Genomic DNA, 144179 nt, shown 5'->3' with positions numbered 1-144179 from the left:
CGGATCCCCTCCAATCAGCTAGTGATGGCCTGACCTGAGGAAAGACCATTGTTTCGTAAAAGCTGAACGTTTTAAGGAATTAAGAATCTGTAATAAAAATGACCCTTTTTAATGTGTTCAGATGAAAGACAAGTGTTTGGGGATTCACATTCGTCCATTAACATGACAATCTCTTATGGAGAACCACGTGTGAAAGACATAACCTGGATACGTGAAGCCGACGGAGACGAAACTCGAGTTGCAAAGACAAAAGATGACGACAAATCGGTTGACATTCTATCCAACAGATATGGGACATCTAATAATGGAAGAGTTCTGATTATCCATGATCTGACTACAAATGATTCTGGACGCTACGTCGCTTATATAACTCTTTTGGATAATACGATTATAAAGGAAGAATTTAACCTCACAGTTCAAGGTACGTAGTCATGTTAACTATACAGGTCAAATGAGACTAAATTTAAAGGAATACTCCCATTATAGACATTTATGGCATTTCCACAGGATGTGTCTGATAGATTTAGTTCCACATCTATGGTATGTGTAGAGGTAAGTGCCAAAGTATGTATATATGAATATAGATATATGTATTTGGCCATCACCGTATCTCCTATATAGGCCCCTGTAATGCTGGTGAGGTGGGTTCCTAATACCCCCAGTTACCCTCATAATGTCACGGGTGCTCCATCCCATATATATATACCCACAGTAATGTCCCCCAATCACGGGTTCCCCCCAGCTGCTGAGTATCCTCCTGCAGGCGTATGCCAGCGCGCCTACAGGAGGGCGATCCCGCTCGGATAACTGGACAAATGTGTCCAGCAGCAGGCACATCAAAAGGCATCTCTTAGATCCTCCTGCTTTTGAAGGGGCCGTGCACCACCGATAATGTAATTACAGCGCCGGAGGTGCCCGGCATTCCACAGGCACACAAGGGTAGAGGATCTCTTTGAGCCGCCGTACATCTCCGGCGCTGCCCGATGCAGTGCCGGAGATGTACGGTGGCTCAAAGAGATCCTCTACTCTTGTGTGCCTGTGGAATGCCGGGCACCTCCGGCGCTGTAATTACATTATCGGTGGTGCACGGCCCCTTCAAAAGCAGGAGGATCTAAGTGATCCTCCACCTGGAAGTGCCAGGTGTGTGGGCTGGTACGTTAAGCCCAGCAGCCCCAAGCAAGAATCATCCCCAGGAAAACGAGCATTAACCCCTGAACCTCTGGCTGAACATATTGATTCCCCCTGGACCTGCGATGGCTAACCTTCAGCAGTGTGTAAAACTACAACTCCCAAGATGCGCACTTGCCTAGCTGTTCTTAGAACTCCACAGAAGTGAATGGGGCATGCTGGGAGTCGTAGTTTCACCACAGCTGGATTGCCGGAAGTTAGCCATCACTGCGTCCTAGACCTACCCCAGCAATTATTATTAACCCTTTCCTTGCCATATCCCATGCCACCAATGCATTAACCCCTGCATTCCCCTTGCCATACCATTAACCCCTGCATTGTATTCCTCCTGTACCCCTGTATTGTCAGTATTCTCCTTTTCCCTTGCACTCTCCCTGCAATAGCCATAGGTTAGCCCCCGGTCACCTCACTGGAATTAACCCCATCATACCCTGAAATACGCCTCTGTTAACCCTTTGTAACCCCTCAGGGACAGTTTAGTGTAAGGTGGGGACGGTGCCGCTATTAGGGTCCATTCACACGTCAGTATATTTTTTACCTTTCCAGATAAACGTTCCTTTTTTTTGTGGATCCGTTTTTCCGTACAACCCTCAGTTTTTTTTACTAAAGTGCTTCCGAATCCGTTCCGTGTTTCCGTTATTCAGTTTTTTTTCCATCCATTTTCCTGTCAATGTATCCGCAAAATCGGATGACATTCGGATGGTTTTTGTGCATGTCATCCGCATTTATGCGGATCCATTGACTTGAATGGACGACGGACCCGAAAAACGGACAGAAAGTAGGACAAGCTTAATTTTTTTTAAGGATCTGCATACTCGAAAATAGGAAAACGGAACGGATTCCGTGATTCGGACAGCACTAGGATTGGTGTCCGCATTTTTGCAGAGGCAATTAAAATTAATGGATCCGAAAAAACATTCCGATTTAAATCGGAAAGGAAACGGAGTGTTATAACGGACGTGTGAATGGACCCTTATTGTGTGTGTGTGCGTGTGCTTAGATAGATATCTTGGGTGGAATTTATTACAATAAGGATTTCAGAGTTTTCAGTCGCCACGGATACACAACAGGAAGGTAAACAGGAAGTGGGTGGAGTCAGCAGTTGCCACCGCCTATTTATTAATACTATATATTAATATTCAATCCCAATATTAATAATTAATATTTCCTACAACAGTATGTCTACAATGGGCATCATCTGATCACCAACCAGTGGAGAGATGGTCATGAATGAAAAGGTGACCTTTGGCTTTTATGGAAGTAACAGTTGGGTACATTTTCTAGGCTGTTTTGGTAACTTCCATAGAAGTGAATGGCGAAAACAGCAAATGTGAGTGACCACCTTATCATTGATTCTCTGGCAGATGGGACAAAGGTTGGGGGAACCCCTTATCCAGACATATCCTCTTGATCTTCCATACATATTACGGGAATATCCTAGTCTACAATGAAAATCCTAATTTATCTAAGATGTAGTCTAGATCAGGGCTGGCCAACCTGCGGCCCCCCAGCTGTTGTAAAACTACAACTCCCACCATGCCCTGCTGTAGGCTGATAGCTGTACACAGTCTGGGCATGCTGGGAGTTGTAGTTTTGCAACAGCTGGAGAGCCTCAGGTTGGCCATCTCTGGTGTAGATGGACAATACTGATGCTACTACAGAACCGCACGGTGCGTCCGATCAATGAAACCTGATGTCCCTGAGTAAACCTTAGAGAAGGTATGCAGTAGACTTCAGATCATCTGCTTTACTGTTAGGTGCAGATGATTTTGCTCCTTGTTGGGTCATGTGAACTTTGTTGTGGCTGGGCGCCATTATCATCTCAGAACTTCTGGTCTACTAGTGGTCTTCTGGTTGGACAGTCTGACCCTAGGAGCATAGGGTATATGCATGCGTTAAGAAGAAGCCCAAAACTTCTGGGGACTTAGGATGAACGTATAATAAATTAATAATAGAATATGCTTCAGTGGTTAAGTATAAAAACTATAGAACCTCTTAACATGGGAAGGCTGAGTGGATATGATGTGTTGACCTCTGTATGATGAGGTTAGGCGGCACTGCGTGTTGGTCAATGGGTGCTCGGTTTATGCGAATGTAATCCCGAGATCATCAAAATGAGAAAGAACCGTCACTCCAGTAATCTTTGCTATTAGGAATTTATTGGTCACTCATATTAAGGTGACGCGCGTTTCGGCACTCAGTGTGTCGCTGCTGGTGAAAGTGTTGAGGAATGGGGAGTAATAATTCTCATTGCGTATAGTGGATTTATGTTTACCAAAGCGTTCCTTCATGCGCATACTGGTTTCACCTACATAGCAAAGACTGCAGGGGCATTTCAACAGGTAGACAACAAACGTGCTGTCACATGTGAAGTGTCCCCTGACCGGGATTTGTTCCCCTGTTTGGGGATGTGAAATATATGCCCCTTTAATGACACTTGAGCAGTGTACGCAATTGAGACATGGGAAGGTGCCCTTTCTGACAGTGGCAAGTGTCTTTTGTCTGATACTTGTTTTGTTGCTGCCTATGTCGGCCCTGATGACCATGTCCCTAATGTTTTTTGCCCTCTTGTAACAGATCATTGGAGGGTTCTGGAGATCGCACTATCAGAAAGGGCACCTTCCCATGTCTCAATTGCGTCCACTGCTCAAGTGTCATTAAATAGGGGAATGTATCTCACATCCACTATACACAATGAGAATTTATTACTCCCCATTCCTCAACATTTTCACCAGCAGCGACACAATGCCTCACAACTCCGGTTCCAGATGATTGAAGAAGTCATCTTACCTAGACTGGGAGGGAACCGGGTAGAAATGTTGCTCAGACGCGAAGCATTCTGGATCCATCGGCTACAGACATTGGCTCCTAAGGGGTTAAATCGGGACTATGCTATTAACAGCTTTTTATAAGTCCCTTTTATTTTATATCTTGTCTCTCTCTCTCCTGGTTGCACACTGTTGCTATATGCAGCTATTAATGAATGTTGCTATAATGCTATACTAACTTATACAATATACACTCACCTAAAGAATTATTAGGAACACCATACTAATACGGTGTTGGACCCCCTTTTGCCTTCAGAACTGCCTTAAATCTACGTGCCATTGATTCAACAAGGTGCTGATAGCATCTTTAGAAATGTTGGCCCATATTGATAGGATAGCATCTTGCAGTTGATGGAGATTTGAGGGATGCACATCCAGGGCATGAAGCTCCCATTCCACCACATCCCAAAGATGCTCTATTGGGTTGAGATCTGGTGACTGTGGGGCCATTTTAGTACAGTGACCTCATTGTCATGTTCAAGAAACCAATTTGAAATGATTCGAGCTTTGTGACATGGTGCATTATCCTGCTGGAAGTAGCCATCAGAGGATGGGTACATGGTGGTCATGAAGGGATGGACATGGTCAGAAACAATGCTCAGGTAGCCCGTGGCATTTAAACGATGGCCAATTGGCACTAAGGGGCCTAAAGTGTGCCCAGAAAACATCCCCCACACCATTACACCACCACCACCAGCCTGCACAGTGGTAACAAGGCATGATGGATACATGTTCTCATTCTGTTTACGCCAAATTCGGACTCTACCATTTGAATGTCTCAGCAGAAATCGAGACTCATCAGACCAGGCAACATTTTTCCAGTCTTCAACAGTCCAATTTTGGTGATCTCGTGCAAATTGTAGCCTCTTTTTCCTATTTGTAGTGGAGATGAGTGGTACCCGGTGGGGTCTTCTGCTGTTGTAGCCCACCTTTCTTTCCCATTCTGACATTCAGTTTGGAGTTCAGGAGATTGTTTTGACCAGGACCACAACCCTACATGCATTGAAGCAACTGCCATGTGATTGGTTGACTAGATAATCGCATTAATGAGAAATAGAACAGGTGTTCCTAATAATTCTTTAGGTGAGTGTATGTCATTCATTTGCAACTGTTGTTTACATGTCTCCCCGGCAAAGTGATGCCATTTAAACCTGTTTGTTTGTTTGTTCTTCCACTCACACCAGCTGCTCACTTTCTGTTTGAAAAAGGCACCTGTGAGTGTCGAAACGCGCGTCACCTTAATATGAGTGACCAATAAATTCCTAATAGCAAAGATTTCTGGAGTGCCGGTTCTTTCTCATGATGTGTTGACCTGTCACCTAAGACAACCCCCGTCAAGCCCTTCAACATCCTGACCTCGCACCGCAGCTTTAGGCTCCATGTCGCTGATTTCCCGTCGTTTCTCGCCTTAAATGAACCTTAAATACACTGCATCCATTTGGGACAAAATATAAACCTTTATATGGTATGACAATAATGCTTCTTTTTTTGTTACAGAGCCCATCCCACCTGAACAGATCATAGCTGAAGAGAAAAACGGTTGGTGTACTCTACATTGCTCTGTTCAGTTGAATATATCTCATTTTTGCTATACTTGAAAATACAGACACCAGAACTCAATAGAGAATAATGGACATAGCTTGTTGGTTGCAGTCTCTATAGGCACACAACTTAACAGTTAGAGTATGATCATACGGTTAGGATACATGTTGGAAAATCCAATATGCTGCACGAATGTGCTGCAAAAGTCCAGGTCTGGCCTTCACAGTTCTGCCGCGGTTGTGGACCTTTTATTCCATAGGTCCACCCATGGATTTAGCTATATTAGCTATATTCAGTGAATAGGTTTGCCCAATCTGCATGTGAAAATATCTGTGCCATATGAAATATGGAGTGGTGCAGATTCCATCTACATTTTGGCACAGAATATGTGCCAAAATCCACCTAGAACCTCTGTGAGCATGCCCCTACAGTTTCTGTTGAGCTCACAGTATTTGGCAAATGAAAGGCAACAGAAGGCTTAGCACTCGCTCCCCATGTCTGGTTGCAGTTACAGGCAGGAGTGACATGGTTTCCACAAAAAATAAAAAATGGGGAGAAGAGGGCACCACATGTGCTTTATCAGTTGTTTAGTGTTTAGGTTAAAAGGTAAGGATGTGCTTACCAGATGTTGTTGTGAGGAGTCACAACAGCTGTAGATCGCTTGGCTGGTTATTTCGTATCCCGACCAGCAGGCGGTTGTCCTAGGCTGCAGCCATGGTCCTCTGCATTTGCTGTCATCGGCGGAAACACCTGTAAGGGATCGCTGTACTTGGGGGGTCATTCTCACAAGAATCGTTGTTCACCACAGCTGTCGGGGCCAAACATTGCATTTATTGGGACATTTTTCATACACGGAACAGTCCAGTTAATAATCATTGGGTGTGGTGAGCAGTGATGGCCGTGTTTTCCCGCGAACACTTGCGGGCTGCCATCTTAAATCACAAGTCCGACGATGCACAGGTAAGTCCTTACCTGTGCCTGCGCCGCAAGCCAGTCTGAAACAAATGCGGTCATCGGGAGCAGGCAGTTCCGAGAACAGCCCGATGAAGGCCCCCGGCGGCTGTTCTCGGAACTGCCTGGTCCCCGTGACCGCATTTGTTTCAGACCGGCTCGCGGCGCAGGCAAGGACTTACCTGTGCATCGCCGGACTTGTGATTTAAGATGGCAGCCCACATGTGTTCGCGGGCGAACACGGCGAACTGGCCATCACTGGTGGTGAGGTTCCCACATACATCAAAACAAAACAAATACCTGCCCGGCTGGGCTCTCACCTGTTAACGTGTCCCTGACTCTACAGTCCCTGTTCACACACGGAACCCATATGCGGCTTTTTCTCAGCCTGTAGTTCCCCAGCCTCTCCGGCTGTAATCAGTCCTGTACCTGTATGGGGAAGTGTGTCCCAACAGTCCTCCCGACTCCGTGACCCTCGAGTCCCGGCGTCACGGCGTTCCCCAAACTTCGGGCTGTCACAGTGCCCCGGGGTCTCTCAGCCTTGTGAGCTGAGACCACGCACAGAGCCTCTGCTCTGGGTCTCTGTATCTCACAGCGTATCTCTCCCCAGACTGACCTACTCTGAGGCGCTTTATGCCAGCCTGATTACAGCTGGCCTCACCTGCGATCACCTCAGATATAAAGAAAAACCCGTACTGGAAGGATGTGGACTGGCAACTCCCTCTATCAAGCCTAGCCACCAGTCCAAGGAAAATCCAGCCCAGAAAATGTATACAAAAATGTCTCAGCAAACTATTCTTTGCTGAGACTAGTGCCACTCTCTGGATTTTATCTGTCTCACCCATCAGAGGTACCTGAAGTGGGAGAACACACCTTCCAGCACTGTTCACATTACCACACCCCATATATACACAAGCACAGAATGAGATGCCCCATACAAGAAGCATCGCAACCCAAAAAATAATAATAGTATTGTGCTCCAACTAAGGCTACTTTCACACTTGCGTTGCTGGATTACGGCAATCTGTATGCAAATGGAAACCATTTGCGGATCCGTCTCACAAATGCATTGCAATACCGGATCCGGATCTTCGGCGTCATCCGGAAAAAACTGATCTGGTATTTATAAAAATTTTTTACATTTGTAAAGGTCTGTGCATGCGCAGACCGGAAGACAGGTTCCGTCAATGCGGCAATTTTAATACATTCCAATGGAAAAAAATTCCGGCAAGTGTTTAGGATTTTTGGCCGGAGAGAAAAATGCATCATGCTGCGTTTTTTTTCTCCATCTAAATACCGTAAAGGGACTTAACCGAAGACATCCTGATGCATCCTGAACGGTTGCTCTCCATTCAGAATGCACTAGGATAAAACTGATCAGTTTTTTTTCCGGTATTGAGCCCCTAGGACGGAACTCAATACCGGAAAACTTTAACCCAAGTGTGAAAGTACCCTAAACTATGACTAACACTGTCAACAAATGAAAAGGATTAAAACCAGAAGCAGCGCTTCTAGAATGAAACACAATAGCTAGTACCATAGGAGCTCCAGCGCTGACCATGGCTTCTTACCAAAGTCCCTACTCTATGAACAAAAACCTATAAAATGACTGCTTCTACATGAAATAAATGATATATTCAACCTATCTATTCTCTTTTTTTATTTAACTTATTTTAACACCAAGAAACAAACACATACATAATACCGGAACTTCACTGCCCCCAGCCCAAAATTCTCTCCTAGCCGCCACCCTCTCACATTCCTTGTAGATTACAGAGCAGCACATACCTCTTCTCCTTTCCGGCACCCTCCGGCCAGCAGAGTCATAGAACGATCCCAGTGCATTGGATACAGTATCTAACAATGATAGATAGCGATACATCATGCCGTAACATAGTCGGCACTTACACGTTACAGAGTTCTCCCGGCCAGCACGCTACCGACCCGCATCCTCTTCTACCAGCAGTGTCATAGAGCGATCCCCGTTCTAATAAATAAAGCACTCAGATATAGATAAATATAACAGATCCATTTATCTACTTATTCATTTACCCTCTCATTTTTTTTATTTATCAATGTCAATCTCACAACCCAACACAAGCCAGCGCCATGTAACACCACAAGAGAGAAATGTCAACTAACCCGATTCAAACGCACCCACGGTCCTCCCCTTGGCCAAAAATCTTTGTTTTAAATGTACTGTGAAACACTTTTATGTACATAGTCCTGACAAAGGGGGCAATTCAGCCCCAGTAACGCGTAGACTATTATCAAATAAAGATCATCCTTTATTGTATCCATCAATCCTGAAGCGCGAGTCCAGGCAGCGCCTTCCAAGATCCTAAACTACTTTCTTAAAGTTATCTATGGTTTCCACACAGCCATGGCAAAGGAACATGTTGAAACCAATTGGAGGATACCCATGACCTTTTCTGACCATATAGCACTCTTTACAAAAAACCTAAGCAGCTAAGTAATCCAACCAGAATCAATGTCCTGGAAGTGGTCATCTTTTTCAGTGACAAAAGTTGAAAGATCTCTACACATCTCATCTGGATCTTCACCGCAGTCCCAAGCTTGTCACATACCTAGGGCACTGACTGACATGTCTATAAAATTTTCTAATTGCATTGGACTGGGGAGGGATGTGGTCTAAAATTATGGGGATACTTCAGTACTTTACGGGATTCTGAGTTCTGTTTTTGCTCATTACAGAAGAAAAGAAAAAAAGTTACGATATACTGATAATAGTCTTATGCATTGTGGGAGCCCCGGTAGTGCTGGCTGTGCTGGTGTGGACGTTCATATGTTATAAGAAATCATCAAACACAACTGGACAAGGTACATATGTAGATGAGAATTTCACAAGTTTATGAACTAGTGTATTTCAGAAGTGGCTACTGATCTAGCCAAAGAATGAAAACTCAACGCAGTAGACAACTCATAGAACACATCATTTTCATGAAAGTGTTGGCTGAAAGTTTTTCTTACATTTTTTACATCAATGGGTTATAGCAATCTGCTGTTATTCACAGGTGACCAAAGCGAAGAAATCCAAACAAACCAAATGAAAATGTGGTTAAGTGAAATAATAAGAAAAAGAAAGTTCACGAGGATGAAGACTATTTGGCAACAAGGTGAACAAGATGAAGGGGTCGTAGGTAACGGGGAAGCGTTGAATGTCATGTGTTATGTATGGCTCCCCACTTTAGGACGGCAGAAGGACTCTTGAATATGCAGTTCAGTTCTGGGTGCCAATTCATAGGAAGGATGCTCTGGAGTTAGAAAAAGTTTAAGGAAGGGCAACTAAACTGATAAGGGGCATGGAGTGTATTAATTATGAGGAAAGCTTAAAAAAATATTTTACATTTATTTAGTCTTGAGAAGATGTCTATAAGAGGAGACAAAAATATGGTGACATCTGTTCCATATTAAATCCCTTCAAAAGACAAAGGGACACTGCCTGCATCTGCAGAAGAAAAAGTTCTCTGGTATTTGGCAGCCACCAGCTCACTCTTCCATGGCCTGTCTAACATTCATAGACTGACTGAGCACCTAGCTTGCATATCATTTCTCAGCCATGAGCATCTAATACAAGTTAAAAGACCTGCCAGGGATCAGCCAATCCAGATCTAGCTTCAGCACAGGGCTTTTGCTAATTACGGTTGATCAACTGATCAGACGGTATTGCACCATCTCATGCATTATCAAACTGAGATCGTACAAATGCTCAATAGATGGCATTTTGATAATTCTTTGATTAATTGATTTTCATGGGGTATGGGATCATTCCCATAACTTAAGAAGGCTAGCAAGAGGGAATACAACTTCACTTTTATTTGTTTCACTTAAAATACCCAATGTGAACAAAAATACAAATATTAGGCTGCTGGGGTCTTCTACTCATTCCCTAGTCTCCTTTTCAGCATACCCTCTATAAAGTCTGCCCTAACACTGGCACAGCGGACCACTCGTTGTTAGAATGGCCACCCCATCCAGTCCTTGATCCTAAACCCTAGCCTAACATCCACCCTAGTGCTATTGAAAGACCACCTAAGCTCCTTCTTCAACATGTTTCACCTAATTTGGCTCGTCGGGGAGTGTGGTGGAGAAGGTCAGAGCAGCATGGCTAGTCAGAAAGCCAGTGGCGAGTATCAATCCAATTTTGACATATGGACAAAGAAGGTTCTAACTGAACGACCCCTTAAAATGTCTCTTGTGGAAATATTGGTACAATTCTTGCTCTGTGATCAGCTCGTTAGATGGTATATGGCCATCAAGAAACATCTTACTGATGTAAGGTCGTTGTTGTGTTCTCTTTTTAGAGTATACAGTCAATGAGAGCAATCCTGGTCCCTCCTCCAAATATTTGGTAAGCAATATCTTATTTATAAGGTTTTTGCATGTAGATATGTCATTGCCAATGATCTTACATTTGTGTTCTAATCTATACTAGAAAGCAGATGAGGAGGTATACTGTGACTACTGTTACTATTTGTAGGCAAACATCTGTTCTGTTATCTAAAAAGGAAGCTTTTTCAGTAGAGGCACTGGTTACTCTTTGCGGAGGCTTAGTTAGGTGATCTACCAGAGGAGCAAGGAGTAGCACATCAGCAGCTTATATGTGCTCCACAGTCATGCTTTCTTTATTAATAACCATGTTGCTGATTTCACTTGCCCTGCAAGTTAGATTAAACTTTAGCCTTCAAAGAGTCGCAGAAACCTGTCCTACAGCAGCAGATTGCTAAATTTGCCCCTGTGTGGTTTGCATAGGAAACACAAATCTATTAGGAGGCAGTTTTTCGACTCCAGTATTGAAACCAGCAGGAGAACAGCCTGGTGACCTAATATAAAGATCTACTGATCCCCACTCTGGGGTCTACTGGTGTAAATCATGATCTACTATTTGTCCTCCACTAGTCTAAATCATGTCCTGCGGTTAGGCACCATCTAGTCTAAAGGTTGTTTTTACACGGACTGATGTGTCAAGCAGTTATCTGGAATAAACTAGACATTCCAGATAATTGTCTGATCATCAGAGATGAAGACTGCATTTACACTGTTCCTGGGAAACAGAAAGTCACAATCACCAGATGAATGCATGTATGCTCATTGACCATCATTACCTTTTACATAAGCCAGCTTGTTCCCAATAATTGGCCTGATAATCGGTCTGTCTAAATTATGATCTACTATTTGGTCATCACAGGTTTAAATACTGATCTACTATTTTGCTACAACTGGTCTAACTTATGATCTACTGTTTGACCACCACCAGCCTAAATCGTGATCTACTGTTTAGCCACCACCAGCCTAAATTGTCATCTACTATTTAGTCACCATTGGACTAAATCATGATATACTATTTGCCCACTCCGGGTCTAACTCTTGATCTACTATTTGGCCACCACCAGCCTAAATCATCCTCTACTATTTAGCCACCACCAGCCTAAATCGTGATCTATTATTTAGTCACCACTGGTCTAAATCATGATCTAATATTTGGCCATTGCTGGTCTAACTCTTGATCTACTACATATAGTGACAACAGTCTAAATCATCATCTACTCCCAACAGCTTCAAGAAAAGGAAGACCGAGACAAACTGATCCAGAAGAAGGGATGTTTTCTGTTAATGAAAGCTAAGTTGTGATATTTATTGTTTGTATAATATTTATTTGTTAAAATAAATGACAGAGCCCATGATGAGTCATGGCATATGACACCTGATGCCCCTCTAACCTAAACTCCTTACACATTACATCAGCAACAAATCTTGACTATCGCTGAGACAACATCAATATGCAATGGTGCTGGCTGAAGAACCTGGACTGTTTACTGTAAAATTATGGCGGTTGTGTAAGAATGGAGGGGGTTTGAAGGTTTGAACCCCCTCCCCCATTCTGCCAGACCTGCAAAGGGAAGATGGCTTACCTGCTTCCTCATGCCAGCTCCCTGCTTCTTCTCCTGCAGGCCTGCAATGCTCTGCTGGGCTCCATCGATGTTAACATCTGGCTTGCCATTAAAGCAGCCAATCACAGGCCGCGGCAGTATCCAGCTCCATTTATGTCATGACAAATGATCACATGACGCAAGGGGAGCAGGACACCGCCATGGCCTGTGATTGGCTGCGACAAAGTCAAACCAGATGTTGACATTGATGGAGTCCACAAGAGGGACCCAAGCCTGAAGGAGAAGGAGAGGGGAGCCAGTTCAAGGAAACAGGTATGTCATCTTCCTTTTGCATGCCCAGCACAAAGGAGGGATTTGCTATACCCCATTCTTGCACATCCCCTTTTGGGTGCCAAGGTCAATAGTGACATCAACATCTGGGAGGGGTCTAACAATGTTTACCATAGCTGCCTTCTTCATACACCAATTGTGTAAATGGAACGTTATTCATGCAGATTTTATTTTTGTACCAGTAGTTTACTTTTGCAGTATCTTACATTTAATACACTGATGACATCATCTGGTTTTACTGGAAATGGAACAGACCAAGGAAACACCATTTCAAGGAGGTGAGTGACAGACAATGCGAAAATGTTTGCGCCAAATTGTACTGTATATTGTAAGTTTTTTAAAGATGGAAATTTCTGTCTGTGGCTTTCCGGGCTGTGCTTATATCTGCATATACCAACCAAGGGTGTAGTGGAGCCAAGGTGCCACCTCAGCACTGGCTTTGGCAGTCTAAAAAGAAGCCTTCTGCTCCATGGATGTTGGGCTCCCACCTAACTTGCTTTGGTGAGAAAACAGAGAGGTGTAAACTTAAATTGGTCATTTATCAAACTGGTATAAAGTAGAACTGGCTTATTTGCCCATAGCAACCAATCAGATTCCACCTTCCAAAGGAGCTGTCCAAAATGAAAGGAGGAATCTGATTGTTTGCTATGGGCAAATAAGCCAGTTCTACTTTACACCAGTTTGATAAATGGCCCTAAAATAGTCAAAATATCTTCCAAATTTATCACATTGGATCAGTCTGGATGATAAATTTGGTGCATGGCTGGACACTTTTGTGTAACTTTATGACAGCTATTAGTTCACTTGTTTCCCTACATATTTTTGCCTAAATTTTGGCCCAATTGTGATAAAAAGATCATGTTCAAAATTAGATGTGACATTTTGTTGCAGAAATGTGCCAGTATTAGGCGTCAAACTAGAATTCAGGGGCAACGACAATAGTTAAAAAAAAAAATGGACTACCGAGTTGTCGAGTTGACTTGTGGTGAATAGCTGTCTTTCTAGGAAAAGTGTGGACAATAGAGGCATCTACCTCTAGCATCTACATCCTACTTGAGTTTTGTTTTATTTATACAGGAAAAAGCTGCTACTGGCTGAGAATGCATGCAGGACAGAAGTCAAGAAAAGGTCCATGGGACCATGGAGATAAATCGTAGGAAACCATCCGAGGGTAAGAATGCAAACATAGGACTCGTGGCAGCTCCTTGTAGTCAGTCTCTTCCTACAGCAGGGAAACTATCATTAGGTTCGAGCACCATTAAAGTTTGGGGAACATCCGGCTTCATTAGTTATGGGCACAATTGTCCATCTAAAAGAGTAAAGAACCTTAGTTAGAAAAAGTGCTGAATGCTATATGCCAAATACCTCCAAAGAGTCATGATAAATTTGGTGTATGGCTAGACATTTTTGTTTAGCTTGATATCATTTAAGGTTTCCTTAATTTGCAACAGAATTTGGTGCCTTGTAGGGTATAGATGGGACTTGTCTTTATGAGACAACTCCTCTAAGGTTTATTGACCTGAACGTTCCTTCTTATGTCCAGTCAGTATATAACTATTTTGCAATAAGCTGGTATCCTTTTTTTTTTTTCAGTAGAAAATGAAATGAATCCAAGACTTTAACATCATTCCTTTGGTGGATCATGGAGGATTTATCGTTTGCAATTGGGAGCCTAATATCTTTTTGCTGCACAACAATGATGGCTTTGACTTAAATTTAGACCATGAAGAGAATGTCTTTTGTAGACAAATCCAATCAGAGTTTTAGTTGGACCACAGAGAATGTGTTTTTAAAAGATTGAAGCCATACAAGCCTTTGGTAAGACCATGAAGCATGGTCCAAGAGCAAGATGTCTCAGAAAACCATCCTAAAGATTTAGCCCAAGCATAGGTGCTATACAAAGTACAGTCATATAATTGAAATAGTATGAAGAGGCCACAGTGATCTTCCAAGCGCCATAGTCCCTTCCAACAACTGATCAATGGGGTGATGGAAGACTGACCGCCACCAATCAGATACTATTGAACTATTCCGTAGAAAAATTCATCAAGATGGAGATCCTGGAAAATCCTTTTAATTTTATTATTTATGTTATTTATGTGTAATTAATCCAGTTCGAGGTTTAGTTGGACCATGAAAATGTGTATTTGAAACATTGAACCCATTCAAGCCATTGGTAAGACCATCAAGGGTGTCCATATTTTGTCCAAGAGCAAGATGTCTCAGGTAACCATGCTAAAGATGTAGACCAATCATAGGTGCTGTATGAAGTACAGCCCTATGCTTGGAATTGTATGAAGAGGCCACAGTGCTCTTCCAAGCACCATAGCCCCTTCCAACAACTGATCGATGGGGGTGATGGCAGAATGACCACCACCAATCAGATACTGTTGAACTATTCCTAATAATTCATCAAGATGGAGATCCTAGAAAATCCTTTTAATTTTATAATTTATGCTTAATGTATTATTATTTGTATTTATTTATTTATCTATTTATTTATTTATTTATTTCTTATTTATTAGCATTTAGATGTTGTTAGCCTAAAGTCTTTTAGCTTTCTATTTGGGGATTCTCATTTTGCTCTTTGTCTTGGATCTGATGCAACCCATTGGATCCCATCCTTACTTTTTGCATACTTCAGAGGCGGGGTCTGCTGCTACTTTAGGAAAAAAAATATGTTTTTGACCCCCAACCTGTTAGAACACATGTTCAGGGCTTCACTTGTTAGTAGGTTGGCAGGGAATTTTTGAGAGAAACAAAGGGGGTGGTCTATAGCAAGCAACCCACTGTCTTCAAATGAACAACTTGAAAACTAGGGGTCCAAATATTGTCCTTGCACGGGTACACTCCTTTCAATGCCGCAGGGTACTGATAACTAGTGTTGAGCGCGAATATCGAAATCATGAATTTTATTTGCGAATATCGCCACTTCGAGAATTCGCAAATATTTAGAATATAGTGCTATATATTCGTATTCGCAAATAGTGTTGAATATTCTAATTGTGAATTTATTGCAAATTTATTGCGAATATATTAAATTGCCGATTTTTGCAATCAAGTAAACAATGACTGAAGTTCATGAATTCTCAAATTTGCTAATTTATGGCGAATATTCGGCCCAAAATTTGCAAAATATCGCGAATTCGTATATTGCCTATGCCGCTCATCACTACTGACAACAATTAGACTATTAATAAAAAAAAATAAGCTAAGCTAAGCAAGCTGGAGATTGCTAAGCAGGGGTGGGGTTTATGAAGCAATGTAACTTCCTGTCTCAATTTATCTTCTCCGTTTTCTCACCCAAATTTTTTGACATTTGCACATATAAAATGTTCATGTAGTCTTTTTATGTGTTTTATATGTACTGTCTGTCTTAGTTTTTGTCCACATTTGGTATTATATAAAATTAGTTTGTATTCTGTTGACTTTTAAAAAGCATAAGCCCAAGGGAAGGGCAGTTCTTCAGCCATGGTTCCCTAGAGGTTTCCTCCACTGGGGGGTTTTTCCTCTCCTGAGTGCTGAAGGATTATTATTGGCAAGATTTTTTTTTAAATGTAGATATTTGGGGGCATCGAGAAAAGGGAATCATTCCCTTTGGAGCATCCAATACAAGCCCAGACCAGTCTCAAGATGGTTAAGATAATTATAAAGTTATACAGTGGTGGGCAAAGTGGTTAACCCCACACAAGTGGATTTCTATCTATCTCTATCTATTATTTTTTTCTTCTTGTAACTTCTTCTTGTTATTTTGGCTATGGAGAGCCCAGATTTGTTCATGACATTTTCTCAAAAATTATAATTTTTTCTAAAAAATACAGTGTTTTCTATTTATACATCTATATTTACTTCTGGAACTGGTTATTTTGGTTATGGAGATCCAATTTTTTTAATGACATTTTCTCAATAAAGTTTTATTTCCCCCCCCCACAAAAGCATACTGTGTGGTTTTTGTGACTTTATTTACCTTAAATGTAAACTTTTTAATTTGTATTCCTTTTTTTTTTCTTACCTAGACTAGGCATTATCAGAAGACAGCCTTGAAGGCCTATTACAGAACCAAAGCTTCCTATACTTAAAAGTGTTTCCCCACAAACAACACTTATAACCTATCCACAGGATAAGGTATAAGGGTCTGATTGGTGGGGACCCGAAAACGGCAGTCCCACATTCCCCGATTTGATGGAGAGGTGCACGCGTCCGCTACTGCTTCTCCTTTTCATTTTCTCAAAGTATTGGTGATAGCAAGCACAGTATCTCCCCATCTTTGGCAGCCTCATAGAGTAAATTGGAGCGGTAGTGGACATATACGACCACTACTCTATTCAAATTGGGGAATACTGAACCCCTGTCTTTGGACATGGTGGAGATCTGATCACAGACAAACTGGCAGGTTGGTGACAAACTGGAACTGAACCAGGGCAGCCGCAGCCTTAGCCGAGAAGGAGCGGTGGTAGTCGTAAAACGACGAGCAACCATACTTGTGCCCCAGATCGGTGACAAGGTAGAGATAAGAGTCTAACTCCTTTCAGGCTGAGCTGAACAAATGACGTCCCTAAAAAAACTGAATGCCAGCATTAATTCAGGGATGGAGAGTTTCCTATTAAGCCTTGCGTCCTTGGCCTTCAGCATGAGAGAGACATCGCCACAGTTAAAGCCAAGTTCACATCCTTCCCAGCCGAAATATCTTTTTTGATGCAATCCGGAATGAAATGGGAAGGAGCCACCTGGTGTGTGAGGCTAGTAATACCTGGCGAAGACACCTGCGAAGCAAAGGGCACTTCCGGAGGGTCTGACGCTTGGGGGGGCGCGGGGTCCCGAGACTCCAGCGCCGTTACCCTGGACTGAATGTCCGCAACCGAGCAGACCAGGGAGTCAATAGTGGATTGCAACTGGGACAGGGACTGCTGAATAGACGTAATCCCCGACTGGACACCCGACGGGCTCGGGCTGGTCATCAGCAGCTTATACAATTCTTCCTTACGGGCAGAAGCCGGGTGAAGGATCCTCCTTCTGTTAAGTTCTGCGACCAGCTTGGGAATCGTCTAACTTCTCAGGGACATGGTGCCGGACTGTCCTGAAACGGAAGTATCAGGAACTGACATGGTGTCATCCACATCCGAGGCTCGCGACATGCTCAACCTGCAGAGAAAGAGACACTTCTGGATGACTATGCATGCCTGGAAGGTAGAACAACCAGCGCCAGGAGGAGAGAGGCTTGTGGAAGACCGAGTAACGTACCTGAAGTTGCTGGAGAAGACCTGTGAAGATGTTTTATTTAACCCGACCTAAGCAACGTGTCGGATAAATGGAACCGGCTAGAACCTGGAAGAAAAAGTAGGACATGCAGACTAACCAGACCCCTAACCAATACCCGGCCGGTAGGAAGAAAACGGAGCGAAGCCCGAGCGTGCCGGGAAGTGAGTGAGAGCAGAGAGCACGAACGAGCGTGAGGCGGAGGAAGAGGAACCGGCCCATAGATGGGCAAAACCTTGAAAACAGGCAACAAGAGTGACCGGACCTAAACAGAACCACCGGAGGTTGTGACACAAATAGATCGATGACCAATGACCCATGGAGCCGAGGTGACCCAAGGTGGAGACCGAAGGGTGAACCGAACGAAAGTAACAAGTGAACGGGGCCTGTGAAAATCAACCTGAGCGTGCCTAGCCCGGAGGGCATATGCGAACCCAACGGAATCCGAGAGGGCATAGTGCGGAAAGCGAGAACCGAGCAGCAGGAGTGAAGACGGACTGAGCCTGAGAGAATCAGGAGAGGAGCCACGATGAGGAACCCAGAAATACTGCACCACGTAGCCCGGCGATAGACAGACCTGGCAGTGTCAGGAAGAGGTAAACCAGAAGGGAACGGGCTTGGGCGAACCAAGCGTGGAAGCGTGGACAGGGCCTGTGCGGATCAGGAGGAAGATTGCCATGGATTGAGCCAAAGCCTGGGCGAAGCCGGCCGACAGCGACCGACCGAGGGAAACTGGGACAGTAGACATGCAGGGAGACCAGACCTGAATGTATCAGGCAGACAAGGAAGAACAGAGCCTGGGCGTACCAGGATGAGACTGACAGCTGATAGACAGATCCTAGGTGGACCAGGAGAAGGATACACAATAAAAGGAAACTGAACATACCCGTTCACAGGAGGACAGAACTGATCGAGTCGAAAGACGAACAACTGAAGAGAGGACGGCTTGGGCGTTCCAGGTACACAGAAGTAGATACGAGCATGGGTGATCCAGGAGACAGAGGTAGAACGAGCCTGGGCGATCCAGGAGACAGAGGTAGATACGAGCCTTGGCGATCTAGGAGACAGAGGTAGATACGAGCCTGGGCGATCCAGGAACAGAGGTAGCTACGAACCTGAGCGATAGAGGAGACAGAGGTAGATACGAGCCTGGGCGATCCAGGGAGACAGAGGTAGATAAGAGCCTGGGTAGAATTGGCCAGACAGAACGGGGAAAACACCCGATTATTATTAATGGAGGCTAAGAGGGAACACCAGACTTTTCTCTATGAAAAGGCGCAACATAAGGCCTTCTTTGCAGGACAGCGGGCCTTTTTTGAGAAAGGTAAAACAGGTAGATTGCTGGCATCTGTAGTCACTAATCAAAATACCCAAGCCCCGATAAAGCAAATTAAGCTATCTTCTGGTGCCTTAACTAATGACTATTCAAATATTAAATCTGCCTTCATGGAACATTTCACTAAACTATACCAGTCGGATCCCGGAGTGGAAGATGGAGCCTCGGTTAATTTTTTGGACAAGGTGGTACTCCCTCGCCTCTCCGACTCAGATTGCTCTAAATTAAATTCGCCAATCACTCTTGAAGAGCTGGAGGCCGCGGTTAATAGTATAAAAAACAATACGGCCCCGGGCCGAGACGGCTTGCCTTTTGAATTATATAGAGTACATCGTAAAACGGTATTGCCTCTCCTTCGTCAAACACTTAATGAATCTTGGAGGAGTGGCTCACTTCCTCCTTCTTTGAAGGAGGCTTCCATCTCTTCAATCCTGAAGCAGGACAAAGATAAGACTGAAGTTGGATCGTATCGTCCAATTTCATTACTCAATACCGACTACAAGATACTTGCTAAACTGCTTGCTAATAGGCTGAGGGGGGTTATACACTGTCTGATCCACCCGGATCAGACGGGGTTCATCCCAAAACGAAATATACAATCAAATATCCGTAGAGCCTTTCTTAACATATATGTTGGGGATGTGGAGGACCGCTCCATCCTGTCTCTGGATGCTGAGAAGGCCTTTGACAGGGTGGAGTGGCCCTTCCTATGGGGAACCCTGAACAGAATGAACCTTGGCGAACATTTCCCCAAATGGATACAGCTGCTCTACTCTTGGTCTACCGCCAGCATTAAGATAAATGGGATTGATTCAGAACAGTTCCCCCTACAGCGAGGCACCAGGCAGGGATGTCCCCTTTCACCTCTGATATTTGCTCTGGCTTTAGAGCCCCTTGCATGCAGTATCAGACAGTCTAAAGAGATCGTTGGCTTTAGAGGGAGAGGAGAGGAAGATAAAATTAGCCTGTACACGGACGATATTCTTGTTTTCCTGAGGCAGGGGTGGAAAGGCGTCCCACCCGTAATGAATATCTTGGAAGAATACGGTTCCCTATCAGGCTATAAAGTGAACGGATAAGTCTGAACTCCTCCCCCTTGTTCGAACACCTCCCGAAGGAGTATCAGGTATTAGACCACTCGTCCTTACCGATTCTATTCGATATCTGGGCATTAGGATTAGTGCAGATTTGACTAGATATAACTTCCTAAATATAACCCCTATGATTAATAAGGTGAAGGAGAAGATTCAAACTTGGCAGAAGTTGCCCCTGTCACAGGCAGAAAGGATTGCATTGGTAAGGATGGTGGTCCTCCCTATTGCCCTATACCCTTTGACGGCATGTCTGATATGGATTGATGATTTTTTTTTCGGGTTGCTAGATAGATTGTAAGTAGTCCCACTCATTTCACTCCACTTTGGCACAATCGCAATTTAAAAGAGTTTATGTTAATTGAAGATTATAATTATTGGAATTTACGCGGCATCAACCGCTTAACTCAAATAATATCACATGGTAGTATTATCCCTTTTGATGAATTAATAAAGGGTACAAATGTCACCTTCTTAGATAGATATAGATATGCACAAATTAGTCATGCATCCATGAGCACTCAGGATAAAAGCCTTTTGATCACTAGGGCAAATTATTTTTTGGATTATTGTTTTAAATTCAGGGATACACAACTCACTCTCTCTCAAATATATCATAGATTTCGGGACTGTTTAGGAGAAATAACAACTTTTAAAAGCGAGGGAGGCTGGGAAGTTCAATTAGGCAAAGGTAGTGTTGTTGATTAGGATACAGTATATCGAAGTATAAAAAAAGTATCGATATCCCAAAAATATAGATTGATCCAGTTCAGGATTGTACACCGCCTGTACTACTCCCCGCCTTCCTCGCCAAAATATACAGGGAAAGAACAGATATGTGTTGGAAGTGTTCGAAAGTGCTGAAAGAGGATCACATTTGGCCAATCACAATGGTTTTGTGATCGAGCTACTCGATTTAATCTTGAATCATAACGTATTTACCTTTGACCGCAAGTTCTACCACCAGCTCAGGGGAGTGGCCATGGGAAGTCCATGTGCCCCGACTTATGCCAACCTCTACCTGGGCTGGTGGGAGAAGGAATGCGTTTTTAGTGAGGCAATGGAACAATGGACGTCGTCTATTATCCTTTGGATAAGATTCATAGACGACGTGTTCATTCTGTGGAACGGCACCAGCGCGGCCTTCAATAATTTTGTGAAGGAATTTAACCAAAATGATCTGGGCTTATTCTTCACGAGCGAGATCAATAATATGCAACGGACGTTCCTGGACTTATGCATCAGCATTGATAAATCCAGAAAAATCGTCACGAAAATGTTCCAAAAACCAACGTCCACAAACACCTTACTCAGATGGGAGAGTGCACATCCTACTAAACTAAAATCTGGAATACCTAAGGGGCAACATTTGAGAGCCCGACGAAATTGCTCCGAATGGATTGACTTCAAGAGAGCATCCTCTGACCTACAAAAACGGTTTAGTCAGAGAGGATACCCGAGCCCCTGTCTTGCTGAAGCATATCAGCATGCCTCAGCCAGTAACAGAGATGACCTCCTGGTTCCCCAAAAAAGAACTACAGATAATAAAATAAGAATTATAGGCACTTACGACCAGGCCAACAAGGAGGTGAGAAACATCATCAGGGAGAACTGGAGCATCCTCAAATCTGATCCGATAGTCGGACATCTCATAAGTGATTCTCCATTAATCACTTATAGAAGAGGAAGCAATTTGCGAGATCAATTGGTGCACAGCCTGTACAGTCCCTCAATACAATCTACGTGGCTTCCAAATAGACCACCCGGCATGTTCAAATGTGGCAAGTGAAGCCATCAAAAAGGGCAACGTGGTAAAATGCACAACCACAGGACGAGAGTTCACAATCAGATCTTTTATAAACTGTAAAACGGTAGGGGTGATCTATGTGGCCACATGCATCTGCCTTAAACAGTATGTAGGCAAAACAAAGAGGGAGTTTAGGAGACGTATTGGTGAGCATTTGCTAAACATCACGAATGAGGATGATACGCCTATTGCCCAACATGTGGCGGAATGCCATCCAGGAGTGAAACAATGCATCTCTTTCCAGGGCATAGAACACGTCAGAGCATCTCCAAGAGGTGGAGACATAGATAATTTACTACTGAAAAAAGAGGCTCAATGGACCTTTACATTGCGCACAGTGAAACCATTCGGTCTAAATGACCATATATCGTATACTTGTTTCATCTGATGTAATTCTCCCCCCCCCTCCCTCTCAATTCTATTCACATAATTTGTGTTATGGGTATTATAATATGAGAGTGACAGATTAGTCACCATATCATATGGGTACCAGGACATATGAGATACCTTATATACCATCTCAGGAACATGCTGTACTACCGCATGTAGTTCTGAATTTATAGATATGGTATTTCATATATGATCTGGTGGCTATAAATCTATCCCAGTTTTGATATATGGAACTCATAAGTGTAAAAATATATATACAAGTTCACCCATGTGCTGTCTTTCTACTGTCTAACAATCACCTATGAAATGGTACCAATCTCCAGTGTCCTCCTACGATGGTAGGCAATTTGTGCCCATGATAACAGATACCCACAACAGCGGCTAGCATAGGAGATCAGACGGAACGTTTCACCTCTTCAGGGTGACGTCACCGCCTGCCGATGAAGCTCCGCCCAGTGGGAGTGGCGACTTTGATATGAGATCGGCGGCTGTATCTCTTTGAGCTGCACGCGCGCAAACAGAAGCGTGCATCGTTCTCTCTATCCAGGGCTCGAGTCCTACAGGAACGCGTGGGAACGGCGTTCCTGCACTTTTTTCTTAGCAGGAACGCCGTTCCCTTTCAGCAGGGCAGCGCATTGTGCCCCTCAACACTGTCTGCGCCCCGCTCTGGCGCAGCATGAAGAGAGGGACTGACAGGAGGGAAGCGCCTCAAGTGTATCGTGGCCGAGCTCTGTCCAGTCCGTGGTACAGGAGCTTTTGTTTCCTGTACCCGGACGGACTGACAGGAAGTGCTCACTTAGTGTGCACTTCCTGTCAGTCCGGCCGGGTACAGCAAATGCTCCTGTATCACGGACCGGACAGAGCTCGGCCACGCTACACCCGAGGTGGGTGGGGAGAAAGAGAGAGTGACAAGGGAGGGAGGGGGGAGAAAGAGAGTGACAAGGGAGGGAGGGGGGAGAAAGAGAGTGACAAGGGAGGGAGGGAGGGGGGGAGAAAGAGAGTGACAAGGGAGGGAGGGAGGGGGAGAAAGAGAGTGACAAGGGAGGGAGGGGGGAGAAAGAGAGTGACAAGGGAGGGAGGGAGGGAGGGGAGAAAGAGAGTGACAAGGGAGGGAGGGAGGGGGGAGAAAGAGAGTGACAAGGGAGGGAGGGAGGGGGGAGAAAGAGAGTGACAAGGGAGGGAGGGAGGGAGGGGGAGAAAGAGAGTGACAAGGGAGGGAGGGAGGGGGGGAGAAAGAGAGTGACAAGGGAGGGAGGGAGGGAGGGGGAGAAAGAGAGTGACAAGGGAGGGAGGGAGGGGGGAGAAAGAGAGTGACAAGGGAGGGAGGGAGGGAGGGGGGAGAAAGAGAGTGACCTTCCCTGCCCTTTGCGTACGCCGCGTGCCGTGACTTCACGCGGAGGCACTGGATCTTGGGTGAGTTCCCACACTTTTTTTCCCAGGACTTGACCCCTGTCTCTATCAGTGTGCATAGTGCAAGTTGTCAGAGATTAAATTAACTGCACCGATGCCACTGTTACTCTGCTCCTGAGGACATGTTACTAGTTATACAGTGACATAGAAACGCGTCGAGCAGACGCATGAATAGGCAGAGACGGTCCTTTTGCAAGTTAGTGATGGGATAATAGAGACAAAGACTAGCAGGGTTGTAAGTAGAGCTCAAACATAAAGCTCTCACCCGCACTTTATCTATCCCATTTACTATCTTTCTATACTCACTACTTGTTATACATTGTTGCGGCTTATGGAGTAAGCCGCTACTAATGTTATAGCTGGCATCATAAGCCTATCCAGCATATTTAGTGAGTAATTGTCAGTGCATCTGGGAATCTATCAGTAGAACTATATAAAGTGGACAAGCGTGGATTGAGTGGCTATACCCATACAATTGTGGAGTGAGCCACCTGTGCAGGCTTAGCCTGACGAATTCATTATGTGGCAGGTTCGCCACGATTTTTAATATATTACTAATAAAATTTCTTTTAAGTGTGTATTCAGGCAGTCAAACATATTTTTCGAATATATACGCAAAATCTAGTTCATAGTTACACCCTTGGAAGTGTTCGGCTAAAAATGCCGGTCTAAGTCACTTGCTATGGAATTGTCCAGAAATAAGTGGATTTTGGACCAGCATCTATGAAGATCTATATAGCAGACACAAGATTACATTGAACCGCTGTTTTATGCAGGCAATATTAGGTCTTTTCCTCCCTACTGATTTAACGCCCTATCAGATTAGAATCTCTTTGGAGAGCTTCATGGCCGCAAAGGCCTTGATTCTTAAATATTGGGGCCCAAAAAACAAACAGTCCTACCTATTTTGAGTGGAGGGCTCGGATAGACACCATCGACGTTTATAGAAGATTAGCAAGAAAATCAGAGTAATCCTGGAAAGGGCGGGTTTTTAATATTCTCTTCCCGCTCTAAAAGGCTTGTGGTATTAGGGAAAGATCACGAGTGGCAACAAGGGTACCGTGGGACCCCGCAGCAGTGACTCAAGGGGGGGGGTATAAGGGGTCAATTATATGCAGTGATGTATGACTATCTGTTATTTTTAAATTATATGTAATGGAATTTAGTATTTTTGGCTTATATAACAATAAAGAATTTTATTAAAAAAAACATGGGCGATATAGGGGGAAGCAGGAAAAAACATAAGAACACAAATCAATTAACATGCACCTACAGTCAAACCGACAAAGACGGCTCTGCTCCATCTGCATATCAGTATTGGTGACGGCAGGGATTGTGCAAGTGGCCAGTGTGCTGTGACTGTGCCTAGTCCTGTCTAAGGCTTAATCCTGTGTATTTCCTCCCAGGTGATCCATTGTGTGGATCTTGCACAATATGACTGACTCTCATCAAATACAGCATGGAATGTAGAGGTACTGGTTTATGCTGCATGGCCATATCTCGAGCAGTGTCAGTGTGTGTGCGATATCTGATTTGCATTAAGCAGCCGTATGAGGCATAGAGAAAACAGGGAGGAGTGAGCACAGGTGAGACTGTAATAACCAGGACACCACCTTTAAAATTTAAAAGCACACATGTCCGACAGTGATTCTCAACATGCGTTCCACGCTGGAACGCACGCCGACCCCGCGACCGGAAGCAGCGTTAAAACAATGGGCAAAACGCGGGCGCCGATCGGAGGTGCCCTGTGGAGGGGACGGAACTGAGGAAAGAAATCTTACCCGTCCCGGAGACGCGTACAGGCGGTGTATGCGAGCCCTTAGATGATTCGATTGCAGGAGAGATGGCGAGGCGGCTCCTTATCCAGCGGATGTGAACAGGAAGCGCCCCGAGGAGGAGTCGGGCGTCTAAGAGGGGTCAGACGCCCCTCCCACAAATTCAGCCTTCCGACTTGTATTCCTTTTTTTTTTTTTTAACCTACTGTAGGTTAGACATTATCAGAAGACAGCCGTGAAGGTTAGACATTAAAAAAGAGGGACACTTGGGATGTATGCACTAACAGGGGGCACAAGGTGGCTTTCACTATTCGGGATACAGTGTGGCTGGAATGAGTAGGGGGCACAGTGTGATTGGGCCTAATATGGCTTGCAATAATAGGAGGGTCAATATAGCTTGCAATAATAGGGGGAAGAGAGTGGCTGGCATTAAAAGGGGGCATGTTTTAGCTGGCACTACATAGTAAGTAATGCCTACATAGTAGTGCCATACAATACCAAAATAGTACCACAATGATCACATAGATATCAATTTCAGGTGACTTTCCTGGGAATGGGAAGGGAGAGGGGGGAAGAGATGGTGAGGACTTCGGTGGATTGGCCCCTTTTGCCCACGTTAGGATTGCTCCAAACAACATTTCATTGTATTGTACATTGTATTACATTGTATTGTACAGTGACAATAAAGGCATCTTAAAATCCAACAGCTGAGGTCTCTCTCTTTTCTACAAGTGCTTACCCATCAGCAAGTGATCATAACATACAGGTTAAGGGGGTCATTTATGATGCTAAAATACGCCTATATCAGACATATTTCAGGTGCAGATTGCGGTGCAACTGTTCGGTGCGTCGCAATCTACAGTATGACTTTTACCTGCTCACGTCAGGTCTACAAAGGTAGGGGTGGGCAGGGAAGAGGACTGGCCGGTAGGCCTGTCTTATTGACCATTTTCTACACCTGTCTGTGTAAAGAAAGTCTCATGTATGAATATGCATTAAACTTTAGCTGCTATTGTTGAGCGGTCTTGATCTCTAGACGCAGCGATCTGAGACCGTGGTAGAGGAGGAATCGTGCAGCAGACTGGCAGCGTGGCAGGTCAAAAACATGCCATATTGGTATGTCCCTTCTCACACATACCCCTATAACCTTTAAATACCTGTCACATATACCTCAATAATAGTGTGTGTCTGTCACCTATACATCCCTAACAGCGTGGGAATGTCACCTATACACCCATAATAGTGTGTGTCTGTCCCCTATACATCCATAATAGCGGGTGCCTGTCACATATACATCCATAATAGTGTGTGTCTGTCACCTATACATCCATAATAGTGTGTGCCTGTCACCCGTACATCCATAACAGTGTGTGCCTGTCACCTATACATCTATAATAGTGTGTGCCTGTCCCCTATACATCCATAATAGTGTGTGCCTGTCACCTATACATCCATAATAGTGTGTGACTGTCACCTATACACCCATAATAGTGTGTGCCTGTCACCTATACATCCATAATAGTGTGTGCCTGTCACCTATACATCCATAATAGTGTGTGCTTTTCACCTATACATCCATAATAGTCTGTCATCTATACATCCATAATAGTCTGTGCCTGTCACCCATACATCCATAACAGTGTGTGCCTGTCACCCGTACATCCATAACAGTGTGTGCCTGTCACCTATACATCCATAATAGTGTGTGCCTGTCACCCGTACATCCATAACAGTGTGTGCCTGTCACCTATACATCCATAATAGTGTGTGCCTGTCACCCGTACATCCATAACAGTGTGTGCCTGTCACCTGTACATCCATAATTGTGTGTGCCTGTCACCTATACATCCATAATAGTGTGTGCTTGTCACCCATACATCCATAATAGTGTGTGTCTGTCACCTATACATCCATAATAGTGTGCGCCTGTCACCTATACATCCATAATAGTGTGTGCCTGTCACCCGTACATCCATAACAGTGTGTGCCTGTCACCCGTACATCCATAATAGTGTGTGCCTGTCACCTATACCTCCATAATAGTGTGTGCCTGTCACCTATACATCTATAATAGTGTGTGACTGTCACCTATACATCCATAATAGTGTGTGCCTGTCACCTATACATCAATAATAGTGTGTGACTGTCACCCATACACCCATAATAGTGTGTGCCTGTCACCTATACATCAATAATAGTGTGTGCCTGTCTCCTATACACCCATAATAGTGTGTGCCTGTCACCTATACATCAATAATAGTGTGTGCCTGTCACCTATACATCCATAATAGTGTGTGCCTGTCACCTATACACCCATAATAGTGTGTGCCTGTCACCTATACACCCATAATAGTGTGTGCCTGTCACCTATACATCCATAATAGTGTGTGCCTGTCACCTATACACCCATAATAGTGTGTGCCTGTCACCTATACACCCATAATAGTGTGTGCCTGTCACCTATACATCCATAATAGTGTGTGCCTGTCTCCTATACATCCATAATAGTGTGTGCCTGTCTCCTATACATCAATAATAGTGTGTGCCTGTCACCTATACATCCATAACAGTGTGTGCCTATCACCTATACCTCCATAATAGTGTGTGCCTGTCACCTATACATCCATAATAGTGTGTGACTGTAACATAAACATCTATAATAGTGTGTGCCTGTCACCTATACATCCATAATAGTGTCTGCCTGTCACCCATACATCCATAATAGTGTGTGCCTGTCACCTATACATCCATAATAGTGTGTGCCTGTCACCTATACATCCATAATAGTGTGTGCCTGTCACCTATACATCCATAATAGTGTGCGCCTGTCACCTATACATCCATAATAGTGTGTGCCTGTCACCTATACACCCATAATAGTGTGTGCCTGTCACCTATACATCCATAATAGTGTGTGCCTGTCACCTATACACCCATAATAGTGTGCGCCTGTCACCTATACACCCATAATAGTGTGTGCCTGTCACCTATACATCCATAATAGTGTGTGCCTGTCACCTATACACCCATAATAGTGTGCGCCTGTCACCTATACATCCATAATAGTGTGTGCCTGTCACCTATACATCAATAATAGTGTGTGCCTGTCACCTATACATCCATAATAGTGTGTGCCTGTCACCTATACATCCATAATAGTGTGTGACTGTCACCTATACACCCATAATAGTGTGTGCCTGTCACCTATACATCCATAATAGTGTGTGCCTGTCACCTATACACCCATAACAGTGTGCGCCTGTCACCTATACACCCATAATAGTGTGTGCCTGTCACCTATACATCCATAATAGTGTGTGCCTGTCTCCTATACATCCATAATAGTGTGTGCCTGTCTCCTATACATCAATAATAGTGTGTGCCTGTCACCTATACATCCATAACAGTGTGTGCCTATCACCTATACCTCCATAATAGTGTGTGCCTGTCACCTATACATCCATAATAGTGTGTGACTGTAACATAAACATCTATAATAGTGTGTGCCTGTCACCTATACATCCATAATAGTGTCTGCCTGTCACCCATACATCCATAATAGTGTGTGCCTGTCACCTATACATCCATAATAGTGTGTGCCTGTCACCTATACATCCATAATAGTGTGTGACTGTCACCTATACATCCATAATAGTGTGTGCCTGTCACCCGTACATCCATAACAGTGTGTGCCTGTCACCCGTACATCCATAATAGTGTGTGCCTGTCACCTATACCTCCATAATAGTGTGTGCCTGTCACCTATACATCTATAATAGTGTGTGACTGTCACCTATACATCCATAATAGTGTGTGCCTGTCATCTGTACATCCATAACAGTGTGTGCCTGTCACCTATACATCCATAATAGTGTGTGCCTGTCTCCTATACATCCATAATAGTGTGTGCCTGTCTCCTATACATCAATAATAGTGTGTGCCTGTCACCTATACATCCATAATCGTGTGTGCCTGTCTCCTATACATCCATAATAGTGTGTGCCTGTCTCCTATACATCAATAATAGTGTGTGCCTGTCACCTATACATCCATAATAGTGTGTGCCTGTCACCTATACCTCCATAATAGTGTGTGCCTGTCACCTATACATCCATAATAGTGTGTGCCTATCACCTATACACCCATAATAGTGGGTGCCTGTCTCCTATACATCAATAATAGTGTGTGCCTGTCACCTATACATCCATAATAGTGTGTGCCTATCACCTATACACCCATAATAGTGTGTGCCTGTCACCTATACACCCATAATAGTGTGTGCCTGTCACCTATACATCCATAATAGTGTGTGCCTGTCTCCTATACATCCATAATAGTGTGTGCCTGTCACCTATACACCCATAATAGTGTGTGCCTGTCTCCTATACATCCATAATAGTGTGTGCCTGTCTCCTATACATCCATAATAGTGTGTGCCTGTCTCCTATACATCAATAATAGTGTGTGCCTGTCACCTATACATCCATAACAGTGTGTGCCTATCACCTATACCTCCATAATAGTGTGTGCCTGTCACCTATACATCCATAATAGTGTGTGACTGTAACATAAACATCTATAATAGTCTGTGTATGTCACCTATACATCCATAATTGTGTCTGCCTGTCACCCATACATCCATAATAGTGTGTGCCTGTCACCTATACATCCATAATAGTGTGTGACTGTCACCTATACATCCATAATAGTGTGTGCCTGTCACCTATACATCTATAATAGTGTGTGCCTGTCACCTATACATCCATAATAGTGTGTGCCTGTCACCTATACATCTATAACAGTGTGTGCCTGTCACCTATACACCCATAATAGTGTGTGCCTGTCACCTATACATCCATAACAGTGTGTGACTGACTGTGATGCCCGGATTCAATGAGCAGGCTGTTGGCGCTCAGTCTGTACCGGCTCAGGATCTGTCAGCCTCTTGGATCGGGGAGTTTCTCCAGATATGGGGCCAGTTTGTACTCCCTCTGCAGGCTCTGGTATACTGTCAGCTTCTGGGATGTTCTTATGTCGTTCCTCCAGACGCTAATATATTCCTCTTTCTACTTGTGTATCGTCCTCTGGGTTTCAACCTTTGTCAGGCTATATTGGTTGGTGGATTGGGCAGGCTGGGTTTGGGTGACTTGTTGCGGGGTGCTTTGCTTTTCTGGGGCTTCTTGGTGTAGCAAGGCTTTGTGCTGGTAGGAGCTGGGACTGCTGCTATGAAGATGGGCTCTGAATGATAGCGCCCTCTTCTTGACAGCAAAGTAGAGTGGGAATCTGCCCAGTTCTGCTTGACAGGCGCTGTTTGAGGTGCCCCTGTGGACCTGGAGAAGGTGTTTGCAGAGTTCTAGGTGGAATAGTTCTGTTGGCCCAGAGTCCCACTTTGCCCGGTCTGGGTATATGTCTGGGGCTCAGACTTCGTGCCATACAGGAGGATCGGGGCGATGATGGTGTCAAGGATTTTAAGCCATACGGTCACTGGTGCTTTAAGGTGATACAGACGCCTTCTGATGGCATAGAAGGTTTTGCTCGCCTTGTCTTTCAGTGTTTCCATGGCTTTCTGAAATCTCCCTGATTGGCTGATTTCTAGGCCCAGGTAGGTGTAGGTGTCAGTTTTTGAAAGTGGACAGTTGTTTAGCAGGAAGGGAGTACGCCCGGCTGCTTTTTGGTTTCTTTTCTGGAATACCATGATGTTGGTTTTCTTTGGATTGATGGGCAGTGCCCACGTGTTACTGAACTTCTCCAGGATTTTGAGGTTATCTTGGAGACCTTTCTCATTTGGCGACAGTGGCAGAAGATCATCTGCATAAAGGAGAAATTTCACTTCGGTGTCATGGAGGGTGAGACCAGGTGCTGTGGAGGACTCCAGAGCCGCCGCCAGCTCATTGATGTAGATGTTAAGCAGGGTTGGACTGAGGCTGCAGCCCTGTCTGACTCCTCGGCTCTGCCGGAAATAAGCCATTCTCCTCCCATTTACCTTCACGCTGCATCTGTTTTCAGTATAGGAACTTCTGATGACATCATATGTTTTTCCTCCTATTTCGCTTTCAAGAAGTTTCAGGAATAGGCCCGGATGCCACACTGAGTCAAAGGCCTTCTTAAAGTCCACAAAGCAGACATAGATCTTTCCATGCTTTGTATTGTGGACATGGCTCTTGATGAGGCTCTGCAGGGTGTAGATGTGGTCCGTGGTGCAGTGGTTTGCTAAGAAGCCTGCTTGGCTTCTGCTAAGGATGTTGTGCTGGGTGAGGAAGCTGAGGATCCTCTTATTCAGGATACTGCTAAAGGAAATTTCCCAGGTTGCTGCTGACGCATATCCCTCTATAGTTGGCTGGGTCGTACCTGTCTCCGCCCTTGTGTATGGGGGTGATGATGCCCTGGTTCCAGCTCTGGGGGAAGTAGCCGGCACTTAGCACAACATTGTAGAGTTTTACTAATGCGGCCTGGATGCCTGGTGGGCTGTATTTGATCATTTCTGGAAGTATCCCATCTGGGCTGCTGGCTTTTTTTTACTCTTTATCATTGAGATCCTCTCTGTTATCTCCTCCAGCGTTATCGGTGTGTCTAGAGGGTTTTGGAAATCTTAGATTTTTTTCCTCCATATCCTTCAGCTTTTTTGTGATTTATTTTTGTTCTGGGCTTTGGTACTCCCTTGAGATGGCTTTGTAAAGATCCTTGAAGTACTGGAGCCAGATGTTGCAGTTTTAGATGTGGAGGTTGGTGTTCTTGCTGGTTTTGTCCATCTGCTGCTATAGTTCCCAGAAGCAGTTGTCCTGGAAAGCATCTTGGAGTTGGAGGAGCTTGGTTGAGATGTTGCCTTGCTTTTTCTGAGGGTATTTTTGTATTGCCTTTGTATGTTGTTGTAGGCTTTTCTCAGACTGGGGTTGTTCGGATCTTGGCGTTTCCTATTTGAGGCCATTCTTAGCGCCTTCCTTATATCTTTACACTCCCGGTTGAACCAACTGTTGGGTTGTTGCTTTTTTGGCCTTTTGTTGCATCTTTTGAGGTCAGACATTTCTGCCATGGTGCAAAGTATATTATTAAAGTCCCTAACTGCGAGATTTACTCCTTCTGGGTTCAGCTCATACACTTTCCTATGGAAGTTATGGAGCATCTCCTGGATCTCTGCGCTGTTTATGGTCTCCATATACTTTGGGGCTGACATCTTGGACCATTTAAAAGATGAAGGTAGGCTAAAGAGGCCGGTCTGCTGTGATGTTTGTGCCGGTGGTTTACTTGTGGATTTAATGTATAGGAGCAGTTGGTTGTGGTCTGACAGGTGTGCCTGTGGGGTGACTACGAAGCCACCAACATTTTTGGGGTCCATATCTGTGATGGCATAGTCTACCACACTGTTGCCTACATGGGAGATTAGGGTATATCTACCAAGAGAGTCTCCCTTGGTGCGGCAATTGAGAATATGAAGTCCGAGGATTCAACATAAGTTCAGCAATGTTCTGCCACTTTTGTTTACTGTGCTGTCATAGCTGTCACAGTCAGTGTCTGCTCTGAATATATAGACATTTCCATCAGTTGTCAGGTAGTCTTTCCCCCTCCCTGTTCTTGCATTGAGGTCTCTAAAGATGAGAACATTGCCCAGGGCCTGAAAATGGGCGGCTTCCCTCTGTAGGATCTCAAAGCTGTCGGGATTGAAGTATGGAGACTGTGGTGGAGCTATGTATGCTGCATAGAGGTAGACGTCTGCCAGAGAGGTGAGGATGGAGCGGGCTATCCTTACCCAGATGTGGCTGTCTCCTCTCTTTACAGGTCTAATCTACTCAAGGAGCTCCTCTTTATACCAGACTAATATTCCTCCGGAGCTCCAGCCCAGCTTGATGCTTTTGTTTTTCAGAGCAGGGACAGAGATCTCCCTGTATCCGGTGGGCACCAAGGATTTATTCTCTGTTTTAGTCCATGTTTCTAGCAGGATCTGTATGTCAATGTTTTTTAGTCTTTGGGTAAAGTCTGGATTGTGCGTCTCCTTAGTTATTGAGGTGTTTATTGTGATATAGGTGATGATGGTTTATGGAGGGGTGTTGTGCCAGGGTGATTTCTGGCATGGCGCTGATTTTTGCTGCCAGCTCTGTGTTGATCCTCTGGATGATGTGTTCAGGGATGTCCTTTCTTGGGAGCAGAGATGACAGGATGATTTTACAGCTGGGGAACCTCTGCTGTGCCGTCCCTGCTAGCTGGCTCAGTTGTCCTGCTATCTGCTGGTGCTGGGGGTTGTTGGTGCCTGTATGTATGATAATGTGGTTGGGTTTGATGAAATATGGATTATTGATGATGGCTGCTGCTTGTTCGATAGTAGAGCAGCAAATTTTACTGGGAAAAGTCGCTTTGTGTTCAAGTATTTACCATTGGAGTCTATAATCAGAACAGTATCAGGGCACGGTGGCTTACTGCTCATGTCCGTGTCCTGCCTGCTGCTCGGGCTTCTTGTAGGAAGCTGCTGTGTTAGGATTCTGGTAATAGTCGGCTCTGTTGTTGGGGTCTGTTGTGGTTGTGTTTTGGGGGTTGTCAGATCTGGCCCCTCTTTTATTACTCTGATGTTCTTTGCTTTGCTCTCATCTTCTGTTATTTCCATTTGGCCGTTCATTGATGTATTGGTGTCATGGCTGCCGGCTTTCATTTGGTTCTCACACTGTTCTTTCCCTGGGTTCCTCTCCTTGATTAGGGGATAAGTCTGGGATTTCAGTTTTTCTATCTCTCGTCTCAGCTCTGTGTTTTCTTGCTGCAGGTCTTGTAATTTACCTCTTATTTCCTGCAGGGCTGAGGCCTGTTCACACTTCAGTCTGGTTATCTCTTCAGCGACTTGGTCCTTTGCATTTTTGTCACCAGAATTTCTTTGAAGCTTCTCTTTAAAGTGTATAAAGTCTCTTTCTAGCTGAGATAAGCAGTCTCTGAGGATCTCTAGGGAGGGGTGTGAGGAATTAGGACATGGGGCTGAAGGGGGGTCCTGGTGGTTTTCTCTGTAGGGGTTAGGGGGTCTCTGGTGGTTGTCTCTGAAGATTTAGGATCATCACTGCTCTTAGTCAGTTCTTTGTAGGTTTGGGCCTGGACTTTATTATGAGGGAAGATATCTTCAAACTGGCCGAGGTTGTCCTCAGTGCCCTGGATGACTATCATGCCATTATTGTACACGTTGATGGTGAGTGTGACGTCATTGTCATTTTGTGGGTCTTTTACCCTGATCTGTCGGCTCTTGTTGATGCCACACCTGGTTATATTCTTATAATGCCTGCACAGGGCTGTGTGCCAGGCGGTGGGCTGCTGGCTATAGAAAAGCACATTTGTTTTCTCTTTTCTTCTTCTTTTAAGGTAAAATCACTGAAAAGGGTTTCTGGTCTTTCTCAAATTTTGGCATGTTTTATGGATTTTCTCACTTGAGTGCTTCTCTGGCCTTCACAGTATGTGATCTCCTGGGTGTCTGACCCCCTGCTGTCTGAGGCTGCAGTCTCCAGCTCTATCCTATGGTCAGTTATATTCTTGGAGCTTTCTTTTTCTAAATTATCATTTTCTAAATTGTAGTTTTCCATTTTCTGGAGGCTCTCCATATTCTTTACTTCTATGGGGTGTGCTCTCTAGAAGGACCATTAGACAGGTGATGGAGCCGGATGCTCTTACCTTTAGATGCCTTCAGATGCTCAGCTCTGTCTGATGCTCCCAGTTGCTTGTAGTCTGTATTATAGGTAGAGTTCTTGTCCGATCAATAAAAATCGGTGTTTTTATCCTTCTTTGTCCTTATTTTCGGAGATATTTAGTCCTCCTTGTTTCTGTCATCCATGGAGTCAGTATTTTCCAGGTTTTGTCTTACAGGTTGCTCATTACAAGGTATAAATTGGTGAAAACTCAGGAGCTCATGTTTAGTGCTGCTTACTCCTGGGACTCTCTATCTATCTATCTATCTATCTATCCATTAATGAATAAAGCTTTATTGTCAGGTCTAAAATTATACATTAGTATTGCCAAAGCATGTGGGAAACAGGGGGTTGAGAAATGGGGACACACCCAGGGTCGGTGTATAGTGTCTATCTCATATCTATCTATCTATCTATTTTTCTTGTACTGGTTATTTTGGTTATGGGGATCCAAATTTATTTATGACATTTTCACAATAAATTTTTTTTATTCCCCCACAAAATCTTACTGTATGGTTTTTGTGACTAAATTTACCTTAATTATAAACTTTTTAATTTGTATTCCTTTTTTTTTAACCTGCTGTAGGTTAGACATTATCAGAAGACAACCTTAAAGGCCCATCATCTCCTTATATCTACATCTCTATCCCTTTCATATATCCACCTATCACCATTTACAATATCTAAGGTCTACAAATAACTTTGTAAAAAAAAAAAAAAAGCAGGAAGAGGAGGGACGGCTGTTCCTGTGTGGATTGTGGGTTGTGCTCCTGTGCGGTCTACATGACCTTTCCCCTCATGCCTGCACACACCGGGGTGATATTCCTTGTACTCCTGCGCTGCATATCCCTGGCTGTAGGTAAGTGACATGTATGTAGCAGTTGTTTGTCTGCTATGTCGGTGTGTCCCGGGCCCGTGTGAAGCTCTGACACATGCTCCACAGGCTTCTGCTTTACTTCCTGAACTTCTGTATTCTGTACCTCAGGCTACATCTGCACTATTTATTGTGGGTTTGGTGCTTTCTTCTGTGATTTGTTTATGCTTTTTTGTTGCGGTTGTTGTGGATTTTCTGTGCACTGAGGGGGCAGTGAGGCTAGTCCTAACACGTACCTCCTAACTTTTTGACCGGTGAAAGAAGGACACTAATGGTTTATTGTTTGAAAGGTCCTCTGTTCCTGCATATTTGTATACTTCAATCATTTTTGCGCTATTGTGTAAAAAAAAGAAAGGTTTATGAATATGAAAATGTCTAAAATCCAAATTGCATCAAATAAGGAAATAATATGGAAGCTGAGCTATACTATATAGATAGGAACCAGGGGAACATATTCTGGATCAATATTATAAAATGTAATAAGTCTGTACCTCACACCAAAAAGAGGGAGATTTATGGAGCAAGAGGGACAGAGGGACACTTGGGATGTATGCACTAACAGGGGGCACAAGGTGGCTTTCACTATTTGGGGCACAGTGTGGCTGGCACTGATTGGGGCACAGTATGATTGGGCCTAATATGGCTTGCAATAATAGGAGGGTCAGTATAGCTTGCATCAATAGGGGGAATAGAGTGGCTGGCATTAAAAGGGGGCATGTTTTAGCTGGCAGTATATAGTAAGTAATGCCTACATAGTAGTGCCACACAATACCAAAATAGTACCACAATGATCACATAGATATCAATTTCAGGTGACTTTCCTGGGATCTTAGAATAAACTGAATGGGAAGGGAGAGGGGGGGAAGAGATGGTGAGGACCTCGGTGGATTGGCCCCTTTTGCCCACGCTAAAACCCAACAGCTGACGTCCCTCTCTTTTCTACGAATGCTTACTCATCAGCAAGTGATCATAACATACAGGTTAAGGGGGTCATTTATGATGCTGAAATACGCCTATATCAGACATATTTCAGGCGCAGATTGCGGTGCAACTGTTCGGTGCATCACAATCTACAGTATGACTTTTACCTGCTCACGTCAGGTCTACAAAAGGTAGGGGTGGGCAGGGAAGAGGACTGGCCGGTAGGCCTGTCTTATTGACCATTTTCTACACCTGTCTGTGTAAAGAAAGTCTCATGTATGAATACTCATCAAACTTTAGCTGCTATTGTTGAGCGGTCTGGATCTCTAGACGCAGCGATCTGAGACCGTGGCAGAGGAGGAATCGTGCAGCAGACTGGCAGCGTGGCATGTAAAAAACATGCCATATTGGTATGTCCCTTCTCTGTGCCTGTCACCTATACATCCATAATAGTGTGTGCCTGTCACCCGTACATCCATAATAGTGTGTGCCTGTCACCTATACTTCCATAATAGTGTGTGCCTGTCACCTATACATCCATAATAGTGTGTGACTGTCACCTATACATCCATAATAGTGTGTGCCTGTCACATATACATCCATAATAGTGTGTGACTGTCACCTATACACCCATAATAGTGTGTGTCTGTCACCTATACATCCATAATAATGTGTGCCTGTCACCTATACATCCATAATAGTGTGTGCCTGTCACCTATACATCCATAATAGTGTGTGTCTGTCACCCGTACATCCATAATAGTGTGTGCCTGTCACCTATACATCCATAATAGTGTGTGTCTGTCACCCGTACATCCATAATAGTGTGTGCCTGTCACCTATACATCCATAATAGTGTGTGCCTGTCACCTATACATCCATAATAGTGTGTGCCTGTCACCCGTACATCCATAATAGTGTGTGTCTGTCACCTATACATCCATAATAATGTGTGCCTGTCACCTATACATCCATAATAGTGTGTGCCTGTCACCTATACATCCATAATAGTGTGTGCCTGTCACCTATACATCCATAATAGTGTGTGCCTGTCACCCGTACATCCATAATAGTGTGTGTCTGTCACCTATACATCCATAATGTGTGCCTGTCACCTATACACCCATAATAGTGTGTGCCTGTCACCTATACATCCATAATGTGTGCCTGTCACCTATACACCCATAATAGTGTGTGCCTGTCACCTATACACCCATAATAGTGTGTGCCTGTCACCTATACATCCATAATAGTGTGTGACGGTCACCTATACATCCATAATAGTGTGCGCCTGTCACCTATACATCAATAATAGTGTGCGACTGTCACCTATACATCCATAATAGTGTGTGACTGTCACCTATACACCCATAATAGTGTGTGCCTGTCACCTATACATCCATAATAGTGTGTGCCTGTCACCTATACATCCATAATAGTGTGTGCTTGTCACCTATACATCCATAATAGTCTGTCATCAATACATCCATAACAGTGTGTGCCTGTCACCCATACATCCATAACAGTGTGTGCCTGTCACCCATACATCCATAACAGTGTGTGCCTGTCACCCGTACATCCATAACAGTGTGTGCCTGTCACCTGTACATCCATAATAGTGTGTGCCTGTCACCTATACATCCATAATAGTGTGTGCCTGTCACCTATAAATCCATAATAGTCTGTCATCTATACATCCATAATAGTGTGTGCCTGTCACCCGTACATCCATAACAGTGTGTGCCTGTCACCTATACATCCATAACAGTGTGTGCCTGTCACCTGTACATCCATAATAGTGTGTGCCTGTCCCGTATACATCCATAATAGTGTGTGCCTGTCACCTATACATCCATAATAGTGTGTGCCTGTCACCTATACATCCATAACAGTGTGTGCCTGTCACCTATACATCCATAATAGTGTGTGCCTGTCACCTGTACATCCATAATAGTGTGTGCCTGTCACCTATACGTCCATAACAGTGTGTGCCTGTCACCTGTACATCCATAATAGTGTGTGCCTGTCACCTATACATCCATAATAGTGTGTGCCTGTCACCCGTACATCCATAACAGTGTGTGCCTGTCACCTGTACATCCATAATAGTCTGCGCCTGTCACCTATACATCTATAATAGTGTGTGCCTGTCACCTGTACATCCATAATAGCGTGTGCCTGTCCCCTATACATCCATAATTGTGTCTGCCTGTCACCCATACATCCATAATAGTGTGTGCCTGTCACATATACATCCATAATAGTGTGTGCCTGTCACCTATACATACATAACACTGTGTGTCTGTCATCTGTACATCCATAATAGTGTGTGCCTGTCTCCTATACATCCATAATAGTGTGTGCCTGTCCCCTATACATCCATAATAGTGTGTGCCTGTCCCCTATACATCCATAATAGTGTGCCTGTCCCCTATACATCCATAATAGTGTGTGACTGTCACCTATACATCCATAATAGTGTGTGACTGTCACCTATACACCCATAATAGTGTGTGCCTGTCACCTATACATCCATAATAGTGTGTGCCTGTCACCTATACATCCATAATAGTGTGTGCTTGTCACCTATACATCCATAATAGTGTGTGACTGTCACCTATACATCCATAATAGTGTGCGCCTGTCACCCGTACATCCATAACAGTGTGTGCCTGTCACCTGTACATCCATAATAGTGTGTGCCTGTCACCTATACATCCATAATTGTGTGTGCTTGTCACCTATACATCCATAATAGTGTGCCTGTCACCTATACATCCATAATAGTGTGTGCCTGTCACCTATACATCCATAATAGTGTGTGCCTGTCACCTATACATAAATAATAGTGTGTGACTGTCACCTATACACCCATAATAGTGTGTGCCTGTCACCTATACACCCATAATAGTGTGTGCCTGTCACCTATACATCCATAATAGTGTGTGACTGTCACCTATACATCCATAATAGTGTGCGCCTGTCACCTATACATCAATAATAGTGTGCGACTGTCACCTATACATCCATAATAGTGTGTGCCTGACACCTGTACATCCATAACAGTGTGTGCCTGTCACCTATACACCTATAACAGTGTGTGCCTGTCACCTATACATCCATAATAGTGTGTGCTTGTCACCTATACATCCATAATAGCGTGCCTGTCACCTATACATCCATGATAGTGTGTGCCTGTCACCTATACATCCATGATAGTGTGTGCCTGTCACCTATACATCCATAATAGTGTGTGCCTGTCACCTATACATCCATAATAGTGTGTGTCTGTCACCTATACATCCATAATAGTGTGTGCTTGTCACCCGTACATCCATAATAGTGTGTGTCTGTCACCTATACATCCATAATAATGTGTGCCTGTCTCCTATACATCCATAATAGTGTGTGCCTGTCTCCTTTACATCAATAACAGTGTGTGCCTGTCACCTATACATCCATAACAGTGTGTGCCTATCACCTATACCTCCATAATAGTGTGTGCCTGTCACCTATACATCCATAATAGTGTGTGCCTGTCACCCATCCATCCATAATAGTGTGTGACTGTCAACTATACACCCATAATAGTCTGTGCCTGTCACCTATACATCCATAATACTGTGTGCCTGTCACCTATACATCCATAATAGAGTGTGCCTGTCACCTATACATCCATAATAGTGTCTGCCTGTCACCTATACATCCATAATAGTGTGTGCCTGTCACCCATACATCCATAATAGTGTGTGTCTGTCACCTATACACCCATAATAGTGTGTGCCTGTCACCTATACATCTATAATAGTGTGTGCCTGTCACCTGTACATCCATAACAGTGTGTGACTGACTGTGATGCCCGGTTTCAATGAGCAGGCTGTGGGCGCTCAGTTTGAAGCGGCTCAGGATCTGTCGGCCTCTTGGATCGGGGAGTTTCTCCAGATATGGGGCAAGTTTGTACTCCCTCTGCAGGCTCTAGTATACTGTCAGCTTCTGGGATGTTCTTATGTCGTTCCTCCAGATGCTAATATATTCCTCTTTCTACTTGTGTATCGTCCTCTGGGTTTCAACCTTTGTCAGGCTATATTGGTTGGTGGATTGGGCAGGCTGGGTTTGAGTGACTTGTTGCAGGGTGCTTTGTTTTTCTGGGGCTTCTTGGTATAGCAAGGCTTTGTGCTGGTAGGAGCTGGGACTCCTGCTATGAAGATGGGCTCTGAATGATAGCGCCCTCTTCTGGACAGCAAAGTAGAGTGGGAATCTGCCCAGTTCTGCTTGACAGGCGCTGTTTGAGGTGCTCCTGTGGACCTGGAGAAAGTGTTTGCAGAGTTCTAGGTGGAATAGTTCTGTTGGCCCAGAATCCCACTTTGCCCGGTCTAGGTATATGTCTGGGGCTCAGACTTCGCTGCCATACAGGAGGATCGGGGCGATGATGGTGTCAAGGATTTTAAGCCATACGGTCACTGGTGCTTTAAGGTGATACAGATGCCTTCTGATAGCATAGAAGGTTGTGCTCGCCTTGTCTTTCAGTGTTTCCAAGGCTTTCTGAAATCTCCCTGATTGGCTGATTTCTAGGCCCAGGTAGGTGTAGGTGTCAGTTTCTGAAAGTGGACAGTTGTTTAGCAGGAAGGGAGGACGCCCGGCTGCTTTTTGGTTTCTTTTCTGGAATACCATGATGTTGGTTTTCTTTGGATTGATGGGCAGTGCCCACGTGTTACTGAACTTCTCCAGGATTTTGAGGTTATCTTGGAGACCTTTCTCAGTTGGCGACAGTGGCAGAAGATCATCTGCATAAAGGAGAAATTTCACTTCGGTGTCATGGAGGGTGAGACCAGGTGCTGTGGAGGACTCCAGAGCCGCCGCCAGCTCATTGATGTAGATGTTAAGCAGGGTTGGACTGAGGCTGCAGCCCTGTCTGACTCCTCGGCTCTGCCGGAAATAAGCCATTCTCCTCCCATTTACTTTCACACTGCATCTGTTTTCAGTATAGGAACTTCTGATGACATCATATGTTTTTCCTCCTATTTCGCTTTCAAGAAGTTTCAGGAATAGGCCTGGATGCCACACTGAGTCAAAGGCCTTCTTAAAGTCCACAAAGCAGACATAGATCTTTCCATGCTTTGTATTGTGGACATGGCTCTTGATGAGGCTCTGCAGGGTGTAGATGTGGTCCGTGGTGCGGTGGTTTGGTATGAAGCCTGCTTGGCTTCTGCTGAGGATGTTGTGCTGGGTGAGGAAGCTGAGGATCCTCTTATTCAGGATACTGCTAAAGGAAATTTCCCAGGTTGCTGCTGACGCATATCCCTCTATAGTTGGCTGGGTCATACCTGTCTCCGCCCTTGTGTATGGGGGTGATGATGCCCTGGTTCCAGCTCTGGGGGAAGTAGCCGGCACTTAGCACAACATTGTAGAGTTTTACTAATGCGGCCTGGATGCCTGGCGGGCTGTATTTGATCATTTCTGGAAGTATCCCATCTGGGCTGCTGGCTTTTTTTTACTCTTTATCATTGAGATCCTCTCTGTTATCTCCTCCAGCGTTATCGGTGTGTCTAGAGGGTTTTGGAAATCTTAGATTTTTTTCCTCCATATCCTTCAGCTTTTTTGTGATTTATTTTTGTTCTGGGCTTTGGTCCTCCCTCGAGATGGCTTTGTAAAGATCCTTGAAGTACTGGAGCCAGATGTTGCCGTTTTAGATGTGGAGGTTGGTGTTCTTGCTGGTTTTGTCCATCTGCTTCTATAGTTCCCAGAAGCAGTTGTCCTGGAAAGCATCTTGGAGTTGGAGGAGCTTGGTTGAGATGTTGCCTTGCTTTTTCTGAGGGTATTTTTGTATTGCCTTTGTATGTTGTTGTAGGCTTTCCTCAGACTGGGGTTGTTCGGATCTTGGCGTCTCCTATTTGAGGCCATTCTTAGCGCCTTCCTTATATCTTTACACTTCCGGTTGAACCAACTGTTGGGTTGTTGCTTTTTTGGCCTTTTGTTGCATCTTTTGAGGTCAGACATTTCCGCCATGGTGCAAAGTATATTATTAAAGTCCCTAACCGCGAGATTTACTTCTTCTGGGTTCAGCTCATACACTTTCATATGGAAGTTATGGAGCATCTCCTGGATCTCTGCGCTGTTTATGGTCTCCATATACTTTGGGGCTGACATCTTGGACCATTTAAAAGATGGAGGTAGGCTAAAGAGGCCGGTCTGCTGTGATGTTTGTGCCGGTGGTTTACTTGTGGATTTAATGTATAGGAGCAGTTGGTTGTGGTCTGACAGGTGTGTCTGTGGGGTGACTATGAAGCCACCAACATTTTTGGGGTCCATATCTGTGATGGCATAGTCTACCACACTGTTGCCTACATAGGAGATTAGGGTATATCTACCAAGAGAGTCTCCCTTGGTGCGGCAATTGAGAATATGAAGTCTGAGGATTCAACATAAGTTCAGCAATGTTCTGCCACTTTTGTTTACTGTGCTGTCATAGCTGTCACAGTCAGTGTCTGCTCTGAATATATAGACATTTCCATCAGTTGTCAGGTAGTCTTTCCCCCTCCCTGTTCTTGCATTGAGGTCTCTAAAGATGAGAACATTGCCCAGGGCCTGAAAATGGGCGGCTTCCCTCTGTAGGATCTCAAAGCTGTCGGGATTGAAGTATGGAGACTGTGGTGGAGCTATGTATGCTGCATAGAGGTAGACGTCTGCCAGAGAGGTGAGGATGGAGCGGGCTATCCTTACCCAGATGTGGCTGTCTCCTCTCTTTACAGGTCTAATCTACTCAAGGAGCTCCTCTTTATACCAGACTAATATTCCTCCGGAGCTCCAGCCCAGCTTGATGCTTTTGTTTTTCAGAGCAGGGACAGAGATCTCCCTGTATCCGGTGGGCACCAAGGATTTATTCTCTGTTTTAGTCCATGTTTCTAGCAGGATCTGTATGTCAATGTTTTTTAGTCTTTGGGTAAAGTCTGGATTGTGCGTCTCCTTGGTTATTGAGGTGTTTATTGTGATATAGGTGATGATGGTTTATGGAGGGGTGTTGTGCCAGGGTGATTTCTGGCATGGCGCTGATTTTTGCTGCCAGCTCTGTGTTGATGCTCTGGATGATGTGTTCAGGGATGTCCTTTCTTGGGAGCAGAGATGACAGGATGATTTTACAGCTGGGGAACCTCTGCTGTGCCGTCCCTGCTAGCTGGCTCAGTTGTCCTGCTATCTGCTGGTGCTGGGGGTTGTTGGTGCCTGTATGTATGATAATGTGGTTGGGTTTGATGAAATATGGTTTATTGATGATGGCTGCTGCTTGTTCGATAGTAGAGCAGCAAATTTTACTGGGAAAAGTCGCTTTGTGTTCAAGTATTTACCATTGGAGTCTATAATCAGAACAGTATCAGGGCACGGTGGCTTACTGCTCATGTCCGTGTCCTGCCTGCTGCTCGGCCTTCTTGTAGGAAGCTGCTGTGTTAGGATTCTGGTAATAGTCGGCTCTGTTGTTGGGGTCTGTTGTGGTTGTGTTTTGGGGGTTGTCAGATCTGGCCCCTCTTTTATTACTCTGATGTTCTTTGCTTTGCTCTCATCTTCTGTTATTTCCATTTGGCCGTTCATTGATGTATTGGTGTCATGGCTGCCGGCTTTCATTTGGTTCTCACACTGTTCTTTCCCTGGGTTCCTCTCCTTGATTAGGGGATTTCAGTTTTTCTATCTCTCGTCTCAGTTCTGTGTTTTCTTGCTGCAGTTCTTGTAATTTACCTCTTATTTCCTGCAGGGCTGAGGCCTGTTCACACTTCAGTCTGGTTATCTCTTCAGCTACTTGGTCATTTGCATTTTTGTCACCAGAATTTCTTTGAAGCTTCTCTTTAAAGTGTATAAAGTCTCTTTCTAGCTGAGATAAGCAGTCTCTGAGGATCTCTAGGGAGGGGTGTGAGGAATTAGGACATGGGGCTGAAGGGGGGTCCTGGTGGTTTTCTCTGTAGGGGTTAGGGGGTCTCTGGTGGTTGTCTCTGTAGATTTTGGATCATCACTGCTCTTAGTCTGTTCTTTGTAGGTTTGGGCCTGGACTTTATTATGAGGGAAGATATCTTCAAACTGGCCGAGGTTGTCCTCAGTGCCCTGGATGACTATCATGCCATTATTGTACACGTTGATGGTGAGTGTGACGTCATTGTCATTTTGTGGGTCTTTTACCCTGATCTGTCGGCCCTTGTTGATGCCACACCTGGTGATATTCTTATAATGCCTGCACAGGGCTGTGTGCCAGGCGGTGGGCTGCTGGCTATAGAAAAGCACATTCGTTTTTCTCTTTTCTTCTTCTTTTAAGGTAAAATCACTGAAAAGGGTTTCTGGTCTTTCTCTAATTTTGGCATGTTTTATGGCCTTTCTCGCTTGAGTGCTTCTCTGGCCTTCACAGTATGTGATCTCCTCGGTGTCTGACCCCCTGCTGTCTGAGGCTGCAGTCTCCAGCTCTATCCTATGGTCAGTTATATTCTTGGAGCTTTCTTTTTCTAAATTATTATTTTCTAAATTGTAGTTTTCCATTTTCTGGAGGCTCTCCATATTCTTTACTTCTATGGAGTGTGCTCTCTAGAAGGACCATTAGACAGGTGATGGAGCCGGATGCTCTTACCTTTAGATGCCTTCAGATGCTCAGCTCTGTCTGATGCTCCCAGTTGCTTGTAGTCTGTGTTATAGGTAGAATTATTGTCTGATCAATAAAAATCTGTTTTTATCCTTCTTTGTCCTTATTTTCAGAGATATTTAGTCCTCCTTGTTTCTGTCATCCATGGAGTCAGTATTTTCCAGGTTTTGTCTTGCAGGTTGCAATAGGTGAAAACTCAGGAGCTCATGTTTAGTGCTGCTTACTCCTGGGACTCTCTATCTATCTATCTATCTATCTATCCATTAATGAATAAAGCTTTATTGTCAGGTCTAAAATTATACATTAGTTATGCCAAAGCTTGTGGGAAACAGGGGGCTGAGAAATGGGGACACACCCGGGGTCGGTGTATAGTGTCTATCTCATATCTATCTATCTATCTATCTATCTATCTATTTTTCTTGTACTGGTTATTTTGGTTATGGGGATCCAAATTTATTTATGACATTTTCACAATAAAGTTTTCTTTATTCCCCCACAAAATCTTACTGTATGGTTTTTGTGACTAAATTTACCTTAATTATATACTTTTTAATTTGTATTCCTTTTTTTTAACCTGCTGTAGGTTAGACATTATCAGAAGACAACCTTGAAGGCCCATCATCTCCTTATATCTACATCTCTATCCCTTTCATATATCCACCTATCACCATTTACAATATCTAAGGTCTACAAATAACTTTGTAAAAAAAAAAAAAAAAGCAGGAAGAGGAGGGACGGCTGTTCCTGTGTGGATTGTGGGTTGTGCTCCTGTGCGGTGTACATGACTTTTCCCCTCATGCCTGCACACACCGGGGTGATATTCCTTGTACTCCTGCGCTGCATATCCCTGGCTGTAGGTAAGTGACATGTATGTAGCAGTTGTTTGTCTGCTATGTCGGTGTGTCCCGGGCCCGTGTGAAGCTCTGACACATGCTCCACAGGCTTCTGCTTTACTTCCTGAACTTCTGTATTCTGTACCTCAGGCTACATCTGCACTATTTATTGTGGGTTTGGTGCTTTCTTCTGTGATTTGTTTATGCTTTTTTGTTGCGGTTGTTGTGGATTTTCTGTGCACTGAGGGGGCAGTGAGGCTAGTCCTAACACGTACCTCCTAACTTTTTGACCGGTGAAAGAAGGACACTAATGGTTTATTGTTTGAAAGGTCCTCTGTTCCTGCATATTTGTATACTTCAATCATTTTTGCGCTATTGTGTAAAAAAAAAAGGTTTATGAATATGAAAATGTCTAAAATCCAAATTGCATCAAATAAGGAAATAATATGGAAGCTGGGCTTTACTATATAGATAGGAACCAGGGGAACACATTCTGGATCAATATTATAAAATGTAATAAGTCTGTACCTCACACCAAAAAGAGGGAGATTTATGGAGCAAGAGGGACAGAGGGACACTTGGGATGTATGCACTAACAGGGGGCACAAGGTGGCTTTCACTATTTGGGGCACAGTGTGGCTGGCACTGATTGGGGCACAGTATGATTGGGCCTAATATGGCTTGCAATAATAGGAGGGTCAGTATAGCTTGCATCAATAGGGGGAATAGAGTGGCTGGCATTAAAAGGGGGCATGTTTTAGCTGGCAGTATATAGTAAGTAATGCCTAAATAGTAGTGCCACACAATACCAAAATAGTACCACAATGATCACATAGATATCAATTTCAGGTGACTTTCCTGGGATCTTAGAATAAACTGAATGGGAAGGGAGAGGGGGGGAAGAGATGGTGAGGACCTCGGTGGATTGGCCCCTTTTGCCCACGCTAAAATCCAACAGCTGACGTCCCTCTCTTTTCTACGAGTGCTTACCCATCAGCAAGTGGTCATAACATACAGGTTAAGGGGTTCATTTATGATGCTAAAATACGCCTATATCAGACATATTTCAGGCGCAGATTGCGCGCAACTGTTTGGTGCATCACAATCTACAGTATGACTTTTACCTGCTCACATCAGGTCTACAAAAGGTAGGGGTGGGCAGGGAAGAGGACTGGCCGGTAGGCCTGTCTTATTGACCATTGTGTAAAGAAAGTCTCATGTATTAATACGCATTAAACTTTAGCTGCTATTGTTGAGCGGTCTGGATCTCTAGACGCAGCGATCTGAGACCGTGGCAGAGGAGGAATCGTGCAGCAGACTGGCAGCGTGGCAGGTCAAAAATACTGGGGACCTGACATATTGGTATGTCCCTTCTCACACATACCCCTATAACCCATATATACCTATCACCTATACATCCATAACAGTGTGTGCCTGTCAACTATACATCCATAATAGTGTGTGCCTGTCACCCATACATCCATAATAGTGTCTGCCTGTCACCTATACATCCATAATACTGTGTGCCTGTCACCTATACATCCATAATAGTGTGTGCCTGTCACCTATACCTCCATAATAGTGTCTGCCTGTCACCTATACATCCATAACAGTGTGTGCCTGTCACCTATACATCCATAATAGTCTGTGCATGTCTTCTATACATCCATAATAGTGTCTGTCACCTATACATCTATAATAGTGTCTGCCTGTCACCTATACATCCATAATAGTCTGTGCCTGTCACCTATACATCCATAATACTGTGTGCATGTCACCTATACATCCATAATAGTGTCTGCCTGTCACCTATACATCCATAATACTGTGTGCCTGTCACCTATACATCCATAATAGTGTGTGCCTGTCACCTATACCTCCATAATAGTGTCTGCCTGTCACCTATACATCCATAATAGTGTCTGCCTGTCACCTATACATCCATAATAGTCTGTGCATGTCTTCTATACATCCATAATAGTGTCTGTCACCTATACATCTATAATAGTGTCTGCCTGTCACCTATACATCCATAATAGTCTGTGCCTGTCACCTATACATCCATAATACTGTGTGCCTGTCACCTATACATCCATAATAGTGTGTGCCTGTCACCTATACACCCATAATAGTGTGTGCCTGTCACCTATACATCCATAATAGTGTGTGCCTGTCACCTATACACCCATAATAGTGTGTGCCTGTCACCTATACACCCATAATAGTATGTGCCTGTCACCTATACATCCATAATACTGTGTGCCTGTAACCTATACATCCATAACAGTGTGTGCCTGTCACCCATACATCCATAATAGTGTGTGCCTGTCACCCATACATCCATAATAGTGTGGGCCTATCACCTATACATCCATAATAGTGTGTGTCTGTCACCTATACACCCATAATAGTGTGCCTGTCACCCATACACCCATAATAGTGTGTGCCTGTCACCTATACATCCATAATAGTGTGTGTCTGTCACCTATACACCCATAATAGTGTCTGCCTGTCACCCATACATCCATAATAGTGTGTGCATGTCACCTATACATCCATAATAGTGTGTGCCGGTCACCTATACATCCATAATAGCGTGTGCATGTCACCTATACATCCATAATAGTGTCTGCCTGTCACCTATACATCTATAATAGCGTGTGCCTGTCACCTATACACCCATAATAGTGTGTGCCTGTCACCTATACATCCATAATAGTGTTTGCCGGTCACCTATACATCTATAATAGTGTGTGCCTGTCACCCATACATCCATAATAGTGTGTGCCTGTCACCCATACATCCATAATAGTGTGTGTCTGTCACCTATACACCCATAATAGTGTGTGCCTGTCACCTATACATCCATAATAGTGTCTGCCTGTCACCTATACATCTATAATAGTGTGCCTGTCACCTATACATCCATAATAGTCTGTGCCTGTCACATATACATCCATAATAGTGTCTGCATGTCACCTATACATTCATAATAGTGTCTGCCTGTCACCTATACATCCATAATAGTGTCTGCCTGTCACCTATACATCTATAATAGTGTGTGCCTGTCACCTATACATCAATAATAGTGTGTGCCTGTCACCCATACATCCATAATAGTGTGTGTCTGTCACCTATACATCCATAATAGTGTGTGCCTGTCACCTATACATCCATAATAGTGTGTGCCTGTCACCTATACATCCATAATAGTGTGTGCCTGTCACCTATACATCCATAATAGTGTGTGCATGTCACCTATACATCCATAATAGTGTGTGCCTATCACCTATACATCCATAACAGTGTGTGCCTGTCAACTATACATCCATAATAGTGTGTGCCTGTCACCCATACATCCATAATAGTGTCTGCCTGTCACCTATACATCCATAACAGTGTGTGCCTGTCAACTATACATCCATAATAGTGTGTGCCTGTCACCTATACCTCCATAATAGTGTCTGCCTGTCACCTATACATCCATAACAGTGTGTGCCTGTCACCTATACATCCATAATAGTCTGTGCATGTCTTCTATACATCCATAATAGTGTCTGTCACCTATACATCTATAATAGTGTCTGCCTGTCACCTATACATCCATAATAGTCTGTGCCTGTCACCTATACATCCATAATACTGTGTGCCTGTCACCTATACATCCATAATAGTGTCTGCCTGTCACCTATACATCCATAATACTGTGTGCCTGTCACCTATACATCCATAATAGTGTGTGCCTGTCACCTATACACCCATAATAGTGTGTGCCTGTCACCTATACATCCATAATAGTGTGTGCCTGTCACCTATACACCCATAATAGTGTGTGCCTGTCACCTATACACCCATAATAGTATGTGCCTGTCACCTATACATCCATAATACTGTGTGCCTGTAACCTATACATCCATAACAGTGTGTGCCTGTCACCCATACATCCATAATAGTGTGTGCCTGTCACCCATACATCCATAATAGTGTGTGCCTATCACCTATACATCCATAATAGTGTGTGTCTGTCACCTATACACCCATAATAGTGTGCCTGTCACCCATACACCCATAATAGTGTGTGCCTGTCACCTATACATCCATAATAGTGTGTGTCTGTCACCTATACACCCATAATAGTGTCTGCCTGTCACCCATACATCCATAATAGTGTGTGCATGTCACCTATACATCCATAATAGTGTGTGCCGGTCACCCATACATCCATAATAGTGTGTGCATGTCACCTATACATCCATAATAGTGTCTGCTGTCACCTATACATCTATAATAGTGTGTGCCTGTCACCTATACACCCATAATAGTGTGTGCCTGTCACCTATACATCCATAATAGTGTGTGCCTGTCACCTATACATCCATAATATTGTTTGCCGGTCACCTATACATCTATAATAGTGTGTGCCTGTCACCCATACATCCATAATAGTGTGTGCCTGTCACCCATACATCCATAATAGTGTGTGTCTGTCACCTATACACCCATAATAGTGTGTGCCTGTAACCTATACATCCATAATAGTGTCTGCCTGTCACCTATACATCTATAATAGTGTGCCTGTCACCTATACATCCATAATAGTCTGTGCCTGTCACCTATACATCCATAATAGTGTCTGCATGTCACCTATACATCCATAATAGTGTCTGCCTGTCACCTATACATCCATAATAGTGTCTGCCTGTCACCTATACATCTATAATAGTGTGTGCCTGTCACCTATACATCAATAATAGTGTGTGCCTGTCACCTATACATCCATAATAGTGTGTGCCTGTCACCTATACATCTATAATAGTGTCCGCCTGTCACCTATACATCCATAATAGTCTGTGTATGTCACCTATACATCCATAATAGTCTGTGTATGTCACCTATACATCTATAATAGTGTCTGCCTGTCACCTATACATCCATAATAGTCTGTGCCTGTCACCTATACATCCATAATAGTGTGTGCCTGTCACCTATACATCCATAATAGTGTCTGCCTGTCACCTATACATCTATAATAGTGTGTGCCTGTCACCTATACATCCATAATAGTGTCTGCCTGTCACCTATACATCCATAATAGTGTCTGCCTGTCACCTATACATCTATAATAGTGTCTGCCTGTCACCTATACATCCATAATAGTGCGTGCCTGTCACCTATACATCCATAATAGTCTGTGCCTGTCACCTATACATCCATAATAGTGTGTGCATGTCACCTATACATCCACAATAGTGTCTGCCTGTCACCTAAACATCTATAATAGTGTCTGCCTGTCACCTATACATCCATAATAGTCTGTGCCTGTCACCTATACATCCATAATAGTGTGTGCCTGTCACCTATACATCCATAATAGTGTGTGCCTGTCACCTATACATCCATAATAGTGTGTGCATGTCACCTATACATCCATAATAGTGTGGACCTGTCACCTATACATCAATAATAGTGTGTGTCTGTCACCTATACACCCATAATACTGTGTACCGGTCACCTATACATCCATAATACTGTGTGCCTGTCACCTATACACCCATAATAGTGTGTGCCTGTCACCTATACATCCATAATAGTGTGTGCATGTCACCTATACATCTATAATACTGTGTGCCTGTCACCTATACATCCATAATAGTGTGTGCCTGTCACCTATACATCCATAATAGTGTGTGCCTGTCACCCATCCATCCATAATAGTGTGTGACTGTCAACTATACACCCATAATAGTCTGTGCCTGTCACCTATACATCCATAATACTGTGTGCCTGTCACCTATACTTCCATAATAGAGTGTGCCTGTCACCTATACATCCATAATAGTGTCTGCCTGTCACCTATACATCCATAATAGTGTGTGCCTGTCACCCATACATCCATAATAGTGTGTGTCTGTCACCTATACACCCATAATAGTGTGTGCCTGTCACCTATACATCTATAATAGTGTGTGACTGTCACCTATACATCCATAATAGTGTGTGCCTGTCACCCATACATCCATAATAGTGTGTGCCTGTCACCCATACATCCATAATAGTGTGTGTCTGTCACCTATACACCCATAATAGTGTCTGCCTGTCACCTATACATCTATAATAGTGTGTGGCTGTCACCTATACATCCATAATAGTGTGTGCCTGTCACCCATACATGCATAATAGTGTGTGCCTGTCACCCATACATCCATAATAGTGTGTGCCTGTCACCTATACATCCATAATAGTGTGTGCCTGTCACCCATACATCCATAATAGTGTGTGCATGTCACCTATACATCCATAATAGTGTGTGCCTGTCACCTATACATCCATAATAGTGTGTGTCTGTCCCCCATACATCCATAATAGTGTGTGCCTGTCACCTATACATCCATAATAGTGTGTGTCTGTCACCCATACATCCATAATAGTGTCTGCCTGTCACCTATACACCCATAATAGTGTGTGCCTGTCACCTATACATCCATAATAGTGTGTGCCTGTCACCTATACCTCCATAATAGTGTCTGCCTGTCACCTATACATCCATAATAGTGTGTGACTGTCACCTATAAACCTGTCTGCCCATTGTGTAGTCGATCACGCTCCCATTGAATTGAATGCCGCAGTAAGCAGATTTGTCCGCTTCACAATGAATGAATCTGTGGAGTTCCAGCGCTGAATTCTGGGTTACACTAAAACCACTGAAGGCTGGTGGTGCCAGGAGTTGGACCTTCACTGATCTGATATTGATGGCCCATCCTGATGATAGACCATCAATATTGAAGTCCTGGAATTTTCCTCCTCATCATGGACTCTTGGGAATGTAAAGGGGGACTGTTGCTCATTAAAGAGACACAGCAGACTATGGAAATGTAATTTTCGGGCAATTATCCCTGGGATACAAATACGCAAATTGCTTATGCCAGCCAATCGGTAGACAGCTGCTTCAGGGTTTTTTGACTCGTATCAGTACAGGGCAGGGTACTGATTGTCTAGATAAGTTGGTATTGTGGGGATTATTATGGGGCGGGGCTTAGAACAGATGGGTGTCTCTGATTTTGCTAATTTGCATACATTTCCTGCTCCTTAATCCATTAGGTGCATCTCACTCCATTGCATTCCCATGCTATCTTACATCATTTACCTATCCAATATCTGAAGTCGAGACCAAAAGTTTTGACACGGACACATGTTTTGGTCTTCAAAAAGTATGCTACTTCAGTGTTTTTGATTCTTTTTGTCAGATGATTCTATGGTAACTGAAGTACAAGTTTTAAAACTTTTTTTGATAAATATATCAAGTTTATGAAAAGACTCAATGTTTCCTGCTATGTTGAATATCTGCTTCTGGGCCAAATCCTGACCGATGGCAGCCCATCCTTGCCTAATCTAATCAGTGTTTGCAGTTTATAAAATTTTTTGCATTTTTGTTTGTCCACCCACTTTTTGAGGATTCACCACAGGTTCTTAAAGGGAATGAAATCTGGATTTTCCTGATGGAAACTGCCAATGTTTTGTACAACAAGCTACTTATGACTTGTGACATGGTATCCATCATGCCGGAAAAAACATTGTTCATCACAAAATTGTGTTTGCGATGGTTGTGAAAAGTTCCTTCTAGATGGTTGGGAGAAGTTGTTCCTGGATGGTTGGGAAAATTTGCTCCTGGATGATTGTGAGAAGTGACGTTTGGATGGTTTGCAGACGTATCTCCTGGATGGTTGAAAGAAGTTGTTCCTGGGTGGTTGTGAGAAATTGCTTTTGGATGGTTGGAAAACGTTGCTCCTGAATGGTTGTCAGAAGTTGCTCCTGGATGGTTGGAAGAAGTTGTTCCTGGATATTTAGGAGTGGTTGGGAGAAGTTGTTCTTGGAGGATTTTTTTTTTTTTTACACCATTCTTGATTCGTGGCAGTGTTCTTAGGGAAAACTGTTGGTGAACACACTTCCTTGGCTGAGAAGCAACCCGACACATGAATAACTTTACCCAATTGAGTGTATCTGCAGGCACAGTGTAGTGAAGGCTTTTGGAGGATGACCTGGTGTCAAGAAGGGCATTGGACTGCAGAGGACTGGGGTGAAATCATTCTCTCTGATGAGTACCTTGAAACATCTATTATCTATCTGCAGTGTACCACTTGTGTGTATAAGTGGTTCCCTTAAATTTCTGTATATGTATTTAATGTATTGTAATTCCTAAGTTCAGGCTGGCATTGTCATTACATCTATTCGCCCCTAGGTTGTGCTGGTGCCACATATTATATATAGCTTGGGGTTTGCTGACTCAGTGTAGTGTGTGGTGGAAGTGAAGCAGAAGTGAGTAATATAGGAAGCAGAGAGGAGAAGGAAGTGTATGGAGGAGCAGAGCAGGCTCAGTCCAAGATGTAGCTGCCTTTCTTTCCTCTGGGCCCTGATCAAGCCTGGAGAGGGCAGACCAAGTAGTCACAGCAGCCCAGCACAAACAAGTGAGTCTATGTACGAATATAGAGAAAGTCTAGTGAAGATTAGAGCTGAGTCTAGCCAAGGGACTTCACAAGCACCAGTGATCAGGAGGAACTTTAAGGTACCTGGACACAACTGGATGATTAGTGTGCAGAATTATCCCTTTTCACTAAATTTCTTCTGGGACACAGTGAACCTGAATATTTCAGGAGAGCATCCTACATAAATAATGTAGCAGAGAGTTTGCCTGCCACGAGGGAGAACGCCCTTATTGGATTGCTCAATATAAAGTAAATAAACCATTATATTCAGTACCTGAGTGCTAGAGATTGGACTTAAAGTAGAACTCTTTAAGATAACTTTTGTCTTGCCTGTAAAGCATTAGGAAAACTCCTCAGCTGACAATTGCCAGACCTGTTGTAAGGATTCGAGCTAAACTAATTTCTGAATTCTCCTTTACTCCATACAAGTGCACTGTACTGATGAACTGTACCAGCGGTCCAGAGACATTTGATTTAAGTAAATGTTCAACTGTTTTCACTACAACTGACTCCTTATCTTTTCCACCACCAATATTTGCACCTAACGGTGCTGGCGTCATGGACACGGGCCCCAGCCTCAAAAGCACCCTCAACACCTATACCATCAAGGGCATCTCAACTACCATCTGGCTGGTGATCCCTGTACTAGAGAGTGCCCCGGAGGATTTAGTGCTGTATTCCCCATCACTGCACGCCGACCCAGGGAAGCTCTGCTAACCGTGAGTAAAAAGTACTACTACCTCCATCTGCCCACCGTAGCCTCATGTGTTGCCACTGCGGCCCGGTCGCTGCATAGCTATCTATCGATCTCCATTCTATATATCTCTCTCATATCTATCAATCAATCAAGCTTTATTGTGAGGTCTAAAATTGTACATAAGTATTGCCAAAGCATGTGGGAAATAGGGGGTTGAGAAATAGAGACACACCCAAGGTTGGTGTATAGTATCTATCTCATATCTATTGTAGAAAGGCACAAGGGGCCATCATAGATGGAAGATATTTGTCACCGAGGTTCCTAGCCTCAGTGAAGTAGGAGCCAGTAGTGCATATTTCCGCAGCAGTTGCTGATGGACACTTTGATAATTCGCATAGCTGTGAAAAGCTAATTCGGGCCGGCTCTTAATGGGAGCAGCCAAAGGTCAGGGTGGGTGGCTGTTCCCCATAGTCCAGGCCGGGTTTTGACAGGCTTACGAAAATTCAGCCAGCAGGGTCAGTAGGGCGATTACCTGGCTGATGGTGGAGCGCTGTGTGTTTTTGAAGCCGAGTGAAAACCGGAGGGTCTCTTCCGAGAGACTAAGGACAAAGCAAGGTCCCCATCCACTCTGTGGGGAGTACGGTACTGTGCCCTAAAACTTCCTATGTGATTGTTCAGATTTAAGACTGAATTTTTATTCTTTAAGTGTCGGCTGAAGTAAGTGATCACTGCCGCCTGTTGAATTGTGGTGTGCCAACAATAAAAGACATTTATTACTTTTATTTCCACCACTAACATAGAAACATAGAATGTGTCGGCAGATCAGAACCATTTGGCCCAACTAGTCTGCTGTGTATTTATCTGAAGGCTACCATTTGGGAAATCCCTACAATTGGTGTCGGATGCGGGCACGCCCAAGAATGCTTGAAGCAGCAACAAGTTAAATGTCAGAAGCTGTTTTTTTCCCCCCTCTGTTTGGACTCTTAAAGGGCCAGTAGCCTAAATTACTGAATGGACTTTTTTTGTTGAAAGGAAGTTTTTCAATTGATGTCCTGGGTTGAAGCAGCAATGAAAATTGAGGATCTTATCAAGCAGATGGTGTAGAGCAATCTACAGCAGCAACAGGCATTGGAGCAGCAACAAAGGGCTGTAGGGGATCGTCTATTTTCAGGGGGCTCACAGATATTTTCGCAGACACAATTATAATGTCCAAACCCTTGCTTTATTTCAGACACTTCTGAAAAAGTCGCAGCTTCAACTTATCACGTGTGACATCCACACAAAATAACAAACCCTTGCCCGGCTAGGCTCTAACTAAACACATAAGCGTATCCCTGACTCACCTAGAGAGCCCTGTTCACACATGGAACACAAATGCGACACTTCAATACCTTTTGGGGGATTGTGGCCAGTAGTCCTCCCGACTCTGGCCTCGTGATCCTTGTTTCACAGGCGTCACCGCGTCCCCCAAAGTTCAGGCTATCGCCTAGCCTCGTTACCCCTCAGCCCACCTGGCTGGGACCACTCACACAGAGCCTCACCAGGACTCTGCTTCACAAGACACTCCAGAGTGAGCCACACCCAAGATCCAGTAGCAGGATTAAATAGGATCCCTGGACATGAGCAAGCCTAAAGTCCCAGACTGGAACCTGGGGAAACAACACCTCAATGTTCACATTGCCACAGGGCTCTTGCAGATGCTTTGCAGGCTCAACAGCAGGCTAATGCCCATCAGCAAGAGACGAACCGCCTACTTTCGGAGCAAATTGCAACCCTAAGAGGGAGGGTGGCAGCAAAACCAGCGGCGTATGTGGCTAAACAGAATGTGGGCGGAAGAAAAAACATGCAATCTGCCTTACAAAAAATGACCGCAGAGGACGCCGTAGAAGCCTTCCTCACTGTCTTTGAGCGGGTCGCTGAGCGTGAGAGACTACCAGCTGAGCAATGGGCGGAGGTGCTGGCCCCCTTCCTCTTAGGCGAACCCCAGAAGGCGTATTATGACTTATCGTTGCAGGATGCACGAGAATACTCCCGACTAAAGGCAGAAATATTGGCATGTCTGGGGGTAACCATCACCGTCCGAGCTCAGGGGGTGCACCAGTGGGGTTTCAGAGAGGCAAGCCTCCCAGGTCCCAAATGTTTGATCTACTGCACCTCGTCCAAAAAATGGCTACAGCCAAAATGGTGGAGCGGGTCGTAATGGACCGATTCATGCATGCTCTCTCTAAGCCGGTACAGTGCTGGGTTGCACAAGGAAATTCCCAGACTGCAGATGACTTAATAGGCTTGGTAGAGAGGTACTATGCTGTAGAGACAACCCTAGCTGCCTCAGGATCCTTGAACTCCCCCTACTGGAAGGCAAGGGTTGACTCTGAAGTGCAGAAAAAGGGACTAAAAACCCCCCGGGGTGGACGTTATGAGGCCAAGAGTCTATCAGAACCAACGCCACCGCCGTCCTTAAGAGCGGTCATCTGCTGGAAGTGCCGTGGCCTTGAACATATGGCAGCCCAATGTCCCATCAGCCCAGAACAAATGGACTGTTCTGTGGGGAGACAAACCTCACTGTTTGCGTGTAGTGCGGTTCCTAATGTTGAAGGAGGACTCCCTTTTTCTACAATTAATGTGAATGGCAACCTCACAACGGGACTTCTGGACTCGGGGAGCCTGGTCACGCTCCTAACGGCCCGTATTCCTCATAAGTTGGTTCCTCGGAATACCTTGGGAGTCACCTGCATTCATGGTGATACCAAGGTCTACCCAATAGACCATGTCACCTTTAAAACAGAAGAGGGTATGGTATACCACCAGGTAGGGGTCGTGCAGGGGTTGATGCATGAGATAATCATTGGCCGGGACTGTCCTGTGTTCTCGGACCTGTGGGCCAAGGCAGTACCGCAACAATGCCCTGGGGCCGCAGACAGCCCAGTGCTCCTTGACTCTGAGATGGTCCCTGACTTTCCGTTCTCGGCCATGGTAGGCGAGAATGAGGAAGAGTCTGCCCTTGAGGAGACGGTCCCTGACTTAGAGGTGTCTCGGGGAAACTTTGGGACTGCTCAGTTCCGAGATGAGACTCTAAAAGGGGCCTTAAACAATGTGCGGGTAGTCAATGGGGCACCTCAAGAGCCAGGGGCAGACAAAGGCACCCTCACTTTGCCATTAATGAAAACTTGTTGTACCGGGTGACTAAAATCCGGGAAGAATTAGTTGAACAGCTTGTGGTTCCTAAAGCATACCGACGCATGGTAATGGACCTTGCACATAGGCATTGTAAGGGATCGCCTCTTATTCGGGGGTCATTCTCACAATGATATTCTTTGACCACAGGGTTAGGGGCCAAACATTGCTTTTATTTGGCACCTCAGCAAAACCAAAACAAACAATACAAATAAAACACCTGCCCGGCTTCGCTCTAACTAAACATGAGGACTCCCTACCTCACTGAAAGCCCCGTTCACACACGGGAAAAACATGCAGCTTTTCTCAGCCTAACAATCCAGCACTTCCAGGCTGTAACAAAGTCCAGTACCTTTTGAGGGATTGTGGCCCAGAAGTCCTCCTGACTCTGGCCTAGCGACTGTCGATTCCAAGACCTCGCGGAGTCCCCCAAAGTTCAGGCTAACACCTAGCCCCGTGGCCCCTCAGCCAGCTCGGCTGAGCCCACTTGTACAGAGCCTTCCCAGGCCTCTGCTGCACACAGACTCTTCTCCCGCCTAATAGTCTGGACTGGGCTCTTATCCTAGACTGATTGTTCCACCTGGTGCGGCCTCTGACCTGCTGATTGACAGCGAAGAAATGGAAACACCTGCCATATCTCTCCCCTAGCAGCCATGAGGCCTGTCACTGCCTCACCTCATGTATTAGGGGGACACTTAGGGGCTGATAAAACTCTTGAAAGGGTTTTGCAGAGGTTTTATTGGCCCGGGTGCTACAGAGAAATTAAGGATTACTGCCCCATGTGCCAAGTAACCTCTCCAGTCGCAAACTTCTGCAGCCCTCTAATACCATTACCAATTATTGAGATACCATTTGAGAGAATTGCGATGGATTTAGTCGGGCCTTTGGTAAAATCCGCAAGGGGGCACCAATATATATTAGTGGTTATGGATTATGCTACCCGATACCCTGAGGAAAGCTACCTCTAAAGTTATACCCAGAGAACTGTTTCAGATTTTTTCCAGAACAGGGCTGCCCAAGGAGATCCTGACTGACCAGGGGACCCCGTTCAGGTCCAGGGTCATGCAGGATCTCTGTAAAGTATTAAAAATTAACCAGTTGCGTACCTCAGTGTACCACCCACAGACAGATGGCCTGGTGGAACGCTTCAATAAAACTTTTTGAAGGCCATGTTGAAAAAAGTGGTTAAGAAAGATGGTCGAGATTAGGATTACCTGTTGCCTTATCTAATGTTCTCAATCAGAGAGGTAACCCAAGTGTCAACAGGTTTCTCGCATTTTGAGTTGTTGTATGGAAGGCATCCACGAGGCCTGTTAGATATCGCTAAGAAGACCTGGGAGAGTGAGGTCACGCCTTACAAAAGTATCACTGAACATGTGACTACATTGCAGGAGCGAATAGCTCAAATGATACCTATCGTGAAAGAGCATATGCTCCAGGCACAGGAGGCGCAAGCGAACTTATACAACAGGATGGGCCATCTTAGACAGTTCAGTCTAGGGGACCGGGTTCTAGTCTTAATCCCCACAGTGGAGAGCAAGTTCCTGGCCAAGTGGCAAGGGCGTTAACTACCGGGTACATCAGCCAAGTAGGTGTTAAGGGTGGTAGTGTCAATCGAGGCTCACCTGAGTCAGAGGACACCCGAGCTGGAAGTATGGAGTACAGTGGCAGAGGCCCACAGAGGCAGGAGGCAGGTAGCATGGTCGATCAGTCCGGGTCGGCAGCAGAGATGGCAGCGAGGTAACAGCAGGAGTAGACGGAGGCGTGGTCGGTGGTAAGCAGTGAGTCAATGCAGGCGGCAAGGTCAAACTGTCCGGGTTGGCAACAATGGTAAATCAGCAATAGTGGTGGAGGAGCAGAGAGGAAGCTTGCTACAGGCTTGGAGGCACAATAACCAGCAAAGGGCTGGGTTCAAGGGCTGGGTTTTATAGGGAAGTAGCAGGTGCAAGAGATTGGAATAATCAGCAGGTCAAGGCAAGGACAAGAGAGGTAGTTAGAAGTTAGCTAGAGAATAGTCCAAGGAGAGACGGTAGCCTAGTGGGTAGAGAAAGCCTATCAAATCTACCACATCAACTTGTTAAAACCATGGAAGGATAGAGACCCTCCTGAGAGCCCATGTCTGTTGACCCAACCAGACGCCACCATCGACAATGTAAAAATTGCTGAAACCCTGTCCCCTTCTTAAAAAAACCAATACCAGCAACTGTTACAGCAGAATAGGGACTTGTTTACAGAAACCCCGGGCTTAACCAAGGTCGTGGAATATGAGATTCTAACGGAACCTCAGGCGTGAGTAAATTTAAAACCGTACAGGATACCTGAGGCCCGAAGAGAGAATGTTAAAACTGGGGGTAATTGAGGAATCAAAAAGTGGGTGGTCTAGTCCCATAGTGCTAGTCCCGAAGCCCAATGAAGAATGGCGGTTTTGTAATGACTACCGAAAATTAAACGAGGTGTCCAAAGTAGATGCTTATCCCATGCCCCGGGTGGATGAGCGCATTGAGAGACTAGGGCCAGCTCGATAGATAACGACCCTGGATCTTACAAAGGGATACTGTCAAATTCCGTTGTCGGGAGAAGCTAGGAAAAAAACGGTGTTTTCTACACCGGAAGGGTCCTTCCAGTACGTTAGGATGCCGTTTGGGTTGCAAGGGGCCCCCACCACCTTCCAGAGAGCTATGGACCAAACCTTACGCCCACATCGGCAATATACGGCCGCTTACTTGGATGATCTAGTGATCTTGGGAGCATCCTAGATGTGCTATGAAAGGCCGAATTCACTATAAATCCAAGTAAGTGTGTCATGGGGTTGAAAGAAGCTCGATACTTGGGATATATCTTAGGAAGAGGTATAATAAAACCCCAAGTAACTAAAGTGAAAGCTATCCATAAATTGCCCCGCCCACTTACCAAGAAACAGGTCAAAGCCTTTCTTGGTATTATGGGATACTACAGGAGATTTGTTCCTAAGTTTGCAGAAATAGCAGTGATCAAGTGGTCCCCGGAGGCTGAAGAGGCCTTCCAAAAACTTAAGTCCTCCCTCTGTAGACAGCTCATCTTGGTAGCCCCTGACTTCTCCCGGGAATTTATTGTTCAGACAGATGCATCAGAAGTAGGCATAGGGGCAGTAATGTCTCAAGTCATAAATGAGGAGGAACATCCCGTGTGTTACCTCAGCAGAAAACTGTCCCCGGCAGAGCGGAATTACTCTATAATCTCCAGGGTAAGAATGCCCGTGTCACCCGTTGGTTTCTAACCCTACAGGACTTTAGGCTTTCGGTAGAGCATAGGCCGGGCAGGCTACAAGGAAATGCAAATGCCCTGCCCAGACCCCCGTCTTTGGGCGGGGGGGGGGGGGGGGGGTATGTAGAAAGGTACAACGGACCATCTTAGATGGAAGATATGTGTCACCGAGGTTCCTGGCCTCGGTGAAGTAGAAGCCAGTAGTACACATTTCCGCAGCAGTTGCTGATGGACACTTTGATAGTTAACATAGCTGTGAAAAGCTAATCCAGGCCAGCTTTTACTGGGAGCAGCCAAAGTGCAGGGTGGGTGTCTGTTCCCCATGGTCCAGGCCGGGTTTTGATGGGCTTCCAAAAAGTCAGCCAGCTGGGTCAGTGGGGTGATTACCTGGCTGATGGTGGAGCACTGTGTAGCTGTGTGTTTTTGGAGCCGAGTGAAAACCGGAGGGTCTCTGCCGAGAGACTAAGGACAAAGCAAGGTCCCCATCCACTCTGTGGGTATTTAGGTACTGTGCCCTAAAACTTCCTATGTGATTGTTCAGATTTAAGACTGAATTGTTTTTCTATAAGTGTCGGCTGAAGTAAGTGATCACTGCCGCCTGTTGAATTGTGGTGTGCCAACAATAAAAGACATTTATTACTTTGATTTCCACCATAACATAGAAACATAGAATGTATCGGCAGATCAGAACCATTTGGCCCATCTAGTCTGCTGTGTATTTATCTGAAGGCTACCATTTGGGAACTCCCTACACTATCTATCTATCTATCTATCTATCTATCTATCTATCTATCTATCTCATATCTATCTCATATCTATCAATCAATAAAGCTTTATTGTCAGGTCTAAAATTATACATTAGTTATGCCAAAGCATGTGGGAAACAGGGGGTTGAGAAATGGGGACACACCTGGGGTCGGTGTATAGTATCTATCTATTTTTCTTGTACTGGTTATTTTGGTTATGACATTTTCCTAATAAAGTTTTCTTTTTCCCCCTACAAAATCATACTGTATGGTTTTTGTGACTTAATTTACCTTAAATATAAACTTTTTAATTTGTATTCCTTTTTTTTAACCTGCTGTAGGTTAGACATTATCAGAAGACAACCTTGAAGGCCCATCATCTCTATATCTACATATCTATCCCTTTCATATATCCATCCACCTATTACCATTTACAATATCTAAGGTCTGCAAACAACTTTGTAAAAAAAAAAAAAAAAAGCAGGAAGAGGAGGGACGGCTGTTCCTGTGTGGATTGTGGGTTGTGCTCCTGTGCGGTCTACATGACTTTTCCCCTCATGCCTGCACACACCGGGGTGATATTCCTTGTACTCCTGCGCTGCATATCCCTGGCTGTAGGTAAGTGACATGTATGTAGCAGTTGTTTGTCTGCTATGTCGGTGTGTCCCGGGCCCGTGTGAAGCTCTGACACATGCTCCACAGGCTTCTGCTTTACTTCCTGAACTTCTGTATTCTGTACCTCAGGCTACATCTGCACTATTTATTGTGGGTTTGGTGCTTTCTTCTGTGATTTGTTTATGCTTTTTTGTCGCGGTTGTTGTGGGTTTTCTGTGTACTGAGGGGGCAGTGAGGCTAGTCCTAACACGTACCTCCTAACTTTTTGACCGGTGAAAAGACACTAATGGTTTATTGTTTGAAAGGTCCTCTGTTCCTGCATATTTGTATACTTCAATCATTTTTGCGCTATTGTGTAAAAAAAAAAAAGGTTTATGAATATGAAAATGTCTAAAATCCAAATTGCATCAAATAAGGAAATAATATGGAAGCTGGGCTTTACTATATAGATAGGAACCAGGGGAACATATTCTGGATGAATATTGTAAATGTAATAAGTCTGTACCTCACACCAAAAAGAGGGAGATTTATGGAGCAAGAGGGACAGAGGGACACTTGGGATGTATGCACTAACAGGGGGCACAAGGTGGCTTTCACTATTTGGGGCACAGTGTGGCTGGCACTGATTGGGGCACAGTATGATTGGACCTAATATGGCTTGCAATAATAGGAGGGTCAGTATAGCTTGCAATAATAAGGGGTAGACAGTGGCTGGCATTAAAAGAGGGCATGGTGTAGCTGGCACTAAAAGGGCACTGTGTGGGTGGCACTAATAGAGGGCACAGCGTGACTTGCACTAGTAGGAGGCAAATTTTTGAAGGCACTAGTAGGGGCACCGGTGTGCTTAGCATTAATAAGGGATGCAATGTGGCTGGTACTAATAAGGGGCACAGAATGGCTAGCACTAATAGGGGTCACAATGTGGCTGGCACTAATAGGGGGTACAATATGGCTGGCACTAATAGGGGGTACAGTGTGGCTGGCACTAATAGGGGGTACAGTGTGTCTGACACTAATAGGGGGTACAGTGTGGCTGGCACTAATAGGGGGTACAGTGTGGCTGGCACTAATAGGGGGCACAGTGTGGCTGGCACTAATAGGGGGTACAGTGTGGCTGGCACTAATAGGGGGTACAGTGTGGCTGGCACTAATAGGGGGTACAGTGTGGCTGGCACCAATAGGGGGCACAGTATGGCTAGCACTAATAGGAGTCACAATGTGGATGGCACTAATAGGGGCAACTGTGTGCTTAGCATTAATAAGGGACACAATGTGGCTGCCGCTAATAGGGGGCACAGTATGGCTGGCATTAATAAGGGCACAGCGTGACTTGCATCAATAGCAGGATCAGTACAGATTGCAATACTGAGGGACAGCGTGTAGCTGACACTGTTATGGGGGCACGGTGAGACCACAGTGTGCGCTGTAGGTGTAATCTACCGTCTATAACAGAACTGCAGCCTCTTCATTGGGTACCTATGTACAGGTAGGTCCGTCTAGGTGCAGATGTATTCAGGATATTGCAGCTTTATCCTATTCAATAAAATGGAGCGAAGGACAGACAGATGGACCGAGGTAAACACTGAACAGGCTGCATCACTTGTATGACCCTCTAGAGTAGGACCCCCACCTTAGGACATCATCAATATTCTGAACTCAGCTTGAACGGAACGTTAAAAAGGAAAACAAAAAAGTATTTATTGGTAAATCTAATAAAACTGGGTCCGTAGCCCAAAGATATCCCTGTAAATCAGGCTGCAGGGGGCATCAATCAGGGTTTTTGGTAAGTGATCCGGCATAGGGTTCAGACTCAGGCTCCAGACACTCCAGGGTGAGTATTTACATGCTAGTGATGCACAGTGACCGCCTCCTGTATAGCGGTCTCTGTACTGTGCCCCTCCTGAGTATGTGCTCAACGGGTTACTCATCAGCAGCACCACTATTAAAAGCAGTAGGAGAGAAATCCCTATGGCATGCACGCCATTTGCCTAGTACCTCGCTCAAATGGCTTGCCTGGCGGCGCTGTGAGGGCCGTAACACGGTCGCTTCAACCCTGGCTTGATAAGGCCTAAGTACCTTAAAACCGAACCCGAGTTCGGGAAGTGTTTTTTACAGTATAAATTTCAATTTCAGAAGTTTTTATGTGAAGTCTCGCGAGACTTCACGAAGTAATAACTTTGGCTCATCGGAGCCAATACATTCTATAAGGGCTCATGCACACAAACTTATTTTCTTTCCGCTTCCGTTCCGTTTTTTTTTTTTTGCGAACCGTATACAGAACCATTCACTTTAATGGGGCTGTAGAAAATACAGAAGTTACTCCTTGTGCATTCCGTTTCCGTTTGTCCTATTATTGTCTGCAAATCACGGTCTGAGGCCCCATTCAAGTCAACGGGTCCGCAAAAAATACAGAACGCACACGGAACACATCCGTATGTCATCCGTATTTTGCAGATCCATACTGTAGAATTGCTATGCCCAGCCCATATTGCTCATGTGTTTGGTGATTAATAAGTTTCTGTATACGATCCACAAAAAACGGATCAAATACGGAAACCATACGGATGTGTTTTGTGCAATAACGGAACGGAAGAGGACTTAAATCAGAGAGGAAAAAACCTCAGATATGGAACAACGGATCCGTGAAAAACGGACCGCAAAACAACAACGGTCGTGTACATGAGCCCTAATACTGTACGGAGCTCCTGCTCCGTACAGTATTCAAACGAAGTATTATGCAAATCGACTTTGGATGTTTCCTCCGAAGTCGATTCGCTCATCCCTAAATTCACCACGCTTGTCACTTGACTCAGGATTCCATGTATACATTTAATTAACCCCTTAGTGACCATTAATACGCCTTTTTACTGACGTGAACAAAGGGGGTTTTAGCTAAACAGCTTGCTTAAAATGTACATAAAATGGTGCATTCGAAACTATAACTTGTCCTGCAAAAAAATAAGACCTCATACAAGTGCATTGATGAAAAAACAAAAAAGTTATAGCTCTTGTAATGCAATTTAAAAAAAAATGTGCGTGGTCACTAGACCAATGCTAGAAGTGATGGATGGGAACCGTGGCAATTATAATGGTAGTTACAGCGGACAGAATCATCTGTGGCAGCTATAACGGACAGCTAGATAAGAACAAGATCTAAATGTGTTCTGCACAATGTGTATGATTCTGAGGTACCATCAAGCTTTTAGATCAGGCATCTCAAACTGCGGCCCTCCAGCTGTTGTAAAACTACAACTCCCACAATGCCCTCCTGTAGGCTGTCCGGGCATGCTGGGAGTTGTAGTTTTGCAACAGCTGGAGGGCCGCAGTTTGAGATGCCTGTTTTAGATGAAGCAAGTATAAGATATAGCGTCGTTGAGCCCTTTTGTATTCACTGTATTCAATTCAAATTTCCATTGTGCCCCTTTGCGCAAAAGGATCAAGTCTACATTCCCCACCTCGTTGGGAGCATTTGACATGTTCAATGCCTTGAAAGCTGATGACCCCCATGTTCCCGCCATGATGATCATTCACATGTCGTGAAATGGGTGTATCCGCAAGTTTTCTCATGACTGATAAATGTTCGCCCATTCTTTTTCTAAACTCGCACTTGGTCTTACCAACTTGTTGTTTCCCTCAGAGACGTGTGAGGAGAAATGCCACACCGATTGTTTTGCAGTTGATAGATGACGCAATAAAGTATGACTTCTCAGTGGCTGTACTCATAAAGTATTTCCCCTTAGAAATATATCTACAGAAAATACACGAGCCACACTTGAAGGTACCTGTAATGGTGCTCCACAACCATGATTTTTTGGCTGGATCTTCATAAAAGCTGTGCACCAAACAATCACGTATATTATGGTTGTGCCGGTATGTGATCAAGGGCTGATGTGTTACCAAGTCCCCAATATCCGGGTCAGATTGCAGAATGCACCAATTTTCCACAAGAATCTCCCGCACCTTCCACTATCCCACCTTAATAGGCTGTTTGTTGCCGTTTCTTTCCTGTAAATGTTAGTGACAATCTTTCCAGATTGGCCTATAGTAATTGAAAGGTCCAGGAAGGAGATTCGGGCAGCATTTATCTCAGAGGTGAAAAACAGACCAAGGTCATTCTGGTTTAATTCACCCACAAATTCCTGAAAGAGGGTATCTGCCACTTTCCAGAGGACGAGCACGTCGTCGCTATATCTAATCCACAATAAAATCGACAACGTGAATTGATCTATTGTCTCTTTGAAGACCACCTTCTTTTCCCACCAGCCAAGATAAAGGTTGGCATACATCGGGACACACGGACTGCCCATGGCCACACCTCTCAGCTGGTGGAAAATCCAGTGGTCAAACAGAAACACATTATGTGTAAGGAAGAATTCTATCAACTCTATCACAAAATTATTATGGCCTTGAAGAAAATCACCCCTCTGCCGCAGGAAGGAAGAGAAAGCCTGGCACCCAGAGTGATGTGGGATAGAGCTGTACAAGGCTTCAACATCTAAACTGGCAAGCCAGGTCCCCTCCTCACAATGTATCCCATCTAATCTCTTCAGGACATCCATAGTGTCCCTCACGTAGGATGGTAAGCTGGTGACAAAAGGTCTGAGGATAAAGTCGACATACGTGCTAATATTTGCTGTTAAGCTGCCAATCCCTGATATAATAGGTCTACCTTTGAGCAGTGCAGTGACCTTATGGAGTTTAGGTAGACTGTAAAAAATTGATAATGTGGGGTAGTTTGGTAGGAGGTATGTCATTTCCGTTTTTTCCAATATCCTGGGTCCTTTGCAGGATATTGGACAATTCCTGTTTAAATATTGGTAAGCATCTATATGTTTGCTTATCATTGAGGATCCTCAAGCACATCTCTTGATATTGGTCATGATTAAGGACAACAATGTTGCCCCCTTTATCAAAAAGTTTAATAATGATATTTGTATCCCGCTCTAGTTGTTTAAGAGCCTCCCTGTCATCTTTTTGTAGATTGTCCCATGTACCTAGTGTTTCATTCATGTGTTGTACTTTATCCGTCACTATCACCACCAAAGTATCAATGGGTGTGGTATCATTCATGGGGGGACTTTTTCTAGATAGAGTTCTCAGATTTGTAAATGGACCATCACCAATATTACGTTGTCCTTCAGAAAAGAGATCTGCTAGTATCCGTACCCCTGGAAGATCTTCCTCATCTAGTCCTAATTCCTTTTTTAGACACCACTCCACCAGTCTCAGAATACTTCCTTAGAAACAATAAATAACCCCCCGCCCCCTCCCCCGTCCCAGATCAATAAGAGTGATGAACTACAGATGGTCAATCTTAATACTTGGCCACTTAGTACAGCCCAAATGCAGATACTTAAAAAAGGACTGTCATTTATCCCCCTACAAAAATTCAACTTATTCTCCTGGGTGAAAGACCTACATCTATTTGCCCGAAAACTCAAGTGGGGTGAGTTCTTTGTAACACATGATCGCTACTTCTACCACCCTAGTAGCCATAGCGGCTGCTAAAGGGCCCCAGTGCAGGGGGCTGTAAGTATGTCTGTCATGTCTGTGCTCTCAACCCAGCAGGCATGATGATATCACTGCATCTGGCCTGCTGGGAAAAGCAGGAATGGGGTCAGGTATTGCTGTTTTTTATTTTATTCACAAAGAAGGGGCTTCACTAATGTAATGGGGGCAGTAAATAAAGTTTTAGTTTGTGGGGGTACTAAGGGGGAGTATTAATGTGTTGGGGTACTAAGGGGGAGTATTATTGAGTAGGTGCACTAGTGGGGAGCATTTCACTGTAGGGGCACTAAGGGGGAGCAGTACTATGTGGGGCACTAACTGGGGAGGACTACTGTGTAGGAGTACTAAGGGGGCAAAACTAGTGCCCCCACACTGTAGTTCTGCCCCCTTAGTACTCCTACACAGTAGTCCTCCCCAGTTAGTGCCCCTACACTGTAAAGGGGCATAACTGCTGTGTGTAGGCAGTGAAGGCCATAACTACCGAGTGTGTGGGGGATTGTATGGTGAGTGTGGGCAGTAGGAGGGGGGATAATGGGAAATCGCTCTGCTATAATGGTACCCAGAGCCTCCACCCCTTGCTTGATGGACAGCCACTGAGATTTCAGAGCTGGTAGTGATGACATAGAGGAAGCCAGGGGCCATGAATGGAATGGCCCCACCCATGCTGCACTGTAAACCTTATTTGCATAAATATAAAAAAGAAGAACTTCTCTGGATTTTCACAGACAAAGTACGGTTATGTATTTGTGGTACCTACCCTGCTTACTTTGAAAGAGTTTTGGAGGTGGATCCACTTTAGTACCATCAAAATGGTACCAAGAACCATGATGGACACCAAACCTTTAGTAAAATAATACTTTAAAGGCTAGCAGATTAAGACAGGCTGCATCGACTGGGCTATTTGAACCTTGGGTGGCACTTAGTAGTGGTCGTGATGAATGTAGAGTGGAGAAATGTTCTAATCTGTAATGTGACTCCTCACCTAGCTCTACTTTTCAAGCCAAGTTTTCCCTATTTAGAAATATCAGAAATATCTTAAACACGTTTTGATCTGTCTTCGAACCTAAGAGAGGTCACATGGACGAAGATGAAGCATGGAGCTTGGAAAAGAGCTACATGAGCTAGAGGACGCTATTATCGACATAGGGTAGGATGGACAGTTGCTTCTGCATTGAGGATTACACATGTACTGAGGAGGGGGCTGGTTGAAAATTTATAAATAAGAATCCTAGGGATTGATAGGGAAGGTGGAACACCGGAAGGTGATCAGCCAATAGCTATCCAACTTTAGGGATCAAGTGTAGATGGGCACATTCTAAAATCTAGAGCTTCAGCCTTGGACAAGACAGCTTGTCCTATATTTGATTTCTCCATGAGAAGTCGGGTGGTTTAATACAGAAGGTAGGTCCGGCAAATGCATTTTGTACTATATTTTATACACTGAAATAAAAATTTCATATTTTCCGGTGTAGGACAAGATTTACGTCTTGTGTATGGGATTTCAAATTCATCTATCAACTTGACATCTTCATTTGACCCAAATAATGTGAAAGATCTTACTTGGAAACATGATATCAATGGAACAAGATATAGAATTGCAAAAAATTACATCTTAGCTGAAAATTATTGCAACAGATATAATCTGTTCTACAACGGAACAGTCTTGGGCATCAATACGTTGAATCACAACGATAGTGGACTCTTCATTGTTGATGTCACTTTGCACGATGATGCATCGAAAGAAGAAAACATTTACATGACCGTGCTTGGTAAGTCATCATATTAATTATGATTGTTGAGTTTCAAGGTCAAATGACAACTAGATTTAAAGAAGAGATGGTGAAGTAAGTATTTTGGTATGATCCATGGGCCCTGGAGAATCATGAGCTAACCGGTTATTGGCAATCTATTTGGATACATGTTGTTTTATTACTTGGAACACAAATTGCTTAAAGAGGTTGTCTCATGAACATTAGGACATTAGGGTATGGTATGCATCTCTATGACCTGGAGGACAGAGCTACTAGATAAATGGGTCACAGCCTGATCATGTACTGCATGGCCTGGCACTGCAGGAGAAGTGTACAGCGAACGTGGTAAGTGGAGACAGTGGTTCATGAGACAACTCCCTTTACTGTCAGGTTCAGATGATTTGTCTCCCACTGAACCTCAGGACTTGTTTAAGAAGTCTCTGTTCTTTTAGTGGTCTTCTGTTGGGCTAGTCTGACCCGGACTTCTCATGGAAACAGAAGCGTGACATTACATAAACATACTAAGGAAACCCTTTAAATTCAAGATTAAAATGCTTGAACGAGATGGTCTTCTAGACCTCAAGTTTGGATGTTGCCTATGGTTAACTAATTGTATATATGACTGTTCCAACCAGAAGAGGGGAAGGTGAGGGAAAAGAGAGTCATGTTTTGGAGCCTTGTGTGATGCGATGTCTATTACAGGTAACACATATTTGCCAAAAGTCATGGTTATGCTAGGACAATCCCACGAACTGGGTTGTGAAAGGGCCATGTGGTCATGCAATCCCTGGCTCAAAGTGGGCGCTTTTGGGAATGCCAGTCGTTTGGGGTAATTCTTAGGTGGTCGAAGCAGTGGGGCTTTTGTAAGTTTTGTAAAGTAGCGATTAGCTCCAAATTCAACCTTTAAATGAGGTGTCTTCTGTTTGACCTTTGAGGTCTTCTTCTTTGAGGGGCCCATTAGGATTTCACAGCTTGGATCCTCTGGTATTCTGGAGTGGTATTTCTACCATGTTATTATTCCATGTATTCTAAATACCAGCGATCTGTATGTGTAACGCCCCAGAGGTGCATTACCACCTTTTACACCTCTCCACAATCTTCTATGGTTAACATAATGTCATCAATGCACTAATTTCCTGAACCTGCAAACTGTATATATTTATTTCTATGAAACTGTTATGTTTATGTGTAATGTGCTTGGTTTACCAGCAGATGGCGGCAACAATGGCAAAAGAGCAACAGGGACAGAGGATGGAACCTTCTTTCCATTCTCTTCTCTCCCTCTTGGGAGGAGTTTAGTTAGTGAAGGTCAGTGTCTGGCCTACCCCCTCTCCAAGGGAGGTTTAGCTGCAGGGAACTCTGTTGGACCTGGAGGCCCAAGCTACAAGCTTCAGGAGCCAGGGAGAGAGAGCTCCCCTGGATAAAGCAAGACAGAGACAGACCAGATGACAAAGTTAAGTTACAGCAAAGTAAAAGTTCCTATTTAATCCTGACAGCACAGCAGAGCTAGAGAGCAACTGATGTAGCAGTGCTGAGCGTTTGCCTGCCATTATTTATGCCAAAGCTTTCTGGTGACCAATCTAAAGTTAGAATACTGTTGCCTGATGAACGTTTATTCAAGTAAAGCTGTTATCAAGTTCATTACAAGGTCTGGACTCAATTTATTTCATCACCCCCCCCCCCCCATTCAACTACCCTTTTTCTGCAGCGGACTGCCACGCTTGGGGTTCCAGTGTATCCAGGTATGAGCACCATGACACATGCACTGCCACACTTAAAGGGTCTAGGCTACCCTTACATCACTCTGGCATTTCTTATCCTGGATACTCATCATCAACCACTATCTACTAAAAGGGGGCCCTGTGCCCTCATTGCTGAAATGCAACTGGCCCCACAACAAACACTATTATACACCTAAAAAGGACCCCTTGCGAACAGCGGTCGCCGCATATGTCTCAACGTTATGTCTAAGTGAGTGCAACCACTGCAATTCATAGTACCCTGATGTCATCGCCCTAGGATGCTTTTGTTCTCTTCTCTGTAATAAAAGATGTGAGGGTGTCCCTTACAGACTCAATTCAGTTGGAGCAAGTAGCAAGTGATTGGCTCCAAAGTAACCTTCAAATTGGGGCATCTTTTACTACATGTTTGAGTTCCTCTTGTTTGAAGGGCACACTACCATTGCCAGGACTTGGATCCTCTGGTGGGCTGTTCATACCATGGCATCATTCCAGATATTCTCAATACAGGTGAAGGACATCTCAATGCTTTCTGTCTAAGGCTGGGTTCACACCTGAGCGTTCTACAGCGCGTTCCTACGCGCTGTAAAACGCTCAACAAGGAGAAACCAATGCTTCCCTATAGGAATGGTTCTCACTTGGGCGTTTTACAGCACGTACGATCGCGCTGTAAAACGCCCGACGCCCCAAGAAGTACATGAGCTTCTTTGGGGCGTCTTGTCGCGCGTTCCCGTACATAGACTTCCGGGAACGCGCGACAATGGGCGCTCGCTTGTCTCTGTATGCGCGATTGCAAACGCCGGTACAATCACACATACAGAGCGCTCCATCGCGAACGCTCAGGTGTGAACCCAGCGTAAGGGATTGCAACCACTGAAATTCATCAGACCCTACTCTGGGAGCGCCCCGTTCTCTTCTGTGTAATAATAACAAATGTGAGGGTTCTCTTCATCCAGTTGAGGGATACATAAACCTATATAATGTCAATTAATAATGTTTCTCTCTCGTTACAGACCTCATCCCTCCTATACAGATACAAACTAAAGAGCAGAAGAGAATTGGGGATCGATGTAATGTTACTCTTCTTTGCTATGTTCTATCAAATACAACAGATGTCTCCTATATCTGGAAATACAAACAAGCGAACTCTGAGTATTTGCAGTATAGTAATGGAAGCACTATCCAGATATCTCTATCACTGGACCACCAGGACACAGAATTTATATGTATTGTATATAACCCAGCAGACCAGAAAAATGCTTCTGTCCATGTAAAACATTGCTTAGGTAAGGATGAAACATAATTTCTGGAGTTAAATAATGATTGTCTATCCTCAGGATAGGTCATCAGTACCCTATCTAAGGGGGTCTTACTCTCAGCACCCCTGCTGATCAGCTATTTGAAGGGGCTGAAGCATCTTCCTCAGCCTGTGACATGAAGGCCATTGGTTAGATGGTCTTTATGTATCAAGTGAATGGGATTGAGGTGCAATACTGTGCTTGGTATACAATGAAGAGACCTCAGTGCTCGTTCGATTACTGAGGTCCCCTCAAACAGCTGATCAGTGGTGTGTTGGGAGTAGGACCTCCAAAGATCAGATATTGATGACCTATCCTGACAATAAGTCATCCATCTTTCCATTAGACTCTGATTCCTTGAGGTACAAACAAATCTATATTCTAGTGATTTATCAGGTCTCAAGTTAGGTAACCTTCCTGATAGCCCCTTTCTCCATAAACTTGGGTGTCCGCGAATAAAAATGTGGCTATTCCATAACCCCCACCTCAAATGACAAAGCTTCCTGGAGTTTGCAAAACAGTATAGGATTCTCTGTCTGGCAGTGTTTTGGGGGTTTGTAGCTGGCAGTATACTGAGGGTTCAGTAGCTACCACTGCATTTGTGGCTCTGTGGTTGTCAGGGTTTTTTGTTTGGGAGGTTTTTGAGGGCTCTGTGTTTGAAAAAGTGTTATGGTGACTCTGTGGGTAGGTTTTTCTGGTTGGCAGCATTTTGGGGGCTCTAAGATTGGCATGATTTTGGGCACTCTGTGATTGGCAGTGTTTTGGGGGCTATGTGGTTGACTTTATTTTGGGATTGTGTGGCTGGAACTGTATTAGTACTGTACCAATGTAGTTGGCAGTTTATTGGGTGTTTTATGGTTGGTCATGCTTTGGGCTTATGTCCAATGTTTTGGGCATATGTTCGGGAGCTGTTCATTGGTGAAGTTGTGCCCACTATTATCTGAGATATTACTGCTATCAAACTTTATGTTTTATTATAATGGTGTTGCTTCATTATGTGCGGTAATAAGAATTCTGTCTTTTTTTCTCTTTACAGAAGAGAACACGAGAGATCGTCAAATATTTGTGGCATTTTTGATATGCATGTTCGTAGTGGTGCCTCTGCTTGTGGCGGCGGTGGTATGTTGGAAATGTCGGAAGAGATCACTTTTCACAACTGGAAAAGGTAGGTCTATCTCTAGATGAGAATTAGGGATGAGCGAATTTCATATTTTGAAGTTCCTGTGCGGGTTCCTGTTGTGGTATTTACTTAATTGCGTTATGGATTCCGTTACCACGGACCATAACGCAATTCCATGATGCCTTTAGAGGCATTCCTTTATTCAGTCCGTCATAATAGAAGACTATGGGCTGCATAACGGATCCGTCCGGTTTCCGTTATCCTGGATTCCTCCCCTGCAGGGCCGTGGGAAATGAGCGCTTCCATTATGGAAGTGCTCATCTCTCTACATTCATCTGTTTCCCATCCTCAGAACAGCGATCCAGTTGATGCTGTGGCGGGGCACGGGAGCACTGTCTCCGTTCCCCGAACCTCTGATAGGCTGCAGGCCTAGTGCCAGCAGCCTATCACAGGGTGGCACAGGTGGCACAATGGCGTCATCATCATCATCACGTCGCCTGAGCAAGGCAATGTACAGCGTGGGACACAGGCTGGAAGAGGACTGCATTGCATCACTTCCAGAAGCATGGAGGTAAATATTTGTGTTTATTTTTGGGCACAATGCTGTTGGGAGCACTATGGGGCCATTTGTTACTGGCACATTATGGGGGGGCACTATGAAGAAGTGGAGGACAAAAGTACTATGGAGGCATCTACTAGGGGCACTAAGAAGGGGTATTTTATACTAGCACTTTATGAGGGACACTGAGGGCATCTATTGGGGGAACTATATAGGGACCTTTTTTACTGGCACACATTATGGGGTACATGGGGAAGGGCAAAAAAGGAGCACTATGGGGGCATCTACTGAGTGAATTGTATAGAGGCATTTTATGCTGAAACACATTATGGGGGGCACTATGGGGAAGGGAGAGAGGGGCACTATGGGGGGGGGGGCATTTCCTCGGGGCACTGTATAGGGGTATTTTATGCTGGCAAACATTATAGGGGCACTGTGGGGGCATTAGTTCAACTGGTGGCACTAAGAGGGGGTATTTTTTTGCACTGACACACATTAGGGGGATTTTTTGTACTGGCACACATTAGGGGGCATTTTTCTACTGTCACATTATAAGGAGAATTATTACAACTGGGGGGCATTATGGTTAGCTTTATTACTACTACGGGACTATGGGGAACATGATTACTAGTATGGGCACTTGGGAGCATTATTGCTTCTGGGGCACAGTGGGTAAATGATTATTAATATTATTAGGGGCACTATTACTACTAAGTGCTCTGTCAGAGAATTATTACTCTTGGTGGGATTTTGGGGAACACTATTACTGTGGGGGGCACCATGACAGTATCAGCTTATTTTTGGGGGACATTATGTTTACACTGTTAGTCTCAGGGACACTATTTGCTGGGACGCAGTAATTTTTTAGGACACTGTGCCCAAAATTATTAAAGGGGGCACTATCTGTGTGGTACTAGCATTTTCAGGGGGACTCTCTGCAGGATAGCCTTTGGAAGCACAGCAGGCACAGTATTGGGATTGGCAGGATGGGGTGCTCAGAAGGTAGGAGAATGATGGAAAAGTAGGAAACTAAGATGTCCGTTTGTCAAACTTAAAAGACGAGAGATGGCTGAAAAACCATCATGGCGGTTTCGTCTGAATGGAGAAGATGAGGAAAATGAACGTCTACATCTTAGGAGACGTCACTGGATGTAAGAGGTATGGGGCGCTGTATTATCCTGTATGTCTTGTAGTGATGTATGTAATGTTAGGAGGGAAGGAGTTAGGGCTTGTTGACACGACCGTGAAGTTTTTTTGCGGTCCTCAAATTGCGGATCCGCAAAAAACAGATGCCGCTCGTGTGCCTTCCGCAATTTGCAGAACGGAACAGGAGGCCCATTATAGAAATGCCTATTCTTGTCCGCAAAACGGACAAGAATAAGACAGGACTCAGAATTCTTGCGGGGCCATGGAACGGAGCAACGGATGCGGACAGCACACAGAGTGCTGTCTGCATCTTTTGCGGACCCATTGAAATGAATGGTTCTGTATTCGGACCGCATGCGGAACGCAGAATACGGCCCGTATAGGGAGCGCAAAATACGTTCGTGTGAACGAGCCCTAAGGTTGAGAATTTGGCATAGGAATTGGTGGGGGGAGGGGGCCCCGGTTCAATTTTTTCCTCAGGCAGCAGAAAGGCTAGGTGCACCGCTGTGCTTTTAACACTGTCAGCGCAGTGTGGCGGCAGGGGCGGATTAATTGCATGAGAGGCCCGGGCTGTCTACCCAATTCGGGCCCCCCCCCCCTCCATTTTAGTTTTAGTTTTTTTTTCTATATGAAGAGGCTGCGGTGCTTCGTAAGCGCCAACGTCTCTTCCTAGGCAATATGACATCGTTCACATGGTCTAGGTGCAGATCTGTCCCATCTTGGGCTGAGCTGCAATACCAAGCACAATGCTATCAAATGGACAGCGCTGTGCTTGGTAACGAGCAAAGAGGCTGCGACGCTCACTGGGACATCGCGGTCTCCTCAAACAGCTGATTGGCGGGGGTGCCAGGAGTCAGACCCCCACCATCTCATAACTCTCTGTGTACAGATGTCATAGATGTTACCTGCAGTCCTATGTAACCACCCACATAACACAGTGAACTATTGTGTTATGTGGGGTGTTACATAGGACTGCATGGAACATCTACTACATTATCTGTACACAGAAAGTAATCACTGTTATCTAGGCTGTTACATAGGACTGCAGGTGACAAATACAAATTTTAGTTGCCAAATTTAAAATACATACGATTATGATAAAAAAAGACTTGGAGGAGAAGATGAGACGCAGGTCACAGTAGTGAGTTAGCTCTATATATAGGAGAATACAGCACCACATACCTGTTACATCCAGTGACATCTCCTGTCATGTAGATCTTCTCTTTCATCTTCTCCTCCGTTTGACCAAGACCACCATGACAAATTCTTTCAGCCGCATCTCGTCTCTACAGAGTTAGTTACACAGACACATTAGAGTTCTCATAATTGGGGTCATTTATCAAACTGGTGTAAATTACAACTGGCTTAGGTGCCCACAGCAACCAATCAGATTCCACCTTTAATTTTCCAAAGTAGCTGTGAAAAATGAAAGCTGGAATCTGATTGGCTGCTATGGGTAACTAACCCAGTTATACTTTACACCAGTTTGATAAATTACCCCAAAGGTCCCTATAGTGTCTACAGCAATTATAATGTCCCCTAGAGACCCCCAGTAATAATAACACCCTATATTGTGTTCCAGGTAATAATACCTGTATAGTGTCCCCAAAAATAATGTCCCCTAATAGAAAGGCCCCCACACTACCCCCATATAGTAATTTCCCCCCCACTGCCCCCACACAGTAATTCCCCAACACTGCCCCCACACAGTAATTCCCCCACACTGATCCATATAGTAATTTCCCCCACACTGCCCAGTAATTCCCCCACACTGGCCCATATAGTAATTTCCCCCACACTGGCCCATATAGTAATTTCCCCCACACTGGCCCATATAGTAATTTCCCCCACACTGGCCCATATAGTAATTTCTTCCACACTGCCCCCATACAGTAATTCCCCCACACTGATCCATATAGTAATTTCCCCCACACTGCCCCCACACAGTAATTCCCCAACACTGCCCCCACACAGTAATTCCCCCACACTGATCCATATAGTAATTTCCCCCACACTGCCCCATATAGTAATTTCCCCCACACTGGCCCATATAGTAATTTCCCCCACACTGGCCCATATAGTAATTTCCCCCACACTGGCCCATATAGTAATTTCCCCCACACTGGCCCATATAGTAATTTCCCCCACACTGCCCCCATATAATAATTTCCCCACACTGCCCCCATATAATAATTTCCCCCACACTGCCCCCATATAATAATTTCCCCCACACTGCCCCCCCAAATAGTAATTTCCCCCACACTGCCCATATAATAATTTCCCCCACACTGCCCCCCCCAAATAGTAATTTCCCCCACACTGCCCCCCAAATAGTAATTTCCCCCACACTGCCCCCCAAATAGTAATTTCCCCCACACTGCCCCCAAATAGTAATTTCCCCCACACTGCCCCCAAATAGTAATTTCCCCCACACTGCCCCCAAATAGTAATTTCCCCCACACTGCCCCCAAATAGTAATTTCCCCCACACTGCCCCCATATAGTAATTTCTCCCACACTGCCCCCATATAGTAAATTCCCCCACACTGCTCCATACAGTAATTTCTTCCACACTGCCTCCCATATAGTAATTTCCCCCACACTGCCCCAAATAGTAATTTCCCCCACACTGCCCCCATATAATAATTTCTTCCACACTGCCCCCAAATAGTAATTTCCCCCACACTGCCCCATATAGTAATTTCCCCCACACTGCCCCCATATAATAATTTCTTCCACACTGCCCCCAAATAGTAATTTCCCCCACACTGCCCCATATAGTAATTTCCCCCATATAGTAAGTTCCCCCACACTGCTCCATACAGTAATTTCCCCCACACTGCCTCCCATGTAGTAATTTCACCCAGAAAGTAATTTGCTGCCCACACTGCCCCATCAAGTAATAACCCCACACACTGCCCCCCATTAGATCATTTTACCTGACACTGTCATCCATTAAGTAATTTGCCCCCACACTAACATCCATTAAGTAATTTGCCCCCCACACTGCAATCCATTAAGTTATTTGCTCCCACACTGCCATCCATTAAGTGATTTGCCCCGACACTGCCATCCATTAAGTAATTTGCCCCCACACTGCCCCATAATTAAGTAATTTGCCCCCACACTGCCCCATCAAGTAATAACCCCCCACACTGCCCCCCATTAGATAATTTTCCCCCACACTGCCATCCATTAAGTAAATAGCCCCCCACAGTATTAATTTCTCCACACTGCCCTCACAGTATTAATTCCCCCCATGGTAGTAATTTGCCCCTACAGTATTAATTGTCTCCCACACTACCCCCACAGTATTAATTTCCCCCATACTAGTAATTTGCCCCCACGTAGTAGTTTGCCCCCCCTGTTCCTTCAAGAATGTCCCCCAAAGTCGGCAGTTGGCACACACAAAACAATAAAAAAATAAAAGCTAATACTTACCTGTGTCCCAGTTGGCGCTCACTCGAAGATGGTGCAGGCGTGCGCACACACGTCAGTGTGCTGCGTCCGGGCACAGGCACGGCGCGATGACGTCATCACGCCCGCCTGCACCAGGATTTTACTACCGCATAGGCTTCAGGCCTGCTAGGCCTGAAGCCTATGGTGGTGATCGGCGGCGGGGCAGGGAACTCTGCGCTCCCGTGCCCCGCCGTAGTTTGGGTCGATGGGCCCCCCAGCGATGCCGGGCCCGGGGCTACCGACCCAAACGCCCCAATTATAATCCGCCACTGTGTGGCGGGGGCTGCGACAGGCCTCGCGCAGGATCCAGAAATGGGTCTTCCAGGCCGTCCCCTCTCTGTATGATGTGTAGAGCCAGTCTCCTCACAACCCGACCTACACACCCTAAATATCAGGCAGCTCCTCCTCCACCCCTCTTTTGGACTAGGAGATAAGTGGTGAAGGTGCAACAGCTCCTGCCAGAGTCAGCCGCGTGGTGGGCCATTTGTGAAACAGAACTGGATGGTGATTCCTGTAACGGGGAGGGAAAAAAGAATAGTTTGAGTACAGAAGCTTTATGTTGGGGCCCTGAGTATTAAAGGGGTATTCCCATCTCAAACATTGGGGGCATATCGCTTGGATATGCCCTCATTGTCTGATAGGTGCGGGTCCCATCTCTGGGACATGTACCTATCTCGTAAATGCAGTTGAAAACCAAGCCGGCAACGTTGGGCCTGGCAGTCCTGGGTCTGGCCACCACCAACAGTTCCAATAGGCTTGCTAAATATAGCCGAGCAACTAGCTCGGCTATTTTTGAAATCCCCATAGCACACCGCTCTTGTACGGCCACCACTTCCATTCACTTCTATGAGGCTGACGGAAGTAACCAAGCCATGGTGCATCCTCCTTCACTTTGCTGACTGTGTTCATGAGATAGGTGCCGGTCCCAGAGGTTGCACCCGCATCTATCAGACAATGGGGGCATATCCTAGTGATGTGCCTCCATTGTCTGAGATGCTAAATCCAGTGTGCGTATGTAGGATGACGGTGAGACTCTTGCCTTCATCCTCAACAATTTCATTTCAGCTGTATGGTGTTTGCTGAGAGTGCCCTATTATATGGAAGAGGTGCTCATCATAACAGACAGGGCCTACAATTTTGCGCGGCACACTACTTGGGGTCTCCCTAAGCAAAATTTCTGGGTGCTCCCCAGGTTGGATGTCATCCTCATCAGTCATTGGAAAGGCCTGGATGATTTACTGTAGGAGACCTCTTCCACATCATTCATATAAACATGGGATGTCTTAGGGCTAGGTCAGTAGTTTACATATGCCTGGTGCAGACTTGAAGGCTAAGGAGCTTATGGCACAGGATTTTTTTTAACTTCCTTTACTCAGGTATCAGATGCTGCTGAAGACCTACGCGTAACCATACATTGGTTTAAATTGGTAAAACCAGATGGCTGCTTTCCTTTAAGGGCATCTTAAAGACTTTTCTCAGGCATAAGAACCCTACAGTTTTTCTCTTAATAGATATAAGTAGAACCTTCACTATTATGCTTGGTTAAAAAATGTCATGTCGTCTTGAGTACACAGCTTCTATGCAGGCACATGTTTCCTATGCTTTATTGGGTTATTAAACCAGGGATATGTTAGAAGGTCTGTGATTTAGGGGGTCATATGTATTATTTATGATTGAAATTCCACCAGAAGTCTAAGGAGCAGGCTCAGTACCTGAGCCCACTCTACACCTCCCGTGGTATATACATTAAATCGGGAATGTTTTTTTGAAATTGGAATGTCTGCTCAAGAGTATGTCATTTATTCAACCATTCGAATGGTCTTCTCTGGATTAAAGCAATTTACTTTCTATTCCCAGGCAAAGTGAAAGACCCGGATAAAAATGATGAGCTGAAATATCTGAATGAAAATGAACACAATTTAAATGTTATGCAAAACTCAAGTAAGACAACATTCTAATTAAGATGATGGGGCGGTAGTTACACAGAATCGAGCAAAGATGCACCAAGCAGATAGATCATGTTTTCCAAAACCGTTGGCAGCTATGGGCACCAAAACTACTAGTGCAGGCATCCGTTTACTATAGATGCACTTAAGGGTTAATCTCACTCCAGGGAGGAGGGGCCCGGCCCTTTATTTTTTGGTTATAGTGAATGTGGTAGGTGGACTGCTGGGAGGGGTGGACTAAGGTAATATAAGTCATGTCTTACTCCTCCTAATCCACCCAATGTTTCGTCCAGCTGAGAAACTTCCCAACCACCCTTCTATATTAAATGTTTAATGCAAGAAACCTCTTTCAACAGGGTCAACCCTATGAAGCCAGAAATACTGCCGGATTGGGTTGATCCTGCTAATTAAAACGGTTCTTCATCCAAGCAATGTCTTCACTGCACTGAGGGGCATGGCCGGCACTGGAAAGCTGAGGAGCTGAGGTGCACCAAAGCTTTTTCGTATGATTGCCGGAATAGATTTCCCCAAGACAGGTATCATTTTAACCCTTTCCCAACCAGCGCCGTAATAGTACAGCGCTGGTCGGGTCTTTAAAGAGGACGCCCGCTCCTGAGCGCTGCAAGTGCCATAACCGTGGCTGGCGCCTGTTTCTTATAGAAGACACCTGCAGCTAATGTCTGCAACCAGCAGTAATGCTGATCGCGTACATTTAACCCCTTAGATGACGTGGTATCCGAGAGAGCTGAAAAACGGAAGCGAGCGCTTGCGGTGGTGTTCCGGCTACCCCGTGTGACGATCGGAAGAGCAGGAGCGTGTGTAGAGCAGCAGCCCCTGTCTTTGTGAATGACAGGAGGCTGCTGCATAGTATTTCCTATGGAGCCCTTGCCTGTAATAGGGCTCCATAGGAAACTTGCAATTTTCTCATAGACTACAATGCTAGAGCATTGGAGTCTATGAGAATAGTAATCTAATGATTGCATGTTATAGTTCCCTATGGGAACTATAAAAAAGTGTAAAAAAAAAAGTTTTTAAAAATTAAAAAAATGTAAAACAACATAAAAATTCAAATCATCCACCTTTTACCAAAATAAAAATAAAAGAACTAAAAAAAAAAATAATACACATCATGGGTGTGCAAAAACGCCCATAGTATAAAAATATATTCCCCATACAGCAAACAGCAAAACGGAAAAAAGCATCCAAATGACTGGTTCGCAGTTTTGGTCGCTTCCTTTTCTACAAAAAATTTAATAAAGTGATCAAAAAGTCATACACACCCCAGAATGGTATCAATGAAAAGTTCAGATCGCCCTGCAAAAAATGTGCCCCCATTCAGCTCCGTACACATAATTACAAAAAAGTTTTAGGGGTCAAATATGGCGACAAAAAAATAAAACTGATTTTTTTCCCCACTTTTTTTCCCATTCGTAATCAAAACGCAAGAAAATCTATACATATAAGGTATTGCCAGATTCATACTGACCTGCAGAATAAAAGTAACTGGTCAGTTTTATCGTACATCAAACGTCATAAATAAAAAAAAACTTAAAACTGTGGTGGAATTGCATTTTTTATTTTTTTTTGTGCAATTTCACCCCATTTTTTTTTTCCCGCTTCCCACTACATCATATGCAATATTAAATGGTGGCGTTGCAAAGTACAACTTGTCCTGCAGAAATCAAGCCCTCATGTGGCTGCGTGAACAGATACATAAAAGGTGTGGCTCTGGGAAGGCAGGGAGCACAAAACGAAAACGCCCCCAAAAAAATAAAACTCTGGGGGGTGAAAGGGTTAATGTTGCAGTAAACTACAAGTACCAACCATAGTCTACAATATAGTCTAATATGGTCTAAGGTGCAGCTTGAATTTTTCCTAAATATTGACAGTTATGAATGATCTAAATCTGCTGCTATTTACAGACAACCAAGATCAACAGATGCTAATAGAAATGGAGGAACATAAAAACGATGAAGACGAGAATGAGGAACTTTTCATAACTCCTCCCGCGGACACAAGTAAGACAACATTTTTGCAAGATGATCAGAGGTGGACTGGGAATTTAAAGTAGTCCTGGAAAAATAAAAAATAAAAGTGGCCCAAGTTTGTAGTTGGGTCCAAATTGGCAGAAGACTTCCCACACAAATTGGTGGGGCCAGTGCCAGCTGCCATGTTCTGTCCTTCTACTTCAGTGGCCTCAGGATGGCAACACAGTTGGATTCAGGAGGGGAGTGTGAAATCCTTACTTACTTGGCAGGCCCCCTAAGCATCAGTCCACCAGGAAGTTTTCTTTAGGGTCTATGGCCAGTCTACCCCTGAAGAAGCATGGTCTTCCTCATGAGGGTTGTTCGTTGTAGATTTTTCACTGTATTTTATAGGTGGATGTAAGATGTAATTGGAATGTGAATGGCAGGAGGCTGCTGCATAGTATTTCCTATGGAGCTCTTGCCTGTAATCGGGCTCCATAGGAAACTAGCAATTTTCTCATAGACTCCAATGCTTGTGCATTGGAGTCTATGAGAATAGCAATCTAATGATTGCATGTTATAGTTCCCTATGGGAACTAGAAAAAAAGTATCAAATAAAGTAAAAAATAAATAAACATAAAAATTCAAATCATCCACCTTTTCCCAAAATAAAAATAAAAGAACAAAAAATATATATATATACACATCATGTGTGTCGCGATGTGCGAAAACGCCCATAGTAGCAAGATATATTCCCCATACAATTGGAATTGCTTTTTTTTTTTTTTTTGCAATTTCACCCCATTTGGTATTTTTTCCCCGCTTCCCACTACATCATATGCAATATTAAATGGTGGCGTTGTAAAGTACAACTTGTCCTGCAGAAATCAAGCCCTCGTGTGGCTGCGTGAACAGATACATAAAAGGTGTGGCTCTAGGAAGGCAGGGAGCGCAAAACGAAAACGCCCAAAAAAAACCCAAAAACTCTGGGGGGTGAAAGGGTTAATGTTGCAGTAAACTACAAGTACCAACCATAGTCTACAATACAGTCTAATATGGTCTAAGGTGCAGCTGGAATTTTTCCTAAAAATTGACAGTTATGAATGATCTAAATCTGCTGCTATTTACAGATGACCAAGATCAACAGATGCTAATAGAAACGGAGGAACATAAGAATGATGAAGACGAGAATAAGGAACTTTTCATAACTCCCCCCGCGGACACAAGTAAGACAAAATTTTTGCAAGATGATCAGAGGTGGACTGGGAATTTATAGGAGCCCTGGAAAAATAAAAAATAAAAGTGGCCCAAATTTGTGGTTGGGTCCAAATTGACAGAAGACTTCCCACACAAATTGGTGGAGCCAGTGCCAGCTGCCATGTTCTATCCTTCTACTTCAGTTGCCTCAGGATGGCAACACAGTTGGATTCAGGAGAGGAGTGTGAAATCATTACTTACCTGGCAGGCCCCCTAAGCATCAGTCCACCAGGAAGTTGTCCTTTAGGGTCTATGGCCAGTCTACCCCTGAAGATGAGGTAGGATTAGCATCTAGAAGGTAGAATAGAGGTTAGTCTATTAGCAAGATCTTGAATGCCCCACCTAGGCAGTAATACACCTCTGCCCATATTATGGTCATCACATAAAGTACATGGATGACTTATCACTCCAGGTACAGTGCCAAGTGATTGACGCAAGGCAAATGTGGTGCCCGTATTCAAAAAAGGATCTAGGTCTAGGTCCTTCACAGGTAATTATAGACCAGTTAGTTTAACTTCTGTTGTGGGAAAAATGTTTGAAGGACTCTTAAGGGATAAATGAAAAGTTTTGCATCTTGGTAGTTATAATCTCTGTGCTTCATATGTCCTAGGTGATGTAGCACTGGGAGAGTCACTTATAGAGAAGGATTTGGGTGTCCTTGCAGATGGTAGATTAAATAACAGCACAATGTCAATCAGCTGCTTCTAAAGCCACCAGGATATTGTCATGCATTAAACAAGGCATGGACTTGCGGGGCAGGGATGTAATATGATCGCTTTACAAAGCGTTGGTGCGGCCTCATCTGGAATATGCAGTTCAGTTCTGGGAACCAGTCCATAGAAAGGATGCTCTGCAGCTGGAAAAAGTACAGAGGAGAGCGACTAAACTGATAAGGGTCATGGAGGGTCTTAGTTATGAAGAAAGATTGAAAGAATTAAAGAGTTAAATATTTCGAAAAGGGCACTTTGGTATTTGATTTTGCGGGGGTGGTATTTTTTTTCTGCACTATAGTATTGCTGGCCATGCGTACTTCTGTTGTCCATGCCTACTTGTGTTTTACCAACTTCTGTCAATTTGGATCCGGCAACAACATGGGGGCCACTTTTGGATTTTTTTCCAGGGCCACTTTAAGTTCCCAGTCTTCCCCTGATTCACTCCAAAAATAAAAATTATGCAGACATATTGGCAACTATACTTTAAATCAAAGGAAATGGTGTTATTCTCTTGTGCTAGATCTTTAGCTGCAGTCCCAAAAAAGGAAGACAGGTCCTGACTTCCTAAAAAACATGTAAAAAGTATATATATATATATTTTGGTCTGTGCTGAAAAAACTTTGATTGAAGCTTGCACAAAAACTACAGATTTTTCAGGTGGCTGTTCGACTTGATCTTAATTTTCCATCTTCTCAGACTCTGAACCGACCAGCAACGAGCATATTCATCATTCCTCCCCAGTATATAATTCAGCCAGCAGCAAACGTTAGCATATGTCCCTTTACAGGAAATCAACATAGAGCAGACCTGTAGGTAAAAGCATTCTGTAATGAGGGGCCGGTGACGCGTGCTTCCTTCGCATCACATCCAGCACCCTGTGCATGGACAGAGTTTACTTAAGCCACAATTATTTCTGGTATTGGGAATGTTTTTATCTTCAAAAAACCGGTACGGCAATGGGCGTGAAATTCACGCCAAATTTAGCTAATTTGTTTATGGCATACTGGGAGCATAAATTTATAGACCCTCTACTTAGGGGAGAGAAGGGGGATGGCAACCTTATGATTTGGAAAAGGTATATTGATGATTGCTTATTTATTTGGAGAGGGGAAGAGGTTTCCCTCAAGGAGTTTATCAAGAATATCAAATTCACTGAATATATAAGCAAAAAAACTGTAAATTTCCTTGATTTGGAAATTATGGTTATAGATGGCTCAATACACACGAGAACCTATTTCAAACCCACAGACCGAAATGGCTACATACAGTAGATGTCAGTAGCTGCCATTATGACCCCTGGATAAAGAACATACCTAAGGGACAATTTCAGAGGGTGAGAAGAAACTGTTCCCAAGTGAAGGACTATGATACACAGAGTGAGATTATTTTGGGAAAGTTTAGAGAGAAGGGGTATAAAGAAGAAGAACTGAGGACTAATAGAGATAGTGTACGACAAGGAAATACAGAGACTAAAAATAAAACCAAAGAAGTATAAATTGCCTTTTCCACAACATATTCCACAATTTGTCCCCAAATTAAACATGTTATCAGGAAGAATTGGTGAATCCTAAAGAATGAATGACCCAGTAATGGGACCCTTAATACCAGTTAAACCCCAGCTCCTTTTCAGACGAGCACCTACCATTATTAAGGATAAAGTGGTTCATAGCTGTTTAAAGAAAGGGAAGCCCCACCCAAAAAGAGGCACGTTCAAGCGGTGCGGTTTCTGCACAGGATGCAAAAATAGGTCCAAAGAGGATAAAAAGAATAGGACCAGTAACAATATAGTTGCAACAGAAAACAAAAAAGAATTAAAAATAAAAGGAAATGTATTCTGTGAGAGTATGGGGGTTATATTTGTCATAGAGTGTCCCTGCAAACTTCAATACGTGGGCAGAACACTCAAAAAGTTGAACGTGAGAGTAGGGGAACACATAAGGAATATTAAAAAAGGTCCCACAGTGTTTCTGCACACCTTAAGAGGGTGCATCAAAAGAATCCAGCGGGCCTGAAGTTTACGGGGGTCGAGTGGGTACAGAAAAAATGGAGAGGTGGAGATCCAGTTAAGCAAATAATTAAAAAAGAGGTAGAATGGATATATAATATGGGAACGCTACAGCCAACAGGGTTAAACGTAGAATGGGATGTAAAAATATTACCATTGGAATCAGAAGAATCGATACATTCCCGCTTTGAGGTACTAGGATAAATTGATACAAAGAAAAAATATATATATTTTTTTTCCGCCTGATATATGGGAGAATTATGTTGATTAATAGTATTAGAAAGCACTACAGTGGGTCTGTAGAAAAGAAACCACGAAAAAAACACATTAGCTAGTCTGAACGAGGTCATGTGGAGATGGGATTAGAGACGTATCTACCAGCAGGTGGTTATGTCACGGATGTTGTTGCAGAAAACTAGAAGACACAAAGATCCGACTGACTTTATCCCAAACTAAGGAACATAAGGATGAGCCCTATAAAAGCCCTAGAGCTCTCCCTGACTGCTCAGCCCATGCAAAGATCTTTATGATAGAAAATCGCATGCCCTCGTACCTAGACTGTGTGACACCTGAAAACCCTATAATAGTGAAGGGACACTACCACCGGCTCCCTACACTTAATACGGAGGGAGTCAGGGTCACCTAGGATCAAGCCAACAGGAAAACACAAATAAAGGAACAGACTTAACCAGGGGCGTACATAGAAATCATTGGGCCCCATAGCAAGAATCTTAATGGGGCCCCACTAACTCCGTCCACTGGCCCATCCCACCACCTGCCCTGGCTTCTCCCCTGCCATACCCCCAGCAGTTGCAGCCGTGTAGACATTAGGAGCTACTTTCACACTTGCGTTTCTATTTTCCGGTATTGAGATCCGTCATAGGGTCTCAATACCGGGAAAAAAAAACACTTTTGATTGTCCCCATTCATTGTCTGAGGGCACTGTCCACTATAAGCAGCACACAGGCACAGCTCATGGGGGGGGTGGGCCTATGGTGGTGCTGGCATAATAGTATACCAGTGCCACCATATCCCCCCTTGCCTTATGAACTGTCAGAACCTCCTAATGCATACCTCAGCTGCTGCAGAACATATAAAGCTTCGTTCACATCTGTGTTGGGGCCTCATTCGTGGATCAGGTCATAAATGCTGGACACAATTTTATAGCCTGGAAGATGGAAACCTGACAGATCTCATCATAGTCAGCGGGATCCGTCAGGTGTTGTCGTCCATGAAGTGCCAGATCCGGAACTGCAGTGATTTTCGCTGATTTGCTCCTATGACAGCAGAACAGCGAACGTCACCAGCACAGACGTGAACAAGTAATACACACCTCAGCTGCTGCAGAACATTATAATAGTGACAAGGGAACTACAAGTCTCATCATCACCAGATTATTATTGGAAATTAGGGAGCAACACAGGGAGAGGTGAAAGTGGAGAGAACTACAATTTCCAGCATGTCCAGGCTGTTATGATCAGATACAAGCAGACATTACACAGAGTATTAGGCCGGGTTCATATCACCGTTTAGTTTTCAGTTCTTCTGATCCGTCAGATGAACAGAAAAATAAAGAAAAAAAATGATCCTGTATTTCAAGCATCAGTTCTGCACATTTGGCATCCGTTTATGCCATTTCTGTCGGAGATCCGTTATTTTAGACAGAAAAAAGTCCTGCATGCAAAACGGAAAACTAAACTGTGATGCGAATCCAGCCTAAAAAAAGAGAACTACAACTCTCAGCATGTCCAGATTATAGGACATCATCTAGTTGTACCAGGTAAGAGCTTTAAAAATAAATAACTATAACCCCCAGTATGGCCAGACTTATTATGGGACATCAGTATACATTCCAAAGAGGGGGTATAAGAGGAGAGAACTACAACTCCCAGCATTACCAGCCTGTACTAGGGCATACGTTTAAATTACATTGAGAAACATATAATACGACAAAACTACAACTCCCAGCTTTTCTAGGATGTTATGGGTTATCCCAGAACACCACTAACCTCTCCTCCAGGCACCACACAGAAGCTCCGCCCCCTCACAGTGATATGCCACAGGTCTTTCACCAGTCCTCTGCACTGGTCACATGATGATGACATCACCAAAGGTCCTTTAGACTTCTGCTGCTCTGCTATTTATTGGCTTCCTGCACTGGTCACATGGTTGATGACATCACCAAAGGTCCTTTAGACTTCTGCTGCTCTGCTATTCATTGGCTTCCTGCACTGGTCACATGGTTGATGACATCACCAAAGGTCCTTCTCCACCTCTTACTTTCTCAGGTAGCCATACAAGTGTAATTAGTGGGCGGGGCCTATCCTCCACTGCGGGCCCCCTTCCCCAGGGGCCCCGAAGCAGCTGCGTGGTCTGCCTCTATTGGAGGTACGCCACTGGACTTAACTGAAGAGCCAGCAGTTGCAGCATCTAGCAATGAGCACCATCCAGGAAGTTGTATAAACCGCAAAGTGATGCAGTATGGGAGGGGATATAAAGGGATGCAATCAGTGCAACTAGATGACAGCTGAGAGAGGGAAACGAGATGACAAAACGAAACCAAAACAAAAGAACCTCAAGCAAGAGGTACTGAAGAACGTCTGTCAGAGCTTCTCAGATCTCTGGCGGTGACAGGTTACGATGCAGCACTATTAGGGAATATACGGCGCCTTTTGTAACCTCTCCAAACTGAGATATATATCATTATAGCGAAAGGATATTTGTGTCTAATCTATCAGTATGTTTATAATGAGGACCATGGGTACGATTATAGTTGCTTCTGTGTACAGCATTGGAAAATAATGGAAGTTCCAGCGCTTATATGCGGCAAAGATATGAGATTAAAAACAATTGGGATAAGTCTTTATGAATTTTAGGATAAATATGGAGAAGATTACGGTAGGAAAAAGGTTTTTTAATTATTAAAAATGTGTATAAATCATATGTTTTTATGATGTGGCTATAAAACCTGCCCTAAATAACTGAAACCGAGACTCCCCAGATGAAGCAGGAGCGAAACCCGGATCGGGCAGCAATTTTTATTGTGTGAGTATAATAAAGTATACTGAATTCTTTTACCTATGGGTCTGCTCTATATTGATTTTTCCTATAAAGGAACATACGCTAATGTTTACTACCGGCTGATTTATATACTGGGGAGGAATGATGAATATGCTCGTTGCTGGTCGGTTCAGAGTCTGAGGAGTTGGAGAAAGAAGATCAAGTGGAACAGCCACCTGAAAAATCTATAGTTTTTGTGCAAGCTTCTATCAAAGTATTTTCAGCACGGACCTATATATATATATATATATATATATATATATATATATATATATATATATATATATATATATATATATATATACTATTGGCAACTATACACTACAGAAATTTATGGTTATTCACAGGTGACCTGGATGGTGAGATAGGAGTACACAGAGTGGAAGTACATGAGAATGAAGGACATGAGGATGAAGGAAATGACCATGAAGGACATGAAACTGAAGAACATGAGAATGGAGGCAATGAGAATGAAGAACATTTGCCAATCTTGGTTGAAGAATCACGTAAGGGAACAAATATGATGAGGCAGTTAAATAAAAGAAGCCATGTAAAGGTCAAACTTCTAGATTTATAGAATAAATTTTTTAAAAATATTTCCAATATATGTAGGCATGGTCTTCCTCATGAGGGTTGTCCATTGTAGATTTTTCACTGTATTTTATAGGGGATGTAAGCTGCAATTGGATACTGATCATTGCCAAGTAACCTCGTTCTATTCTGTCCAGTAGGAGCGGGCTTGAACATATTTTTTTTGTTTGCTGCCTGTAATTAGAGTCTAATGTGCCAGAGAGCAAACTTTTGACCACATCCCCTTCGAATAATTCCTTAGACAATCCATACCTCAGCAGCCAGTGATACCTTTTTATTTTTGTATTTTACGTATTGTACCCTAGAGGACAGTCATCACCCAGTCATCACTTCCAGTCCCAGCACATCTTATACTAATACTAATCTTTATTAACCAGTTGCCACAAAACAGTAACCAGTGAACCCCCAAATTTCCCAGAAATGGATTATTGCAACTTACTGTTATTCGCAGGTGATCAGACTGAGGTGGAGGAACATGAAAACAATGAACCTGAAAATGAAGAACATTTGACAATTCCTGTTCAAGAATCAGGTAAAACAGCATTACAAGTAAGATGATAGGGCAGTAGTTACAGGAAGCCATATAAAGGTCAAACTAGAATATGGTATAAAATATTCTCTTGTAAAAATATTGAATATAAATATTTCTGAAGGGGCTCAAAGATATGGCCTGGTTAAATTTTATTTTTATTTTTCAAGGCCTTCTAGAGTATTCTGGGTAATAGTGAGAGAATGTCCCCTTGATGGCCCACACACAGAGTGGAGAGTAGCTCCAAAAAGTGTCCTTACTTAAGATGACCTTATAAAATCAGTAGGCTGTTTGTGTATCGTACCGTGTAATACTTAATTAGTCCTGTGGTGGCACTGTAGGAGAACTGAACGCTTGCTGACAGATGATCCCTCATGCTAAAGATGACTGCAACGGTCTCAGCACTGGCCAGTTTACCATCAGTGTATCCTTCTAAAAAAAAAAGTGGAGTGTACACAAGATTCTACAGTATTAGTTTTGGTCTTGGATGTTTCTGGAGGACCATGAGGTCCTTGGGTGATGTTAGTGATTAATTATTTTTGGGAACTCAAAGTCATTATAGTGGTATCTTATATTTCTAACACAGTAGTATTTTTTTGAGTATAGTATGGTTTTAGATGTCTCAACTATACTATAGGCTTCGTGGGTAAAAGAGGACAATTGAAATATCGCTGCAGTAAATTACAAATTTAAACCATCACCTCATTGACAAAATTGAACAAAATATTTTTGGAATTGTGGAAACAATGGATTATAGAATTTTACTGTTATTCACAGGTGAGGAGGTTGGTAATAATGTGAACGAAACTGAGAATGAAGAAAATTTGACCATTCCTGTTCAGGACACAGGTAAGATGACATGATGATGCAAGATGTTGGGGCAGTAGTTGGAAGCCATGTAAAAATCATTGTTAGGATAGAATATATTCTCCTCAAAACGTTCAATATACAATTTTTTCTAAAGTAGCTTAAGGTCCCTGGGTCATGATACATAGGAACACCAGTGAATGCTCAATAAGCAGAACTTTGGAATCTCTTTTGTTGTCTTAGTGATTAAAGGGGTTCTCTTGTTTGTAAAAACCCATTTTCATGTATCCATAATTCTGAGTTGAAGAAGAGGTCTTCTGTTCAGGAACCTTTTCTCTTGACCAGAGTGCAGAATGGTTACAATGAGTGCCTCTTGCTCTGGAGGACCTGCCCTGTCCTGTATTAAACAGACAACCCATTGAGGATAGGATAAGAACACAGGAGGTGGAAGAATATTGAGACTGATGACTGTGACGATGACGAATATTCAACAGTTTCCATCCAAGAGGCGTGTAAAACAATATTATGAGCAAGATAATGGTGCAGTAATGACGAGAAGCCATGTACAGCGCAAACCAGTAGATAGTGTAGAATATATTCTTCTACACATCTCCAAATATATGAATATTTTTGGAAAAACTTAATGGAATTGTCTGGTTAAAAAAAAAAAAAAAACATTTGCAATGATTTACCCTTTTATGACTCTCATGTCTTCATTACCATGGAGAGTGACTACCTATAGTGTCTCTAACTCTGAAAGACAGAGCCCACTATTTTTAATTATAACTATGTAAGGCTTCATTTTTCCTGTGGTGGTGATGCTGGAGAACCACCTGATGAAGGCCAAAGGAGTATCCTTTTGGTTTCCATCAGAGTGGTACAGTATAAGTTGGTATACCATTTTTTTTTACATGGAGCCTAGGGACAATGGATACATACCACCATATGCCTATAATATGGCATCCTTTGGAGGTACAGATTTGTCCATCTTAGACTTCCCCAAATTTAGTTAAAAAGCACCTGGCAGCAGGATAAACACTATAAATAGTGATGGACGAACATCGGCCGGGACAGTTCACGAATGTGATCAAATGTTCGTGAACCGCAAGTTCGCAGTGGGCCCCATTCACGTTATTGGCAGGCGAACCAGAAAAACCTTCAGGTCATATTTGCGGCCACCAAATACTTGGTAGAAGTGCACAAATAGACCCACAACATGGACAATGACAAAAATTCCCACAAAAATATGTATCTTAATTAGGGGCCATTTTTATGCGTCCTAAAGGGAAATTCTCAAAAATGTGCCCTGCTGGAGCCTAGAAAATTTTTATTTTAGGCCACGGGAGTACTGGCCTTAAAAATTAGGCATTCACCTGACATAAAAGAAATTCTGATTATGTGGCTCGAGGTACATTATGCGGTCAATGGATACAAATTTTACTGTAGGCCAGTGGAGTACAGGCCCCAAACATCAGGCATTCATCAGACAGAAAACAACAAGTAATTATGTGGCCGGAGGTAGATTACACGGTCAATGGATATCAATTTTACTGCAGGCCAGTGGAGTATAGGCCCCAAACAGTATGCATTGACCGGACAGAAAAGAACAAGTGATTATGTGGCTGGAGGTAGATTAGACGGCCATTGGATATCAGTATATCACACCAGTTAAAATTAGTTGTTCCAATAGCGTTTGTCCCTCTATATAGCTGGGGTATCGCAGCAGAACCGCACACAACTCCTGCACAATACAAATGCACTATAATATACTTTCTTGTGAGAATCGGTTAAGGTTTTCCTGAGAAAAATAATTTTATTCTTTATGGAAATGAGGGCTACAGTGTACCGAGGAGGTGTATCCATCACTGGAAAGCCGAGGCACACCAATGGCTTAGACCCTGCCCCTAAGTGCACTGATGTCCTCAATTTTTTTAAGAAAAAAAGTCTATTTTCTGGGAAATACCACAACCAATTTTCATGCCAGGTATCATTTTAAGCAGCAGGATCAATCCTACTAGACTTCACTCCTGGTGACCAGTGTGCTTTAAGGACTCTGATCTCTCAATTTACAAATTAAACACATTATCATGACATGATAGAAAAGTCCTTGACAGGCCGTAGCTCCCATCATGACCACTGGGTGTCCACATATAGACATATTGTTGACCATAGATTATAGCACGTTACTGTTCACTATTCACAGAGGATTTTAAGAAGTTGCAACCATCTCAAAATATGGAGAAGATTGAATATCTGCATGAAGATGAAAACACAGGAGGTCTATTTCAAGACACAAGTAAGACAACCTTATGTGTAAAATGATGGGGCAGTAGTGATAGGAATTCAGGCAAAGATACTTTTTTTGTAGTATCTCTTCTGTAAGCGGTTGAGTGACCAGGACCATTGCTGTAAACCATTGTTGCATTTCAAACAATACTGTATATTTAAATAGAGTCTGTCAGCAGGTTCTACCATGCTAAGCTGCTGACAGCACTAGGTCGGACTGGGGAGAACATGGCAAACATACCTTCTTTGGGAGGTTTTATTTTCAGGAGTAGTGTGAATGTGAAATTTCATCCTGCCAAATTCTGATCCTGCATGTGCCTACGGTGGGGCTTCACTGTGAAGTGCTCTCTGCATTGAGGTTCTTCACAGCCCCTTCTCTCTGCTTTAAGTGACAGCTGTAGCATCCAACCAGGAGACACTAGTAGAGGAGACACAGAGTAGAGGAGAGAAACTCTTAATTCACAGAGCAGTGGGCACTTGTAAGAGAACCCAGCAGAATATAACTTCTTATATACACTACTCCTGATGAGAAAGCTCCATAGGAGGGTCAAAACTTCTGAAGACACCTTTTAAGGGGTCTGACATTGGTATGGACTTGGAGTCTGCTACAGGGTTGAGGTCTGATTTTAATATAAGAAAGCTGAATATATTTAGGAGGTTAAAAATTAATTTAAAATAGGATGTTGTTACAATGGCTCACCTTCCTAGACTTTTGGATTAAGGTGCAGTACAGTAACTAGTCGTTTGGATGGCAGGCACTCTATCATCTGGTATGGCATGAGAAATAGTCTGTATTCTAGTTGTTGTACATTATAACATTTTAATATTCTGTGCACAATACAAAATCAGTATAAAAAAATACAAATACAATGAGATAAAAACAAAATAAAATAATGTAAAAATCCACTCGTTCTCCCATTCATCTAACCTGATCCGTATATTAATCATGATGTTTTTTATATGACTCCATTGTTGAACCATAAACCATGTGACAATAGATGAATAGAATTACGGTAAATTACCCAAAAATTTCATGAAAAAATAATACATGAATTAGTCCTCCTTTGAAATTGATTTCTTTTACGAACCCCTGTATATAATCCATAATGTTATATAAAAAATGTAAAATATGAAAATGAATAATAATTATCCTAAATTGATATCTTCTTGTTCACACTTTGTATATATGTTTTAATATTTTTATGTTTATATTTTATATTTTGGTTTCTTCAAAAGTTGACCGATAGTTCATATATTCTTATTTAAGCTGTATATATCTGTATGTTCAATGATAATAATTCATATCTAGATCATGTGACTCCTATTAATAGTGATTCATATATAAATCATGTGACTTTGATTAGCAGGATACTTTATAGTAGTTATTATAGTAGTCTCTTCAATAGTAATACTTCATATATAGATCATGTGACTCTGATTAATAGGATACTTTATAGTACAGGGTGGGCTATTTATATGGATGCACCTTAATAAAATGGGAATGGTTGGTGATATTAACTTCCTGTTTGTGGCACATTAGTATATGTGAGGGGGGAAACTTTTCAAGATGGGTGGTGACCATGACGGCCATTTTGAAGTCGGCCAGTTTGAATCCAACGTTTGTTTTTTAAATAGGAAGAGGGTCATGTGACACATCAAACTTATTGGGAATTTCACAACAAAAACAATGGTGTGCTTGGTTTTAAGGTAACTTTATTCTTTCATTAGTTATTTACAAGTTTCTGACCACTTATAAAATGTGTTCAATGTGCTGCCCAATAAGTTTGATGTGTCACATGAACCTCTTCCTATTGAAAAAACAAAAGTTGGATTCAAAATGGCTGACTTCAAAATGGCTGCCATGGTCACCACCCATCTTGAAAAGTTTCCCCCCTCACATATACTAATGTGCCACAAACAGGAAGTTAATATCACCAACCATTCCCATTTTATTAAGGTGTATCCATATAAATGGCCCACCCTGTAGTTGTTACATTACTGCCCCATGGATAATCTATTGTTGAAGGTCCAAACTGTGTTTGTCTCCGTCTGCTCTTCCTCCTGTGTTTGCCTCGTTGTTAGTCGAGGCACAAGCTTCTCGCCTGGCCCTGTTCAAGCTCTTTCGGCGTCCCACATGGTCTTTAGCTTTCCGCTTACCCACCTGGACTTTGTGTTCAATACGCGGTCTATTGCGCTTTCTGATGTAAATTTGAGGCTTGAGTATATCTTTCCAGCGGAGATGATAATCACTGAGGTTGTTTACATGTATCCTTTCAAATTAGTAACACCAAACGCGTTTCGGAGCTAACATGCTCCTTCTTCAGTGGTTTTGAATCAAAGAAACCTGAGTTTTCACAATTAAGGCCTCATGCATACAAACGTGTTCGCCCCGTGGCCGTGATGGGGCCCACAAACTGCGGACCGCAATGCACGAACATCGACTGTGGGGCAGCCGCAGCGGATCTATATGTTAGAATGTCCATGCCAAAGACAATATATAGGGAGAAGAAAACAACCTTTTAAAAAAAAGGATAGCAGAGTATGTTGCGAACATTAAAAATAGATTTGAACAACACTCAATTTTGAAAGACTTTAAATAGCATCATAACAGGGACCCAACAAAACTTACTTTTGTGGACTTTGAGAAGGTCAAAAACAGTGGCGAGGGGGTAATCATGTAGCTTGTATGTCACGAGTAGAGTCAAAGAGGATTTTTGAATTTAACACTCTGTTACCGGGGGGTCTAAACGCAGAAATGGAGCTATTTGGATTCCTGGGTGGGTGCCCTTAAGAGACAGGACATCGAGGTCAGGCTGTGTTACCAGCATCTCGATCTCTTCTCCTTGTGAGGCCCTCACCCCTTTTCTCTTCTTGACGTCCTCATCTGAAATAGCAAAAAAAGAGAAAAAGAATAAAGAAAAAAAGAGAAAAAGAAACAAGGAAATAGAAAGAATAAGAATAAAACCAAAATGGAAATAGGAAACACAAATTTTCTATATCCAAATTTTCTTTTGGTAATTTAATTCAATTTAGGGTCTAAAACATTGTAAAATAGACAATAAAAAGTTTTTTTCTTAAAACGCATAGAAAACGCATATGCGTTTTTTTGTAAACGATGTGATTTTGTTTTATTGCTAGCGACCAAAATTCTATATGCATGTAACGAAGGAACAGTATTAGTGTATATGAATTAAAGGACACAGACTATACCACAGCAAAGATTGTTTTTATATGCTTATATTTTATTCTTTATTTGTCTGTATTAATTGTGGATATAAGGATATTGTGCCAGTCCAGGTATTTGCAACAACAGTATACCAAAGGAAATCCGCCCCCATAATTAAGGAGAATATATAAAGAATTAGAGGGAGAGGATTGTATCCAAAACCACTGAAGGAGCATGTTAGCCTGAAACGAGTTTGGTATTACTAATTTGAAAGGATACATATACAGTTAGGTCCATAAATATTGGGACATAGACACAATTCTAAAATTCTTGGCTCTATACACCACCACAATGGATTTGAAATGAAACAAACAAGATGTGCTTTAACTGCAGACGGTCAGCTGTAATCGGAGGTACTTACATCCAAATCAGGTGAACGGTGCAGGAATTACAGCAGTTTGCATATGTGCCTCCCACTTGTTAAGGGACCAAAAGTAATGGGACAATTGACTTCTCACCTGTTCCATGGCCAGGTCTGTGTTATTCCCTCATTATCCCAATTACAATGAGCAGATAAAAGGTCTAGAGTTAATTTCCAGTCTGCTATCTGCATTTGGAATCTGTTGCTGTCAACTCTCAAGATGAGATCCAAAGAGCTGTCACCATCAGTGAAGCCATCATTAGGCTGAAAAAAACAAAACAAACCCATCAGAGAGCTGGCAAAAACATTAGGTGTGGCCAAAACAACTGTTTGGAACATTCTTAAAAGGAAGGAACGCATCGGTGAGCTCAGCAACACCAAAAGACACGGAAGACCTTGAAAAACAACTGTGGTGGATGACCGAAGAATTTTTTCCCTGGTTAAGAAAACACCCTTTGCAACATTTGGCTAGATCAAGAACACTCTCCAGGAGGTAGGTGTATGTGTGTCAAAGTCAACAATCAAGAGAAGACTTCACCAGAGTGAATACAGAGCGTTCACCACAAGATGTAAACCGTTGATGAGCCTCAAAACAGGAAGGCCAGATTAGAGTTTGCCAAACGACATCTAAAAAAGCCTTCACAGTTCTGGAACAACATCCTATGGACAGATGAGACCAAGATCAACCTGTACCAGAGTGAAAGGAAGAGAAGAGTATGGAGCAGGAAAGGAACTGCACATGATCCTCAGCATACCACCTCATCAGTGAAGCATGGTGGTGGTGTCATGGCGTGGGCATGTATGGCTGCCAATGGAACTGGTTCTCTTGTATTCATTGATGATGTGACTCCTGACAAAAGCAGCAGGATGAATTCTGAAGTGTTTCGGGCAATATTATCTGCTCCTATTCAGCCAAATGCTTCAGAACTCATTGGACGGCGCTTCACAGTGCAGATGGACAATGACCCAAAGCATACTGCAAAAGCAACCAAACAGTTTTTTAAGGGAAAGAAGTGGAATGTAATGCGATAGACAAGTCAATCACCGGACCTGAATCCGATTGAGCTGCATTTCACTTGCTGAAGAGAAAACTGAAGGGAAAATGCCCCAAGAACAAGCAGGAACTGAAGACAGTTGCAGTAGAGGCCTGGCAGAGCATCACCATGGATGAAACCCAGTGATGTCTATTGGTTCCAGACTTCAGGCTGTAATTGACTGCAAAGGATTTGCAACCAAGTATTAAAAAGTGAAAGTTTGATTTATGATTATTATTCTGTCCCATTACTTTTGGATGTAAATGCCCTCAAATTAAAGCTGACAGTCTGCAGTTAAAGCACATCTTGTTTGTTCCATTTTAAATTCATTGTGGTGGTGTATAGAGCCAAAAATTTCAGAATTGTGTTGATGTCCCAATATTTATGGACCTGACTGTAAATAACCCCAGTGATTATTATCTCCGCTGAAAAGATATACTAAAGCCTCCAAATTACATCAGAAAGCACAATAGACCGCGTATTGAATACAAAGTCCAGGTGGGTAAGCGGAAAGCTAAAGACCACGTGGGACACTGAAAAAGCTTGAACAGGGCCAGGCGAGAAGCTTGTGCCTCAACTAAGAAGGAGGCAAATGCAGGAGGAAGAGCAGATGGAGCCAAACACAGTTTGGACCTTCAACAATAGATTGTCCATGGGGCGGTAATGTAACAACTACTATAAAGTATCCTATTAATCAGAGTCACATGATTTATATATGAAGTATTACTATTGAAGAGACTAGTATGATAACTACTATAAAGGATCCTGCTAATCAAAGTCACATGATTTATATATGAATCGCTATTAATTGGAGTCACATGATCTAAATATGAATTGGATATATACAGCTTAAATAAGAATATACGAACTATCGGTCAACTATTGAAGAAATTTAAATATAAAATATTAACATAAAAATATAAAACATATATACAAAGTGTGAACAAGAAGATATCAATTTAGGATAATTTTTTATTCATTTTCATATTTTTACATTTTGAATTGAACATTATGGATTATATACAGGGGTTCTTACAAGAAATCAATTTCAAAGGAGGACTCATTTTTGGGTGATTTAATTCTTGACTTTCTTGAATTCTTGAACTTTCTATGTACTCATCTATTGTCACATGGTTTATGGTTCAACAATGGAGTCATATAACAAACATCATGATTAATATACGGATCAGCTTAGATGAATGGGAGAACGAGTGGATTTTTACATTATTTTATTTTGGTTTTATCTCATTGTATTTGTATTTTTTATACTGATTTTATATTGTGCACAGAATATTGAAATGTTATAATGTACAACGACTAGAATACAGACTATTGCTGATACCATACCAGATGATAGAGTGCCTGCCATCAAACTGACTAATTATATATTTTTTATCAATTTGGCTTTGGGTGCACCAAGGACACTGCACCTTAATCCAAAAGTCTAGGAAGGTGAGCCACTGTAACAATATCCTATTTTAAATTAATTTTAAAAATATTCAGATTTCAACCCTGTAGCAGGCTCTAAGGCCTTATCAATATCATTTTGGGATCTAGTCTAGTTTTAGGTGTAGCTCAAAGTGGTGCAGAGAAGTCGCACTGTGCCCCAGTGCATGAGGCCCTCAACAGTCCCTCTGCCCCAGAGACACCAGTATTATAATTAGTTGATGCTCCTATTTTTGCATTGATGCCCAGTGGGGAGTATTTATTTGTTGAGCAGTCTGGTATAGCGGTGCTATTTATGTGCACATTACAGCATAATATATAATGTATATGCATGTATAAAAGTTAAAGTCCTGAGGGACCTGGTGAAGAGTTACAGAACTTTTGTAAAGTTATAGTTGTAGAATCTTTTGGTTGCTGAAAGTCATGTGGTTCTTCAAAAGAATCTGGTGCTGCAGAATAGTAGCCCAACACTAGATCCTACATTATATGTTGTGGCTGAAACTCTATGGCTCTTTGACTTAACAGAAAGATGTGTCCTTCTTTATTCAGGCATGATATTTCATTTGTAGTATATGAACAAAGTGAAGGTTTAGAGTCCATGTAATACACATAGGTGCCCCAAGAATTTTCTGTAAAATATGGGCAACCATAGATTTTAGCAACACACTCTTATTTGCAGGTGACCTGGATGAACAAGACAAGGTGGAGGAACATAAGAAGAATGATGACTATGAGAATGAAGATGATTTAACTCTTGTTGAAGAAACAGGTATGACAACATTATGAGAAAAACGATGGGACAATAGCATCATGGACCCATGTAAAGATCAAACCAGTAGTTGGCATAGAATATATTTGAGACATATTTCTGAAGTAGTTGAAGGTCCATGGACAATAAATAAGACATGTAATGTTATACATAAGGAAGAACGTCAGCCAATTTGGAAGCTAAAACAAAACTTTCCACTGGATTCCATTTTTTGTGGCCATCATTGTTGTAATGAATTTTAAACCAATTCTTAATGGGTTTGTCTTCCAGAAGCAAACCATTTTCTAAAGACATGTCCCATCAGTTACCCCAGTGGTGTGAGACCTGGACCACTACTTCTATAATATTTATAGCTATTTTCCCTTAAAGGGCTGGGTTTTCAACAGCCTTGTGATTCTTTAAAGGGAACCTGTCAGGAGATTCATACTGCCCAAGCCACAGGCAGCATGAAATATTGACAGGCTCCCTGGTTACAAACAGCTGTTCACACCATCTTTGGTGGAAAGATCTTCAAAATGATGGACATGATAAAAACATAAGAAATCTCTTGGAGAGTCATACTTCCCAAACTACAGGTAGCATGACATGTCAACAGACTCCCTGTTACAAATAGCTGTGCATACCATCTTTGAGAGGAACAGATTTTCAAAATGGTGAACATGTTAAAAACATAAGAAATCTCTTAGAGATTCATACTTCTTGAACCACAGGTAGAATGAAATATCAACAAGTTTACTGGTTACAAATGCAATGCACCCCCCCCCCACCCGCGCAGGCCGATCTTGTCCCAGGTTTTAGGAATGGGGAGTGGTGATTCGGCCTTACTAGTTGTGTGTGTCACAGTACTCCTAAATGGATAGTGTCGCTCCCCAGAGTTAGGCTTCGTAGCAATAAAAGGGAAGTTATAGTTGCTGGAGTAAGAGTCCAGACTTGGTGAAAGTTCAACAGCTTTACTTAAATAAACTTGCATCCAGACAGTATTTGGTCTTTATCTTGGTTCCAGCAGGTTGTAGCGTAAACAAACTTGGATATCTTGCTTTCTCTTTCTCTGCTGTGCTAGACTTTGGCTTCGGTCTGGTTGCTGGACTTTCTGACAGTTCTGGTACCTTTGAGTGGATTGCCTTTGGCTTTTGACCCCCTTGTGATACTCTGTAAACTGTAAGGAGTCAGAGTGCTCTATGAGCTGCTTCCCCTGTGGACATTCCTGATGCAGGAGCGTGGGCCATTCCCTTTACTGTGCCATCTCTTGTGTCTTTCAAGCTTCACTATGGAATCTAAACTGACTATAGCTTCCTGCAACTCTCCCTTGGTAGGAAGCAGGATTAGCCCACTTCTGCCCAAAAGGGGAAGAATGGAATAGTATGTTCCATTCTATCTAAAGATCTGTCTCTCTCTCTATACCAGATACACTGCCATCTGCTGGTGAACCAGGCACATTACTTAACAGTTTCATAGTAATACTATTAATGCCCTGGACCATAAGGACCTGGAATAAATACACAGATTACATTATTGTTAGACCTTAGAGACCGTAGCAGGGTGTAGTAATGGTAGTGCCCGCTCTGGGGTACTACACAAACAGCTGTGGAGATGATAAAAACATAGGAAATCTCTGGGAGATTCATACTGCCCAAACCACAGCATGAAATAACAGGCTCCCTGGTTACAAACAGGTGTGCATGCCTTCCTTGTGAGGATCGGTTATTCAAAATGGTGGACATTATAAAAACACAGGAAATGTCTTGGAGATTCATACTTCTTGAAACAGGGAGCATAAAATCTTGACAGGCCCCCTGGCTACAATCTTAGTTGTGTTTTATTCTGAAATGCTGCAGTGAAAACATTGTTTAGAAATGAGCTGGAAACTGGGAGAAGGGTCATCTGGGTGGCTCCCCAACGGCCTCTCCTGGACCGGCTAAGCTTGATTGACAAGGCTTTCTGTGGGCAAATAGGAGGAGAACTGTCAAATCAAGCTTCTCTTCTCTCCATTCCCAGCTCATTTCTAGCTATGTTTTTTTTCTGGAAGTGCATTGCTTTTTAGGGTTACAAATGGCTATTTGTAACCAGGGAGCTGGAGGAACATGAGAAGAACGATGAACAGGTAAGACAACATTGGGGGAAAGACGATGGGGTAGTAGTTACACTGAACCTTATAAATGTCAAACCAATAGATGGTATCGAAATAGCTACTTGTAAGCAGGGAGTCTGTTAGGATTTCATAGATTTTCTGTCTCTTGACAGGTTCTCTTTAAATATATCAGCTATATGGTAGACTTACATTACACTCCATGTAGCACAGTAAAGTTGCACACTGTAGCACAATCATTAGGACTCTGTATGACAGGTATGAGTATGATGTGGCAGTTGTGTGGCTTTATTTGGGCAATGTATAACTTTGTATTTGAAAACTCAAGGACATGCAGTTTTTTTCCACATCCTATAAGATTTATAATCTTTATAACAAGTTAGCCACGTGTCCTTTAATCTCATATAACATACCTAAAGTGAACAAAAGCAAATTACTTGATGGTATATATCAATTACACTAAAGGTGTTCCAGTTATATTGGCAACCATGAATTATTGCAATTTACTGTTATTCACAGGTGACCAAAAAGCGGAACTGTGAAAAGACCAGAAGAACTGGGGTGAAGGAACATCTGAAGGAGAAGAATGGACTGTTAATAAATCTTCATACTTTCACATGAAAAGCATTGCAAATATTAAAAGCCTTACTCCAACAGAGGATCTCTCCACACGTCTTTGTGAGATTGAGAAACAGTGCTCCCTGTTTGAACACTTTTTGTGTGTGGATTAAATAAATGTTCTGGACTGACGTTCTGCTGTTTGGCCACAAGATGCTGCTGTTTCCCAGGTACAGCTGACTGACTGCATATATATTTCCATATTAATGAGAGGTGTGGTTCTTCTGAGCATGAAGTAGCTGCCGCAGCCATCCTAGGAGCGAGCTGAGGAACTGTGTGTGAGCAGAGAAACTAATGGATCCAGGAGTGAGAGGACCTTCTCCGTGACCCCAGCTGCATCTGAGTGAAGCTGATCGTTGTCCAAGACCCAGCTCCAGTCCGGGGAAAGGAGGATTGTTTCCAGGAAGGCTGACAACAGCTAAGGAACAAGCTGCATACCCTGTGAGACCTCATGTTTGCTGCAGAGACTGGTTGTTCGGTTCAGAGACATCAGTGGATAAAGAGCAGACCCCGGTCGCCTAGAGACTTAGACCAGGCCTGTAGTTAGCTAGTTAGGGTCTTTGCTTTGTGTCAGGTCTAAAGAGTTGCTACTGGTCCTACAAAAAAAGGACATTACACATTTGAGAGCTGATAAACACCCCCACAAACACTATCCAGTTCAGAGTTTTGCTCAGGAGTAATTATCAAGCACATGCTACCAGACTAGTTATGGGAGAGAGAATAATATAGAGTACAGTAAGATTGTAAACTGTTGTGTTGCACCGCAGGCTATGGCGAGGCAGTTTTACTTGTGCCCGCCAGTAGGTAAATTATCACAAAATTTCCACTGGCATCCATCAGAGGGCACCATGCTGTGCAACACGTGTTAGTAAAATTCTGTTTTAGCAAAATCTGGTGTTGGAGTTGCTTTCCTCGTTCGTGACTTCGCTGTATCCTGGATAGCCCACCCCAGTACACAGCTTATATCTTGATAAACTTTATAGCTCGACTAACGTAGCCCTCCAAGAAAAAGGCAATGTGCCACCTTCAGTTAGTCCAAAAGGTGGCAGCTATATTAATAACCAAACAACCTCGATGTGTTCCCACAACACTAGTGCTTTGCTCATGGCTGTCCATAAAATGAAGAATAACTTTAAGGAGGTTGTCTAGGATTTTAGGCCATCACCATTTGATCGGTGGAGGTCCAAACTCTGCACTCCCATCTATCAGATGCTTTAGAGTAGCTCCGGCATCGAAAGTCAGCACCAATCATACACAGATTGGTCAATACTCTAGTGGAGAGAACTGGTTACCATTCACTTCAGAGGTAGCAGAACTGCAGTACCCAACTCTGTCCACTACATAATGGGCAGAGCTGTGAAGTTCTGACGCCTGAGCTACTAAAGAATGGCTGATTGGCTTGGGTGTGAGCTGTCGGACCCCTGCTAATCAAACAATTATGTCTATACTGAGGGACGGGCAGCAACTACTTGAAATAATTACAGGAGCCTCATAGTCCTTGACGTTCCCTTAGGTTGTAAAGGGTGTCCTGATGAGGACTGTTTGAGAACCTAACCACCTCCCTTCCTGCAACCATATTATCAAACTGTTCTCCACCATTTAAGTAACTGGAGACTACTGGCATGTTATACTATGTATGCTGTGATATGACCTGGTGCCCGAGGGGGTCCAACAATCCCTGTGCCACATGTTAATGTACTGTAGGCTATACTGCATTAGATGAAGGAATGCATATGATCATAGATGTACACTTTATCGCAGGCCTTGTACTGTACCTTATATATGAATTGATGTGTTCTGTGCCTTTAAGGCGATAACACCATGTAGCGGTGGGCACACAGGTTGACTAAAGTCAGGGGTGAAATATGCCATCACTTTTTTAGCAGTGAAATGGATCCATAGTTAAATTTGGGCCTTCCCAGAGGAGTAGTGATCCCAAGAGCCAACATAATGGTTATTGACACTGTCTATTCTATTCTCATGCTCTGGACTGATATCGCTGATTGGTGGGAGCTCAGTGTGGGAGTACAGACCAACTGGTATATGGCAATTAAGTAGACTCCAGCTAGATAATGGTGATGATTATATTTGATAATGACCAGAGATGAGTGAATTTCTTAATAGGTCTCTGAGTTTTGGTAAAATTTAAAATATGCCATATTAGGGACATATCAAAAGTTTTGACCGTCGGAAGTCTGAGCTCTGTGACCCACCCTCCATTGCTGGAATAAGGAGAGGGGCTCAATAGATGTGCAAGGGCCCATCTCGAGTCCCTCTTCTGCTATGCGCATGCTTCTTTCTCCTCCAGAGATCAATGGAGATCTCAGTTGTCTGACCGCCACCAATCAACACTTTTCATATGTCTCTATGATATATCACTTTTTGATGCTAATAAATCTTCACCTTATTGCCATACAGACAGATGTGATGTGTTTCGACTAAACAGCCTTTTCCAAACAAGAATGTCACATGCTTGTTTGAAAAAGGCTGTTGTTTACCCGAAACGCGTCACATCTGCCTGTATTCTGCTTATGGCAATAAAGGGAAGATTTATTAGAATCCAAAATTGAGTGCTGATCCACTTATTCTACTTGGATGTATGGGCCTGCAACCACCCTCTTCCAGAGTGCCGACTGATTATTTCTATGATATATCAAAAGTAAATTTTACCAAAATTCTGTGACGCTTTAAAATTCAGTTCTGCTTTGATTCAGCTGAATTCGCTGACTGATTTGATTCAGGTCTGGAAAAACTCTACCCAACTTGAAGTGCCCCAATTACTAGGAAAATTCGCTCTTTTTGAACTTTTTTAAAAATTTAAGTCAAATTTCAGAATTTTTAAAATTGGTCGAGTCATCTCTAATAAAAACCTCATCCATTTAACATATCTCAAAGCTCCAGTCCAGCTTCTGATACATCGGACTGCCCACAGTATTTATGGACCCCCAACAAGACAACCCTTTCTGTAGTCAGGGATGTCCCAGGAATGTGGGAAGGTGCAATCATAGAGGGAGAAGCCTATATATACAACATGCCATCGATCATCTTTCATTATCTTGCCCAGCACCTTCTCTTAAAGGGACCAGGACTTTAAGGGGACAAGACTTATGTACTTGTCTTGTACATAAGTTGAGCAGACGGTTCACACATTATTGAATACAATTGTATTGTATACTGCATCTTTTTATGTTTTGCAGAAAGTGGGCGACATTTTCTTTGCCACCTGCAAACTTTGTAAACCCCACCCATGCTGAGTTGTGCTTCTGAAATTTGTTTTAAAAGTTATAATTAAAAAAAGGACTAGGTTGGTGTAAATATAATCCAGGCACATAATAAAATAGATTTAGAGCGCTCAAAAATAATTTTGCTTAGTAAATCACCCCCCCCCCCCACTGACTTCTCAGAAAACTAAGCATGGATGGGTCCTGTGAAAGGGCCCCTGTAATTCCCTTCCAATCGGCCATTTCAATTCAAATATCACACATTTACTTTATAAACTTTACCTCTTTAGTGTTCTATGACATATATATCCATCATGGGTGGGTGAAGCATGTATAAAGTAGGCTCACAAGGTGATCCTGCTCCTATAATACATCTGGCCACAATGATCGAGATCAGAGATAACTCCTACTCTGGTCATTTAACCTCTCAGATGCTATGGTAACTAGCTCTCTTCTGATCTCAGCCACCAGGGCTAAATTGTGGGCCTCTGATTGGTTTATAGGACAGTCTGGGTCATCGAAAGCTGTCTGAAAAGCTCTGCCTGAGGTACTGCCTGACAGGCAGCCAGCAAAAATCCTGTAGACTGCAATAGCTATAATTCTATTGTAATCTATGGTACGAGTGATCAGAAGTTTTTATGTTCAGGTCTCTAAAATGGGCTAAAATTGCAGTAAAAAAAAAAAAGAAAAAAGTTTTTGTTTTTTTAAATCATCATCTTTTCCAATTTTACATATAAAAATAAGCAATGAAATAAATAGATATAATAGAAAACGGCGTGTCTGAAAATGTCTGAACTAATTTCGTAGTGGAAAAAGAAATAAAAATGTACATTTTAAAATTTTTGGGTCACCTTGCCCCTCAAAAAAAAAAAATGGAGTAAAAAGTAATTAGAAATTCATATGTACCCCAACATGGTACCAATAAAAACACAAGTAGATAAAAAGCTAAAAAAAGAAAGTTATGGCTGTCAGAATCTGGCCATGCACAAAAAAATAATTCCAAGGTTTTTGTTTTTTTACAGTATTTATAAAAAAAGCATAATAAAAACTGAATATGTGAGTTAAACTTTAAAAATTTGCAGTACTTGGAACGTAGGAAGGAAAAAAATTTGGCTTGGTTAAGATAAAAAAATTTTTTTTTAAGTCCAGTCTGTAAGTTTCATACATTTCTACCTTCCTGTGGATGGAACTATGGAAACAATGGACGATAACACAACATCCTGTCTGTGATGTATATAAGGGTCTGATAAAGGTGTTAACCTCAGAACAGTAAGTAGGAAAACTCTTATTCCTCACACCAGTGTTTAGATAGTCTATCAAAAATATCAAACTATCAAACTTAGATCTTCATATATGCCTACGGAACTGACCTTGCCAGTATTGGTCTTTTGTCAAAGTTAAAGATAGGTTAAGGCCATGTAAGCCCTCCGTTTTTCAAGAGGTCATTCAGGTGGCTTTCCTATCATAGGCATTCCTTGTATATTGAAAGGATATGTCATTAATGTCTAATCATTAATGTCTAGTGATGAGTGACATAGGCAATATTAGTTTTCGCAATATTTTGTGAATTTTTCACACAATTTCCATGGCTATGACCACCCTGCAATTCATCGGTGGTGGTCGTGCTTGCACACTATAGGAAAAAGCACCAGCCTATTTGGTGGCCCGGACCTGGGGAACGCACATAGGCTGGTGCTTTTTCCTATAGTGTGCAATTTAAATCACTATAGAACTCTACTGAACGGAGCTTAGATCACATTAGAACACTACTGAGGTAGACTTAGTTCACTATAGATGCCAACAGAACTAAACTTAGATGCTACTGAACCAAATTAAGATCACCCTAGAACCTTACTTAGCCAAAGTTAGATCACTATAGAACCCCACTGAGTTAGCTCACCATAGAACCCTGAAGAATCAAACTTAGATCATCATAGACGCCTATGGAACTGATCTTGTCGGAAATAGCTATAGAAATCTGCTGAGCTGAACTTAGGTTGCTTTAGAACCATGCTGTACTGAACTTAACTCACCATAGAAACCTACAAAAGTTAACTTAAATCTATATAGAACTCAGAATTCAGGTAGGTACACCAAGTAACATACAGAGGACTGACAGATGCAGGCAGAAGATGGGAGAATAATGTAGGAGAGGGCAGATAATTATTTTTGCATAGTTGTATGCAGACTAATTTCAAAATGGCTGACTAAGGATGCAACTTCCTGTTCAAAATAACAGTATGATGATTAGCCACAAGAAATTACATGCACAAGACTGGCCCATGGACAGACGATGGGATTTTTGGATTGTTGTATGCACGTTGGTGAGTGGATGACCATGACTAAGATCCATCATTTCAAAATGGCTGACTATGGATACTGACTTCCTGTTCACAGTTACAGTACAATGATAAGGTGCAAGAAGTTAATGCAATAGACTGACAGACATGAATAGAAAGTGGGGAGGGAGAGGAATGAGAGGAGAAGGATGAAAATTATTTTTGCATTGTATGATTGTGGGTGACTGGATGACCAAGACTAAGCCGCATAGCTAAAAAATGGCTGACTAAGGTTACAACTTCCTGCCCCCTTGTATATCAGGAAATGAACTCTCTGGACCTACTGTATAATATGACTTGAGATGAAGGAATCGTCTGCTGTGACATTGGGATCTATCATATGATACCACTGATGGGAATTTGTGAACTGGGACCTCCACTGGTGGCAGAAACCAAGGAGTGTTGTGTTTGATGATGCACTGAAGCCATACAGATTCATCAGAGATCTTCATAACTCAAGACAACCCAAGATATCTCACTAGCACTGAACTGTACGTGCACAATTAACCTTTATACATTTTCAGGGGCCGAGAAATGTTTGTCTATTTCATGTATAGAATGTGCTTCAGATAATATCGTGTTTGGTGGTGCCTTTCCTAATGAGGTGAGAAGTACGTGTTTGGCAGTGTCCTTCATGATAAGGCAGGAGGAGCCAGAGCTCTGTACATTTCTATATATGGTAACATATGGGGAGTATATACCAGTATAATCTACAGTAATATCCAGTATGTACCGGACCCCTGTGCTGAGCAGCAGATATGGGGGTTGTCTATATCCTTCTCCTTATACAAGGTAAGAAATGGGACTTTATCATTTTATATCATAGTTATTATGTCCAGTTATTATGCTGATTTTACTAATGTAATTTCAATTTTATTTACATAGGATTATGGTGTATTTTTTGTAAAACATTACAATATAACAGTGTAATAAAGTGGTACAACTCATCATAGGGCCATACACTAATAATGCTAGCTTATACATATATATAATATAGATAATTACATACTGTGGATTTCAGATTTAAAAGAGATACGAGATAGATGGAAGATTGGATGACTAGATATGAGATACAGTGAGTTACCAGTCCCCGGGGCAAGCAAAGTATTGCGCCCCCTTATCTGTGCACACGCCCTTTTTTATGGAACTACACCCCAAATTATACAAAGATCAATATTACCAATAACACTATATAAAGTCCAAATAGTAGTAATACTGACTAATAATACAACACTATACCAAAACCAGCATTACCAACACAAAACATTATCGGATTACCGCTTGTTTTTTGTGCACATTACTTGTGGTTTTTGTTTCAGATTTCATGCTTATTTTAACAGATCTCACCCTTCTATTGAAAAGGGGGAAATTCATTTAAAAAAATTGCAAATACAAGATTTCAAAATCTGCAAAGTGTGCATGAAATTTGGCTAATCCCATACACTTTGCCGGTACTGTACTACACGGCAGTTTTCCACTGCGAGGAAAAAACGCCCGTAATTGACAACATAAGAATGCAGCCTAATATACAAATAATACTGCTAAAACCATGAACACTTATTACCACCTCATAGTGATTGAATACTACACCGGACTGATAGTGGGAGTTTCTTTCTCCCAATCTGATGAAGTGGCCGCTCCATTTACTCTCTATGGGACTGCCGGAGATAGCCCAGTGCAGCGCTCGGCCATTTCTGGCAGTCCCATAGAGAATGACTGGAGTGGCAGAGGGCATGGCTGACCTGTCACTCCATCAGATTGAGGGAACAGGATTCTGGTTTTTGGGATCAGTGGGGTCCCTGTAGTCAGACCCCCACTAACCAGTTAGTTATCCCCATCCTATGAATAGGAGATAACTTCCAAAATTGGCACAACCACTTGAATTCATTCCCAACCCCAATATATATATATATATATATATATATATATACACACATTTGTGTGTGACAGATAATAGAAAATAACTTACATGCTGGATAACACTGTGGCCAGGATGGAGGGGGTTAACCTGCAGTCTTGAAGAAGCTGATGGCAGGGGAAGTAGGAGAAGATCTTCTCAGGCTTCAGCGACTGTCCGCTTTGTCAGAAGGTCGGAGGGGCACAGTGAGGTCATTAGGAAGGAACAGAAACTTTGGTGGTGAAAAGTGTAAAACTTGTGTGCCCTAGCTGCCTGCCTACACCCCTAAGAACCGCAGAGCTAGAAGGTGCTGTGTGACTGTGCAGCCTAAAAGGGACTGAGTCGGGAACAACATCCAGTCAGCAGAGCACTGGAACTGCGTGTGTCTGCCTCAGAGGATCTGCACCCACCACTTCCAGATCCTGGATACAGGGAGAGGAGCGGGCCAGGCATCAGAAGCCACCGCAGCTAGGAAACAGAAAGTACCTGCTTGGAGCGAGGAGGAGGCTGTCAGGAGACCCGATCTCTCTCCTTAGCTCCCAGATTGTAGGGCAAACTACTAGTGCTGCGTCCCGCCGTAGCGCAGCTGTTGTAGGTGGTAGGCGCAGTGACTGCCCAAAACATTCACTGATATAGGCAGTGAGCTGTATATTGTCTGTGCTGGTGGGCGCCCCCTTGCAGTTTGGCGCCCGGGGCAATGGCCCCCCTGCCCCCCCCCCCCCCACACTACACCACTGATGAGATAGATAGATAGATAGATAGATAGATAGATATTAGATTATTTTCTGTTATTTTTCTTTTATAAATGTAGCCATGTACATCCGCATATTCATTTATTACATTGTGCAGGATGTTTTGTATCTTTTTATGTGATTTTTGTTTAGACTGTTGTATCTCTCACGAGTTATGGCCTTGTCACTTTCCTTGTCTTAAGTGGTGGCTATATAATTTACCTTGTCTTGAAAAATGATGTCCATGCCATTTACTTGGTTTTGCTTGGTGGCTTTGTCCTTTATCTTGTCTTGAGCGATGGACTTGCCATTTACCTTTTCTTGAGTGGTGGCCTTGTCATTTACCTTGTCTTGAGTGGTGAGCTTGTCAATTAACATGTCTTGAGTGGTGGCCTTGTCATTTACCTTGTCTTCAGCAGTAATGTTGCCATTTGCCTTGTTTTGAGAGGTGGCCTTGTCATTTATCTTGTCTTGAGTGGTGGACTTGTCATTTATATTGCTATGAGTGTTGGCCTTGTAATTTATCTTGTCTTGAGTGGCAATCTTGTCATTTACCTTGTTTTGAATAGTGGCCGTGTCATTTACCTTACCTTCCCATGAAGGGAACTCAATCCCATTTTATTTTTGTACAGTAGAACCACAAGATCCTGTCACTATTACAAAGGGGAGAGCCCAAGAAAATTCACATCACAACTGGGTCGAGATAGAAATAACCAGACTTACCAGACTTACCCCCGGCATGTACACTGGATGTCCCGTTCCTCATTTTGGAGATTGTATAACCAGAAATTGAATTAAAGTTTTTCTTGAACAGCAGTGGAGATCCTGTTCCATGTAAAGAAAATATCATAGGCAAAGCCTCAATTTGAATAAAGGGTGGCATGCTCATCACTAGAACACAATAAAGGCTTGATAATGTGTTTTGGGGATATTTAAGTTGATTTCCCCTCAGAGGTCTATAGCCTGAGCTCCTCTTTCTAAACTAATTGTATTTGACGCCTAAGAGCTTCTCATCTTCCAGCTAGATATGTTATTGAAAGCTACATTGCTTTTACATTTTTTCTGTTATTTTTTAAAAATAATTCCAAGAAGTCAAGAAGAAATTACAATACCCCAAAAATTATTTTGTGTACCTTGCTATGTTTATGGGAAGCAGTGACACAGGTATGTGCCCGGGATACAGAGCAGGTTTCATGTTGAGATGTTCAACCTAAAATTAGCCAATGTACATATTTTTTTTCCACTGTAAAACAATTTGTAAACGTAGGTTTAACCACAGAGAGTGGACCTTACACAACATCCTGCTCACGTTTAGATGAGAAGTTGGCAATGTTGCTAAACAGAAAAAAATAGGTCAGCCCTTAAAATAGAACCACCAACTTTTCCATTTGACCTTCATCTTTTCACTTCTTGATTACATTTCAGGTGCACTTTTTGCTTTCTTGAGTAAAGGTGAAGTTAGTTTCAGGGTTCATTTATATTCTTTGATTAAATGGAGGGTCTCACCTCCAAATTCAATTTTAAAGTAGGCACACTATGTAGGGTAGGTGCCCTGAAACATGACCACACCTTTCTTGGGAATAGCCTGGTGGTCCTCTAATTATGAGAAATGCTTCCTTTAATTGTAAATATGGTTTTTGGTGCACTGTGGGTGGGGGCTGCTCCATTTGATGCCCTTTTCATTGCTGTAGCTCTGAGATCTCATGAACTGTAAAATGGGTTATCCAAGACCTATAATGCCCCTCCAAATGTTGGGCCCCTCACAGATTGTATTTACCTCGCTCTCTGGCACCCGTGTTGCTTCTGATGCCGGCACGGCCGCCACTGCATCTCCCCGTCGAGCAGATAAAAACATCTGGCATCAGGGGGGGGGGGGCAGCCAATAGTAGGCCACTATTGGAGTGAGCCTCGCTAGTGTCACTCACGATGCTAGGGAGGCTTGTCTCCGTAGGGGCCTACTATTGGCTGCTCCCCCTGTCGCCAGATGTTTTGATCCGCACACTCGGAAGATGCCGCGGCCATACAGGCATTATAAACGATGCTGGGAAGTGAGTTAAGGTATAACCCCTTTGATCATACAAGTGGGGGCGGTGTTGGGCAGTGTTACTAGAGAAGTGATGGTGTAGCATCTAGTGAAAATCTTATATATTGAAAATCTTATACACTGATGCAGACACTCAGAGGAGCCCAGGTGTGATTTATGCTTCATTTTATAGATTTTTCTGCTCCGAGACATAAAAAAATAAAAATAAATCAGACCCTTTAAGACACCTTTAATTAAAATGAATACTACACTATATTATACCATATATGTACACACCTAATAATCTAATAAACTGGAAGGTTTGTATACTATATTTAACTCAATTTCTCAAGGAGTTTTTAATTTTCAAGAAAAATCCTGTACTCCTTTGTCACTCAGTGCCATACATTTATGGAGCTTTAACCATGCAGGCAAAACTGAGATTACCATGATTATGGTCTTACGAGGCAGTCTGAGGGTAAAGCAGGCCATACATTTTGTCCCATACACATGCATTCTTAGCTCAGCCAACCATACATGTGTTCTTCATAGGTAGAGGGGAGTAAGCTTCTGCCAGAATCCTCTTGTGGTGACTTATCTCCATAGAACAAAGGAATCAGGCATGTTGAAATCCAATATGCCTGACCCTCTGAAATCTGACATATCTGGAGAATCGGTAGGTCCTAATACACATTAGATGGTCTCCTGATTGTGTTAAAATTAACAAGTCTGGCTGACATAACTCCAAAGATGCAAATCCCTTGAGGAGGTTGGCTGCATACCTGAGACAAACAATGGCCACATTGGTGGACATATATAAAAAATCAAGACCTCACAAAGCAAAGTCTTCATGAAACAATGAAAATGAATTGGTCCTTCTGGAATGAATGGCAATACATGTGGTCAGAGAGCTCATTTGAATTTCAGTGATACAGTACTTAGACATGTCCTTTTAGTGAGGGGAGCATGAAGGCAACAAAAGATGGTCTTGGACTTAATGTTAGGAGGACAGGAAAAATAGTCAAGTAATTTTCTGAGACGTCCAGTCTGTGGTCTAGGTAGGACGGTATTGTTACAGATAAAGATATCAGGTTCAGGTGAAGAAAATGAAACAGAGTAAGGAATTTAGTTTATTTCTGTATCTAAGAACCTGCTCATAGTTTGTCCAAATAGAATTGTCTTAAAGGAAAAGGGCCCAGGAATGAGAACTGGGGAAACCTGAGATCAAGAGTGGAACAAGCAAGAGACAAACAAAAACTGTGGAGGAAAATAACAGTGTCAGGATAGAACTGGGTCCTTCAAGCCCAAAGAAGAGTGATAATAACAAAGCATTGGGTAATGGTGCCAAATGCATCAGATAGATCTAGAAGGATTAAGAACAGAGATTATTTGGTGATCTAGAAAGATAGATCTAGAAAGATTGCTAGCATGGACCCCTGAATTTGCCCAACAGGAGATTGTTTAATATGCTGGGTAATGCAGTTTCACAGATTGTAAAATATGGAAGCCAGATCATAAAGGGTGCTTTCAAGATTAATTGGAGAAGTAGTTAACCAGATACGTGAACACCAGATGTTTCAGTAGCTTGGAAGTAAAGAGAAAGTTAGAAACGGGGGAATAGTTGACATGGTGAGGAGAGATCGAGAGGGGGCGCCTTCAGTAGTCGATTGACCAGAAAGTGTTCCAAACTGAGAATATTATAAGATGACTAGATTTTAGGGAACATGATCAAGATGTCAGATACAAGGCAAACAGAGACAGATACGTCATCCTCTGCTACAGGAACAACGATGGAGAAAGTGTAAGATGGAAGATGAAGGGATATGAATTATGGACAACTTTAGAAATCTGTATTTACCTTACCTGAATGGATGGAGAACCTGGAGGAGACAGCCTAAAATAATGTGAAAACCTGCGACTCTGATGTTCATCTCTCTGCTCCGTCTTCTCTTTCTGGTCTTGCAAAATGTCAGATCATCTGTTGAACTGAATCAGAAATTCTTGATCAAACCTCAAGTCAAAGGAATTTCGCTTGATGATTAAATATTAATTAACCTTAGTTATTAGAAAAATATCCTTATATTGGTGTCAGGATGGTTTCCTTATTACTGATGAGATTTCTATCTGTGCCTGAGATGAGCTGTGTAGGTGTTTTGTAGTGTTTTTCATGATCAGGTGGGAGGAGCCAGAGCTCTGTACATTTCTATATATGGTCACATATGGGGAGTATATACCAGTATAATGTACAGTAATATCCAGTATGTACCGGACCCCTGTGCTGAGCAGCAGATATGGGTGTTGTCTATATACTTCTCCTTATACAAGGTAAGAAATTAGACTATCATTTTATATCATAGTTATTATGTCCAGTTATTATGCAGATTTTACTAATATAATTTTAATTTCATTTACATAGGATTATGGTGTATTTTTTAAATTTGTTAATAATATCAGTATTGTATCCTAATATAAGCCTTAGATATAATATAGATAATGATAGATAGGTAGATAGATAGATTTTCAACATATTCTCTGTGGGTCTCTGTTTCCATAACTAAAATGTCCTAAATTAATTTGGGACCCTTTCTGAACTTTCTCCAGATCTCCTACATCTAAATACGACTCCATACCCAAAACGGGACTGGATAGTTTGCATATTCATTTTCAGTTCTTGAGAAATGGCAATAGAATTACTGTACAGTCTTCTCTAGAAGCAATGCACTCTCCTAATATAGGACAATTCATTTTAAAGCAGCAGACTGGCATTGAGTGATCGTCGATCTATCATCCACATAGTGGTTTCTTCGGGGTCTACTGTACATTGTACACATAGTTGTCCTCTAATCTGTGATCTGACCATTGTATAGACACTTAGAACTTCTGCCTTGTAATTTATTGATCCTGATGCCTCCTAAAGTTTATTTTAAAGAGAAGATATTACATCCGCTAGATGTTCTTCCACCTTGATTGGTGCTCTCCAAAATGAAATATGAAACTTTGCTCTTTTTTACATTTATGTAAATTACATTCTACTTTGTATAATCTCCCACTTTTTCTGATGTTTCCTATTACATATCTGACATCTTCTCTCTCAGGGATCACTGTGGAAATGGTTTTGTATCAACCCCAGAACATTGTATCTGTGGAGGTTAATAGGACGGCAGTCATCACTTGTGTGTCCAGTGAAGACTTAGATGCCGGATTAAAAATTTCCTGGTATCATAGAAAATGGGGAAGTAGTGAAGCCCCAGTACTGGTGAAGTCCTGCTCCAGTGATAATCATCCACACAAATATGTCTGTAAGAATGAGAAGTACACGTCCTGGCTGGAGATACATAATGTACAGATTAATGACTCTGGAGTTTATTACTGTATGCATAAGCACATTCCATATTTTCCACAATTTGGCAATGAAACAAAGCTGAATGTTGGAGGTAAGAAAACAGCTTACTACCGCAAAATATGACATCTGATGACACGTATAGTCCCTGTGCAGTCTTGTCCTGCCATTTTAAACAAATAATTTTAACTTTTTTTAATCCCGAGGGTGGAGGCACTAGATGAAGAGACCAGATCACTGGGAAAGCAACCAATAGAGAACAAGAAAATATATCAGTGCCGATCTCGTATCAGTCTGACTTCTAGGCTCCATTAATGTTCTTCTTATCTTTTACCCATGGTGGGAACTGACATGGTGGGATCTTCTGTTTAGTGCCAACAATAGATCCCTATAGGAATATCACCATCCATGGGAGAGATCACTACCATTATTTTTTATTTTATTTTTATTTTTGGTCTATGAATATTTTTTTTTTTTAGCTTTTTTCATTAATAAATATTAGGATTTCATATTATTCTAGATCTTTTTATCGAGGCAGTAGCAAATGAGCCCTATTGATTTCAGAAGGTAGGGAGAGGACAACTGTACTTGGGCCTCTAGTCTGGCCAAGCTTTAAGACCAGATGAAATTATTGGATTAGAATTATAATCACCTCACTGATGCTCTGTTGCTCCTGTTCTGACACTTCTTGGGTCTCTGCTTCTTGGACCCTTTCCACCCAGATATTGTGACCACTCAGCCAAACCTTGGTTGAATGGGTCCTAGGAAGCATCAGAACTGTAGTAGTGGGAGATCAATGAGGTGAATTTGACTTCTAAAGCCATGCTGACCCTTTTTAACCCGTTGTAGACAAACCATTCCCCCTTCTTCATCAACAGAACATTTTCATTTTTTTTGTATGTTCAATCAATGCCCATGGCCATCTTCTATAAGATCTACTTATTGAAGGTTCTTCTTCTATGATTTTTTTCTTCAGTTTCTTATCTTCCGACTTCTTATTTTATTATCTCATTTTAACTTTTTCTGTTCTTTCTGCTTTTTTTTTTTCATCTTTTTGTACCTTTTTTCTTGTTAATATATCAACATTTCAAAGTATCATTCAGACATGTTGACAACTTAGTGACTGTGTGTCTATAAAATAGCTCATTATTATAGATCGATGATAGATGTATAAATCACGTAACACTATATACTTTATTCAGTGCTGCTTACATTCCATATTTGCAGACAAATCCACCCCCAGAAGCTCTATTCATATTCTTGGTCATCTTCAGCCTCAGCATTATAACAGTTCTTTGCTGCTGGCTTGTGTAGTTTTTGTGGCTCAGAATACAGTCCATCTACACTGGAACATCTCAGGAACATATTACAAGGGCCAGATCATCTCGAGAGAAGAATCAGATGGGACATGGACTGTGATTAACTTCATCTCACTTCCGAAGGACAACTGGCATCATGGGGACAGGGTTACTTGTGAAGCTTGGATAACATCTTCTCCTACCAGTGTCCACTGGGAAATACCAGGACAAGGTAAAAAGGATCTATCATTAGATGTCCATCATTACATTGATTATAACATGAAGATCAAACAGTAAGTAATAATCACCGAATTATGCTATGATCTTAAGGTCTTCAAGTCTTATGTATTTTTATAATGCTATGACTGGTGACTTATTCCTCTCCTTGATCCTTTCCTTGTTTCCTTGATCCTTTCCTATTCTTTAACAAAGAGTCATTTTGTAATGACTAGACAAGGAAACATTGGAGGACAATGTCCTAGAGATCATGACTTTAGCCAGAAAGTTGGCATTCTCTTAGGTATTGGCAGGACAGATTATATCCTTCAATAATTATGTTTTAGGTTTTAATCCACTTTGTCTTTATGATAAGTTGTTGAAATGACCTATGTTGAGCTCCAGAGAACATGGCTGAAGTCAGGACTAGTAATGGACGAACATCTGCCGGGACGGTTCGCAAACCGAAAGTTCGCAGAAGGCTCTATTCACTTTAATGGCAGGCGAAACTGAAAAACCTTCAACTCATATTTGCAGCCACCAAATACTTAGTAGAAGTGCACAAATAGTCCCACAACATGGACAGTCACATACTAGAGGGGGATCAATGACAAAAATTCCAACAAAAAATATGTGTCTTAACCAGGGGACATTTTTATGGTCTTAAAGGGAAATTCTCTTAAATGTGCCCTGTTGTGCTACCTAAATGCACTTTATCGAAAGTATATTATTGATATATAACACCCCGCTTCAATCACTTTTTTGGGGGACGACTGGTATATCACACCAGTTGAAATTATTTGTTCCAATAACGCTTGTCCCTCTATATACCTGCAGTATCGCAGCAGAACCGCACACGACTGCCGCACAATACAAATGCACTGTAATATACTATCTAACACAGAAAGTATATTACAACATTGTACAAGGAAGGCAATCCATTAGAATATACATAAAGATAAAACGTAACCTTTAATAATGTTACTATTAAGGGCTCATTCAGATGGCCGTATGCTATCCGCAAAAATGCGGATCCGTTTTTTTGCGGATTAGATGCTGACCCATTCACTTCTATGGGGCCCTTTTCTATTCCACGGTTCCGCAAAACAAATAAAACATGTCCTATACTTGTCCGTGAAAATAAGGACATGGCCCCATTGAGGTCTATGGGTCAGCAAAAATACTGAATGCTATCCGTTTTTTACGGACATGCTGAACTCTCTGCAAAAAAAATTGATCCGCATTTTTGCGGACAGCATACGGCCCTCTGAATGAGGCCTAAGGGTCCATTCACACGTCCGTAAATGTTCTGCGGTTCCGCAAAACACGGACACTGGTGATGTGCATTCCGCAATTTGGGGACCGCACATCGCCGGCTCTATAATAGAAAATGCCTAATCTTGTCTGCAATTGCGGACAAGAATAGGACATGTTCTATTTTTTTGCAGGAACGGAAGCACGGATGCGGAAGTGCGGATCAGCAAATGTGGATGCGGATAGAACATTCCGGGCCCCATTGAAAATTAATAGGTCTCCACCCGTTCTGCAAAATTGCGGAATGGATACAGGCCCATTTTGCGGACGTGTGAAAGGACCCTAAAAGATATCCCTCAAAATGAAAATAAATTAAATTATTAAAGTTAAGCAAAAAGCATAGATGTGGTCGGCAATAACAAGTGCTCGGCGGCACCAAATCAGAAACCATATGTCCTTCCACAATCCGGGGGTTCCAGTGCACATCCATGAATCCCGGAGGGAAAGCAAAAAAACATCCATCCCTGGGCTACATGATGATGTGGTATTGAAGGACAGGGTGGGCAAGGAACTGTCTTGATATTGCCCTACAGGGGGTGCTATTCTGGCCCTGATAGCCTAACCACAGACCACCCGCCCCGTTTGCAATCGCGCATACAGAGACAAGCGAACACCTATTGTCGCGCGTTCCCGCTGAAGTCTATGTATGGGAACGCGCGACAAGACGCCCCAAAGAAGCTCATGTACTTCTTGGGGCGTCGGGCGTTTTACAGCACGATCGTACGCGCTGTACAACGCTCAGGTGAGAACCATTCCCATAGGGAATCATTGGTTCTTGCCTGTTGAGCGTTTTACAGCGCGTAGGAACGCGCTGTAAAACGCTCAGGTGTGAACCCAGCCTTACAGCCTGTCCCTGCTCCACACAGCAACCTCTCCCTACACTGGCAAAACACTGAATGTAAAATGGCGGCCAGATCAGGTTTATTTATAAGGTAGGGGGAATGTCCATGTGCTGAAACGTCTCAATTGGCTGTCCTGTTTCACCTGATGGCTGTGTCATGGGTCAAAGTTCTTCACAATGTAAAAGAATATGGCGGGCGCGAATATCGCCATATGTTTGCATGTTCAGCGAATCGCGAACACGCAAAGTTCGACGCGAAACGACCGCCAGGGCAAACCGCAAGGCTATCTCTAGTCAGGACCATATCTTACACCGAGACACATAGGCTCAAACTTTAGGAGGACAGTAATGAGTTTATGTAGGACACAGGTTTTGGGCTGACAAAGAACATATAAATCATCTGTTAAGAGTTTCATCATCCAATCCTTTGTTGTGACCATTTTACAGATGAGTCCAATGGATATGTTGCCTCTAAATGTCAAGACTTTATGATACCAGTGGTGACTGCCGGGACTTTACTGATGTTGACTTTGTTGATTCACCTAAGCAGGACTATCAAGCTTTCAGGTAAAATATACCTGATTGAGACATGTTAAAGCTACTCTTCTACAACAGTTGCCCACTACTGCCCAATGGTTATACTAATGTTTCCAAAATGTAATATCCCTCAACATTCTATAAATACTATATCTTACACAGCCTAAAACTCTGCTTTTTAGGGCTTTATTATGCTTGTTAATGATGTTCTGCCTGTGTAAAAGTTCCACCAGTTACGCGATGAACGGATCATCGGGCAATTGCATTTTGTAAGCAAAAAAAAATCATGCAAATAATGATTCTGTATGGGGACAGGTGATGGCATTAGCCTTCGCTCCTCCCCATACTCTCGAGAAGATCGCTGAATGTAATAGAAGCTGTCTCTTTCACTGACAAGCAGGCAATTTTCGGGAAGGAGCACTTCCTTCCCGACAATCGTCAGCCTCATCTGCTGAGTTTGCGTAAGTTGCCAAAATGTAGGCTAATAGACCTGCTAGATTATATTTCACAAGTAGACTCATCCCAGTCTATGAGTTGTCTTTATTGGTTATTTTTTATATTTCAGATAAAACAGCTCACAAGGATCTTGTTATGGAGGTAAATATTATAAATATAGTAGACTGGAAGAGTAGACCTAAAACTGTTTCCTTCATTTCGTCTTGGAACGTCTTTGATCCTTGCTGACCACACATGATTAGGCTGATTTTGTAGTTTTACAGCACTGACCAGATATAAAACTTTAAAAAATGCATTTAGAAGCTGAACCAGGACCAAAAGGTATATTTTGGGTTCTTCCACTTGGGTTGAAACACTCAGTATGAAGGCTAGCAATCAACACTTGAAAAGACTGTTTGTTCCTTAGGCTACATTCACATTTGCGCCATAAACTCTGATACTCTTCCAGCAGAGGAACTGGATAAGGTGAACTCCAGTAGCCTGTTCTTCTACTGGAACAGAGTACAGGAGTTTATTCCACATACTGTATGTGAACATTAAATTTGATCTTAAAAATCTATTCTTTATCATGGGAATGGTTCCTGCAAGCACCAGAGAACAAAATCCCTTCACGGTTTGGAATTACATGGCTCAGTAACTGTGTAGGCTGCTATGAAAAATGTAGTTAATTTTTCCTAGCAGCACTCTGGTTGGATGTCATATCCTATGGAAACTCTTCTCGATCTTCTCTTGATCGAGTTATTTTTATTACTTAAATTTGCCTTTAAGTGATGTACGCACATGATGGAGATTTTTCAGTAGGGGAATGTTGCAGAATGTTTGATAAATTTGGTGCATTGAGGTTTTTGATACAAATGGGTTGGGTCAGATGATATGAAGAACAGAAGCATTGGGATGAGGCCAAAACTAGATGTTATTTTGAAGAATTAAAAGGGTTTTCCAGGATTTTTTTTTTACTGATGACGAGCACCGCTGCCTTCTCACAGCTTACCGTACATTGTATAGCGGCTGTGCTTGGTATCGTGCTCAACCCCATTCACATGAATGTGTTGTCACTTGGCCTACAAAAGTAGAAACAATGCCTTCTCAAACAGCTGATCAGCAGGGTTCCCAGGTGTCGAGCCTCCTCCTATCAGATACTGATGACCTATTCTGAGAATAGGTCATCAGTAAGAAAATCTTGGAAAATGCCTTTAATATCTAGGAGTAGTATCTGCACACAATAGAAAGTACATGTACATAGACCCAGAGTCACTTAGGTTCTCTCAAGCCAAGGAAATATTGTATTAAAATGTTGATTAAAATGTTTTTGTTTTCTAGGATGAAATTGCATATGCCGAGTTGAATATAAACCATCTTACCAGACTCAAAAAACAACCCAAACTGTGAACTCCAAGAATATTATATAAATGATGGGAAAATGCAAAAATTTCTTCTTACATATCAAAGTGGATGGATGATCAGGATCTCAATTTACATTGTTATTACTCCTTATAAAAAACTATTAATAATCAGAATTTCTTTTAAAAAAAATCTTAAAAAAAAAAAATCTATACAGTAGACAGGTCCTTCACTTGGGTTGTAAATAGATATGAGTGATTCGATTCAAATCAAAACTAATGCATTTTTCAAAAATTAACCCTTTCCCGACCAGCGCCGTACTAGTACGGCTCTGTCCGGGTCTTTAACCACTTAAGGACCACAGGTTTATACCCCCCTAGTGACCAGGCCCTTTTTTACAAATCGGCACTTCACAACTTTAACGGTTTATTGCTCGGTCATGCAACTTGGCACCCAAATGAATTTTACCTCCTTTTCTTCTCACAAATACAGCTTTCTTTTGGTGGTATTTGATTGCTCGTGAGATTTTTCATTTTTCTGATATTAATCAAAATAGACCGCAATTTTCTCCAAAAAAGTGTATTTTTAACTTTCTCTGGTTAAATTGTTCAAATATAATTACATTTCTATACAAGTTTGTGTAAAAATTTATTGTGCTACATGTCTTTGATTAAAAAAAATCCAATAAGTGTATATTTATTGGTTTGCGCAAAAGTTATAGCGTTTACAAACTATGGTACAAAAATGTGAATTTCCGCATTTTGAAGCAGCTCTGACTTTCTGAGCACCTGTCATGTTTATTGAGGTGCTAGAATGCCAGGATAGTATAAATACCCCCCAAATGACCACATTTTAGAAAGAAGACACCCGAAAGTATTCGCGGAGGGGCATGGTGAGTTGATGTATGATTTAATTTTTTTTCACAAGTTAGCGGAAAATGACACTTTCTGAGGAAAAAAAAAAAGAAAGTTTCCATTTCTGCTAACTTCTGGCAAAAAAAAAAAAAATCTCCCACGGACTCACTATGCCCCTCAGTGACTACCTTGGGGAGTCTACTTTCTGAAATGGGGTCATTTGTGGGGTGTATTTACTGTTCTGGCATTTTGGGCGGGGCTAAGTTGTGAGCAACCCTGTAAAGCCTAAAGGTACTCGTTGGACATTCGGCCCCTTTACGCACCTAGGCTGCAAAGTGTCACACATGTGGTATCGCCGTACTCAGAAGAAGTAGGGCAATGTGTTTTGGGGTGTATTTTTACATATACCCATACTGGGTGAGAAATGCCTCTGCAAATTGACAACTTTGTATAAAAAAAAATTCAAAAGTTGTCATTTACAGAGATATTTCTCACACACAGTATGGGTATATGTAAAAATACACCCCAAAACACATTGCCCTACTTCCCCCCACACAGTATACAGCCCCCCCACACTATACAACCCCCCCACACTATACAACCCCCCCACACTATACAGGCCCCCCCACAGTATACAGCCCCCCACACAGTATACAGACCCCCCCACAGTATACAGCCCCCCACAGTATACAGGCCCCCCACAGTATACAGGCCCCCCGGCTGTGTGCATTTTGCGGAATGGAATGGCCGGCCCCTAATAGAACAGTCCTACTCTTGTCCATAAAATGGACAAGAGTAGAACATGATTTATTTTTTTGCTGGACTGCATCTTTTGTGGCCCCATTGAAGTAAATGTGGTGCAAAAAATGTATGTCAGTTTTTTGGTGCGAAATACACAAAATAACTGGTGCATTTTCAATTGTGTATTCGTTGCAGTTTTCAAAAACGCCTTGCTGAATTTTTTAAAAAAAAATTGGATTTAATTTGTGACGAAGCGCGTTATAAATCAGTTATTTCAGACAGGTGACAGGCATTCACCTTCACTTATTTGGTCAGTTACGGGTCAGAAACTGACCAAATAACTAAAGAGTGAACTCAGCCTTACCGGTCAATGTTAGCGTCAGGTATAATGTACTTAACCGTGCAGTGGCCCAAGATTCTACTCTAGAGTGAAAGAGCTCTCTCTCCTTTTACACCGTCGTCAGCTGATTCCACATAGATTTGTACAGAACCTGTTCTGTTACACGCTGTAGTGGGCCCATGACCAAGTGGACAGGGTGTCAGCAATAAGTTCGTGTTGACGTCACAGTTTATTTTTTTACCTTCTTCTGAACCATCACAAGAACAACCCCCAAATATGGATCCTAGTGGAATTACTTATGTAGAAAACAAGGTGTAAAACCAAATACATGAGAAAAAAAAATAGAGCGCTATTTGACGCCAATTACAGAATCAAGGTGTTATAGAATTACATATGCATAAAACAATGTGGACACCCCAATAGCACAGCCAAGTATTAACCAGGAGGGACACTGTTCAATTTGCCCCTGCACTATCCTTATGCTCTCCCTAAAGTCAGGCATGGGATTCAGACAGTTCTCTCCAGTTCACTGGAGATGTTCACTTCCATTGCTTTGCGCGCCGCTGATAGTATAGCTCTTTAGTTGTGTGTGTAGTGTATATATGGTGTATTTATGTATGTATACCATGTACAGTCGTGGCCAAATGTTTTGAGAATGACACAAATATTAGTTTTCACAAAGTTTGCTGCTAAACTGCTTTTAGATCTTTGTTTCAGTTGTTTCTGTGATGTAGTGAAATATAATTACACGCACTTCATACGTTTCAAAGGCTTTTATCGACAATTACATGACATTTATGCAAAGAGTCAGTATTTGCAGTGTTGGCCCTTCTTTTTCAGGACCTCTGCAATCCGACTGGGCATGCTCTCAATCATCTTCTGGGCCAATTCCTGACTGATAGCAACCCATTCTTTCATAATCATTTCTTGGAGTTTGTCAGAATTAGTGGGTTTTTGTTTGTCTACCCGCCTCTTGAGGATTGACCACAAGTTCTCAATGGGATTAAGATCTGGGGAGTTTCCAGGCCATGGACCCAAAATGTCAACATTTTGGTCCCCGAGCCACTTAGTTATCACTTTTGCCTTTTGGCACGGTGCTCCATCGTGCTGGAAAATGCATTGTTCTTCACCAAACTGTTGTTGGATTGTTGGAAGAAGTTGCTGTTGGAGGGTGTTTTGGTACCATTCTTTATTCATGGCTGTGTTTTTGGGCAAAACTGTGAGTGAGCCCACTCCCTTGGATGAGAAGCAACGCCACACATGAATGGTCTCAGGATGCTTTACTGTTGGCATGACACAGGACTGATGGTAGCGCTCACCTTTTCTTCTCCGGACAAGCCTTTTTCCTGATGCCCCAAACAATCGGAAAGAGGCTTCATTGGAGAATATGACTTTGCCCCAGTCCTCAGCAGTCCATTCACCATATTTTCTGCAGAAGATTAATCTGTCCCTGATGTTTTTTTGGGAGAGAAGTGGCTTCTTTGCTGCCCTTCTTGACACCAGGCCATCTTCCAAAATATCTTCGCCTCACTGTGCGTGCAGATGCGCTCACACCTGCCTACTGCCATTCCTGAGCAAGCTCTGCACTGGTGGCACTCCGATCCCGCAGCTGAATCCTCTTTAGGAGACGATCCTGGAGCTTGCTGGACTTTCTTGGATGCCCTGAAGCCTTCTTAACAAGAATTGAACCTCTTTCCTTAAAGTTCTTGATGATCCTATAAATTGTTGATTGAGGTGCAATCTTAGTAGCCACAATATCCTTGCCTGTAAAGCCATTTTTATGCAACGCAATGATGTCTGCACGCGTTTCTTTGCAGGTCACCATGATTAACATTGGAAGAACAATTATTTCAAGCATCACCCTCCTTTTAACAGGTCAAGTCTGCCATTTTAACCCAATCAGCCTGACATAATGATCTCCAGCCTTGTGCTTGTCAACATTCTCACCTGAGTTAACAAGACGATTACTGAAATTATCTCAGCAGGTCCTTTAATGACAGCAATAAAATGCAGTGGAAAGTTTTTATGGGGATTAAGTTAATTTTCATGGCAAAGAAGGACTATGCAATTCATCTGATCACTCTTCATAACATTCTGGAGTATATGCAAGTTGCTATTATAAAAACTTAAGCAGCAACTTTTCCAATTTCCAATATTTATTGTAATTCTCAAAACTTTTGGCCACGGCTGTATATGGTGTACTTATGTGAATGTGTGTTGCATATACACTCACCTAAAGAATTATTAGGAACACCTGTTCTATTTCTCATTAATGCGATTATCTAGTCAACCAATCACATGGCAGTTGCTTCAATGCATGTAGGGTTGTGGTCCTGGTCAAGACAATCTCCTAAACTCCAAACTGAATGTCAGAATGGGAAAGAAAGGTGGGCTACAACAGCAGAAGACCCCACCGGGTACCACTCATCTCCACTACAAATAGGAAAAAGAGGCTACAATTTGCACGAGCTCACCAAAATTGGACTGTTGAAGACTGGAAAAATGTTGCCTGGTCTGATGAGTCTCGATTTCTGTTGAGACATTCAAATGGTAGAGTCCGAATTTGGCGTAAACAGATGAGAACATGTATCCATCATGCCTTGTTACCACTGTGCAGGCTGGTGGTGGTGGTGTAATGGTGTGGGGGATGTTTTCTGGGCACATTTTAGGCCCCTTAGTGCCAATTGGCCATCGTTTAAATGTCACGGGCTACCTGAGCATTGTTTCTGACCATGTCCATCCCTTCATGACCACCATGTACCCATCCTCTGATGGCTACTTCCAACAGGATAATGCACCATGTCACAAAGCTTGAATCATTTCAAATTGGTTTCTTGAACATGACAATGAGTTCACTGTACTAAAAGGGCCCTCACAGTCACCAGATCTCAACCCAATAGAGCATCTTTGGGATGTGGTGGAACGGGAGCTTCGTGCCCTGGATGTGCATCCCTCAAATCTCCATCAACTGCAAGATGCTATCCTATCAATATGGGCCAACATTTCTAAAGAATGCTATCAGCACCTTGTTGAATCTATGCCACGTAGAATTAAGGCAGTTCTGAAGGCAAAAGGGGGTCCAACACCGTATTAGTATGGTGTTCCTAATAATTCTTTAGGTGAGTGTATATGGTGTATGTATATGTATACATGTGTTGTGATGCCGCGTATCTGCTGTTGAGTAGGAAACCTGTTAAAAATGTTAATCCAACCCCTGCCTATAGTGTGGATAAAGTCTCCCTATTATCTCCCTACACTGTCCCTGTGCTGTAGCTGAATAAATTGTTTCCTAATCACTGTCCCTAGCGCCTGTCACATCTCTCCCTGCACTAAGTTCAGTGGAAAATGTCGGAGACCTGACAGCAGGAGACTTTTTATTGGGCTGTGCCATCTGCTTATTGACTGTCTGCACGGCATTATGGGTGATCCCTCATTCCCGAGCTTCTTTAACTTTGTAACGTGCAGCAGCCATTTTAGAAAAAATCCCATTCGTTACTACGAAACGCGAGGAAATTTGGATTCGTGGCAAATCAAATTTTTTCCACTTTGTCAGCTTGGATTCGCTCAATGCTAATTATTTGTATTTTATGTTGGTATTATTTTACGGGTTTTTTATTTTTGTTTTTTCATTTTTATGGTTTTCTTATTTTTGATTTTAGTTTCTGATTTTGACTTCCAAAGTGTCATTCAGAAGCCTGACCGTAAACTGTACCCTTGCAATTCAAAGCAAGTCATAAACATTAACCACCATAAAGAAGCAGGCGACAGAAGAGCTTCCTGTTTCCCCCTAGATGAATATTAGACCACAACAAATTTTTAGAACCCGGTGATACAGACGCCTTCCTAAAATAGTTTTTTTTTCAGAAGTTCATAGCAACTTCTTGATTCTCTAACTCACCTTGGGCACTTCTTTGTATAAATGTGTCATTTCCCCACAGTTGTGGCATATATCACCATAGATAACATGCCGTGTCTATATATACTCAAAAAAGAAAAAAAGTACAAACCCTACAACTGAAGGGAAGTAAACGAGAGATGAACTGACCGGTGATGTTGGTCAGTCCACAGGATCATCTCCACAATTCAGAAATAAGTCTTTTGTAAATTCCAGGGTTAGTTTCTTTCTCATGAATTTATGTGAAAATGATTTGTACATAGCCTAAGGGCAGAACTTATCATTACCCCTCTCTGTACAATCTGACAACAGAAGTACTGATTGGATGGTGTTACACTGTGTTAGAACACTCTCCCTACTGATAACACTCCAATGCTCCTTTATTCAGTCAGGAGATCATAGATAGACGGTTGAGGGATCACAACCCCCTAAATTACATGGTACTAAGGTGGTAGGCAGTGGCCACATTGATCATTACATTAGTTTGAACATTTGGCAAGTGCAGAGGTTACAGTCACTCTTGGAGGTAAGATATGAAGAGCTCAATATAATATTTGGGGGCCTTGTTACAGATTTTACATTGGGGCAGAGAAGCTTCACGTGACTTTTCTAGGCAACATTGTAATGTAAGAGAATAAAAGGGATACATGTGACTGTTGTGCTTCACGACGCCCCCATATACATTTGTACCAGATTTTCTGCTGGTTTTGTCTACCTGCCTCAATAAACACAATGGCCTCATGTACTTGACAGAGCCGAATTATGCTCCATAGGGTGCCCTGTGTGGGTGCAGCACTCTGCTATATTAGGTGCCCTGTGTGGGTGAAGAACTCCTCATTTTTTTATGTATCCAACAGAAAACACGGCCAGGGATGAGCAAATTGATTCTAAACAAATTCTAAACAAACCTTAATTTTTTTCAAAAACTTCAAGGTGACTCTGAAACCTTTGGTGATTTGATTTGGGTAAATTTTGGAGAGAGAGGAGGGAAAAATGAATAACATGTTTTGGTTTGTTTTTTAAAGTGATAAACGAGAGAAGACCATAGAAGACCTCAGAGTGTCATACACAAATTTTCAGGACAATTGGAGCACTTAAGATTTGGGTAGAGCCGATTAACACCCGGAACAAATTGATAAACTGATTCATCTGAATAAACCCCGAATAGAATTTTGAGAAATTCTATAATTTCAGGGGAAAAAAGGGCTCTGAGGCACATGGAAGAAAAGTAGGGCTCCATCCATGTGCGATTCTCCAAAAAATGGGTCTGTACAATATGCATATGATACGAGAATGTTCTTGAGCCCATTTCATACTGAAAGTTGTAGCGACCTTTGACATTCACCCCCCAAAAATGGAGGTCGTTAATTTTATTTGTAGTGAAAAAAAATTCCAAAAGTAAATTCTGATTGTACATTGCTAGATATTTAAAAATACAACATTTTTTTTAGCAAATGGTAAATCTGTATATCCACCAATGACTCTCTACAGTAGAAATTCTGTAGAAACGGATGCCTTTAGGCAGAGCCATCACCACTGAGCAGGGAGGAGTTGACAATCTGTGTAATCACTTTCCAAGCAGTTATAAGAGAAGACTGTAGTGTAAAGAATGTTGACTTAGAAGAAATACTGTCACGGACCAGAAATGATTCTTTCTCTTTTACTCCTGATTTCTAAAGGTAGGAACTTTACAGCCACAGCATCATGAACACATTCTTGTTCTGAATTTATAATTTACAACCAGGAAATTGAACTATTGTGATTCCTATTTGCAATTTTTGTCCTTTTTTATTGCTATTTTTATTTTTATTTTTTTAGCAAAACAGTTTGCATTTTTTTTTTTTTTGGGTGGGATGGGGACGGGTAGGAAAACTATAAATTGTGATGTAGATTTGGTGATATACAATTCTGCAAAGATAGATATATTGGTTTTATATGTAGCTACGATATGTATGTCCTTTTTGTAATGTAAAATATACAAATAATAATAATAAAAAATAATTTCATTTTGCATACTGTCTTAGATACATTGATGATTCATTCCAACCTATTTTGATTGCATTTGTGTAAATTTAAAGGGCTTGTCTCACCTTAGACTACATATTGTTAGGATATGCCCCCAATGTCTGATAGGTCCACCTCTGGGACCTGCACCTATCTTTATAAGGGAGCCTGCAAAGTGAAGGAGGGCGTACTGCGCATGCATGGCCTCCTTGCATTGCTAATTCCATCAGCCCCATAGAAGTGAATGGAGCAGTGGCTGGGCTTCCCATTAATTTCAATGGGAGTGGCAAAAATAACCAAGCTCGCAGCTTGGCTATTTTTGACGCCTCCATGGAAATTAATGAGGTTGGCTGCGCATGTGCGGAGTACGCATCTTTGATATACAGGCTCCCTTCTAAAGATAGTTGTGGGTCCCACACCTATCAGACATTGGGGGCATATCCTAGCGATATGTCCCCAATGTTTGAGGTGAGACAATCCCTTTAAGATTTGTAAGATTTTTTTTATTTCTTTTTTGTTTTTTTTGTAGTATCGTAAAAAATCTGGGGCTACAAATTATAATCGAACCCAACATACATTAAATAATTTTATGTTTCTACCTACAGTACTAGTTTTATATATTTTATATCTGTATTGTGAACCTTGAACCAGAAACTTAACTCTACATTTGAGTTTTTGCCAAAAACATGCACAACAAGAGCTGTCATGGGCTTCCAAATTTCCTTCCAAAATCCATTAGCAGAACATGCGGCCTGAAAAAGGTCCGACCAATTCGTCTTATAGATAGGATGGTTCAGATAGACAATTTCAGCTTATTACATTGACTAAGATCAAGATTATCAGAAATAATTTTTAATTTCAAAAAGTTGATTTGTTTTTATAGCTGTACTACTACAGTTGTCTTTGATTTTTGGAAGGTTATGAGTTTTTTGTACTGTAATATTCAAGTCATGGATAGAATACCTCACAGACAAACAACAATTGCTAAAATAATCGAAAAACCTTACAAAAAGTCATTAATATCCTATATTAAATCTGATAATCAAAAAGTGCTAACTCCAATAACCCGGAGCAAGTAGATGAGAGGCATTGTATTATATTCTGCTATCAAACAATCCTTTGGTACTGTAATATTTGTTTTACAGACTGTAGGTTACACAGATGCTACAGATGTTTTTTTTCTTCTTTTACAATATCGCTATATAGGACCCTGATATAAAACACAAAAATCCATAAATAAGAACAGACCTGAGACATACTGATAACATGCTGAGGAATTCAACACTGGCTGACCACTACCCCACCAAATAAGCTGATCGCAGGGATCCCAATAGCCCTATTCCCCGTGAATGTACAATTTTTGAAATTTCAATCTAACAAAAACATTGTCCAAAATAAACAACCCCTCTGCAAAAAAAAAGAGAACATTTGATCAAAGTTTCCTGGGTGTGTCCCTGATTTATTTTTTTGAAGTAGTTGTACAAGTTATTGTTTTTCTTATCATTTCACAGTAGAATTATATGATTGGTAATTTTTTTTTTATCTGTGCATAACTATTTCGGCCATGCCACCTTTTGGCTAAATTGTTTCAATATGAAAGGGAAGTTAAAGATATGATTCCACATCTTCAGTATTGAGAGCATCACACGAATGCTTGATCCTTTTAGATGTATCATATTTTAGATAAATAGAGAAGAGAACATTTCTCAAATTTTGATCCAAGGCCCAATCCCAGTCAGTCAATTCGATTTGGGTCAGAATAAGTTTGAACCATATCACAAGATCACCCCGATGCAAAAGGTCTGTTATGCTCTTTATCTTTATTCTCCAGAAATGAAAGAAAAAAAATCTCTTTCTTTCAAACCTGGATTTTTTATTTTTATTTGTGTCAATTCTAAAATTTTACAAACCGGATTCCCAAAAAGTTGGGACACTATACAAATCGTGAATAAAAACTGAATGCAATGATGTGGAGGTGCCAACTTCTAATATTTTATTCAGAATAGAACATAAATCACGGAACAAAAGTTTAAACTGAGAAAATGCACCATTTTAAGGGAAAAATATGTTGAATCAGAATTTCATGGTGTCAACATATCCCAAAAAAGTTGGGACAAGGGCATTTTCACCACTGTGTGGCATCTCCCCTTCTTCTTACAACACTCAACAGACGTCTGGGGACCGAGGAGACCAGTTTCTCAAGTTTAGAAATAGGAATGCTCTCCCATTCTTGTCTAATACAGGCCTCTAACTGTTCCATCGTCTTGGGCCTTCTTTGTTGTACCTTCCTCTTTATGATGCGCCAAATGTTCTCTATAGGTGAAAGATCTGGACTGCAGACCGGCCATTTCAGTACCCGGATCCTTCTCCTACGCAGCCATGATGTTGTGATTGATGCAGAATGTGGTCTGGCATTATCTTGTTGAAATGCAGGGTCTTCCCTGAAAGAGATGACGTCTGGATGGGAGCAGATGTTGTTCTAGAACCTGAATATATTTTTCTGCATTGATGGTGCCTTTCCAGACATGCAAGCTGCCCATGCCACACGCACTCATGCCACCCCATACCATCAGAGATGCAGGCTTCTGAACTGAGCGTTGATAACAACTTGGGTTGTCCTTGTCCTTTTTGGTCCGGATGACATGGCGTCCCAGATTTCCAAAAAGAACTTCGAATCGTGACTCGTCTGACCACAGAACAGTCTTCCATTTTGCCACACTCCATCTTAAATGATCCCCGGCCCAGTGAAAACGCCTGAGCTTGTGGATCTTGCTTAGAAATGGCTTCTTCTTTGCACTGTAGAGTTTCAGCTGGCAACGGCGGATGGCACGGTGGATTGTGTTCACTGACAATGGTTTCTGGAAGTATTCCTGAGCCCATTCTGTGATTTCCTTTACAGTAGCATTCCTGTTTGTAGTGCAGTGTCGTTTAAGGGCCCTGAGATCACGGGCATCCAGTATGGTTTTACGGCCTTGACCCTTACGCACAGAGATTGTTCCAGATTCTCTGAATCTTCGGATGATGTTATGCACAGTTGATGATGATAGATGCAAAGTCTTTGCAATTTTTCGCTGGGTAACACCTTTCTGATATTGCTCCACTATCTTTCTGCGCAACATTGTGGGAATTGGTGATCCTCTACCCATCTTGGCTTCTGAGAGACACTGCCACTCTGAGAAGCTCTTTTTATACCCAATCATGTTGCCAATTAACCTAATTAGTGTTAATTGGTCTTCCAGCTCTTCGTTATGCTCAAATTTACTTTTTCCAGCCTCTTATTGCTACTTGTCCCAACTTTTTGGGGATTTGTTGACACCGTGAAAATTTGAATCAACGTATTTTTCCTTTAAAATGATACATTTACTCGGATTAAACGTTTGATCTGTCATCTACGTTCTATTACAAATAAAATATTGACATTTGCCATCTCCACATCATTGCATTCAGTTTTTATTCACAATTTGTCTAGTGTCCCAACTTTTTTGGAATCCGGTTTGTACAATTGATTCACTCATCTCTATAGATTACTTGTAATTTTGTCTTTTATACACCTCATTTCGGACATTTATTGTATCCTAATAAAGTCTTCCATGCTTCATGTTAGGTTCATGAGGTAGCTGTTGATTATCCAGATTAACTAGGAATGAGCGAATCTATTCAAAATAAATTGGATTTGTCCCAAATATCACAAATTCTTCTTCTTACAAATGAATCCAAAGTTTTGGCAATTTGTTTTGGATCGATTGCACAAAATGGTGCCCGCCATTTTACTTTTAAAATTCAGTACACTAGCGAGGGAAACAGAGCAGGGAAAATGAAGACAGAGAATCACTTGACTCTGATTGCCCACAATGCTTTTCAGTTAGGATGACATTCAGTAGGGAGGATATTGGCTGGTCTATCAGGCTCTATGCCAGCTGTGAAGCACAGATGCCATTGTGAGATCAGCTACTGATGTGGTAGGATGTGTCTGCCATGCCCCTAAAAGACATCAATTAGACACCCAGGCCAGCCATTTTAGGGTCTTGCATGAAGAGTGTAGGGATTATGAAGAATATATATTTGTTGAATTACTAGGAACAGTAGAAAGTCAGATTTTATCAGTAGGGACAGAACAGAGGCAGCTAGTATATCGTGTGTCTTACACTCAGGGCTGGAGCTGTTCACAATGACATGTGTCGCACTGCACAAAGATTATTTGAGACAGTACTCTTTTTATTTTTTTCAGAGCATGAACCCTTTTGTCCAAAAACCTGTTGCAAAGTTTCTCTAGTTTTAGCTCTATTTATAGACAGATTGCCCAGCATCACCTATGGCATATATTTCACTGCACACATTAAGCAATTGCATCTTATTTTCCCCAAAAACATTTTGCAAGTTACCAAATTAATCTTATTTTATTGTATCAATAGCAGTGTATAATGTGGTCGCAGCCAGGGGAAGTTCAATTGAACCTGTATTTTAAAAAAAAGTTTAAATTTTTCTATCGTTGCGCAATTGTAATGTGAATTCAAAAGATTTGAGAATGAATAAGCTTACGCAGGCTAAGTGAATAAATACACTCACCTAAAGAATTACTAGGAACACTATACTAATACGGTGTTGGACCCCCTTTTGCCTTCAGAACTGCCTGAATTCTACGTGGCATTGATTCAACAAGGTGCTGATAGCATTCTTTAGAAATGTTGGCCCATATTGATAGGATAGCATCTTGCAGTTGATGGAGATTTGAGGGATGCACATCCAGGGCACGAAGCTCCCGTTCCACCACATCCCAAAGATGCTCTATTGGGTTGAGATCTGGTGACTGTGGGGCCATTTTAGTACAGTGAACTCATTGTCATGTTCAAGAAACCAATTTGAAATGATTCGAGCTTTGTGACATGGTGCATTATCCTGCTGGAAGTAGCCATCAGAGGATGGGTACATGGTGGTCATGAAGGGATGGACATGGTCAGAAACAATGCTCAGGTAGCCCGTGGCATTTAAACGATGGCCAATTGGCACTAAGGGGCCTAAAGTGTGCCCAGAAAACATCCCCCACACCATTACACCACCACCACCAGCCTGCACAGTGGTAACAAGGCATGATGGATACATGTTCTCATTTTGTTTACGCCAAATTCGGACTCTACCATTTGAATGTCCCAACAGAAATCGAGACTCATCAGACCAGGCAACATTTTTCCAGTCTTCAACAGTCCAATTTTGGTGAGCTAGTGCAAATTGTAGCCTCTTTTTCCTATTTGTAGTGGAGATGAGTGGTACCCGGTGGGGTCTTCTGCTGTTGTAGCCCATCCGCCTCAAGGTTGTGCATGTTGTGGCTTCACAAATGCTTTGCTGCATACCTCGGTTGTAACGAGTGGTTATTTCAGTCAACGTTGCTCTTCTATCAGCTTGAATCAGTCGGCCCATTCTCCTCTGACCTCAAGCATCAACAAGGCATTTTCGCCCACAGGACTGCCGCATACTGGATGTTTTTCCCTTTTCACACCATTCTTTGTAAACCCTAGAAATGGTTGTGCGTGAAAATCCCAGTAACTGAGCAGATTGTGAAATACTCAGACCGGCCCGTCTGGCACCAACAACCATGCCACGCTCAAAATTGCTTAAATCACCTTTCTTTCCCATTCTGACATTCAGTTTGGAGTTCAGGAGATTGTCTTGACCAGGACCACAACCCTACATGCATTGAAGCAACTGCCATGTGATTGGTTGACTAGATAATCGCATTAATGAGAAATAAAACAGGTGTTCCTAATAATTCTTTAGGTGAGTGTATATGTTCTAAGTGTGATTAAATATAAGATAACAGACAAATCACATAAACATCTTTAGCCTAAATATGCAATATGGAGTAGGGCTCCTGTCATCCATGCTATAACACATGGCACATTATAACATATGAATGATATCCCAGGGTGTAAAAATAGATAGGGCAGATCAATACTTACATCCTAACTAGGATGAAGTTCCAAGTGGAGTCCACCCTCCAGTGTGCATCACGCATGTCTCTGAGATGACTCAGGAATGTAGCCTTATCAGCACAATGGGGATGGGTACTACATTACAAGGAATTACAAAGAATATCCTTACACAGAATACTTAAAGTAATATAAAAGAGACAAAATTAAAGGGGAAAGAACCAATCAGTACTTAAAAATACCCTTACAATACAGCAATTAAGCACATTTTAGTTCATCACTACCAATGTATAAGGTGGTCGCGGCCAGGGGATGACTAATTTCACCAGTATTTGGTACTAAAAAAACCTGTTACTCTTTTATAAGTTTCTAAGTGCATCAATAGCAGTGCATCGTTTGGTCACAGCCAGGAGGCATCAAACCTCATCTGTTTCAGTTTCCCAAAAACGTATTTGGAGCACAATAGAATCGATTCAGACCCAAACCAAATTTTTGGACTGAAATTCGCTCATCTCTAGTCTTAACCCATAGTTATTCTGACCAGTCTATGTGATATGTCTAACAGATTATTTTATGAACCCAGTGAGTTGCCCCAAAACTGCTAGTGCATTGGGATGCAAATTGTAATTTCTGATATGTGCCACATTATGAAGCCACCTTGGTTGGCATAGCATAAAATATTGTAATTTGCAGATCTTCAGATTATTGAATATCTTTTGCAGTGACTGCTACTCCGATGGTTCTGTATCAGTCTACGGATGTCTTATATGTTGAGGAAAGGACCACAGCAGAAGTCTCCTGTGGGTCCAGTGAACCATTAGAGGCTGGAACTCTGTTATCCTGGTATCGAAGAAGTTGGACAACTGGTGGAAACCTTTCATTAGTCAAATCCTGTGCTATGGATAGTGACAAGAACAAATATGTCTGTAATAATGGCCGTTATAGGGCTACACTGCAGATACATAATACAGAGACCAAAGACTCAGGAGTTTACTTGTGTACCTACAATTATCATAATACCTTTACCATCACTGGAAACGGAACCACCCTCATTGTCGGAGGTAAGATCCACCATATGGATTTATATTCTGTTTTATGAGTTTACATAATCATACCATAGCAAAAGACTTGAGACAATTTAGGAACAGCAGCCCCGTAGACAAATGGTGTCTGGAGATGAGAGAGTGTTGTGGGCATGCTCTGTGAACTGTGCAGAGGTCATTGTGCAGAAAGGGGGAGTAGATGAGCTGTGACTATAATTTACCATTGGTGTAGTTCTATAAGAGATCATTGTTTTTACTTGTATCAAAATATCCCAAATTATCATTTACCGCTATCCAGTCATTTGTGGTGTTGAGAGCTGAGGAGAGGAAAGGAAACACAGGGGAGTGCTCGGCCCATGAACACATGAGAGTCTGTTGTATTCTATCAGCACTTGTAATCGCCAAATGGCACCTTTTACACTACTTTCTAGTTCAGGGATCGGCAACTTTCGGCACTCCAGCTGTTCATCCTTCTTCCACTTCTATAGGAATTACTAGGAAAGCCAAGTAAGTGTGCATGCTGGGAGTTGTAGTTTTCCAGCAGCTGGAGTGCCAAAGGTTGCTGACCCCTGTTCTAGTTCGATATCCTGAGATTTTTGTCATGAGATTATTAGATTTCAAAAGAAAGGAATTTTGTGATACTCTGTTGGAAGATGCATATGCTATATTGCTCTTTGTGGCCACCTAGTGGTTGTGATGGGGATTTCATCTTATGACATTGTATTGAATTTGTATTTTGAGAAATTGGAGTTCTTAACTCTTTCCTGATGTAGCGATGTTCCATTTTTGCGGTTTCATTTTTTGCTCCCTGCTAATACAATTGTGGGGTGTGTATGACTTTTGTTCTCACTTTTATTCAATTTTTTGGGAAGTAAAGTGATGAAAAATGATGAATTGGACGTTTTTTTTTTTACATTACGCCATTCACCGTATGGGATATGTTTTTTTTTTTATATTATGCATGGGAGTTTTCTCACATGGTGATGCCCATTTATGTTAGTTTTTAAAATTGTTTATTTTTATTTTGGGGAATGTAGGATGATTTAAATTTTTATATTTTTTATTTATTTATTTTTTACTTTTTGTTAGGTCCCCAATTGGACCCCAACTTACAATCATCAGATTGCAATTGCAATTTGCATAGAATAATGCTTTATTATTCTATAAAGAAATCACTATATTACAGCTCAGTGCTGCCACCTGATGGCCTGAACTGTAACAAGTAAATAGCCTGGAAGCCTAGTACAGGCTCAGGCTCATTACTATGTATGAGCTCCTTCCCCCATCTCCCCCAGGGGGAGATGTTCTTCACTGATAGATTGCAGGGTGGTCATAACCATGGAAACGAGCGGTATATAATGTGTTAAAAAAATGAATGAAGCCAACAAGAGAGGCAATATGGACAATCACAATACATTAGTAAGTGCCTTGTATTAACTTTCTCTACATGATAAATTCCATTTGCTGAAGTGAGACAGCCCCCTTAAAGATGGACACTTATGTATGGATGTTCTTGGTTGAATCCACAAAGAAGCATCATGAAACAAGTAAATGGACAGGGAAGGTTTTTTATGGAATTCTGATAAATGTAATAAAATAATTATCTCATATTTGAAGACAGTTCCACCTCCAACATCTCCGTCCATCTCCTCATACTACTTCAGCATGATCTTCCACAAAATCATCTTCTGCTGGCTTGTGTGGCGCATGAGGTTGGTCATACAGCTCATATAGCCTGGAACATGTCTGGAACATTTCACAAGGGCAAGATGACTTCCATTCAGAGACCTGAAGGAACATGGACTTTCATGAACATCATCTCACTTTCTAAGGACACTGGAAACAGCGTGAGCTGTGAGGTCTGGTTTAATTCTTCCACTGCAGTAGTTGTCCATTGGCAAGTACCAGGTAAGAAAAAGAGGTAATCACAATTATCAAAATAATTTAAAATTGGTTAAAAAGATAATACTATTACTATAAACAAAAAAAAAAAACTGGAGGACAACCTAAAAGGGACAGTTCCACAAAAAAAGGATTTTTTGACTGATTTACTTTATTTTGACAGTACTATACCACTGAAAATTAAATACAAAATCTTGTTCAGAAATGATAAGACCTCCTATAGAGAGAGGTAATCCATTGGCAGTCTACTGCCGCAGTGAGGGGAGAAGGATATCTGAAGGATAACTCTCATGATAACAGTAGGTGCAAAGTTGGGGGCATAACAGCTCTATTCTCTTGTATAAATTAAAAATGGTACTTCGTATGCAGGGATCTCTTTTACATCGGGATCCAGGAGCTTAAATTTACACCTTTGAGTAGGAACTTTACCTTTATGTCTTAGGGTCAGACTAGCATTGGATCTGTGCACCAGATCAGTTGACATTCTTAGACCTCTTGATTCCATCTACGGTATGTAGCATTATGACAACTTGCTATTGCTTCTGTGCCAGTGGTCAACGTTTAATAATGTGAGTGTGCCCAGATTCTGGTGTAAATTACGACAAAATATTGGGTCATTTGGGTCATCTAGGTTTAGAGAAATTATCTGTGTCCAGCTCAACCAGGGGGTTTGGCTTAGCATAGAACGGTGCTGCCCGATGTGAAAAGGTGTAGCTTGACATGAAACAGGCGTGGGCTAATATGCAACATTTAGCAACAAAATTGGGACACAATGCTGGAACAAACTCCTGTCTTAAAATAAACCATTAGTTGGTATAGTGTTGGACAAAAACAAGAAAAGTTTTTATTCATACTTATTTTTTTCTTTTTTTACATTTTATATTGTTTCATAGCATATTTCTAGAGAAAAAAAAACAGCCTTAGGGTCCTCATGAATGCCTTTTGTGGTCCAATCACAGCACTTGTCTGATGACAGCTATGGGCTGTGATTGGACCACAAAGGGCATTCATGAGGACCCTAAGGCTAATTTTTTTCATTTATAAAGGAATTTGTGTGTACAAGTGATAGCACTATATCTGATCATGATATGACGTAAATCTGAAATTCTCAGTTATATCTGAGTTGGTGGGTGGAGACTAGTTTCTTTCCGTGGACCACACATGGAGACAGGATATTCTGCTTCCTGTCTCTCACCCAGAAGCATCTGATAGTAAGTGTTAAATCCCACCCAAGTGCTTTATACACATTGATACTGCTCAGTTTTTGTCTTTAATGTTCCATATGGTAAATATAGGACATTAAAGACAAAAGCTGAGCAGTATCGATGTGCATAAAGCACTTGAGATTTAACACTTACTATCAGGGATTAAACTGCTGAATCATTCCTGTGTTGTGTCTGTCTCTCTGCTTCTCTCTGGACTTTTTTTCCCCTTTCTCACCCTCCCCTCTCTATTGACTTTTATAAGATGATGTAATGTGATTGTTCAGTGACCTAACAGCCCGTCTTGGTCTCAAAAGATAGCTTCTCACAAATTGGAAAGTTAGTTTAGAAAAGAGGGAAGAAGAAAACAGCTAACTGAGGAACAGGGCATTTTTCTTTGATAAGACACAAAGGGGGTAATTTATCATAAGGGGAATATATGACGTTTTGATTGAGTCTGTGTTGCCTGCTCTATTGATTTATGCAAAACTTTGTGAATGTACAGTACTAATTTAACATTTTTTAAATACTTTTTGGTGATTTCCTAGAACCTCTCCAGAATAATTTTGCTTCCAGTTGTCAAAGTTTCCTACTACCAGTCTTAACATTGGGTCTTTTACTGCTGTTGACTTTGTCTGCTCATCTACTATGGACCCATAGGCGAACAGGTAATGAACATTTTCTCATGAGCTCCTACATTTCAAAAATATGTTGGTGTCATCTGTCATTTATCAAAGGTGTATCCCAGTGGATACCACTTATGCTCTACCTACTGGATAATGAACCATGTTAGAAACATGATCGCTTCAGTGCTTGACTGTTTCTAGAGGCCATAAAGTTTTATGGAGGGCAATCAGAGCATTTTTTATTCGGGTCAAATTTCTTTAGACCCGATTCAAATATGATGGCGATTTGGCCAAATCGGCCAATTCGCTCATCTCTACAAGCAAGATCTAACACTAAAGGTGATAAATATTATTTACTGGAATACCCCTTTAAATGACACTCATCAATGACAGACCCTTGCCCTGTGATGGCTAACCTCGGGCACTCGACCTGTGATAAAACTACGACTCCCAAGATGTACACTTGCTAGGCTCTTCTCAGAACTACAAATAAATGAATAGAGCATGCTTGGAGTTGAAGTTTCACCATAGCTGGAGTGCCAAAGGTTAGCCACCACTGTCCTAGTCAATCTGAAACTGGTTGTAAAATATTTATAAAATTCTCAGAAATCATGTTTCTTCCACATGTGTGGGAATTGTCAAACATGTCTCCTTCGCCTCTTATTATCAGGGATTTCTATGCTCTAACGAGTTCTTTCCGTGGTAGTCAAGGAATACAACATTTCCATTGATTTTTTTCCAGATAAAATTGGGATAATTTCTGGAGACAAAAATAGGAGTAAGGTAAGTTCTCAACTCAATAAGTTGCTAATGTGTGATACAGGTCCAGCTACTGTTACCTCAATAATCAGTGATATTGTTGGAAAAAACTTATGTTCAGTTGTATGATTGAGATTAGAGTTGAGCGAACACCTGGATGTTCGGGTTCGAGAAGTTCGGCCGAACATCCCGGAAATGTTCGGGTTCGGGATCCGAACCCGATCCGAACTTCGTCCCGAACCCGAACCCCATTGAAGTCAATGGGGACCCGAACTTTTCGGCACTAAAAAGGCTGTAAAACAGCCCAGGAAAGGGCTAGAGGGCTGCAAAAGGCAGCAACATGTAGGTAAATCCCCTGCAAACAAATGTGGATAGGGAAATGAATTAAAATAAAAATT

The 144179-nt window shown here is 42.5% G+C and overlaps 3 protein-coding genes and 1 long non-coding RNA gene across 11 annotated transcripts in view; all 4 read left to right on the top strand.

Annotated features, from left to right (window-relative positions):
- The window catches only part of LOC122921852, a 13178-nt gene extending 940 nt beyond the window's left edge, over positions 1 to 12238 (top strand). For 2 of the 3 annotated variants that reach the window (XM_044272131.1, XM_044272132.1), the window contains 6 exons: positions 122 to 421; positions 5514 to 5555; positions 9225 to 9350; positions 9545 to 9670; positions 10835 to 10881; positions 12087 to 12238. In XM_044272131.1, the coding sequence (XP_044128066.1) occupies positions 122 to 421; positions 5514 to 5555; positions 9225 to 9350; positions 9545 to 9670; positions 10835 to 10881; positions 12087 to 12161 (716 nt within the window). In that variant the 3' untranslated portion in view covers positions 12162 to 12238. The remainder of the gene's footprint in view (positions 1 to 121; positions 422 to 5513; positions 5556 to 9224; positions 9351 to 9544; positions 9671 to 10834; positions 10882 to 12086) is intronic. The other variant, XM_044272133.1, reaches the window with a different exon arrangement.
- A 473-nt stretch (positions 12239 to 12711) lies between these two features.
- LOC122921688 lies at positions 12712 to 15555 on the top strand. The gene is made up of 3 exons (XR_006387053.1): positions 12712 to 13029; positions 13829 to 13922; positions 14345 to 15555. It is a non-coding gene; the product is annotated as an uncharacterized LOC122921688 (long non-coding RNA).
- Positions 15556 to 36056: 20501 nt separating this feature from the next.
- Positions 36057 to 105827, top strand: LOC122921926. 6 transcript variants are annotated; one of them, XM_044272257.1, is made up of 16 exons: positions 36059 to 36322; positions 46453 to 46726; positions 55758 to 55901; positions 63384 to 63660; positions 70638 to 70934; positions 73669 to 73941; positions 74990 to 75118; positions 82094 to 82177; positions 84105 to 84200; positions 85280 to 85375; positions 91532 to 91690; positions 92227 to 92307; positions 93082 to 93153; positions 95315 to 95407; positions 102144 to 102233; positions 104839 to 105827. In XM_044272257.1, the coding sequence occupies exons 4-16, from the start codon at positions 63585 to 63587 to the stop codon at positions 104859 to 104861; spliced, it is 1569 nt and encodes a 522-aa protein (XP_044128192.1). In that variant the 5' UTR covers positions 36059 to 36322; positions 46453 to 46726; positions 55758 to 55901; positions 63384 to 63584; the 3' UTR covers positions 104862 to 105827. The 6 variants fall into 6 exon arrangements, with proteins under 6 accessions (XP_044128194.1, XP_044128192.1, XP_044128193.1 ...); XM_044272258.1 differs by lacking the exon at positions 55758 to 55901; XM_044272259.1 differs by lacking the exons at positions 55758 to 55901; positions 63384 to 63660 and having other exon boundaries at positions 36057 to 36322.
- An 11610-nt stretch (positions 105828 to 117437) lies between these two features.
- Positions 117438 to 124945, top strand: LOC122921945. The gene is made up of 6 exons (XM_044272284.1): positions 117438 to 117473; positions 118244 to 118582; positions 119716 to 120018; positions 122605 to 122724; positions 123260 to 123291; positions 124471 to 124945. The coding sequence occupies exons 1-6, from the start codon at positions 117440 to 117442 to the stop codon at positions 124537 to 124539; spliced, it is 897 nt and encodes a 298-aa protein (XP_044128219.1). The 5' UTR covers positions 117438 to 117439; the 3' UTR covers positions 124540 to 124945.
- Positions 124946 to 144179: the final 19234 nt, after the last annotated feature.

This window comes from Bufo gargarizans, chromosome 11, assembly GCF_014858855.1.
Source record: "Bufo gargarizans isolate SCDJY-AF-19 chromosome 11, ASM1485885v1, whole genome shotgun sequence".
Lineage (NCBI taxonomy): Eukaryota > Metazoa > Chordata > Amphibia > Anura > Bufonidae > Bufo > Bufo gargarizans.
The sequence above is the reverse complement of the archived record's forward strand: the minus strand, read 5'-3'. Positions and strand labels throughout refer to the sequence as shown.

Coding starts and splice junctions, on each gene's coding strand:
- LOC122921926 (XM_044272259.1), top strand. CDS start 46,651: ATGACTTTTCCCCTCATGCCTGCACACACCGGGGTGATATTCCTTGTA. Junction 75,119..82,093: donor ACTTTTCACAACTGGAAAAG/GTAGGTCTATCT, acceptor TTCTATTCCCAG/GCAAAGTGAAAGACCCGGAT. Junction 91,691..92,226: donor AATCTTGGTTGAAGAATCAC/GTAAGGGAACAA, acceptor TGTTATTCGCAG/GTGATCAGACTGAGGTGGAG.
- LOC122921945 (XM_044272284.1), top strand. CDS start 117,440: ATGGGTGTTGTCTATATACTTCTCCTTATACAAG. Junction 118,583..119,715: donor AACAAAGCTGAATGTTGGAG/GTAAGAAAACAG, acceptor CCATATTTGCAG/ACAAATCCACCCCCAGAAGC. Junction 123,292..124,470: donor ACAAGGATCTTGTTATGGAG/GTAAATATTATA, acceptor TTTGTTTTCTAG/GATGAAATTGCATATGCCGA.